The 144,179-nt window shown below is 41.0% G+C and overlaps 1 protein-coding gene across 7 annotated transcripts; it reads right to left on the bottom strand.

Moving 5' to 3' along the window:
• Positions 1–35,962: 35,962 nt before the first annotated feature.
• On the bottom strand, positions 35,963–138,017 carry LOC101828289 (broad substrate specificity ATP-binding cassette transporter ABCG2). Of its 7 annotated transcripts, XM_013117758.3 has the most exons (17): positions 137,472–138,017; positions 102,455–102,543; positions 66,034–66,249; positions 59,496–59,555; positions 58,449–58,563; positions 57,783–57,935; positions 55,075–55,232; positions 52,312–52,463; positions 50,431–50,535; positions 47,724–47,974; positions 44,499–44,581; positions 44,131–44,220; positions 43,075–43,199; positions 41,892–42,046; positions 38,663–38,752; positions 37,763–37,851; positions 35,963–36,168 (listed from the first exon to the last, which is right to left on the bottom strand). In XM_013117758.3, the coding sequence occupies exons 3-17, from the start codon at positions 66,228–66,230 to the stop codon at positions 36,021–36,023; spliced, it is 1,971 nt and encodes a 656-aa protein (XP_012973212.1). In that variant the 5' UTR covers positions 66,231–66,249; positions 102,455–102,543; positions 137,472–138,017; the 3' UTR covers positions 35,963–36,020. The 7 variants fall into 7 exon arrangements, with proteins under 7 accessions (XP_012973212.1, XP_021086272.1, XP_012973211.1 ...); XM_021230613.2 differs by lacking the exon at positions 102,455–102,543; XM_013117757.3 differs by lacking the exons at positions 102,455–102,543; positions 137,472–138,017 and adding an exon at positions 85,222–85,337.
• Between the last annotated feature and the right edge of the window lie 6,162 nt (positions 138,018–144,179).

Here is a 144,179-nt window from a genome sequence, read left to right as displayed (position 1 = left end):
GGTATACCTAGGATGTTAGTGACTCTCAGGTTACACCTCTAAAGGTTGTTAAGAACACCACTACCATCACCACCAACACGCACACACACTCTTAATGTTGCTCAGAGAGTGTAGCATACACAACAGGATTAAAAGATATCTTTTGAAAAGCAGGCTTTGCTTCTGGAGCCAATTTTAGCCAATAAATGGTGCCTGAAGTTTCCCATCCAAGCAGGACAGGGAAAACCAGACCTTCTCCCTCACTGTTTTCCTCTTATGCCCCTGTAATTTCCTATCTTCTAATTTCACCTCCTTTCCATCCATCTTTTTAAATGTCTTTTTTTTTATTTTTAAATTTAAATTAGAAACAAGGTTGCTTCTCATGTCAGTCCCAGGTCCCTCTCCCTCTCCCTTCCCTTCCTCCCATGCCCTCCCACCAGCACCCTATCCTCCCCTCCCCCAATCCCCACTCCTTTTCCCAGGGAGGGTGAGGCCCTCCATGGGGGCTGTCCATAGTCTGTCATTTCATCCAGGGCAGGGCCTAGGCCCTCCCCCAAGAGTCCAGGCTGAGAGAGCATCCCTCATTGTGTGTCCATCCATGTTTTTAAAGGTATAACTTTCTTTGTTCTATTACTGTAAAAACTCAATGAAGCTCTTAAAATGAACTGGCTTAGGAAGGGTCTGGTTACCCTGACCTCCCCTCCCCATTCCCAGCCTCATCCTGCATATAAACAAACGCTTTCTCCTAGCTTCTGAAAAAGGATGTTTGTAAGGTGTTTTACAGATCAAAGGTTTCCTCCACTTCCTACTGGTAGAGGATTCAATTGTATAATGTTTTACTGACCAAAGGTCTCTCCCTCCTCCTTGCTGGGAGAGGATCCCTTGTGAACAGAAGCCCCTTCAGCCTATACTCAGTGTGACTTGATTTCAGCTTTTTGACTTTAAAAAAGGTCATCCTACCTTGTTTCACTCCTTTGCCTTTCTGAGGTACCAGACTGCTCCTCAGCCAGCTAAGTAAAGGACTCACTATTCTCTTATTTTGCTTAGTAACTGTGGTGATTTGTAACTTTCTCGAGTGGATTATTTCAACCACATCTAAACATAGTACTTGGGTAACCTGAGTCTGTGTTCCCAGGCCACGGTCTTCATATTCATTTAGAATGAGCCATGTCTTACTGCCTTTGGCTGTTTCCATATCAGTAGTTACATAAACCAGACCCACAGCAGCAACTCAATGCTAAAATCTCAGGATATACTAATTGTGAGTAATAGAGGAAAGTACAAACTCCATTCTTAGTTCTTTATCCTACAACCTCTACTTAATGTGCATCACCCTCAATGACTAATCATTTTCACTTCCTCTGCCCTCACCAACAGTTGGAATTTGTCTATCATAGATGATTAACTAAGTAAAAGCACAAAGTGCAAACTCCACGAACTACTGATTCTATTATTTACAAATCATTACCTGAGACGCTACACTTGGACCAGTGGTGGTAACATTACTATCTCTGTGCTGTGGACAGTCACTAAAAATCCTTGGTTCTCACAGGAATGTTGCCTTCTTGGCTACCAGTAATAAACACATGGCATTTTACAAAAATTCATTATTGAAATTTAAAAAATGATTAAAAAAAAGAAAGACCAACAAAGACATGAAAAAAGATGGCGATACGGGGAGTGAAATTAAAACAAATACTGTAGATTGATAGAAGAAATAGCTGACTGTGGGAATGTGGAAATTGTCACAATCTGAGAGATCCAGGGAAACAAACCAACCTATCGACATAAAAAAGTAAAGTGTTTGTGATGAAAACAGTAAAGATATCTTGGAGAGAATGCCACCAGCAAAAATCTTTATTTAAAGCTAAACATGCTTAAAAACATTCCACTATGAGTGTGCTGGAGAAAACAAGTTGGAAGGTTTTATATTCCATATTGTGGAAGAGCCACAGCAATTCACCAAATCATAGAAAAAATATATAGTGCAGATTATAAGGAATGAGAAAATATTATTCTTAGACTTCGAGGTCCTGTCCTCAGAAAAACCTTTGGAAGTCCCTTATCCTTTCTGGATGACTGTAACTCTGCAGAAGCCTCAGATGATCCTACTCAGGTCTGTGAGGAGCCCTACCCACACTCACTGTTGCTGGGAAAGGTAGACATAGTAATTTGGTACCGGCATGGATGATAGATCAGAGAGAGATTGTGGTTAGGCAGGACACTGTATGTGCCTGATAGTAACTAGGCACATTCTAGAGTCACCTGGGAAGAGAATTTCCATGAGATATTTAGTCAAGTGATGTAAGAAAACACAGGCACCTGTGGATAGTACTAAACCCTAGGCAGGGGATCTTAAGCTGTATAAAAGTGATGAAATTGAGTCAAGCACAAATGAACATGTACACATGGACTCATTCATTTCTTCCTGATCTTGACTGTGGATGTGATGGGACCAAGCTGTCTGAAGTCCCCACCTCGACTTTTTAAGCAGTCCTCCTCTAACTCTTAATACATACCACCATACTGCAGCTTAATACTTAATAATGTTTCTCTCAACGTTTCTATTTTGCTACTCCTGAAGAAGAATAGTCTGATCTGGTCACACTGGGCTGATGGCACTAAAAGTGGCAAGGAGATGCGGGGGGGTGACTAGCACAGCGGCTAGCAGTCAGTGAGTAATGCAGATCAGCTAGAGTTCCAAAGAGTTGCCGTCAGCCGCCAGATCCACCTGCTAGGAGAGAATGAGCAGACTTGACCTTGCTGACAATTAATGGTCAAAGCCATTAAACGAGAAAGTTGCACTTTGCCTACTCATAATTTCTGTCCAAACTGAGCAAAAGCACCCTTGGCCAATTGCTAACAATAATTGCTATTTAAATGTTCTGGGAAGTTATTTTACAAAAAGATGAAAACATTTTAGTTTTTTTTCCAGATGAGAATAACATTGTTATTCATCTATGCCTTCCAACTTTTAACATTTTTTGTAACTTTTTAAGTTATAAGTCATGGGTTTCATTATGATGTTTGAATACATATATGCTGGCGCATTTTATTTTCAGTATTCCCTTCTCTCTGCCCTTCACCTACTCTTTGAATACTTTAGATTTTCTATAAATGTATGCTTGATATTAATCATATTTTATTAGTTCTCGAGAATTTTATTCAATGCATTTTGATATTCACATCTACCTCCAACTCCTTCCTGATCTACTTCTCCATCTTTACCCACCCAAATTTGTGTCCTTTAAAGAAAAACAGACATCAAACTCAATTTGTGTTGTTCATATACTTTAAGATATGTGACCTTCCACTGAAGCGTGATTGATTTATCAGTGATCAAACCTTAAAGAAAACTGACTCTCCATCTACAAGCAGCTACCAACTGCTAACAGCTCCACAGTTAGGAGTGGGATTTTGTGCCTACCTCCTCTCTTGATGCCGGGGTTTTTGTCTTGCTTGATCTTGCATAGGTCTTAAGCATTTTGTAAAAAAAAAAATCCAATTTGTGGCTGAGTATTCTACAGTGCCTTTCTCTATACCTCAACCAGTTGCAGGGATTTATGATAATCACCATCTACTGGGGGAGAAAAAGTTTCTATGGTGAGGACAGAGAAATACACTGATCTATGGTTAATAAAATAAGTCATTAAGAGTCATTTTAATACTGTGTCTACTTTGTGGACAGGAACACACACACACACACACATACACACACACACACAGACACCACAGGATTTTAATGGAGTAACCCTACTATCAGACCACTGTACAAGAATACAGTTTATGTAGGGACAATCTGAATACTTGTGAGAAAACTTGTGACCTCAGTTTCTTCAAAACATGGAATTGTTCTTGGAATGTGTTTTCATGTTCCTCCCAAGTGTAGTGGATAGGAGTGAGCTTACTTCAGATTATTCATCATAGCTGCATATTGCTACTTGTTTATATACCTCTATGGGATTTTTTTCCATGTGTAGTTTGCCCTTGTGATTGTATACTTATTCAGTTGACTCCTCTTAACCCTCAGAGTATAAATTGTCTGATGCTCTGAATAAAGCTGGCTATTGCATGAGACTTTAGTCTGCCTTGTTTTTAGACTCATTCTCCCACCACAGGGCAACAGCGTCCCCACTAGACACCACAGATTGACAAATAAAAAGCCCTGTGCCAATAAAGGATTACTCCCTTTGAAATTGTTGACCAGTGAGGTTCCATAAACCCACAATCACTATATACTATTGCTATTGCTCTTGGTTAGCTTCTAGAACAACACACATTAGTGACATTCCTAATGGTTTTAAGAAAATGTTTTAAAAATCATGGAACTATTAGAAAATTTCCTATTGATTATTTGCTTCAGTTTTATGAAATAGCCCACAGAATCACTATCAGTCTGGGACCCATGCAATGAAGCCTTTTTCTAGTTTGCTTTGTGGGACCAAGATTAACAGAGAGCCTCATAAATTCCTAATGAGTGCTCTATGTTAACTACTTTGCAGATCCACAGACTTGACTCTAGTTTTTCAGTTAAAAACCCTCACCTATATTTCACTGATTTCTTTTTACCATATATAAGAAAATTCCTCACTATGAGAAAATATAAAAATAAACAATGGATTCATGGTTTATAATCACTGCTATTCTTAACCACTGTCACACATGCCTTCCATCAGGTACTTAGTTCACACTAGTTACTACTGTAATTGAAAGAGAAAGCAAATACAAAAGGAGAACTTCGCTGGGTCCTAATGGCTCCCTTGGGGTAGGGGGAGAAGGCACAGTGTCAATGGCACAGACACCAGGAGCTAGATGAAAGGCAAACAGCAGACTTATTTTTATTTAGCAATAGGGAGAACCTTATATACCATCCCAGCACCCAGGTGTTCAGATCCATTGAAATTGCATGGCCGCCCCTCATTGGCTAGACACCATCAGGACATCTGACAGTGCCGGGCAGACTTCAGGTTGACTCATCTCTTGGCCTTGTAGGCCTTAACTTCCTGCATATCCACCCTTTTTAATTTATTACATGGGTGCTCAGCAGGAGCCAGAGCTCTTGGCTCAGGCCTTGTTGACCTTGCCTCAGGAGGCAAGGTCTTAGGTTGTCCTGCTGAACAAGCCCTTACTCATCGTTGACTACCAACCCTTCAAGAGCATTCATCCCTGGAGCGCTGCCAGCATGAGGGGGACTAGGCAGTAGCCTTTTGATTTTCAGATAACCAGGCATGCATAACCTCCTGCAGAGGACTGCAAGAGGGATACCTAAGAGCCAGTAACACCTAAAGGGTTGCCTTAGTTGTTGCCAGTTGCTGTAGAATATGCTGCAGGAGACATTTAAAGAGAATAATGATTGACAATATGTGAGCATCCAAGAACACTCAAATAGTCTTTTTATATTATGCCAAACTTTTTTTAAAAAATCAAGAGCCAAAGGCCATAACCTCTGCCCTTAATAAATCTATTTGTTTGGGGGTGGGCAATGAGAGCAAGATAGGGGAGTATATACATTACCCATCCTGGGTTGTTCCCTCCTGGGTGGAATCAAGTTGATTCAAGACTGGGTGTACATCTCTTACTAGGACCCATATTGGCGTCATGGAAATTTGAGGAAAAACACAAGTGTACCCTTACCCATGGGTTAGCGGTGGGACTGGCAGCTGCCAATGGAGGGAGATAGGATCTCTCTATCTCATCAAGGACAAAGCAGTTTTGATCCTATGGTGCCAGGGGAATTTGAAAAAAGCTATCTTTAATATCTAAACCTAAAATATAATAAGGTGGAGGAATAGCAATAGGGTGGGAGAGGCCTGGTTTTGTGGACCCCAGTTTTTCCATTTGATAGTTAATTGCACAAAGATCCTGCAGGAGGTGGTAGTGTCCCAATCTCTTGGGAATAACAAATATGGGGGTATTATGTTTACTTGTGGTTGGTTTTTGTGCCTCATCTTTAGCTGTTCCACAACTTATCCCTTTAGGATTAACAGCTTGGGTTCAATTGTAGGCCACTGTTCCACTCAGACATCTTGATTCGAGAGCCAGGTCAGTGGAATGGAGCTAGGAGACTCAATCATGGTGGATTTCTTGAGGGACAATGGTCCTTAGAATTGGGAGTATGACTCATGCATAGGGTTGCAAATTGCCAAACTTGTCTTTTCATGAACCTGAAAGTCATCCAAGAAAACTCTGTTGTTAGTAGTTAGCAACCTTATCCTCCAGGATGTCTCTGCCCCAGAGGCTTCTCCGTACCATAGAAATGGTAGAGTGAATGACTCCTTTGTTGCCATCAAGGTCTTTCCAGTAGACTGGATGGGTGGTAAGTTTTTAATCTTGTTGGCCTCTTACTCCACTAATGGGAGGTCCACATCTAAATTTCCAATGGGGGAAATGGAGTGCCTCCATTTCTGTTAATATGATGATGTCTGTACCTGTGTCTCCCAAGGCTAAAATGACTTGTCTGTCAAGATAGATGGCCAGCATTGGGAAGTATGGAAAAATGGGCAGTGTTGAATAGATTTTGGACTACCAGGGCCTCCTCTCACTGATGGGGCTGAGGAGCACCCCACCTGGAGTTTAATGGGTGCAGGTGCTTCCCCAGACTATGATCTGCAATCCTTTGCTCAATGTGCATCTGGAGCACCAGGTCCTAGGTTTTTCCCGGGGGCAGTTATGCTGCAGATGACCTAGTTTGTACATCCCCAGCAAGATCTATCTATTTGGGGACCCTTGGGTGTGTCATTGGTGTGCTGCCTATCCACAAGGAGGACATGCAGGGAATCAATGAAGGTAGTAGTTACTGGGGTCAAGATCTCTTGTGGCTAGTACCCACTGTGAATGTCCTCAATGCAGACCGCTGTGACTGCATTATGTGTTGGGGCATTAAGCCCTTCCCAAATGTTTTGTTAACATTTCCCTGGTGGGGCCTGGATCTACTCTCTGCTCCACTGCCTCATTGACGCATGTGAGAAAATCAGTAAGAAGCTTCCCTGGCTGTTGAATAAGATTGTGGAAATAAGCTGAAGGGTCCCATAGGGTGCATACCGTAAGAGCCTTGACGGCCAGGTCAGAAACCTATTGGAAGTAGGCTTGATGGCCAATCTATACCTGATGGATGGGATGGACAAAGTTACCTCATCCAGTGAGCATGTCAAGGGTCACTGAAACATTAAGACATTCATTCTTGCTTGAGCTTCTACCTGATCATCGTAAGCTGATTTCCAGCCATGAAAGGCAGCTGGCTCCAGCACAGCTTTGAGCAGACTATACCAATCAAAGTTAAGTCTGTAGCTGTATTGTCCATTGAGTGAGGACCTGTTCAAAGTGAGGGGAATCCAGCCTGACTCATTAGCTGTCTTCCAGATTAGGAAGAGTCCATTTTATAGGGAATCCATGGCTGGTTGATGGCATTTTGTCCCAGGTAGACTGGAAAAGCTTCCACTGGCGTTAGATGCCTGAATTGGGAGTGTGTGTGGTGGTTGAGGGGCCATATCTCAGTGCAAGGGAATTTCTGCCTTCAGGGGCAAGTGGACATTGAGGTACTTTACTCTAAGAGTACCACAGCAGAAGTATAAACTTCCACGACCGATGGGAGTGGAGTTGATGGAGACGTGGCATGTGTGGCCTTATTCATGGATGCGCTCTCCTTACCATGTCTCATGGGGCTTGAATTGTCTGTCTCCTCATCATTGGATGCCATAGAGAGATCAGACATGGAAGGGGTGGAGGTGAGGGAGAGGCCACCCCTTTTGTAGAGGGAGACTGTAGGCGAGCAACTGTCAGAGAAAAGATGGCAGTTAACAGAGTGGAAAATTGTGTTGGACCTTCACGTTTTATGCTTAGTGGGGGACTTCTGTGGTCTTCTTTTTAGGCCATGGTCACATGATGTCTCTGGATGAGGGATGGTGTTCAGGAACTGAGCTTTGGTGCCACCTCCTAGGGTACCAGTATTTATGTGGAGGTGCCCGGTGAACTGAAACAAACAAACAAAAATAACCAGACAGGCAGACAAACATGACAGACAACACAACAGAAGGAAAGAAAGAGGGTCCCGATATTTACCTCCCTAAGGGACCAAGAACACACAACATCGAGGTGCCTTCTCACCAAAATACCATATTAGGGAGTGCTGTCCAGCATCGTAAGTGAGGGGAGGGAGATGACTAGACCATTTTAGGCAAAACCCCAAAATGATAGCCACTACAGGAAATAAAAAAGGACTTTGACCAGGCGAGCTCAAAACCTATGCTGGAAGTCCTTGCTCCAGGTGCCAGATGTTACTGGGTCCTAACAGCTCCCTCAGGGGAGCAGGTGAGAAGGCGCAACATCAATGGCACAGACACAAGGAGTCAGGTGAAAGGAAAACAGCAGACTCATTCATTTAGCAATGGGAGAACCTTACATGCCCTCCCTGAACCCAGGTGTTCTGATCCATTGACATCGTGTGGTCAACACTCATTGGTTGGGCATGATCAGGACCAGTGACAGCATCTGTTGCTAGGCCTGAGGCAGCATCGTGTGGTCACCTCTCATTGGCTAGGCACCATCAGGGCCTCTGACAGTGCCAGGAAGACTCCATTTTTCAGCCTTGTAGGCCTTAACTTCCTATAGGAGAATAAGCATTTTTTCCCTCAGAAAGTAAACTATAGATCCTTGCTGTAAACAAACAAGAAAGAAAGAAAGAAAGAAAGAAAGGAAGGAAGAAAGAAAGAAAGAAAGAAAGAAAGAAGGAAGGAGGGAAGGAAGAATATATATATATATATATATATATATATATATGACAGAGGAATCTGAAGCAAGAACTTGCCAAGTTAAAGGTACATGGATTTCTGCAAGCTCTTACAGGGTAAATGCCACACTTCCTGGAAACTTCTTATTTCCAAAGATAGAGTCTTGGTAGCAAGAGTATTTCTTGCCTAAGTACTTGTAGAAAGACACTTTTTGCTATTGGTGGTGGTTTTTTGTTTTGCTTTTTTTTTTTTTTTTTTGGTGTTTTGCTTTTTAGAACTGAGTTTTCTTTGTGTAGCCCTGGCCATCCTGGAACTCACTCTGTGGACCAGGCTGGTGTCAAACTCAGAGATTTGTCTGCCTTTGCCTTCCCAGTGCTGGGATTAAAGGCATGTTGTTTTGGAAGACAGTGTCTTTCTGGAGCAAGCTGTAGGAAGAGGACTTGTCCTTCTGCAGCAATCTCTTTCTTCATTTTGATATCTCTGTGTTCAGATTGTAATATGTGCAAACATTAATTTATCTGTATTTTCATGAATTAACTATGTCAAAGTCTTTTGTGGACATGGTTGTACTAGTCCACAATGTCAGAAATAATGGAATATGAACAAATTCACATCTGCATTGCTTTCATTGGTTGTAATCTGTCAGGATAGCTACAATTGCCCTTGATAGCTGGCCATTGGCAACCACAGGTTCCTTTTATTCCAATCTTAATTACTAATTTGAACATTCAGACCCACTCAGGCTTCTGCTGCTTCTAATCCTCCACATGTACACACGGGACACTCTGCTCCCACATACTTCTGCAGAGCAACAAGCACAGTCACCTGCCACTGGCTCTGTCATCCAGGTGGTCCCGACACCCATGCCTTCGTCTCCTGCTGTGCCCCCACTGCCCATGCCACCATCACCCACTGCACCAGCCTGGCTGCCTGGGCACCTTGTTGTGTCCTCCCCCATGTCACCCATTGCTGCTGTTGCAGCAGCCATTTCTGTGGACAAACAGAAAAGTCAGCAGATTTGGCAAGACACCTGGGAAGTCTAAAGAAAAATCCTGCCCACATTAAGAATGGGAAGTATCACAATGCAGAGAGTTAGGACTGTGTATGGTGCCATAATGTATGGTTTGAAAATGGGGGAAAAATATGAAGGGATAACCAACTTAGTTGGGATTAACATAATGTCAATTATAATTGCTATCAGCTTGGTAATTCATATTTTATCCTTAAAATGATTTGATAACTGTTAAATATGAAAAATTGACTGATAACATGAAAGTCTTAAGACCTACTACTGAAAAAGAGAAAAATATTCAGACACAGACAGAGGAATTTAGATCAGAACCTACCATACCACTGCATGATAAAATTGAAGAGGGGCAGCCCAAGGTTATTAGTAAGCAACCTTAAATGTGCTGCTGCTGGGGCCATGCAGATCTGAGTGGCCTGAACTACTACCCGATGCCTGGGCAAGAGCTGCAGCTAAGGGCCATGTCTGAATCCATGGCCATATTGCAGCCTGGGTCGTTGTTGATGTTCAAGGTTCCTGTTACCATTGAAAGCCATGTGGAAGCCCAAGACCTCGTGCCAACTTATTATCTGAGGGCCATGCTGTCACTGGGGCTGTGCTTATTATCTGAGTGGCCTGCACTGCCACAAAGAGCAATGTTGACATCTAGAACCCGCTGACGCTGAGGACTATGTCTGGGTCCTTGGTCCCACCACAGCCAGGGTCTGTGTTGCTATCAAAGGTTATCTGGAACCCTGGTGTCGGGGACACACCCAGCAGCCTTGCTGGTGTCCAGGAACTATGCACCACCACAGCCATCCTTATCTGAGTGGCCTGTGCTTCCACTCTGAGACAGGGTGTCATCTGGGCCCAAGCTGCTGCTGAGGGCCATGTCTGGATCCATGATTCTGCTGCATCTGAAGCCTGTGTTGATTTCTGTGACACATGTTGCCTTATGGGGCCATGGGCACCATGCATGATGGAATCAGAGGGCTATGTTTTGTTAATACCTATGTTTCACTGGCCCTGGGAAAGCTGGCCATGCTCCTCACAGGACATTACAGCAAGAGATCTGGCCCCGACCCTCATGGGAGAGCTGCCCCCCTCTACTCCTCATCATGGGCTGGGGAGAGCTTACCCTGATGACCTGGGAATAGGGGAGCTGGCTCCACCCCTCACCTGAGGGGATGGTCCCAGCATCCTGGACTGACCAGCTCAACTATCACCCAGGTCCACAGTCAGTCCTGGGGTTGGCCTTCCTCAACATCTACCCCATGTAGGACCTGCTGGAGCATGTGAAGGGATTGGTCCTGTGGAGCAATAACTGAAGGATCTCAATGACTCAGGGTGCCCAATGGATACACAAAAGTAGTTTTGGTGAGGACTCAGTGATGATGATACACCAGAAACCAGACGCCTTGAATCAGCGATGAGCATTTGCAAGTAAAAATGACTGGACAAAAGAGTATACTGTGTGACACCTTGAGGCTCCTAATGTCACTAGAACAGATGAAGAGGTGTTGGAGACTTGGGAAAGATGGAGGAATAAAGATAATTTGTTGTTGTTGTTTTTCTTTTTGTGTTTGTTTTTCTTTACTTTGCTTGTTTTGGTTTGGTTTCTTAAAAGGTTTTGTTTGTGGGGGCTTCTGCAGGGGGAAGGAGAGGATATGGAGGGATGGGGAGGGAGTAGAACTGGGATGCATGATGTGGAATTCCCAAAGATTCAATAAAGAAAGAAACAGCTGGGACTATACAGCTGTACAGACCACAAAATCAAAGACTTATACAGGTTTCTGAGTTTTGTCATGATCTCCATGGTATGGACAGCACCCTCTTCCAGCAGGAAGCAGTTTGGAATGAGTAACATCCAAATTCCCAAATATTGTTTATAAATCTTCGTTTTCATGGGGTTGCTTATAATTGGTTAATCACAACCAATCTCTTTTTAAAGGTAAGAGGGGATTATGGTATGGAAATGAATACTTTGTATTGGTATGGTTTTTCATTTATTGATACAAATTCAAGGTCAATTTTGTGATATGTGATATTACTGATCTTTTAAAACATAATGCAAAAACAAAACAAAACAAAAAAACCAACCAAACAAAAAAACATAATGCATTCCCAGCACTCGGGAGGCAGAGGCAGGCGGATCTCTGTGAGTTCGAGGCCAGCCTGGTCTACGAGCAAGTTCCAGGACAGCCTCCAAAACTATACAGAGAAACCCTGTCTCAAAACAAAAAACAAAACAAAACCATAATGCATAATCAAATACGGACTATAGATAGTTACTTATAATAGTCAGAATTTATATTTAGGTAAGTTAGGTTTTCTAGATATACATAAATATTTTTGAGATAGATAGATTGTCTTCAAACCTTTCAAAGACCTTCAGAAAATAACATTTAAAATGGTTTAGGGTTTTCCTTGACAATGAGAAATGTCTGCTCCTGGCACATCAATTACATCTGAGAGGAAGATGGGCATTGAAGAAATTCATTATGGAGTTTGCTTTCAACATGGCAAGATTAGCCATTTGGGCAAGAAACTACTCTTTTCTAGACTGTTTGACTGCTGCTATATAATCTGGACATGTAGGACCCACATAAAAGTCGCTACTGAATTTGGACAGTCTTTTTTTTTTTTTTTTTTTTTGGTTTTTTTCGAGACAGGGTTTCTCTGTATTGTTTTGGAGGCTATCGGTCCAGCCCAGCCTCGAACTCACAGAGATCCGCCTGCCTCTGCCTCCCGAGTGCTGGGATTAAAGGCGTGCGCCACCACCGCCCGGCAGAATTTGGACAGTCTTAAAGGGTTCCTGCTTCATGGAAGAGCCTGCCAGACTTCTGCAGGACACAGAAAAATGGCTGACAGACTGTCAATGCAGGTGTACAGTTTGAAATTTTCTGCTTTGCTGAGAAGTCTTCCAGACACACTGTAGCCTATGGGCTGAAGATAGATGCCCCAACATTACAGAGGAAATTCGGGTGACTGTCCAGGTAGGGAGATGTCTCTGTCAATTCTAGGGTTTATATATTATCCTTCTGTGGTCTTTGATGGAGTTGGAGACAGATAGTTGTAATTATAGTTTTCCTTAGTTATGATAAAAAATAAACTACATATAAGACTTTAGACTCACAAAGATAGGATAGATGATATTTTCTTTAAATCTTACTAAATGTTAATGGACAAAATATTGTAACTGTAGTTCCTGATAACTGTTCTGTTATATATAATTTGAATATATTAAAGTTAAAACCTTTCTTTTTATTTCGACAGAAAAGAGATGATGGGAGATGTCATTCTGTAAATCTGTCTCTTATTGGTTGTTGAATAAAGCACTGTTGGCCAATAGGGAAGCAAGATAGGTGGGACTAGGAGTCAAGGAGGATTCTGGGAAAGAGAGACACATGTTGGATGCAGGAGAAGCAATGTGTGGACTCTTCCTCTGGTAAGCAAAGAGCACATGGAAATACTCAGATTTGCAATTATGGGTTAAATACTTACATCAGAGATAGCCAGTAAGAAGCAAGCAAACGGCCAACAGCTTCATAATTAATATAGTGTCTTGTGTGTTATTTGGGGACTGCAACAGGGCCCCGGCAGATGGTGGGGAAGGCAACACATTACACTCATGGCAATCTTTGTTTTTCCATTCTTTTCTGATATTAACGAAATGTTCCTGAAAGCCTATGCTGACATTTTAAACAAAAGATATAAATGAGGAACCGTCTCCTGAGACATGGTCACTGACCATGACCTCATCTCCATGAAAACCAGTACTTTTTGAATCATTCATGTCATTCATATAAGCAAATAGTAATAGTATCAATAAAAACTTTCCCAACAATAAAATTTCATATGGTTGTACATGTTTTATTGAGAGTGGTTTTAATGTTTGGTAAAGAAACTTTTTGATAAGAAAAAATGTTAAAATTGTTCTATTTCAAAGACTCACAAGAACTAAGCAACAGAGTCAAACAATTGTGACTAGGTAACAAATGTCAAATGATAACTAACCATAAAAATTTATTAACCTGATCTTAGAAATAGGTGGTTAGCTATGGTTAGCCTAGATTTTTTGATTTATCATTTTATTAGCCTTGGAAAATTTGTGTGTTATAATGCCTGGTAACAATGATGTCATTTGTCTGCTTCACTAAACACAAACTCTGAGAAGGTGTGCTTTATTCTGGATAAAAAGCCTTGCTAGAAACCTGCAAAATGTACACTCAGATTCAAACTGCCCCTGTGTTTGTTTCTGTTTGTCACTGCTGAATCCTTACCCACCTACTCTTTGAGAACTCTCATCCCAGGGACTCCCATACCTGGCTGGGGTGGTCCATGGCAGACCATGGCATGTATTTGCCCCAGTGACATCCTGAGTCATCTGAAAGCTTATATTTGTGCTGGCATCCAAACCCATTGTGTTCAAGGAGATCATATCACAGTCCTGCTGGGAGCTAAGTCAGCAGCCACTTTAGGACAACCAGAACTTCCAGTAAGATAAGGAATATTTCCTAGGAAAGTATTTGATAAGCTTTGATAAGCTGAGTCCATTTAAGAGCAAGAAAAGACTGGGGAAGATGTTGATTTAATTGACATGATGGATATGGCTTTGCCATCATGAGGGATTTGAATTTTTGGGTCAAACACACACACACACACACAAACACAAACACACACATATATTATAAAGTCTGCAATGATTATAATGGGGACAAACTGGAAGGATCCAAGCAGGTCGTCTACAGTTACTGCCCAAGAAACTCCAACAAGTTCTAAAATAGTTGTCATGATCACACTTTTATAAAGAAGCTGCCAAGTTTCCAGAGAAAGCTTTAAGTCTTCAGAGCTCGACCTGGACCATAAAACCACTTGGCAGGAATTCATCTTTCTACACCCTGAGGAGTTTGAGCATATGAAAGATATTGTCATTTTGCAAACACTGGTGAACATTGACAAGAACAGGGCTGGTTTTGTGAACCTGGATGAATACATAATTAATATATTTCCCCATGAGGACGATGACTCTGGACCTAGATTTGGTTTTGTTAGAACTGGAGCAGTTCTATGACTTCTGAGATCTGAACCAGTTTTGGGACGTTAGACCAGGATGGGATTTGCCTCTGAATCTTACATCTTGATTATGACTAGGCACCTGACTGTGCTAGACTTGCTGTAGGATTTAGGCGAAGACAAGGAGAAGAAGATTACCAAGGGAGTGAATATTGGGCTACTGAAACATGCTTCCTAAAAGCCATGCTACCAATTACCAGGAACATCTCACAAAATTATGATGAACTTTGAAAGACACACAACCTGATGTGGCTGAGTGTCATGGGCATTCTTTAGGTGTCTTGGGTAGTTGCTACAGCTGTAGACCCCAAAACCATAATCATGTGTCAGATTGGTGAAAAAATTACTTTCACTTCATGTTTACTGGAAATGATCGTAGTTACTTTTTCAATAGGATTTCTCTCAAAGTCCAATAAATCCTGGCAAATTGCAATTCTTTGTGATATATTGCTATAATGTGACTTTTATAGTGTATTTTTCACTAAGTTCAAAGAATAGGAGAAGAAAATTTGAAAGAGTATGTCACTCAGGTTCGGTGGGTTGAGGACATTGTAAAAAGTAACTGATGATCTGATTTTTGCTGTTGCTTTTCCTTTTGTTTGTTTGACTTGTGTTGCTGTTGTTGTTGTCACAGTTAAATAGACACAATAAATCCATAACATCTTTTCTTTTTCATTTCTAAAAAAGTCAAATTGTTTATGGTACATAATATCTGTCTATTCAATTTTACAAGTAGTTTATATAAGATATTTGAATCTATGCTTATCAGGGGCATATACCTATAATCTTCTCTTTTGTGCTTATCAGGCACATATACCTATAATCTTCTCTTTTGTTGTGTCTTTCCCTGATTTGGTGTTAGAGTAATACTGGAATTGAAGAAGCAGTGTGGGAGTGTTCCTCCTGTTTACAAATAATTTAAGAAGGATTAGCTTTGTATCTTTCAAAGTCTGATAGAATTCTGCTATGAATCCATCTAGTCAAGGGCTGTTTTAGTTGCAAGGCTTTTCATTTCTGTTTCATTCTCTTCAGGTGTTGTGTTTTGTTTAGATTATGGTTCTCCTCTTGCTTTAAATCTGATAATCTAGAAATTTGTCCATTTTGTTCATAGCTTCCAACTTAATGTTATATAGATACATGAAGTTTTCTTTCATAATTTCTGCTTTGGTTTTTAATATTTTTTTGCTATCTACTGGACTTGTGTTTGATTTGTTTTTATTTTTTCCAATTCTTGGTTTGTAATATTAAGTCATTTTTTTGTGTGCTTTCTTATTTTTAATGTAGGCATTTGGGGCTTTAATTCCCCCCCCTGTACTGATTTTAATGTATGCCAGAGATTTTGTTATATTGTTTTTATTTTCACTCAGTTTCAAGAATGTATTTTTTTCTTTCTTCTGGATCCAGCCATCATTCAGTAGTGAGTGATTTGATCTCCAGAAGTTTTCACTAGAGAACATTTGCTATTTATTTGGTCAGACAGGATACATGGAGTTGTCTCAAGTTTTCTGACTATTTAAAGATTTGTTTTTGTCCTAGGATTTGATCTATTTTAAAGAAGCTTCTATTCAGCATGGCTGTTGAATAGAATACCATAATCTTTGGTGTTAGGGTGGGATATTCTGTGGATATCTACTAGATTCACTTGATACTTGATATTATTTAGTTCTGATACTTTTGTTTATTTTATTTATCAGATGACCTGTCAATAGGAGAAAGTGGGTTATTGAAATCACTAAACATCATTGGGTTGATATCAGATTTGTGTCTTTAATTCCATGACTACAATTTTTACAAGAGTACCAGAGTTTGGTACCTATATGTTTAGGATAGTATTGTCTTCTTGGTTAACTGTCCCCTTGATTATTATAAAGAGTCCTTCTTTAGTTCTAGTTTGAAATTTATTTTGTCAGATATTAGGATAGTGACACCTGCTTGTTTCCTTCTTGAACTTATTTTCTTTTCTTTTTTTTTTTTTTTTACAATCTTGCACTTTAAGGTGGTGCCTATCTTAAATCTGAGTTTCTTGTAGTCAGATAAAGATGGATTTTGTTTCTTAATCCATTCATCCAATTTCTGTCTTTCTAGTGGAGAATGGAGGATGTCAATATTTAAAGTTTATGTTAGAAGGTGTGTGTTGGTTGAAGCTTTTTTCCTGTTTATGTTCTTAGTTATACTTTGTATTTCAGTAATTATAGCTGTATTTGTTTTCTTTCAGTGGTCTCTTTACTAAACTTTCTCATCTCTTCAATACCAAAGTATGACTTTCCATATTCTGTTGAGGATTGGTCTGCTGAATATGAATGCTTTAGCCTTTTGGGATTATGGAAAGTTTTTATTTTTCCTTCAACCATGGCAGATTGTTTTCCTGGGTATGGTCGTCTAGGCTGACAGTTGTGGTCTTTGAGAAGTATGAGTTTGTTGTCCCAGGCTCTTCTTACTTTCAAAGTTTCTATCCAGAAATCAGCTGTTATTCTCATGGGTTTCCTTTCATGTGTGAGTTGTGGTTTTTCTCTTGCAGCTTTCAATCCTCCTTCTTTTTCTGTATACTTAGTATTTTAGCTATGATATACCATGGGGAGTTCTTCTCTGGTATTGTCTATTTGGTGTTCTATCTACTTCTTATATTGGTGTGTGTCTTTCCTTAGTTTGGGGGACCTTTTCTCCTACGATCTTATTGAAGATCTGGCCTACAACAACCTGGGATTCTTTTTCTTCATCTATGCCTATACTTTAAATATTTGGTCTTTTCCTGGTGTCACACACTTCCTGCGTGTTCCTTTCCAATGGACTAATTGTTTTTCATATTTTTTTCTTGCTTTAAAGTTCTTTGGCTTTAAAGAAAACCCCCACATACTCTAGAATGAGGACTAGCCCAGACTGCCCTATAGACAAGAAGTGAAGTGTAGTAATTACATGTTGGCAACTGTGTCTGCTGATATCCCTTTGTGGTTGAATATCCTTGAAGCTGTAGTGAGATTATTCCCTCTGCATCAGCCTAAATATGTACACTAGCATGGGTCTATATCTTTATTAAACTAACTCTAGCATTGTTATTTTAACACCTCTCCGTTCTTGTGGAGCTCATCGGGGAAACACCCTAAAAGGAGGCCCGGTTCACCACAATTTGGGATAAATGTGCTACTCACATTATAAATACTCACAAGAACTTCTTTAAATCCCACCACATAGGACCTTCTATGCTACTCTGCCTTGGGGCAGCCCGTTCCAGTCTCTTAGGAATGTTTGCTTTGCTTCAGTTTGCACCTGCTGTTTTGCTAATTAAACTTTGGCTCAAACTGTCCAACTGTCTGTTTACTGAACTCACGCCCTCAAGGAAGCAAGAACTGAAAGATTCCTACAACATCTGCAATACCTCCAGAGACCCCAATCCTCTTTGGTTAAACCCCTCACCCAGCGTTTATGCGACCATTCCCCACTACATGATTGACATTCGTGGCTGCCCTCCCCCAACTCATACACCGTGTCGGGGTGTCACCAAGATTTCTGAGAGAAATCTGTTTCTTATTTCCAAATACACAGGGTAGTTTGGTTGCGATTGATAATGAACATCTCAGTGTAACAGAGGAGGGATGTGTGTGACAGTGATTGTTGAGGTGATTGCCAACTTGGTTCTCTGGCATGAACAAATAATTGAGCCACTGGGAAAGACAGAAGGTTAAACCACAGAGAAAAGAGAAGTAACATCTTTATACATCTGGGATGAGAGAAGCCTAAGGCTGAAAGTCCTTTAAACAATCATGGGACCCCATATCCTCCCCTTTGCCATACAGATCCTGTCTAGATACCCACTCCCTTGCCTTCCAGTTATTTCCCTTGGCAATGTCTTCCAGAAACAAGAAGCCACCATTTCATCATTCCAGAAAGTTTACTTTTGCATTCCTAATCTACCTATGTCCCTCTAATTCTCCTTCATTCTGCCTTTTTAGAGATTGAGACCAACTGCTGTTGCTGGTGTGTGACTGTTCTAGCTACTTCCTGGGAGAGGAATCAGAGTCTATGGGGTATTGGCCCACAGAGGGGACTCTTATGAGCTGGGCTCCTGGGGTCGGACCAGGGTTCTGTAGCAAAATTCTGGTAGATAGTGTATCTGGGAATCCACCAACAGGACCATTTGTAGAAGCAGAGGTGCAGGAGGATGGGGGGGGAGAATGCCAGAGGCCAGTATAGCACAACCCAGAGTAGGGCAATCATTCCCAGGAAAGTCCCTCTACACAAGGCTTGTCTCCAGAATGATGAATCCAGAATCTTCTTTCAAGCAATTTGAGAGCTACTGGAGTGGATAGAATCAGTTGAAGTTGTTCAGGGGGTGGGGGGGATCAGAGAGACAGACAGACAGACAGACAGACAGAGAGTAAGATACACACAGAGAGAGAGAGAGAGAGAGAGAGAGAGAGAGAGAGAGAGAGAGAGAGAGAGAGAGAGAGAGAGAGAGAGAGAGGGAGGGGGAGGGAGGGTGGGAGGGAGGGAGAGAACTTTAACCATTATTATAAAACAATAGTGGACCTGTACTTCTTGGCTGCAGATAAGCACTACAATGTTGGAAATGAGCCAAGATCATGGTGTCTTACATTTGGGCAGCGTTTTTTTGGTCAGGAAGAAAATCAAAAGTAAGAAACAGTTGTCTACACAACATTTCGTATAGATTGAAGTCCAATGTTTAGAAAGTGTGATGCCTCAAGGAAACACACTAGTCATCAATTCTTTCACTACACTTTCCCGCTGAGTGTTTAAAATCATACATCTGGCCAAATTCATCACTTTTTATTTTTTACTGTCAAGGTCACTTGTGGTGCTTGTCTCAAGTGTCACTTGGGCTTGAGAGGAACTGCTAACTCCTTAGTCTTTTAGCAATTGTTCTAGCTATGTGAGGATAAGTCAAGGCCTTGCTTGACAATGGTTTCCCTTGGAAGCACAGAGGAATGTTTCCTCTCTTTGCAGGCTAGACACTTGTTAGACTCACCTGGTGGGATCTCCAGGGCCTCCCTCAACAGGAAAATAGGTGGCTCTCCACACTTACAGAACATTTGTGAGAGATGCTCCATAATCCCTTGGGTCCTGCTTAACCTCAGAGGACAAGGAGGAAAACATACCCTTTTTTAATCCTTCAGGCCACATTAGTATAGCCTCTGAGTATGGTTTATCAGTCTGATACTTTCAAATACTGTGTTTAAATAAAGACAATTCCTTAAGTAAACTTTGATTAAGCATACATTTTTGTTCTTTAAACCAGTCCTTGCAATTATTATGGAAAAACCAATAACTCCTTTGATTTAAGCAGAGGATTGACATCAACATACTGGATTTTGGCTTTTTATATAGCTTATATAAATTGCCCAGACACTTGTAATTTGCTTAAGTCTTCCAGTTTTATTCTCTATTCTGTAAAAACATCCAGCCACCTTACAAAACATGATAACACCAACAAGGGGACAGTCAACAAGCCTATCTGTGATCTGTGATGATCTTTCACAAGTCATCATTGATGATGTCGTGGCAGATGTATGACTTGGAAGATAGTACTATGCAACCTCACCTTAATAAAAGAAAGTTGAACCCAAACTGCACACATTATAAATTAATATTGCCTATGCATACACGGATAAAACTATGTGGCTTGATAAATGTCCAAGTCAACCTCACAGGAAAAATAAGACAGCATAGAGAGTGATTGATTATAACCATGCCTTTGCTTTTGAATGAGTGTAAGCAGAGGTGGGTTTTTTTTTGTATCATGAGATAAATAAGAGTCAGAGTGCCTTACTCTTTGGCTGCTTTGTTATTATTTCTCCCTGTCACAGAGTCAAGAGGCCAGCCTGATTCAGGAAAGGGGACTTTGGAGGACATTTTGAGACAAGATATGCTTGGGCCTGAGTGGGAGGTAGTGGGGGAGGGAGGAATCCCATCTCCAGAGCCAGCTTCTTTGTGAACTCAAACAGCACATGGTAGTTGAATGTACACATTTGTTCTTCTACAATATTGATCCTAGTGGTTTACACTGAACAGGAGACTTGTTCCTCAGTCCAGTGACAACTGGCTGGACCCAAAGCAATTGCCTTTCTTCTTACGAACAGGTTGACAAAGCTTTTCTTTAGAGTCTGAACTTTGGGCAGTGAGCATGAATGAGCAAGGAGAATTAGGGCAACACATATATCTGCCTTTCTAATGTCCAACCTGAGATTTATGGCTAGATTTGAGGTGACCAATTGCTTGGAAGCCTGTATCCTAAATGAGCACGTATGTGCCTGCAAATGGAGGCATCCATCCTGAAAATCTCAACACCCTGTGTTTTTTCTTAGGCTCTGCTAACAAGAAGGCTCTGTGCATATAGGTGTGTGCAAATTCCTGCAAGGAAGCATCCCAGGAGATACTGGGGCCGTGGCTCCCCATAAAAGAAAGTCAGGGTTCACCAGTGTTTGAAAAGGTGCCCGAGTGGTGACTTTGATGGACTCTTGGAATCCTTTGTCCCATCTGCAGCAAAACAAAGGATGAAAGACAGAGAAGTTTTGAGTGAAGGTTGCCTTTTTCCCTACCCTCATGCCTTACTCCAGCAGATGAGTATTTCCAACCTGTCAACAAGAAACAGCCAGGGCACTCTAGTTTGTCCCTTGGAGAAACCAGACTGAGTAGTGGCATTTCCACATCTTGCCCATAGCTCAGTCCCCTACCACTCCCAGTTTCTTCCTTTAGTAAATCATACAGTCTCTGAGAGAAACAGGAAGCTCTGCTTACCTATGTGATGAGTGCTGCTCTGCTCCAGCCGCACATGACCTAGTGGTCAGTCACAGAACTGGGGACAGAGCCAGATGCACGAAGGAGATGGCCAGACTCAAGCCTGTTAGCCTGTTGTACTAGGGGATGCCCAGGAACCAGGAGGTACCTGCTTCCTTCTGGGACCCAGCCTCCTACCAGTTCAGAAACAGTCATTGTCAGAAATCAGCTGACAATCGGAACCAGCTCCCAATTACAATCTGATCACAGAAAACAAGTTGTAATATTGGGGATTCCCTCACAATCTGATGATTATAAAAAGCTTGGGAAGCTCTACTTCTCTGACTCTGACCCCCAAGGCACACAAAACCTGTCTCATAGACTCAGGCCAGCTCTGCACCACAGCTGATATTGTCTTTGGCAGTCATCCCTCAGTCCTGGAATTTCCTGCAGCTTTTATCCACTCAAACCACTGGCATATGGAAGACTTTACATATTACCATCTTTAGCTGCCAGCCCTTGACCCCCTCTGGACCATAGCCTCTGTTATGTTGACTCTGAGGAAGATTCATCTCAATGACATTGATCTCTTCAGCACCAATTGACCAGTACCTATTGCCCCAGTAAAGCAAAGGTTTCACTTCAGTGGCTCTAGTCTCTTCCTAATCACAGGCGATTCTTCAGCCCCAATGACCAGAGCTATAGATCACATGAATGGAACTATAGTCTTTAAGAGACTCTCTTTCTTCTGAAACTCCACAAAGCCAGGCCTATTAGTCCATCACTGCTAGCCTCAGCTAACAGTCAAGGCTGGTCCTCCCTCACAGGTTTGCCTCTGGTACCCATCACTTTCCCTAAACTCTAGGGCCTACAGGGAACGGGGAGCAGGTTAGAGGCCTATGGAGGAAACGATTGGCTGGCATACGTGTGACATTTCCATGAATCTAGCATCGCCCAGATGAAGCATATTCATGTGTCCTTTCAGACTTTTCCAGCAAGGTTTCAAGTACATGCTGGGCCTGTATTTATGTCACTGTTACCTCCACTGTTCTGTCCATTTTTCAGCAGAAATTGGCTATTGATAGCCACCTTTCCTGTTACACCTCACTGCACAACCATGAGGCCAAAGTTTAATACTGCAACAAGCAACACTTGCAGAACTCGATATCACATCCTCCATAACCATAAAAAGAGAGAACCTAGAAGGAAAATCACCCGGGCGTCCCAGGTGTTCACAACACAGCAGTTTGGTGAATTTCTATACCCAATGGTCTCCTTTGTTGCCTCTGGCAGCTTCACTGAAAGTGATTCCTTTATGGTTACACACTTGATAGAAATTGACAAGTGTATAAGAAACACAGGGACCCACACCGGCAAGAAGCCAGTCCACCTAACCTTTAACCCATGGCAGAATCTGCTCACAGGTGAGGAGACATTCTATCTCTAATTGATAGTTCCCACTAAAGACTTTATACACATAGTCCAGTTTATATGCAGGCCAGGCATTCTTTTCTTTAGTCCTGTGGATAATAGATCCCAGTGGGTAAGAACATAGTCTGGGGGAGCTTTTGCTGACAACTATAAGACAGAAGAAAATACATTGGAACAGCTTCTAAATCTGTCTTCTTCTGCAGAGCATCCTCTGAGATGGGCATGGGTACCCGTATCCTCTCTTTTCTCATCAATGACCATGAGAAAAGGAGAAACTTGTTGAGAATATTTGGTTTATGTGACTCTCGCTACCATGTGATCTTAATGACTTTCTCATCTTATCTTGCCCATATAATCTCCACCATTGAATAGAGTCTCTGGAGGAGATTGTCCCTTTGACCCTTCCCCCCAATATATAAGCCATCATGACAAGTATTAATAGTGAATAATTACCACATGTACTCATACATACGCACATACAGAGGATATAGAATGACCTTTTACCTAAGCCTGGTTATGTCATAGCAACCAGAAACTGAAAATAAAAGTGAGTGTGCCCAGGGTGCACTGGGAAAGAAACAAAAACAGTCAGAAGGGAGGAAAACCTGGAGAACAACGGACATGGAGATTCTGGCCTTAGCACTCAGTGGAGCCCTCGTTTCCAGCCCCTCAGTCAAGCGAGTCGATCCTTCTCCGACTCTAGCTATTTACTGTCAGAAGCTTGTCAGGTACCTAGCTCAGGGATGCTCCAACAGGGCCAGGGATGCAACCCAGAGTTCACATATGGTAACGACTCTTTGAGGCAAAACATTCATACCTCTCCCCTTGAAAGAAGTAAGGAAGAGCAAGGGAGCTTCTAGTAGCCACATAGGTTCTAGATAAACAGCTGAAGTTCCCCCAAAGGATGCCAGCCCCCAAGGAAGCTGTAGTATACAGAGATAGGGCATACCCAAAGAGGCAGAGATAGGCTGCCTCCATTTGAATGTATGACACTTCTCATCTTGAACTCAGAGCAAGCTCGCTATCACTTCCTTTGCTCTATACAGGAAGACTACTTTGGAGTTGCCTGAATGCTAGAATGACTCAAGAAACAAATCTGAGCAAGTCTTCCCTTCCCCGAGTCTACCTCCTGATTCTACACTTAGCTAACCACAGTTCAAGGCTCAGGTGTAGGGAAGGAATCTATCCGGCAGAAGAATGGCTTTCCCATAGATCTTCCCCGGGGTATACTGAATGAAAGTGTGTTGTCCCCCATCCTTCCTCCCCGGAAAGATAATTGGTTCCTTGGGGCCTCTTACTGGGGTTCACCTTGCCCTTTGTTTTGGCTTGGGAATGGCAGCCTAAACTTCCACTTTGGTTCTCAAGGGAGAAGCTTTCCAGACGTGAAAGATCAAATCACCCTGCTCCATCAAAGCCTGAGATCCGACTGTCCCTGCTCCCACTTGGGCTGGGAAGGCAGTTGTTCTCTGCATTTTGACAAGCTGTGGCTTCCTATAATGGTCTCTATCTGCTGCCAAGAGAAGCTTCTTTGAGGAAGGGTGAAAGATACCCACCTGTTGTTATAATAATGAGTATTTAGAATTTAGTTAGGAACTGTATTGGTTTGGTAAGATCCATGACCTCACTAGCCTCAGATAGTCGGCTAGTATCTAAGTTAGGGTTACTAATACTGTGGTAAAACACCATGGCTAAGTGCAACTTAGGGAGGAAAGGGCTTACAATTCTTTCATCTCACAATTATTTTTTCTTAAATTTATTTATTCTTCTCTCATACATTACATCCTGACCACAGGTTTCCCTCCCTCCAGTCTTCCCAGTCCCTCCCCCTCACCCCCTTTCTCCCCCAGATCCACTCCTCCTCCATTTCTCTTCAGAAAAGAACAGACCTTTCAACTGAACACAACAAGTTACAATAGGACTAGGCATAGAGACTCATATCAAGACTGGATTAGTAGGAGGCAAGGGTCCCAAGAGCAGATAAAAAAAAAATGTCTGAGACAGCCCCTGCTCCCACTGTTAGGAGTCCCACAAGAACAAGCTACACAACCATGACATTTCTGCTGAGGACTTAGGTCAGACACATGCAGACTCCCTGGTCTCTGTGAGCCCACTTGAGTCCTGGTCAGTTGACTCTGTGGGTCATGTTCTTGTGGTATCCTTGACCCCTCTGGCTCCTCCAGTCCTTCCTCCCCCTCCTCCACAGGACCCCTGAGGCTCTGCCTAATATTGGGTTGTGGGACTCTGCCTCTACTCCCATCAGTTGCTGGATGAAATCTCTGATGATGATTATGTCCCAGCACATCCTGCAGGCATGACAAACTCTAGGTTGGATGCTTTGTGGTTTGGCTGGTGTCGCAGTCTTTCCACTTGGGGCCTTGCCTGTTTACAGAGGATGGCTGGTGTAGGTTCTGAGTCTTCCATTAGTAGGAATCTTCACTAGTGTCACCCTCATAGGTTCCATGGTGCTTCCATTGCATTAGGTTTCTATTTTGCCCCCCAAATGACACAAATTCCAGTCATCTCTCCCAGTGTTCTCTCCCACCTGTCCCCATCTGATTCCTCCTGTTCACATCCCCACCCTCCCCTAGGAGAACTCTATTTCCCTTTCCCGAGGTGATTCCTGTCCATGTGTAATGTCATGTCCCATCCCCCTCCCCCCTCCTTGTTACTTAGTCTTTCTGAGTCTGAGGATTGTAGCATGATTATCCTTTACTTTACAGCTAATATCCACTTACGAGTGAGTACATGCAATGCTTGTCTTTTTGGATCTGGGTTTACCTCACTTGGGATGATTTTTAGTTTCATTGATTTGCCTGCAAATGTCATGTTGACATTGTTTTTGACAACTAATAAGCCATTGTGTAAATATATCACATTTTCTTTATCCATTTTTCTGTTGAGGGACATCTAGGTTGTTTCCAGGTTCTGGTTATGATGAGTAAAGCTGCTATGAACATAGTTAAGCAACTATCTTGCTCATATTAGCAGAGATCATGAAAGCATTCAATCTATAATTCCTTAAAGTATAAAATTTTCATATGAATATTCTATACTTTTTTATCATGAACTCCTAATTCTTTTACCAACTACAGAAAATATTTCATGCTATTGATAGACCTTACTGAGTATGTGTTAAAATAATTCATGATCTCTGATAATACAATTAAGATGACCAGAACACCAAAATCGTGATAGTAGCTACTGGAGCATACTGCATATCAAAGGAAGGAAAAATTGAATGTACTGCACCTTTTGGCATTAACCTGTTAGATGGAACAGACCCTGGGACCATCTGGTCTTCTAGGAAGGATGAAAATAAGAAATCTCTTAAAAATATGACCTAACATTATATCTAAATGATTAAAAACTATGAAACAGCTTGGAAAATAGCTTTGGGAAATGTAATATGCATTTCCTGGTGACTGTCAGTGCTCCCCAGAGCCCCAAATGCTGATGAACTTCAACTCTAGAGATGTAGTGAATAGCCAGTCAACATTGTCAATGCAACTTTTATTATTTATCCTGACCAGTCTCTTAGATCTTTGAACAATGTGAGTTCACTGTGGAATTAAACATGCAACTGCAGATACACAAGGCTATTTGTCTTTGTTTATTTATCAAAGTCTAGTCTTTGAACTTGAGGACAAATCAAACCCAAAACAAGTACAAAATAAAATTTTCAATCCTTTATTTATTTTATGCCAATTTGTTTTTTAACTAGGCAAACCATTTGTTTTCCCACTGGATCAAAGCCTAAGATTTAAAAGGTTTAAACAATCTTCCAAGTCTCATGTTGAGTTCAAAATAAAAATACTTTATCAAGTCCAGGGCAAGGGCCTATTTTATCTTGATCTCTAGCCTTTGAACACGATCAAGTGAACTCCACCCAGCCTTTACACACACAAGAGGAGTGCCTTAGTAACTTTTTATCACCACTAGGATATCCTATGCATAACAAGTGAGGCATGTGTGCATGCAGGTTCCATATGTATGGGTGTGCATATGTACACATTTGGAGTCTGAGGTTGATATTAGGTGTCTTCCCCAATCACTGGCCACTTCTGTACACTAAGGTAAGGTTTGCCCAGTCTTGCTAGCCAGTTTGCCCCAGGGATTCTGTCTCAGCCTCTGGCCTGCTGGGATTACAGGCACTGCCATGGCTTCCCAGCTTCTATGAGGGTTCTCGGAATCCAAACTCTGGTCTACACACTTGTATAGGAAGCTCTTTGTCTGTAACTATAACAGCCCTAGTAATGATTACTATTTTGAAGTATGTTGTATTATGATTCTCACACCATCCCCAATAAATATGTGAGGCATTTTATCTTATCCATGACCATTTTATTTTCCTTTCCCTCTTGGGTTTATGCCCATTTCCCTCAGAATGACTCACTCTCATACTAATTTTCAATATATCAGAAATGTCTTTCTTTTGTTTTTATGTTTTTAGTTATTCTTCACTCATACAGTACATCCCAACCACACCCTCCTTTCCTCCACTCTTCCCAGTCTCTCCACCACTTCCCCTCTCCTCCAGTTCTACTGCCCCTCAGTTTCCCTTCAGAAAAGAGCAGGCCTCCCAGAGCTATGAACCAAATGGCATAACAAGATGCAGTAAGACTAGACACAAACCCTCATATCAAGGCTGAATGAGGCGACACAGAAGGAGGAAAAAGATCCCAGGAGTAGACAAAAACAGTCAGAGATACCCCCATGACTGTTAGGAGTTCCACAACCACCCAAGTATACTATATAAGTACACTTACATTAATAAAAAGACACTTTTTCTTTACACTATAAAGGAAAATTTGTTCTTTATTATGTAGTTCTAATAAGGCACTCTGAAAATTGTGTTGTGTTTTATGACATCAAGTCAATTATTTTACTTATCATTTCAACATTAAACAGTTGGTTGTAATACATTTGCTTCAAAATAATTCCCATACTAACTTTTAATTATCCTTTTCCTGGGTTGTAAAAGCAATTTGAACATGGAGACTTTGATAACAGCCCATCACAGTCAGGGCAGAAACTCAAGCAGGGACAGAGGCTGGAACCATGGAGGAAAGCTGTGTAAAAGCTTGCTTCTATCAGTTTCCTTTGTATGCTTCCCAGGAGCACCTTCCTGGGGCACAGGTGGTGGAGGGCAAGCTGTATAACAGCACTCACAGTGGCCGGGGCCTTCCTACATCATCCAAAAATCAAGGCACTCCCCCAGACATTCCTATGGCCCCATCTGATGGAGGAATTCCAAATTAGTGACTCTCGTTTGTGTCAAGCTGACAAAAACTAACTGGCTCTCCAGCTTCCTGCTCAGGCTGCCATGTTGTAACCATCCTGTGTTTATGGCCACTCCCTCCAGAAACCAAAGCCAAAGTGACTGTGCTCTTCTCCCAAGTTGGCTTTGGTCACATTTCATCACAGCGATAACAAAGTGACCAATCCAAGCAGGACGCATGCTTTCATCCACTTCCTAGACTTCAGTCAGGTTAGGTTCTTTCTGTTGATTCTGAAGGTGTCTTTATGATTATGTGTTAGTCCCACATCACTTTTGGACTCTTTTGGTATCTTTTATCCATCTGGTGATACGTATCCTGCATAATAAAGCCCACCTGGCTTTTTGCCTTGTTGAGTTTTGGAGGGTAACATAGATCTGCCTCAGATCACAAGCTTCTCTTTCACCAACTCGTAGCTTTTACCTTTCACATTCAATTCACATGGCTAGTTTTCTTCACACAATTAGCCAAGTTTCCAACACTATTGAGTCAGTAACTTTCCTTAGCAGTTCATGGTACCACTGCTACATATCACATGTATACACATTTGGTTGAACTTTGTCTTCATATATGAATTACTGTTTTAAATGATAATTTTCATTATATAGCTTAGTAATTATCTTACAGTAAGGTGATACCTTTCTTAGTTCAACGTTTGTTTTGAATTGTGTGTGTGTGTGTGTGAGTGTGTGTGTGTGTGTGTGAACCTGCTTTTCCATATAATTGTTAGAACAAGTTTATGAGTTCCTGTAGAGGGGGGTTGGTCCATCAAAATTTAATTACAATTATGCTAAATTATTGGTTTAGGAAAAGCTGACATCTTTACAATACCAAACACAACAGCCCACTAGTTACTCAAATTGTTCCTACTATCCTTTGTTTCTTAGAAATTCTTACAAATCTTATACATTTGCTAATACAAATGGTTTTAGTGTAATTAAGCTTTCAATACTATTTTATGATTCTGCGGTTATGATGAGCATACTCGTGTCTTCCATGTTATTATATCTGAATGTTTCTATTATTAAGAAAAATCACAATTTTCCCCTAAATTAACTATAAAATCAGCACATTTGTTGAGTTTCATCGCCAACACTATGTTTTGACTGATGAAGTAATCTGTAAAGCAACCCATCTGTATATAAGGACAGCACTGTTAGGGATTAATAGTCATAGTAGACAAGTGCCTGGGTGGTCCCAGTGGGAATGTGTTTCAGTTTGTGTTCCTTTGAGAGAAAAGACAAAGCAAGGGTATGATTCATACGGAAGTTAACATAGGTAATGTGTAGTCTTCCCGCCAGCCTGGTTTCAGAGTCGCGGCATTCCCAAATGAACACACAGGAGGCTATATTAATTATGAAGCTGTTGGCTATTTGCTATTGTGTCTCATTGTCTAGCTCTGACTTAATTATTGACCCATAATCACCAATATATATTTCTATAAGGACTTATCTTTCCAAGAACCCACCGGACTTGCATCCTCTCCTCCAGGGATCGCATCTTGACGACCCCCTTCACTACATTTCCCAGAATCCTCCTAGACCCCTATCTTGCTTCTTATTGGCCAACAGTGCTTTGTTCAACAACCAATAAGAGAGACATATTTACAGAATGACATCTCTCATCAAGAAACTGCAGGAAGAAAGAATGAGACAAGAAAGGAAGGAATGCCCATGCATAGATGCAGCTGACGTTGCCTGTATGGGCTATAGGGGTCCCCCTGCGAGTGACAGCAGGAAGGAATGCTTCAATAAGTTCCATCAGAAAAATATAAAGCTGAAGCATGTTTTCCTGTCCCTGTCCCTGATGACAGGTATTAACCACTGCAGTTACAGAATACAGTTTGAAAAACTGAATTATTTTTAATCTTTGGAGAACTCGTAAGTATGGGGAAGTGGAGAGATGTTCAGTATAGGCTCAAGGTGGGATGCCGCCAGGGTGGCTTCAACTCACACAGAACTCTGCACCACAACTGCCGCTAGACTATGAGCAGACCCTTGGCTTTTTGGGCTTTAGCATCTCTAACCTAGCAAAGCCTAAAAACTGCAGGGACAGGAAAAGTATAAAGTTTTCAAGTAATATTAATGGAATTGGGACAGGCCCTATTGGTTTCATGCAGGGTTTTTATACATCATACAAAGGAATAGAAAAAAAATACTTCAAGCTTTGTAGTTGGTAAATGTATTTGTCCCAACTCCTTTGGCATGAAGAGACAAAAACTAACTTAGACAATTCAAACACATTCCTGTGCAGTTAATGCCTCTGTTGGGACCTGCATCCCAAGACAGCAATGGCCTCTGCAGACACCAAGGACAAACACTCACTGCACATTATCTGCACTGAGTGAGCTGTTCCAGGCCACACTGAGAGCTCAGCACAACCCTGCTGCTGACAGAGCTATCTGCTGACAGTCTCAGCTAAGGAAGACACACTTACAGTCTCCACCCCTTCCACCTCGACAGCTCTGTTCTAAAGCTCACGGAAATAGCCAAAAGGCATCTCACAAATGAGTGACATTTTTCAAACGTGAATACATGCTACTGATAATAATAAAGTTATTATACCTGTACATTACTGAGGGTGGCCTCAAAGGCAAGGGAAGAGGTACATACTCCTCCTCATCAATGTTTCGGTCTCCCAAACACCCACTTTTCCTTCTCCTTCTCCTTTTTCCCTTCCCCAGTACACCATGGGGACTCCCACAGGAACACCCTCACTCGATAAACCCAGAATAGCAACTGGAATGTAAATGAGGAGCAACTAGCAATCATTTATTCCTGTGGTTTCTTTTAAGTAAAATTTACTTGTCCATCGTTACAGACTAGCTCTAAAAGCCAATAAAACGAAAATGAAACTACTAAAAATATATACAGTGAATTTCTCTAACATCTTGTTTTTTACTTTATTGAAAATAGACTCAAATTTTAAACTTAGATGTTTACATCATGGGTAACTTAAAACATTAAATAAAACTATACAATAGGCAACTATAGCATAGAAGTATAATAAGTTAGATTTGAATTCTGATTCCTTAAAAGAGTAACTTTGGAACTTGTACACTGCTGGGTCAGAGGCAAAGAAGGGAGTCACAATAGTGACAATTTTCAGTTTTTCTTGGTATTTATATTTTGTGTATAGGTAAATATTTCTTTCTAAAATTTCTACCTTACAAAAAGGTACCTTATATTCAGGAAATATATTCCAAACTGGAAAAATTGTTTGGCCTTGATACTCATGCAGTAACCAGGAAAATGAGATGTCATGATACTTGCCAAAATTACTGAAACATTCCTGGACGCTCAAAGACTAAAATACAGAACTACGTCTCCAGAGTGAATAGGATAACAATAGGACAGGATGCCAGGGATGAGTTAATAGTCTACCAACGTGATCAAAGATGCAGGGACTCTTCTCAAATGTATTTGCTTTTAAAAGGGTGAATTGTTAAGTGTGGATCTATTTAGAAAGGAGACCAAGGAAAGGTAAGATCTCAAATCAACAACTTATTGATTCCCCTCTCGAGCCTCTAGAAGAGCAAGACAGTCCCAAACCTAATGAATTGCAAGAAATAATAAATATTAGGAAAGAAATAAAAAAAAGAGACTAAAAGAATAATATACAAAATCAATCAAAGAGCTGACTTTTTGAAAAAGTAAAACTGACAAACCTTTTAGCCAATCTGAAAAAAAAATAATGAGGGAGAAGACCCAACTAAATACAACTGGGGCCAAAATCGGATATTATTACAATAGGCCCCAATGAAATCCAGAATATCATTAGAGAATACTTCGAAAACTTAAGGTATTAAAAAGCTGATTTCTAAAAGCATATGATACATTAAAAATAAAACCAAAAAGGAATAAAGAACTCAAACTCATTACTAGAAATTAGGTCAAAGCTAAATTCAGTCTCCACACAAAGAAAATTCTAGAACCAGATAGATTCACTGCTGAATTCTATTGAACATTCAAAGAACTGATACAAATCTTTCTGAATTTGTTCCACAAACTGTAAAGAGAAGGAACATTACTAAATCATTCTATGAAGTCAGTGTTGTCCTGCTGCCCAAAACAAGAAAAATACAACAACAACAGAAAATTACAGAACAACACAAAATTACAGAACAACATAGATACGAAAATAATCAACAAAGCACTTGAGGAACACATTTAGAAGATTATATATCATGACCAGTTGGGCTTCATCCCAAAGATACAAAGTTGGTTCAGCATACCTAAGTTCATAAATGTAATATACAATATAAGCAAACTTCAAGGACAGAAAGTACACTACTATACTGACTGATACTGAAATAGTATGTAGCAAGTTCAGCTTGCTAGCATGATAAAGAAGACATTAGGGACAGATTTATAACACCTCAAAATAATAAACACTATATTTAACAAACCTACTGCTAACATTGTACTAAGTGGAGATGAACTGAGATCATTTCCATAAAAATCAGGAAAGAGACAGGGATGCCCACTCTCCCCTTTTGTATTGAATATACTGCTCCAAGTTTTAGCTATCATCAATAAGATAAGAAAAAGACTATTCATAAAAAAGTAGGAAAGGAACACAAATTATCCTTATTTGCAGATGATTTCCTGTTATTCCTAAAAGATCCTATAGACTATACTAAAAAATTCTTAGATTTAAAGAACACGTATAATAAAGTTGCAAGATCAATACAAAAATCAATATAAAAAGGCTTATCCCTCATATATACTAAAAATGAACTCTCAGAGAAAAAAATTAGGTAAAATATGTCATTCATAGCAGTTCTAAGAAAGTATCCAGGAATAAACCTAACCAAAACAGGAATGATTTACAATGGCTACTTCAAGACATGAAAAAGGAAACCAACGCAAACAATAGATAATAGAAATATTTCCCATGCTTCTGGATTGGAAGAATTAGTAGTGTGAATATGGCTGTATTACCAAAAATAATCTATAGATTCAACTAACCCTGCACTAAGATTCTCAAACTTCTTGCATTTACTCCATCCCTGTTTATTAACACAGGATCTTAGCTCAGAGATTTACCGGTTTCTCCTCTTTCCCCATTTGCTCATCCTCAGCAAAAGTAAACTTTCCTGAAGGCCTGTGCCTCCACTGAGGCCAGAACAGTGGAAGGTGCCAGGTTCCATGTCTTGTGCAAATTAAACTTAGGTCTTTTCTTTGATTCACAGCCCTAAGCTATTGGTGTTGAAAGCTTCCCTTAGCAGTGCAGTTTATTGCTGTGTGTAAATCTTATCTGCCTTGCTGACCCTGAGAAGCTCAAGCCTCAGACTGCACTGCAAAAAGAATTACTGCTGCAAATGTGCATATATACAGGTACCCCCAAGAAATGGGGAGAAAAGGAGATGGAAGAGTAAAGAAACATGCAGAGGCGCAATCTCCTGAGCCAGTTCTTTCCCTCAGACCCCCTTAGATATTTTCCCCTCTCCAGCAGTGTTAACTGGGCCCTCTAAGGGATCCCCAAAAGGGGGATGGTACCCCATAAAGGATCCCTACATTGGATGTAAGACCCTACTGCTGAAGACACTGTGCACTTTGGAGACAGGACTTGAGGGTATTCAGCTGGAACAGACGTAGAAATCTTCTACTTAAGGACTATCTCTTATAGTGTCTCAAGGTATCCCAAGGCAGGGTTTAAGAGCTGTTTAATAGAAGGGAATTCACACTTGATATTATAATCCTAGCCAACTATCTGTTGCTGGTGAGGTCATGGAGCCTAGAGGAGAATCCACTACTGCCACATTATTAGATCAGAGTAATTCCCACCCCTCATGAAAGAACTATCATTTCTGCTGCAGATGGAGACTATTATATAAAGCCCTAACTGGCTGAAATACAGAGAATAACTGACTGTGGGCTACATATCCCTAACTGATACACTTACAACACAGTCCCAACATCTAATGATAAAAGGAACAATGTGAAAGAGAGGGCAGGCAGACTTAAGAGCCAGAGGACCATGATATCTGCTATGAGATCGTATCTTCTATATATGACGGGAAGTCAAACCCTTGAAATCTCAACAATATGATTGCCCAAACAAGACCTGCACCATGACACCACCAGTTGACACCATCACGGATAGGGGAAACCTTAAAAGGCTCCATTTCTACGTGAAGAACTGTAGGCAACTAATGGCTGATACACAATCAGCCTTCTGCATGATCCCCATAACAGACGGTCAACCCTAAACACATATGAACAACATCAAATGGACAGCAGGTTATATTTGTGTAACTTTTTAAAAGGTCATAAGGTTGTGAGGGAGGGGGCATGGGAGGACTTGGAGGAGGGGGAATGTGGGGTGGAAATGATATAAATATAGTACTCATCATGTATGGAATTCTAAAAAATAATAATGAAATGAATGCAAAAGAGTATTCAAGGGGATGGGGTTTGTGAATTTACATTTCCCCCCCCTTTTTTTGCTTAAAGTTACATCAAATCATTCTACTATAGTGTTATTTAACATGCAAATTATATTATATAATAAAGTATGTTTTTAAATGAAAATAATGCAAATGTAAAGAAGGGGAGTTCTGTATGCACGTGAACATGTGTGTACACAAGAACATAAAACTGAGCTCCAGGAATGCTCTGGTCACATGGAGACGTATACAAGTGTTGGTACAGAAACAAGCCACGGAGACAGGCGAGGCGTAGCTGGCAGGGAGGGCATGAGGAACAGGTGTGTTGACTGTGCCCCATTTCTAGAGCAATAACAGTGGCTGCAAGTATGTATCCAGCTTAAGTGGTCCTCTGAACTGTACCTTGTGTTACCTTGCTTTATAATTAAAAGGAAGTTAAAAAACACTCATATCAATTGGTAAATACTTGTGTGTTACTGGTAAACAAAGCTTATGGAAATGAGATGAACACGTACAGGAATGTATATAAATAAAAGACATAGTCTATGATTTCAAAGGCTAGAAATGACTGAGAGTTTGTAAGTTTCTAAGTGGTACACTTTTTATGGGGCAGCAGGGCAGATACAGGGCCTAGCATCTGTGTTTTGATAATGCTTCTCAGGAGACTCAAGATTATACCCCTGAGCTACACCAAAGAGGAGGGTAAGTGGCCCTTCAGGACTAGAATGTCCCAGAAATGACACAGAGCCATATCATAAGACCTCTGGCCTTCTACTACACTTACAGCTCAAACAAAACCCCCAATCAGTAAAGGTAATTATGCATTCTACCAGTAAGTTTATCAAATACAATGTTTTCTATGATCATTGACTTTCTTTCTAACCCTGGAGAAAAAAGGGTTTTTCTGACATAAATTTCAGACTTCTAATATAGCCCAAACATATTTATCAGTTATCAAATAGCAGACCATAAATTCACAGCTTATTAAAGGGCCACTGAACTATCTGATTGTCACTCTTACTGTTGTTTTAATATAGGGTCCAAACCAGCCTTGAATGACAACCCTGCTTCTGCGTACCAGGTCCCAGGGTTACCAGGGTGTGCCACCAGGCCTGGCTTCTGCATTTCACCTTTAAAGATGACGAACTGTACTAGATACATTAGTGACACATCAGCAGTACTTAGAATTCAACTCTCCCCTTTCAGATCAGTAAATCTGGCTGGGTTTTCTCCTCATGATCACTATTTGATGAGCTCAATATGCAATAATAATGTCCTTAGCTTTCAATGTTAATTATTTTATGTACATCAAAATATCTGTGAAGAAAAAAAACAGAACAACTGGATATGTCAATCAAAATGCCCACATTTAATAGGATTCAAGTAATAGTAGGGTAAAGGGGAACTTAAGAATACTTTTTAAGAAATAGCAATTTTACGTAGGCAATTGTAAGGAAGATAATAATCATACACGCCAGAGCCACATGATTCTGCCACAGTCCCCAAGGTGACAGCTCGATTCCCTGACTTTCCAAGTACTCATCACCAGTGCATCTGAAATTTAAATATACAGAAGCAATTAAGTTCTTTCCCAGTACCTGCCAAATATTAATCAGCATATTAAGAATTTCTTTGTTACAGAAATCCACTGGTTAGCCAAATCAACACTCTCCCATACAATTTACTAGATTCTATGCTAAGCAACTTGTATCTAATTAAGTTAATCCCTAAAACAATCCAAAAGAGTATAACTATTAGGTAGCTTAACAACCTTAGTCTAATTAACATGGTCTCACTATTAGCTAAGTTTCTTGCCTCCTCAGATTCCTTTATTTTAAATCTCTAATGCCGCTGTCTACAAAGTGCAGACACGCTTACCGAGTGCCTGTTCATTACCTACTCGTTACTAAGGTCAAGACCTCAGCTGTAGCTATGCCAGGTCCAGTCCTTCCCTTGTAGTTTGCTCACCCGCAAAGTAAAGGAAATAAGTCAGAAAGCTACATCTGGCAAGAGTGGAGCAACACCTTTCAGCCAGAGTCATGTCTGCCAGCCTTCGCACTGCAGACGCTCAGCTAGAGAGCCTCAGAGAGCAGGCAGGGCACAGCGGATTGGAGTAGAGCAGGCAGGGCACAGCGGATTGGAGTAGAGCAGGCAGGGCACAGCGGATTGGAGTAGAGCAGGCAGGGCACAGCGGGATGGAGGAGAGCAGGCAGGGCACAGAGGGATGGAGCGGCCCCAGCAATGGACCCTTCCTTCTGTGTCACCGCTTTTCCTGTCCACTCCCTCCTGACCCGCAGGCTGGCCGGGGCTTTGTGTTGGAAAGACACCACACCCAGATCAAACCCAAATGAAGCAGGCAGGCGAAGAACAGCACTCAAGGGAAGACCCCTCCTGGGAGAGTTGTCTGTCAGCAACCCCAAATAGAAAATCATCCTATCACTGGCAATTATTTTTTACAACTGAACATTCAGGAGAGATTTGGGAGACTAGCATTCTTTGCTTTCATTAATCTTTAGATAAAAAAAATCATATCATTAATAATTATCATGGAAGAATTAACACTTTAAAATAAGGCCATCTAATTTATTAGAACCTGAGTTCCATTTTAGTTCTTGAGTGCATCCTCTTATAGTGAGAGCTTCAATTCTGTTTAAAGGAGTATGCACGTACACACACACACACACACACACACACACACACACACACACAAGCACGCATGCACACAAACTGGCAGTCATGAGTCCCATGGTGTTCCCAAAGGCAGTGGGGCAGAAAGCGGCACCAGGGTCAGAATGGCCAGTGACTCCCTTCTTGCTATGATCTCACTGTCCTCATGCTTAATACTGTACTCCAGTCTGATAATAATCCATTCCAGTTCAGAGACCACATTTATAACACAGCCCATTTATAACCCAAAAGTTCTGAAAAGAATTCAAACCCAATCAAAAAATAACAAAGGTAACTTTTAAAACATCTCAATCATTTTTTCACATTAAATATGGCTTTGACTGTTATAGATTATAGGAGCTGTTTGACATGGTCACATGACCTAGTGTATAAGGGTTTCTTTTACAGACTCATTCCATCAGCTATTTTACAGCACAGCACAGGAAGACACAAACATATGTGACACTGAACACAAACTTACATTGCAAAGCTGTTACTACAGGTTTCGTTGGCAGTTGCATTAAGTCCTGGACAGAAGTCTTGTCCCAAGAATTCATTATACTGCAAAGCCTAGAATACATACAAAATCAGAGCAGTATCAATAGTATTAAATTCCAAAATGTTTCCATAAAATTATTCCAATCATATGCTCAAATTTAACCTTTATTGTTCTTTCTAAAAGCATGCCAAGCTGCATATGCACAATCTTCTTTCTTCTCTTTTATTAAACACCAAGCCAGGCAATCAAGAAACTTAGGGTTGGGATGTAACTTCCAATTAGTCAAGAGGGAAGACTCATGACTACCCCAGAGTACCCTCATTCCAATTTTATAATCAATAAATCTATAATCAAAAAGATATAATAATGCTCAATGAACACTGTTGATTTGCAGTAACATTCTTTTCTTATTTTCACAAAAAATAATAATTATGGAAATCAGAAACTTCATTTTACTGAATTAAGACACATTTTCTTTGTATTTGAATAGTTGCTAAAGCCAATATAGTTGCTGAGTATTATAGTCTATTTCTCTCTAGATTTCAGTTCCAACATAAATTATGTATTATAGTCCCTTATCCTCTCATATACTTCCTTACTGAACAGAAACAATATTTTTCATCAACTAGTCAACATTTCTCCTTTATGTGATTACTTCCCACTCTTCATGTCCCTCCAATAATGGGGTGACTATGGAAAACCCCAGATGACTCTTTGACCTTCCAATAACAAAGACTAATAGGAAATTATTACCCACTATTTCTGGAAGGATACTAGATGGGGCAGGTTCACACTTATGGCCAAGGGTATTACAAGGTTAGGCTACAGCCCACCATTCCTAGCTTGGGAATCCAGTCGCAATGACAAGCAAGGGCAACTTACTGTGTAGCCATATCGAGGAATACTGAAGTACTGAAGCCAGGACAGCCAAGGCTCAATGGTTTTGAGATTCACCAAAAGACCAGAAAAAATCTGTAAGATGCAAAACCTGGAAGTTAGAACCAGTCCAGTGATTTAGAGCTTTAGATAAGACCTCCTTTAAACCCTTGCAAGTAGATAAGCATGATGGTGCATGCCTGTAATCAAACCTAGGGAGGCTGAGACAGAGGGATCACAAGTTCAAAGCCAGCCCGGGATACCTGGCACGGCTACCTTAAAAACAAAAACAAGCAAAAAAACTTCCCCACAAACAACCTGTATCTGCTAAACTTCACTGCAAAGGCCAAGGCAGCATGAAAACTTTGTAGTTACTGTACCTCCTAACAGTCTTACTCATCATGTAAGTGCTTCTGTAGTGGCTATTTATGGCATTCAGAGGAGAATAATACACCTATAATGAGTATTATAGAGTTAACTTATTTGATGATTCCTAATGGTTTAGAATATGTCTTCAACCTTCTGTGTAACTGCAATGTAGGATCAAGAAACAGAATCATCCCTTGGTCTTCCATAGTTGTTAATTGGATGGTTCCAGGCCTCCAACACACAAACTAAATTCTGCAGATTCACATTTCTCTTATTTTTAAGATGACACAGCGCTTTGATATAACCTACACATGGCTTTTATGTTTCTGAAAAAGGATTTATTCGTTTTTATTTTATGTGACTGTTTTGTCCGTATGGAAGTGCACTGCATGCATGCCTGATAGTCACAGAAGCCAGAGAGGGATCTCTAGGACCTGAAACTGGCATTAGTGACAGATGTAAGCCACCATGTTAGTGCTGAGCATCAAACCTAGATCTTTAGAAAGAGCAGCCAGTGATCTTGACTGCTAAACCATCTCTCCAGCCCTGCCTTTATACTCAAAACAGACTCATCACAAATGTTCAAAGATTATCAGCAGAGTGACTAACATGCCTAATACAACACAAATGCTAAATAAACAGCTAGTATAATCTTTTATGAATAAAGGAATGAATGAATGAAACCATATCCCTATGTAGTTCTGGCTGCTCTACAATTTTCTATGTAGATGAAGTTGATCTCAAACTTGCAGTAGTCCTCTTGACTCTGCCTCCTAAATGTTAGGATTATAGATGCCAGCTGCCATTTCCGGATGATGTTGTTCTTTAAAGGACAATGACATGGGGGAAGGTGACCTGCATATCCAAGAAAAGTGTACTTTTTTTCCTCAGTTGCATCTTTTGATATGCACATGGGAGGCAGACTGTTCTGTGATTCTAACTATGCCACCCATGTACACACCTCCTAATCATCTTGGAAATCCAGAATACACTAGCATAATAAAAACAAAACCCTGCTATACATCCAGACGATGGCTTTAAGAACTATTTTAGGTTCAGAATGCAGGTATAAGATAATCTCCAATTTAGAACAGATAAGAGCATTTTGTGGGGATGTGCAGCAGAAAACACACCTAATACCTCCATATAAGCTTGCCTATGGGGCTAAGGATGGCTCAGTAGCCAAGGGAAATTACTGTTCTAGGAGAGGACTGAGTTTTCTCAGCACCCATATTAGGTGGCCACAACCACAACTATTCTAGCTCCAGAGTATCTGGCGCTGTCTTATGTAGTGACCTTTGAGATCACTACACTTGTGCATATACTCTATACAGATGCACATATGTACACATAATTTAAAAATCAAAATAAATGAAAAGACTGTCCCTAAAACAGAACCACAGTGGAGATGCCAGGAATTGACTGTTCAGTATTAAAAATAGGCACAATGAGGTTTTCATGGAATGTGTTCTGTCATACTAAGAGAGCTGGGATATGCAAGACAATGACAGTGCTGTTGGCTGTGTGCATATTTAGAACTGCGCTAACCAAGTACTGAGTATTTGATGTACCATCTCTGAGGGAATATAGAGTGATGATTGTCTTTAAAGTCCTATTTATAAACACTTAAAAAGCAGTAAGTCCAAACTGGAATTAAAACATATTTTTATACTTGTTTAAAGGCTTTTATTTATTTGATGAGAATATAAACAAGGATGAGCATTTTCTAAATAATACATACACTAGTAGTTTCAAAATTCAAAAATGCAAGAACTAAAGCTTAGCAAGACCTCAGCTAATGACATCTTACTGAAAGACAGCCTCCTGGAGTGAAGAGGGCTGTGTGGTCTATGTGTTAGCTATTCCCTTTTAGTGATGCAGGAGAAAAAACATGGGAGCTGATCCTCTTGATCACTTCATTGCAAAACTGAGATATATATGAGACTGGGAGTGAGTAAACATTGAACAAACAAGGTGAAGTAAGTAGGCACCTACTAAAGGTAGGTATACCTTAAAAGTGTCTCGCTTTTTCTTTTTAAAGGCATGGTCTCAGGGAGCCCAGGCTGCCCTCAAACTTACTATGTAGCTAGAGATGATTTCAATTTCCTGATCCCTCTGTCTCTAAGATATCCCAAGGGCTGAGATCGTGAACATACACTACCGTGCTTTATTTTTTACTATTTTTAAAACACTTAATATTCAAATTATAAGAGGAACCCAAGATAGACTGCTTCGTACACTGTTAGCCTTTTCACAAGCTCCACTTTCTTTCTCCTTTGTGGGAATTCAACCAAACCATTTCTGGTTACTAAATAGTAGACACCATGAAAGATATGCTGTCATTTTTCAAGGAGTCAATGACAATTCCTGTTTTCGATGTTCTATTTATCAAGGTTTTCTAACATCATTGAGAAGTTTTTCCCATTTCTGGAACTCTTTCCACCCCCTTCTATGATACCAGAGTTTACTGAATAACAATAAACTCACAGGGTACGGTGGTTTCAATGCCAGCAATTTTGAGACAGGGTCTCACTGTATAGCTCAGGCTTGGCTTGAATGCATAGCCATACTCCGGAGTGTCAAGATTACAGGCATAACCACCACACCTGGATAAAATTCATCTTTTAAAAGCTCATTAGTGAGGAAATGCTAGCAAAGTCACAAGATTAAGTAGCAATACATGGGACTTGATAGAGGTTAGGAGGAAGGCCATTACTTTCCCTAATAGCCATTTTATTTGAGCATTCTGAACTTGTCACAGTCCCAGTGGAAAGAACCCATAAGCAGACTTCTGCAACAGATGGATGGATATGCAGAGGAAATAAGGCAAGGCGTGTGTGCTCGGAGAAGCATTGTCTATACTCACCATCATAAATACAAAAGAGATTGTCATGAGAAGTGTTGCCACGGATACCACACTTTGGCCTGCAGCTATGGCCAGTGCCATGGAACTGGCTGTATAAGCCACCATCATAAGGCTGAACATCATGATGAAAAAAGCCCCTGGCTCCTTTTTCAATCCTTAGAAAGAAAAGAAGCAATCAGTGCAGCTGCCTCATGTGCATTCAAATAACACTATAGAAATCACTACCAGAATTAATGAGAAAAGGTCACCCATTATCCAATGACTCTGGGCCACCAATTTCACTGTTTTGTTCTGTGTCACGGCATCAAGTAGCACAGTTTCCTTTTCCATGCTTATTTTAAGAGCACTCTTTCAGATCACATGACTTTCTTTACAGGTATCAAGAGTACTTCTGAGCTCCTTAGATGGACACCTACAGGAAACACCCTGGCCCCATACTACTGCCGTCTCCCACCACAGCAAGCTCACCAGCAGGAAACAGTCATTTACCCAGACTTCCCCACATCTCTGTGTTTGCTGTAACTGCATTAGTGAAGAAACTTGGTTCAAAATTACATGACCTCAGGGTGGTTTAATATACAAAAGGTGGGGGAGGGGGGTTCCTTCTATCATCTATGTCTCCCTAGACATAAAAAATGGGACTAAGTTATTGAAGTACTCTATAAACTATGACATGTATATATGTACACATATATATGATTATGTATATGCCATACAATCTGATGATTTTGAAACAGTGGCAAGAAAATGGGTTAGGAACCTAAGGCTGCTATATTCTTTATGATAAGCCTCATTTATAAAATGGAAGTTTTAATCTCTATCAGTGGGTCTCATACTACAGTGCTTTGTAAAAATGGAATTACCAGTACGTATGCATGTGCACGTGTATCAGTGAAAAATATGGAAATTTTGATGCAGGGACCCTAAGTTGAAGTCTGAGCATAATATAAAAATAAATCTGTCTATATCTATCAGTGATTTTTTTTAGTAAATAAACAACCTCCCAAAATCAACATGGTTTGTTTTCTTATTAGAGAACATGCATCAGAATATGTGTAGTTATTAAATTTTTATGTCTTTTTTATATAGACACATAGAAAAAGGTAAATAAAAATATACACAGAGGAACTAGCTTCACTTCACATCTAAGACTAAAGGCACTTTTGTTTGGCCTGTTACTTACCCAACATGAAGTATAATATACAAGTGAATATAACACTTGGTAAAAGCCTCATGGGCAGTAAATCAGACATCAGCTTTCCAAAGAAGTAAGAAGATACTCTGTAATATCCACTGATATATTCATGTCTATAAAACAGAGCACAGATCCCACATTAGTCTAGAAGGCACGGAACAGAAGACGGGCCACCAGCTGCACTACTTGAGTTCTTTCTCATAAGGCAGCCATCCCACATGCTCCAGGCTGACTCCCAACGCCCTTTGCCATCTCAGGTGTCCCCCTTCCTGGGCTATCAGCTTCAGGAAGCTCGTACGCTGTGACCATCTCTCAACACAGCACTTCCTCTGGCTGTTATGAACGCTGGCATCACAGCAAAACTTCCTTCAACAGCCATACCTTCCAACCTTCCAGCCCTTCCAGCTACCAAATCTAATCCCTCTGTTCCTGACATCTTTCTCCAGTTATTCCAAACTCTTCCTCCAGTGTCTTTGTTCTTTTGCTCTCGGTTGATTCATTTTGCTGGTAAATAAAGGTGGGCAAATCTCTCCAACCTTTGAAAACCAAAGCCAGCCAGCTGCCTACAGTGAAGTTGGCCTCTGGCTCTTTCCGTGCCTCTACCCGCCAAGGCTTGTACTTGCTCTTCCTCTGTCGCCTTGATTTTACCACTCTAGCTCATGAACCATCTAATTGTTCTGAAACTGTTCAAACGTCCTTTGCTGGAGTTAGCAGCTGATGATACTTTTTCTCTCTGCACTAGGATTTCCTAACCTGAACCCAAACTTGAAAATCTCCTTTCTCTGCTTAGCAGGCACCGTGAACTCTTAATTTTCCACTCTTCCCAGGACTGCCTTTTCTTAATGCTGCAATCCTATGCATTTTCAAAAATCCATATTGTATAACATAAATATATGCATGCAATTTATATTTGCCAACTGAACAAATAAAAAGATACTGACACTATCAGGATGATATTTTGACCCAGTTTTGGATGTGACCAGTTTGACACACAGCTAGAATAGTGACCTACTCACATGAATGACACACAGCTAGACTACTCACATGAAGAGTTTCTTCTCCACTACAAAGAGCTCAACAGCTGACACACTGGTGAAACACTGGTTGGTGGTCAGGAAAAACAGCACCCCAGCTCTGCCGGGACAGAATGGGAACAGAAGTAACACAGTCAGCTTTGTGTACTTAGGTTAGTAGTCTACAAATGACATGCCACTAACAGCTTTCTTTCTTTCTTTCTTTCTTTCCCTTTCTTTCTTTCTTTCTTTCTTTTTCTTTTTTTTTTAAAGTAAAACTGTTCTGGTTAACATAGAGAGGGGTCCCAGGGAGATGGTTCAACAGGTATAGGTGAAAAACTTAATCCATGCTAATTTCTATCCTACAGAATGAGGGGAAAAAAATCCAAATTTACCTACCTATTCTGGATTCCAGAGCGATCATTTTTCAGGTCAAAGTAAATGGCACCAATAACCAGTGACAGTATGATTGTGACAATTATCTTTTTGAAAAATAAAAATGAGAAGAATTTCCATGAGAGGTTAAAATGCTTGCATATTATTTATTACTTTAAAATATATATACAAAGTTCAGTCTCATAAACACTTGGTTATGGAATGGTTCCTGGGAAAGTACAGGATAGAATATATTAGATTGCTTTCTAGAGCAAACAGAAAATCAAGTGTCAGGGAACTGATGAGTCAACAGAATAACCCCTAAGACTCCTTCCAGCACTCCACCAGTCAGTGAAGTGCGAGGTTGGACACTGGAACCATGAATGGTACCTTCAATAACCTGAAGAGGTTGTTTCGAGAACAAACCAAAGTCCATGTGTCTCTAAGAGTTTTGAGCTGAAATGAATTAAACATTTTTGCCAATGAACAAAGTTTCATGCAAGAGGTTTAAGTGAAACAGGGTGCCTTTTCTTTTAATGTTAAAGATAAAAAAAAGATAAAATTCAATGCACACCTTCAAATTCTGACAATGGAATTTTGCATGCTAAAGAAATAGGGGTGAGCTGAGCCCACCTCTGCAGCCTCTGGAGAGCCTGTGCCTGCATGGGAATGGACAGCATCACTGACAAATACCAAAACAACCTCTGGAGAGTCTGTGCCTGCATGGGAATGTACAGCATCACTGACAAACACCAAAACAACCTCTGGAGAGCCTGTGCCTGCATGGGAATGTACAGCATCACTGACAAACACCAAAACAACCTCTGGAGAGCCTGTGCCTGCATGGGAATGTACAGCATCACTGACAAACAAAAAACTAGAAACAAAACAAAAACCCCTTCTTCTTGTGGGACATGCATGGCTTTCATTATCTGTCTCCGCTCTCCCCATTTCTCCATCAATGCATTTCTGTCAACACAACACAACACAACACAACACACCTGAGTTGCTCCCTCTGCATCCTCACACACTGACCTACCTTCACCTAAACAATCTGTGCACACTGTTCCCAAGGAGAATGCACCAGCATCACTTTGGAAAAAAGTTATTTTAAGAATGCTTCCAGCAGCAAGGGGTTAAAGGTTATATAATGATATTATTTATTTGGAGGATTCTATTTATTAGTATATTATTCACAGGTAATTTTTCAAATGTAAGAACTGTTCATTTAAAGAAAATGAAATATTCATTTATATATCTTAGAATTTCAAAGCTCAAAAAGTTCTTAATACTTTAAAAGTATCAAAAAGTAAGTACAGCATGAACAGAACTAAAACTGGTTATAAGTATACATTTAATATTCTACATAGTTGCATCGATGAAGAACATCTATATCTATGAAAAAGTCAACTGTTTGGTTCAAAACATGAAGTGTGTGTGTGTGTGTGTGTGCGCGCGCACGTGCGCGTGTGTGCTCACATGCGTGCATGCACACGCATGTGAACATGAGAGTATGTGCCCAAGGAGGCCAGAGGTGTCAGCTCCTATTGGAGCTAGAGCTATGAACATTAGTCCTCTGCAAGAGAAGTATGTGCTCGTAACCGATGAGCTATCTCTCCAGCCTAACATAAAGTACTTTGTGAAAACCATTTTTGGCAAGACACAAGGCGAAGTAGAAAAACAGAATTGTGGCCTGTGAAGACTTGGAAATACCATATTCAGGAGAGAATTACAAATCTCTTTGCTATTAAGACAGAAATTTAGGATGGGGAAAGCCTATTACCCTGACATATTTTTTCTAACCCTTCTACTTTAATAAGGAGGCCAAGCTTATAAAACAAATTTTGACAGCTCTATCAATCTGTAGTACTACTTTAAGGAGTACTCACTATTCTAAATTATACACTTTACATTGTTTCTTTTGCATTCAAACTTGCTATACTCACGCTGCAAGTGTCACTCTTAGGATGTTTCCTAAAAGCTTCCAGGTTCTAAAACCAATTCTAGACATCTCTGAACCACACTGTCAGAAGAATTAACCCTTATGATCCTGTCCATCCTTTACCAGGAGTACTTGTTATGGTGGCTAGTCTGGGTTGTCTGCTGGACACAGAATGGAAGATGGAAGCTCCATTGAAGAACTGCCTTCACCAGAGTGGATTGTGGACATGTCTGGGGAGCATTGTCTTTATTGCTAGCTTATGTAGGAGGGATCACCCCACTTTGAGAAATGCTAATCCTGGGCAGGTGGGCCTGAGCCATATAAGAAAGCCAGGGGAGACAAGTCAAGTAAGCAGTGACCCTCCATGGTCGCTGCTTCAGTTCCTTCTTTGACTGCCCTCCATAATGGACTATAATCTGGAACCTTTCCTCCCCAGTGATTCATTAGGCCAGTGTTTTACCAAAGTAAACAGAAAAGCAGACAGACTTGGAACAGCCATGCTAAGTCTTATACAATGGAACAAAGGAGTCTATGAGGTTTCTCAATCTGACCTCTGCATTTTTGAACAAAGGTGTAAAAAAATAAATTCTTCAAAAGTGTTATTGTATCTTTATCCAAATACACTCATCCGTTTTTTGAAAGTGTGTTCTGAGTGATGTTTGTGCTGCAGTTAAAACACAAAAGTCCATAGTCAGCTGATAACTACTCTATAAGAGACTAATAATCTCTTCCAAGTGGATTTAATCAGAAAAAAAGTTAGCACATTAAACAGATGAAATATATTTATTGCAGGTACCACATTCATTCTGAGATCTTCCAAATGCAACCACCTCTGGTGATATACTAAGTCTAAATCATGTAAATAACTAACTGGTTCAAACCAAAGTTCACCTGTTACAAACAAACAAAAAAAAAGATTTGCCATCGTAACACCATAAAATATTGCATCAACTCAATGCTTATGGAAATAAAGGACATGGATTATAAAAAAGAAGTCCTATACAAAAATCAGTAAGCTGTGGTTCAAATGACAAACTGGGCCAGCTACATATTTTTATACATTCATGAACTAAGAATGACTTTCATGAATTTTACTACTCAGGGGAGAGAAACACAAAGAAGACTGTTGTTTACAATTTGAAATTGAAACTAGATTCTGTTAATAAAGATACTGTGGAATGCCAGAAAAATAGAAGGATAACTAGAAAATAAATAAAATCCTGAAGCAGATATAATAGTAGCAGGAGAGGAAGAATCAGGACAACCTTGTCAGTATTTCAAAGTACAACTGGCATTTGTCAGTTTACCTGAGCTATAGAGGCTTGAGGATTCCCCAGCAAGTTTTTGAATGAACGCTTGGCAATCCATCTGAGCTGATGACAGAAGGAGGTAACATATGTGGACTCTTTGAAGGCTGACATTCCTTTCTTTTTTTGAGCCACTGGAAGTCGATCTAAGTCAGCTTTTGTTTCTCTGTAGACGGGGGAGTTGGCATAAAACTCAGCTAAGGTTTCTATTATTGGCTTCTCTCTCTTGGAGGGTTCTTCAGTTTTGTTTGCTTTGGAAAAATATGGATAGAGAAGTGAAATATTAACACATAACAGCTAATTTAACTCATTTTTCTATGGTTCCATACTTCTAGAATCCCTTAATTCTACAATTGTGTATATTGGCTGGGCATGTACTAGAACACGTCCAGGAATGGAGTCATGTAAAGAACTCTTAGAGCTTGTGAGAACACTCCAGGAAACTGAGACAAGTGTCTTTATGTGGTGGTTTCAATGAAAATGGCCCCTTAGGCTCATAGGGACAGGCACTAATAGGAGGTGTGTTCTTGTTGGAATAGGTGTGGCTTTGTTGGAGAAAGTGTCACTGGGGGAGGGCTTTGAGGTCTCAGATGCTCAAGCCAGGCTCAGTGTCCCTTCCTGCTGTCTGTGGACCCAGATGGAGAACTGTCAGCTCCTCTACAGCTCCATGTCTGCCTGCATGCCCCGTGCTTTCCACCGTAATGACAATGGACTAAACCTCTTAAATTAAAGCCAGACCCAATTAAATGCTTTCCTTTACACGATTTTCTGTGGTCATGGTATCGCTTCACAGCAATAAAACCCTAACTAAGACACCTTACGATCTCAGTTTCTTTAAAGCATGGAATTGTTCTTGGAATGTGAGTTTGTGCTTGTCCAGGTGTAGCAGACAGGAGTGAGTTTACTTCGGATTACTCATTATTGCTCCCTGGTTTGCTTGTTCTTTTTTCCCCATGTGTGGCTTGTCCTTGTGACTGTGCTTAGCTTGAACTTATGAGAACCTTACTCATGTGACTCCTTAGCCCTCAGAGTACAAATTGTCTGAGGCCCTGAATAAAGCTGGCAGTGCATGAGACTTTAGTTCACCTCATTTATCAGCCCCATTCTCCCAGATCCCACTGTCTCTGGGAGTGGTGACAGACTTGGTGGCATGTGTCTTTAATCCCAGCATTGAGTAGGCAGAGGCAAATGGACCTCTGTGAATCTCAGGACAGTGTGGTCTATGTAACGAAGTCAAGGCTAGCCAGGGCTACACAGTAAAATACTCTCAAAATAATAAAATTACATACTCTGTTATTGATTTACATGTCATAAAAACAGCTAATTGATATGTGCATGGCCACATCTTATGGATACTTTTCTATCAGTTTAGACCCTAATTATTCAAACACAAGGATAGATACGATACAGTTAGATTTTTTTTTGCCTTCTACTATGCACAAATGCATAAAGTGCCATTTCTTGAGGATTTTGCTTTGTTTGTTTGTTTTGAAATAGGATATCATTATGTAGCCCTGGTTGGCTGAAATTTAATATCTAGACCAGGCTGGCCTTGAACTCACAGGCATCTGCCAACCTCTGCCTCTCAAGTGCTGATGTGCTGGGATTAAAAACATTAAATCAGCCGGGCGTTGGTGGTGCACCTTTAATCCCAGCACTTGGTAGGCAGAGGCAGGTGGGTCTCTGTGAGTTCGGGGCCAGCCTGGTCTACAGAGTGAGTTCCAGGACAGCCTCCAAAACAATACAGAGAAACCCTGCCTCGAAATAGCAAACAAACAAAAAAGCATTAAGTCACCCTTTCCAGTTGGTTTATAAAATACTTGTGACGGTTAGTCTTAGGTGTCAAGTTGACTACATCTGGAATTAATTAAAATCCAAGTGGCTGGGTACACCTGTGAGTGATTTTTTCTTGGTTGACTAATTTGAGGTGAGAAGACCAACCCTAAATCTGGGCCACACTTCTTGGTGGCCGCCTATATAAAATACATGCAAGAAGGAAAGTCTTGCCTCTCGCCTGCTTGTCCCCATCCTTACTGGCAAGTTCACATATCCTGCTGCTTGGCATCCCTTCACTGACATTAGACACTGCTTCTTCAGGACATACACCGAAGAGCACGTGAGACAGCTATCCTCAGGGCCTGAACAACTACCGGATTCTTGGACTTTCTGTCAGTAGACAGACATTTTTGAACTAGCTGGACCACTCATATACACACATGCATACATACATACAGATATACCCAATCTATTAGCTGTATTCCTCTCGAGAACCCTGATTAATAACTATTTTATTTATTTATTTATTTTTTGGTTTTTCGAGACAGGGTTTCTCTGTATTGTTTTCGAGGCTGTCGGTCCAGCCTGGCCTCGAACTCACAGAGATCCGCCTGCCTCTGCCTCCCGAGTGCTGGGATTAAAGGCGTGCGCCACCAACGCCCGGCTGATTAATAACTATTTTAAAGTGGAAAGGTGCCTTACAACTGACACTTTCAGGAAAACGCTCACTACAAATTAGATAAACACCCCAGTACTTACAGACTGTCCACCAACCACGTTCACAGCCCTGAATTAGCATGAATTTAAAAGCATCTTTGTGTCTTGAGGCAGGGTCTCAGTATGCTGGCCTACACAGGCATGTTTCAATGAGCGTCACTACTGTGACTTAATCAAACCAACTGGACACTAATGATTTCTAATAGTCACCTACCTTCCTGCTCTCCTTCCTCTCTATTTAACACCACAGCAGAAGAATCTCCATTGATGACATCCAGGAAGAAATCCGCAGGGTTATTGTAGGGCTCGCAGTGGTAACCTAGAAGAGAAGGCAACGCAATGACACAAACCTGATGGTCTAGGAAAACACAGAGGGTGGGGGAGGGGAGGCTTGGGACTCAGAATCTAACAAGTCCTCCTTCTTCTCACTCTTTCCTCTTCACTAATACACCCTGTTCTCTGAAATTTTTATCAAATATTCCCATAACTCAGAAGAAATTTTGGACACTTGAGAACATCTTACATTAGTGTTTACCATAAATTATGATCTACAAAGGGCTACTGACATGCTCTGGAACTACTTGCTAGTCTTCCTTCCAAGATCTAAATCCAGGTCAGAAAACAAACAAATAAACAAACAAAACAAAACAAAAAACCAAACCAACAAAAATAAAACCAGTAGCTGTCCTTGTGCTCTGACTTCAGATCTGCGACTCACTATTGCTTCTTGAGCTAAGTGGAGAGGTTGTGATTCTCATGTCACACTGCCACAGTCCAGCAGAGTGCAAATGTGGGCAGCACTCTTAAGAGAACACAGACAGTACAGCGCACTTTTAACTCAACTCCGCTTTACAGTCCTCTCAGACTGGCCTGAAGTCGTCTCAAATTCATAGCCACTGAAGCCCCCAATCACCGGGCTCAATTATTTTACTTTTTTCTTCAAAAATCTTTTTTTAAATGTGTATGGGTATTTTTCCTGAATGTATGTCATGTACTAAATGTGGGTCTGGTGCCTGCAGAGCCAGAAGAGGGGCGTTCTCTGGGGACAGGAAATAGACACAGTTGATAGTCATCCTCTGAGTTCTGGGAATCAAACCAGGGTCCCCTGGAAGAGAAGCCGGTGCTCTTAACCAAAAGGATGCTCATTTATTTTATATGACAGATTATGTTTTTAAAATGTAAGAATGCAAAGAATATTTAATATTTTATTTGAGGTCATGAAAAATCAATCATCTATAATCTTAGCCAGGTATATCTAAAATGAAAAAAAAAAGATTATACACACTGCATTTAAAAAGAAATCACAGTGCCGGAGAAATGGCTCAACAGTTAAGAGCACTTGCTCTTGCAGAGGACCTAGGTTTGGCTCCTAGCACCTAAATGGCAACACAGAACCTTCTGTAACTCCAGTACTAACGGGATCCAATGCTCTATTCTGACCTCTCGTGGCACCAGCCCTACTTGGGTGCACATATATAATGTAGACACTACCCATATACATAAAAATATAAAGTAAATAAATCTAAAAAGAAGCCATGCAATTTAATCTGAAGTAGAAGAAAGCAATTCAGAGGTGTCAAAAATGCAGGCTCCTCAGAGTGAGGTCTGAGACTAGGCACTCAGACCACTCACAGACTAAACGGTCATCCTAATGCTGCTAGAAAGCTAAGCCCTCAATAAAGCACAGTAAGACCACATGCCTGGTGACACTTGAAAACCTGGGGTCTGCCCAGTAGTCAAGGAGACAACCATCCTAGGTCTTCCCCAAACTGTTCAACTGACCAAAATGCTAACTGACTGTATGATGACTACCGCACTTGCAAAGACCACCATGACAGGGAAACAGCAGCAGTACAGGTCCACTAGCTAGATACACTCAGACATGAATGACACAAATAGCACAGGAAAAATGAAAGATCTAAACAAGCAGGCACAAGACGAAGAAAAACGCTAACACAAAACTGAGCAAAGTATCTTAGGACGGGAGAAGCATGGTAAGTCTACATGGAGACTAAACAGCATTCCTGTGGGCCCTCTGCTCTAGCCGCCATCCTGCCAAGGAAGGACCTATCACAAGGAAAACGACCAACCATACCTGCGGATGCAAAGTACTCCAAAGCCTCCTGTGCAGGCCCATGGAACATGAGTTTCCCTGAGGCCAGTAAGGTGAGGCTGTCGAACAACTTAAAGATGGAATACCGAGGCTGATGAATGGAGAAGATGATTGTTCGACCCTGTTTAGACATCCTAAGTTACAAGAAGCAAATAATGAGTCATTAGGGTTCTCATCCTTACATTTATCGTTAAAGTAATGCTTTATTCCAGCTGTCAGAACATCTGTCCCAAGTTTCAACTTGATTTTCTCCTATACACATATTGCATCAGCTCATCTCAAGGTATCTGCTTGATTCCTAGGGAGATGAAGCTTGATACCTGTATTAAAAACTACAGCACCTGGGAGCACAGTTGATCCTTGGAAACCAGTTGTAAATAAAGGGTTTAGCATGTGCGAGGCCTTGGGCTTAATCCTTAGAAACAAACAAACAGAAACCCAAGACAAACAAATTCAGCCATGATTTCTTAAGAAAGGAGCCAGAGCAGAGCAGAGTCCACTAGAATGTTTATTGACAAATGCAGACACTGAGACAGTTTTCACAGATACTGAGTCAGAATCTCTGGGAGAATACGCACTCACGCACCCACGCACCCATGCACGCATGCACAAGAAAGACTTTTATTAAGGTGAGGAAACACATATGGCAGGTTACACAGAAAGAAAGACCCCCAGCTCAGGGATATGGTCACCAAACCCTGGTTTTTCACTGAGAACTTGGAGTTTTAAAGGATTTTTGAGGGACCTGTTTTCTTCCAGTTTAGGGTTGGTCAGTTTGAACAGAATCAGGGTCCACAAGTTCAGGGTAGACCCATCCTGGTTTGGTCTTGAACTTGTCGGAATGGTCCACAGGCAGGGTGGTGTGGTGGAGTAGGGGTAGAGGACATACCACCAGAGGGGGTAAAAACTAGTAGGCCTTTGTCTTCAGCTGCCAGTCTTTTGTCTCAGTCAGGAGGGTGAGGAAGACGCTGGGCAATCTTGGAAACTCATTATCTTTATAATCTATTCCCAGTCTCTCTCTCCATGTCTGCCTACCAGGGAGTTTGTCTAACTCCTCCTAGGCCCTCACTTTCCCGGCTCGGAAGTTACCCTAACAGCTGTCAGGGGTTTTGAGGCAGCATTAAGAGTGCCTAAGGGGAGGAGGGCTGCTGTAAGGGGCCATGATGAAGCTTAACAGACGACAAAGATGCAGAACATCAGGCAGCCCTATGATGACAGTGTGACCTACGGAATATGCTCTGTGAGTGTGGCAGCACCTGTAACATACAAAACGCGAGACTCAGTACTACAGTATATCTACCAGAGCGTCGTTATTAGAGGAAGAGAACAGGCAAGAAAACCAAGCAAAGGGCCCTTAGCCCATATTTTTACCAAGCAGTCCAGGTAACCTGTAAGCTATTCCAAGTTTGGGAAATAACTATGATCAAATACAAAACGTGAAGCTCAGTCTGAAGTTTATCAAATAGATCACCAAGGGCCTCACAGGAATGACCTAAGGGAGACAAGGTACTCAGGAAACTGTAGGTCAGTGTTACAGAGTAAGCACCACTGTGTGTGTGTGTGTGTGTGTGTGTGTGTGTGTGTGTGTGTGTGTGTGTGTAGTGATAGCATTAGATGAAGAAACTAAGTAAAGAGAATGCATAGAAACTTATGGCACCAACCTAGGTGTTCAACAACACAGAAATGGGTAGACAATGGGTAATATAAGATATGGCATTTGCAGGAAGTAGATGTAACCAGAGAAAGTCACATTCATTGAGTCAACTAAACCAGTCTCATAAAGACAAATATCCTACATCTTCTCTCATCTGGGGTTCCTTAATTTTGTAGATAGATAATATCATGCATGCATTTATGACATAAGAGCAGAAGTGAATCTGTCTAGGGGACGAAAAGAAACAGGAATGAAAATATGAATGGGAATGAGGGGATATGGAGGGGTGCACTCAACATACAGTATATGTCTGTGTGAAAACATCCTTATATAACATAGCACCATGGCAACATAAATATGTACAATGAAATTTAAAAATCAAAGGGGGAAGAGCGACTGCAGCAAGCAGATTCATGATGAGCATTCACTCCGGAACTGTAAGAGCCAGAGGCAACAGGAGTCACCCGGAGGAGCAGAGCCATGTGACGCCTGGTCCTCACAGTGGGACTGAGGTCTAGGGCTATCAGAATGAAAATATCTCCAAGGAGTCCCCCAGCAAGGACTCTTGGAATCCACTTCAGATCTACAGAAGCAAAATCATTTACCAGACTGCAGGTGCTAAGTTCGCACAGAGTGCTTGAGAAGAATGGCTTCTGTTGTTAACACACCAGTCTGTGGAGTTTTGCTTCAACTGTAAACAACCTAATATGACCCTAAGGTAACTAGGTTCTCATGTCTATTTAATGTTCCAGACATCTTCTGCCTTGGGGCCACTGGCGGTTCCCTCCAGTCAGATTCTGTTGTGGGATATAGCTGATCTCACTCCCTGACTCCCATACTCCCAGGTCCTAAGTCCTGCGCTAGATCCTCTTTGACCTTCCTGCTATTTAAAACGGCAACCCAGCCCCACGACAGTCATCAGTCTCTACTCTTACTTAATCTTTCTTAGTATCATGTCTTTCCCTTTAACAAAGTAGGAAGAGATTCTGTTTACTTCTGAATCTCCTGCACAAAGAATACCAGCAACATGTAGGTGACCAGATTTTGGGAAAAAAATAAAAAAGAATGGTCAGTGCTCTTGTAGCATTTACCTTTTCAGGAGCAAAAGGACAGCATTTGCTGTGCTTGAGTCCAAACCAGTTGTGGGCTCATCCAGGAAGAGGATGGAAGGGTCAGTGATCAGCTCCATCCCTATGCTTGTCCGCTTCCTTTCTCCTCCAGAGACACCACGAGTAAACTGGGTCCCAACCTGAAGCAAGTGTCATCTTTAGCAACACGAGTGAACACGCTCGCCATCATTTGGCAGACTGACCTGTGCAGCCTTCATTGTCTCTGGATTGTCTCCAGAAGTCTCTTGCAAACGCACCTGTCTCTTGTGGAGACACTTTATCTCATGGTCATCATTGCTCTGAAGATCATTGGTTTACTAACAGTGAAAGACCTGGGAGAAGGCAGTTTCTTTTTTACCAGATGAGTAAACTAGATGCTCTGGTTAGAGCCACAAGGTGGGCTGACGTGAAATGAAGCCCATGCGTTTAACAGTTTCTTATTCCCCAGAAGCCATCCAATTTATTTTTTAGAGTGTTTCTCACTGACTCATCAAGTTGGCAAGGTTTCAGACTCCACCTGTCCCTCCCTTCCAGTGCTAATAGCGTGCACCACCATCTGCAGCTTGTTAAACATGGACTCTGACGACAAGAGGGACGGTTACCAACCGAGCTAGTCCTTCAGCTCACACTTTGCTTTAAGGTAGCAAATGAACGGGAACACTAGACGATACAGTAAAAATCTAGTGTGAAGTAGGCAATGCAGAGGAAAAGGGAATGCACTGACAGTAACTTATTAATCACCTAGCACCTAAACCTTGCCGCCCCCCACCCCTCAGGGTCCCTAAGTGGACTTAGACAAGGTTGGAGAGGAAAGTACACATTCTAGAACACTATGTTAACTACTTTTCGGTCTCCAATTTGATGCTGTCTACACATTAATTCACTGTAGAATCCTGATTCGCCCTTTCAGACAAACCCAGAAAGTGAGATATTTTGCAGAAAAACTGGCTCAACCTTTTCAATCTCTCTGTCATTATGTGGGGAGGACAGCAGGAAGGGTTGGGATAAGGGATGCAGAAGGTGGCAAATGACTCTGAAGTCATACAAATCCAAGGAGTTATAGTCAATATTATTCATGATTCTTAACTGGGTCCTAATAAAAACTGAATTACAAGAGACTTTTGAAGACAATTTAGCAAAAGAGAATGAATATATGTATATATATAATATATATTTTCATTTTGTTAGTTGAAAATGGTATTGTAGAAAGTAGGTAAATATCCTCCTTTCTGTATTTATTTGTTAATTTTAAGTGCTAGTGATAGAATCTAGACCTTGCACATGCTAAGCACATGTTCTACAACTGGGCTGGACTCACATTCTTATGTCTGGTTTTACAAGCGTATCACAAATAAAGGACTATGAAGTTTTCTTTAAACCACTCCAGTAAGAAATAGCTGAAGAGAATATGGCATGTTAGCAACCAAGAAGTCTATAAGTATTAACAATTATATCATTATTTTATCTAACAATTTTAGAATCATAGTAAACAGACTACTTTCTCTGTGTTTGTTATGCTTAATGTTTTATGAAATAAAGTAATTAATAATTTACATTATAGTAATTCTAAGAAATCAGTAAGTATCTCCCTACATTTCTCCTGGAAACCCAAACAAGCAGCTTACAGGTGCCTAAAGGTGAAGAACCAGATGGAGGCATAGTCAGAAATGCAGCACTTGCCTAGCATGAATGAGGCCCAAGGGACAGTCACCAGCACCACATACAGACAGAAAGAAGAAACAATGGCAGAGTGAAGAGAAAGGTTTTTTAGGAAGACGAAATCAAACAGGTAAACAGGGCCATAGCAAAGCAAACACAGTAATTGAGAAATGTAATCAAATGGTGTCATCCCAAGGTCATTTTTCCCAACAAAATACAGAACACATGAAAGACTGTTAGCAAGTACCAAGAGGAGCAACAGTTCCCTGCAGTCACTATTATCCATTGCCTCTAAGGAGGAAGATAATTATGGGCAGGAGAGGGTTAACTATAGCCATTGTATTTTCACCCAATGCCCAAATGTCTGCTCAGCAAAACTATACAGACTGGTCATTTGTAAAGGTCATCCACTGTCTCAATTCCCCTTCCCGATCCTGTGTAACACTCCAAAGGAGAAGCAGCTTCTCCATTTTTGTTACTTTCTAGACCCTAACACAGGGTAGCATATAGGAGTTGAAAACAAATACTGAGAGCAGAAAAGGAAGGAAGGAGAGTTAGAAGGAAAAGAGGAGAAATACAACTGTCACAAGACAAAATACACAGAGAAGAGGAACTTAAAAAATCAGACAATAGTAAGTCCTAATGTGACCAACTACTAGTTTGGAAGCCAAATCACAGAAAAATGATGCATGCAGAGCAAGAACCTTTGGACTGTCTTTCTTGTTTCAGAACTATTCCTCAACAAGTAGCAGAAGAGTTAGTGCAGATACACAGTAAACTGTGACTTGAAGAATGGGGCTGGAGGAAGGACATATAGAAAAAGCCACATGAGGGACACTTTTCCCTGCTGGACCACACTCCATCCCCAGGAATCAGCCATTATTAGATTTTTTTCCAACCACAATTTCTATCTTATATACTCTCATCAGTTACTTTCTCATCGCATGGACATTAAAGGAAACTTGAAATTAAGATTATATTGCCCACACAAGGCTATTTCCCATCTATGATGCTAGAAGGGGTTTGCATACCTTGGAATCTGCTACTTTGTCCAGACCCAACTCTTTAATGACCTTGTTAATTCGTTCATTTTTTTCATGACTCTTCATAGTCTCTGGAAGCCGAAGGGCTGCTGAGAACTGTAAGTTTTCTCTCACTGTCAGGGTGCCCATCACAACGTCATCCTTAAGGCAAGGTGGCATTTTAGTGAGATAGTCCAGTCTTTTCTATGACCATCATTTGAGTATATATAGTTCAGGGTAAAATTCCGGCAACGGCAAACTGCACATTCTCTTATGTTGCAGCAGTTGCATATAGAGACACCTATAAAGTTCAATGGTATCATTTTCATTGCCCGGCTATACACCCAAACAGGACACAGGTAATACAATGACTGCTACTAGACATTTCAAGGCTGCCTGGCAGGATTTAGCAAACACATCTACAACGGGAAGAAAGAAGGTGAAGGAAAGATAAACTTTTCTTTGGAAATTAGACAGCAGCCAGAACTGATACCACTACCCCACAAGGGTCCTCTCTGTCTTTCTCTGTAACACCACTCCCAACATAATGGACAATTATGAAAATCTGATGGGAATATATTGGTTCTACGAGTATGCTATACATTCAGTTGGAAGCAAACTAAACTATAAGCAAATGTACTTGAACATATAGCACCCCAATCCACTTATACTCACCTGAACCACATAGCCTGAAGTACATTTGAAATTGGCAGGTTGAGGTGCGCCATTTATCAGAACATCTCCAGATAATCCTCGTGGATCTTTCCTTGCTGCTAAGACATCTAATAACCTGTAAAGGACATGTACACGGTGAGGATAATTTTTTCCTTGTATACAGACCATATTTGCTTAGCTGCTCCAAATGCAAATTCTGCTAATATTCAAACTTAACTAGTTGATAAGTTTATATTTTAACAAATTTATAGGCTGATCATGGCGGCACATGCCTTTCATCCCAGCACTAAGGAGACAGAAGTAGGATGATCTATGTGAGTTCAAGGCCAACCTAGCCTACAGAGTGAGTTTCAGACTAACCAGGGCAACATAGTTGAGACCCTGTCTCAAAATCAAACAAGGAGAACTAAACAAAAACTTGGTTTACATGTTTTAAATTCTCTACTTTGTTTTCATCATGTGCTACAACAAACCCCCAAATATAAAAGCATGAACACAATGCCTTAAATAGCAAGACCTCCCCCAACAACCCTCTTGGCCAATGGACCTTGGAGATCACAACTCCAACATGCTGTTTGACTAGTATTCATGACATTGATTCTACTTTCTCTACATGCCTTCACTTTTAATATTACTTCATTCTTTTACCTCCTCACTAATACATAATATGATCTACCACTATATACCTGTCACTTCATCATGTGCTATTCCTAAAGCTGACCTGAAGGCGGTGGTGGTGCACACCTTTAATCCCAGCACTCGGGAGGCAGAGGCAGGTGGATCTCTGTGAGTTCGAGACCAGCCTGGTCTATAAGCCACAAAGAAACCCTGTCTCAAAAAACCAAAAAAAAAAAAAAAAAAAAAAAAGCTGACCTAATAAGTCTTTCTGGTCTTTAGGACAAAATTATGAGATAGTTCAACCCCATACTACCCATGGCACCTAAGACTAGACCAGATATACACTACAAATAATCAGCCAACACCCGTGTATGTAAATGGGCTATTTAACAAGCAGAAAAGGCTTATTTATAAGTATGTTATACTCACGAAGACTTGCCTCCGCCTGTGGGTCCCAAAATGGCATTGAGGCCAGGTTTCATGATCCCACTAGAAACAAAACCGTATTGTTTTAATGTTGTATTTTACATGAAGTTCTTTAAACTGAACACCTGCACTTCACACACTAATAAAGGAGGATGAAACTGCAAACCAGCACAACCTCTTAATGATAAAAAAGAATTATTGAAGCTAGAAGTCTATTGTAAAGACTACCAACCATGAGTCCCTATAAGAAATAGCCGGGTCCTTATAAATTCCTTTCTTTTATTATCATTTTGTAACTTGCTCTTGAAATAACTTAATCTTTTGAAAAGGGCATAGCCAATGTCCCAGGTTTCTGATGTTGATAGTATTCAGTGGCAGACTCCATGCTTATCATGCAGGAGGCCCTGGGCTCCATCCCATGACAGCAACTCAAGTTCTTTTAAGAAAGAAAGATTCTAATGTAAGATTCTTAGAATAACGGATTCCTGAAATAAAGAAGGTTTGCAAAGATGCTGCATTCCTCTTATGTCCTTTAAAACAACATAAAGTACACAAAAGTTTTTGAGTAAAGCTAACGATTAGTATCTTACCACCTTGCCGAGTTCAGAATAATCAATACTTTTAGAATACCAGTGAGTGATGCTCTCATTACTAAAATCTAATCAAATTAAAAAGTCAAAGTAGCTCTCTCTCTCTCCACACTCCACACACACACACACACACACACACACACACACACACACACACACACACGAAACAATGAAAAGAGAATTACTTATTCTATAGGGAATTAGTAACACACTCTCAGAAGAGATTGGTACCTTCCCTGTGAAGTGTTTAATAATAACTTATACAATGCACAGCCATCTGTTTCAACAAAATAAAGGGATGTTTAGATTGATGAAGATGGAAAATTACAGCAACCTTGACTGTGATGGTATCTAAAAAGTATGGATTATGTCCTAAAGGTGACAAGTAGGATGGTTAAAGAAAATGAACAAGAGAAAGGAGAATCAGTGTTGGCCCATTACAGCTGCATAGGAATGTTGAAGAGAGACCCAAGCTGGCCTATCCAATACCCTGCTGTCATGTTCAGCCCCTAGAACTGTTAAGGAGGTCAAGATATATTCCACAGAAAACACAGTATCTATTCCAAATTGAAAGTCAGAACTGCCAACTGTTTTATTTAGATGATGACCAGAAATATCTTTCTTATGATTATACACTGTCACGAGCAATGGACTCTCTAGTGCACCTGTCTCACTACACTCAAACACAAGAGGAACTCACCACGCACTGTCTGCTATACCTGATGTGTCAAAATTACACAGTGGCTGGTGGAGGTTAGGTGAAACGCACATCTTGCTTTGCTTGTTAACTGATGGGCCTCTCAGTGAAACAGCAGACAAATATAATAACAGGTCATTAAGCCTCAATCAAATTGTAACATAGAAAAATCTCTTATTCTTTCATTGTGTTACCCTTCCAACATACTTGTCCTACATACAAACACAGAGATGCCTGGGTAAACTTTCAGTGTGCATCTATTTATACCTCTTAATGTGTCTCCTTTACCAATAGCTACCTAGCAACAGCTTAAAAATAAAAAGAACCTTTTACTTCAGTAAGTGTTCACTGCCACAAAAGTCTTTCAGTATTTAAAAATGCATACTTAAACAAAGACTTAGAAATCCAAAATGATGCAAGCAAAAACTGAACATCAGTGTGCTATGATAGTTTAATAGGTCTCTGAGGTTAGCTTATATTTATGCTAAATTCTAACATTAAAGAAAATAATAAAATTGGATCCCAAGAATTCTAATCTGGGGCAGTGGTTAATTCCAACTCCACTCACTCACCCTTATTTGATGTATGCTATGGACCCAGAGACCCTCCTGTAGGAGACAGAATAAGCTAAGAAAACAAGTACATAAACAAATGAAAAAATAAAGTCTGGGGCCTCCTGGGTCAGCACACTATATCTGGTCACCTATTTTCTGTTTGCATCAATAGTGTGATTTGGATAAACCTATGCTTTCAGAGCTTCGTGTCATAAACAGAGCTCAGTTACAGCACTGCTATATGGCTCATAAAGCTGAAACTATCTACTATCTGCCCCTTTATAGAAAGTGTATGCTGATGACCTCTGTTCTGCTGTGACCCACAATTTCCTAACTTCCCCACCCGACCTCCACCCTTCTGTAATCCATCTCAGCCATTCCCCACTCTTATTTATTGCTTTACAGCCTTTGCGTGTGTGTGGTCCTCCCTCAATAACATGCAAGATGCCTCCAGTAAGAACTGTGATACATAAGGACTTTGCTCCCTGAATGCATAAAATGAAATCTCCATGGAGGATCCCTGTCAAGTTTATTGCATTTTAGTGGGCAACAGCCAATCTTTTTGTCATATTTTGTTTATAGACAATGGCTGTGAATGTCCGTTTTGAAAGAGGGGTATTTCCCTACTCTCGGACACACACACACACATGCATTCATTCACACACATGCACGCGTACACTCAGTTCTGATGCACCCATTCCCCCGGTTCAGAGCAAACCATTTCAGCTGCATCTTTTCATCCTCTGTCACAGCAGAAATTAAGACAGTGGAAGTACTCCAGTTTCTAATTAAAATGTAAAGTCTCCAAGAACAGAAAAAAATCTATATAATATCAAGAATCTAGCAGGCATTCAAAAGTGATGGAATAAAGGAATCTACGTTTTCACTATTGAGATTTTTGTTTGAGACAGTTGCTCATACTACAATCCAGGCTAGCCTAGAACTCACTATGTAGCCCCGATTGGTCTTCAACACAAAGAAACCTTCCTTTCTCAGCCTCCTGACTGGTGAAATTACAGCTTGGGATCACACTACAATCCAGGCTAGCCTAGAACTCACTATGTAGCCCCAATTGGTCTTCAACACAAAGAAACCTTCCTTTCTCAGCCTCCTGACTGGTGAAATTACAGCTTGGGATCACACTACAATCCAGGCTAGCCTAGAACTCACTATGTAGCCCCGATTGGTCTTCAACACAAAGAAGCCTTCCTTTCTCAGCCTCCTGACTGGTGAAATTACAGCTTGGGACTTCTAAGAAAAACAATTTTTTAAACCAAATAGAAACAAACCAACAGTTAAGACAATCTTACTAGTAAGTACCATCTTTATGTTATCATGTATCACTTAAACTAAGTTCTATTAATAAATTAAGAAATTAGAAACCACTTAGTGAAAGTATCTGGCCACAAAATTTGAGTTTTATAATCTCATTTTTTATTTTTTATTCAAACAATGTATTAATCCTTTCAATTAGAGGGATGTAGTGGATACACCTATAATCCCAGAATCTGGGACATAGAGACAAGAAGATCAGGAATTCAAGCCATTCTTGGTTTCATGGTGAACTTGAGGTCAATTTGTGATTCATTAAACCTTGTTTTCAAAAGCCAAAATTTGGCAGTAACAACTCTCAAACGCTTCTACTGGATTTCCTTCTCTCAGCAGGAAGACTGCATAAGTTCTACACAGCCAACACCGGCACCCAAGAACATGAACTTCAAAGAGGGTGGGAAACAGAGAAGAGAAAGCCACATGCTAGACTTATAAGACTGACAGAATAAGAGTTCATCAGTAAGTACACTGAGAACGATGAAGACTGGAGATGCAGCTTTACGATAGAATGTTTGTCTAGCCTGTCCAGGGCTCTAGGTTTAATATCCAAGACAGCAGGGAGAAAAGAAAAGAATGATAGCCAAGCTTTATACATCTTCAGTGGAAAGAAAATATATGAATGCAGAACAAATGTAAAGTCTTATATCACAATTGATATACTAATGAGGAATTACGTGTTCTCTATATGCAGATGGCAACAGAAAAGCACAGCTAGGAAAGTCCCTGTGTAGGTGACAGTGATGCCCGTTAACTAAGCACTCCTTCACCAGTGTGTCGCCCACTACTAACTTCTCTCTCATTCCACCTAACAAGCTCTATATGCATCTGAACGTGAGAGAGGGTATTTTTCCAAACAAAAGTATGTCTATATGTGTCTATGCACGCATACACATATTACCTAGCTCTTTCCATTCAGAAAGCACAGAGGCAATGACACCACAACAGCAAAGAAAACTTGAAGTACCCAGATCCTGGTTGTAAAGACCATTTTCTAAAGAAATGAACGTCAGCTGAACCCAGGTCACCGGAACCCAGGTCACCGGAAGGAGAAGTCATCAGTGATTCTGGAACTTCTTCCAGTCATCAAAGAAATACTAAAAATGAGAAATCAATCAAAGCAAAGGAGAAGTGCAAATTACCCTGAAGGTTTTCCTGCAACCAAACTGGGAACAAAAGGAGTACCAACACAAATAACGATGATGTGTTACTGCTGAATGCTAGGAAGAAAACAGAGACCCAGGAATGTATACGGTTGCGTTGGTTACCCTTCTGCTGCTGTGATATAATACCATGGCCAAAAGCAACTTAAGACTTTAGTTTGGCTTAGAGTTTACTTTGACTTAAGAGGGCTAAATGTCCACAGCATCTGAGAAGGCACAGAGGCAGAAGCAGTAAACTGTGAGCGCACATCTCAGCTGCTGTGGGAAACAGAGAATGTAAGAAGTGATGAGGGTCTATAAGCCTTCAAAGCCAGTCCACTTCCTCCAACAATGCCTCACCTCCTAAAGGTGCCATAACCTCTCCAAACAGTGCCAACTGGGGACTACCTGTTCGGACACATGAGCCTATGGGGACAGTTCTCGTTCAAACCACAACAGAAAATGAAAGGAGATGTGAAATGCGAGCTAGGAGATGATGAACAGAAAGTAACTCTCTGGCAACTGTCACAGTGGTAGCTGCACCCAGACAGGTGTCACCATGGAGTCTGCAACTCACAAGTTCACATTTAATGATAAACAGGGATCTGGAAGGATGTCAGGAGACTCCCACACAGGGCCAATCAAGTAGAAACAGTCAAATTGCAACATTATGGTACAACTTGACAAACAGTAGCATCACCGGGGAATCAATTTTAATATCACAAGTGGAAGGAACACCATGTTGGATGAAACAGAGACACACCAGGTTGGGAAGAATAAAACCACAGTATGGGCAGGTATTCAACTATGAGAGCCAGAGGCCTGAGTGCCTTTGTCACGAGGTGACAATTCCCCCTGCCTGCTGCTGGATAACTGAGTGATTACATTTGAGAAGGTCCTTCCTTCTAGAAAACTTACACTGGAGGAATTGGAGATAAAAGAGTCTCAAGTGGATAGCGAGTTTCAAAAGGATCCCCAAACCATCAATGACAGTGGGTACTAAAGGACAGAGACGGCAGCCACATCAGTGAAGCAGTAACAGAGAAGCTGGGGGGGAGGGGCTGTCATGTTCCTACAAGCTTCATTCTGAAACGGTTTCAAAACAATTGGCTTAACAGTCTTTGAAAGAGCATAATGATCTCCCCCTCCCACACCGGCCCAATTCTACACAGACACATGTACTGGGATGGTGGTTTCTTCCAGAGATCTTCAGCCTCAGGAAAGGAAAGCTCAGGTGTCAAGCACAGAGACAAAGTGAGTGTGAGTCAAAGTCCTTCTGCACCACAGAGGCTCAATTTATTTGAAGCCATTGGCAGGAGAAAGATTAGAAACCCAGCGAGCAAAGGAAAGACCTTTCTTAATCAAATCCAAGCCGGGTATGAGTGAGTGAGAATACTAATCCTAGCTGTCCCCTTAACTATAAAAATGAACCAAAAATAAGAAAAAACAAGATTTGTCTCCACTGTATCAGTCTAGGGGATACTAAGACAATCGCTTCCTCCTTTGCTAATGTGCATGCCATTGCACCAGTGTACTGTGAGGCCTGGAACACATGATACACTCATTGTGTATGGAGTCCTCACCAGCTTGAAAAAAAAAAAATCACAAAGGATGCACAGTATGGTTCAGTGGGAGAACACTGAACGTGTCTAGCATGCTCAAAGTTCTAGGTTTAATCCTCAACATTACATACACAACATGCATACACACACTCAGAGTGCCATCTCACAGTACGTACTGTATGTCTGTTTAAACAGTACTTACTCAAACAACGTCGTCTTTACTTTTCAATACAAATGTACACAGGTGTGTGTGTGTGTGTGTGTGTGTGTGTGTGTGTGTGTGTGTGTGTGAGAGGCGGAGGCCTTCTATTTCATAGACTGGATGACTAAACCTGAAGTTACATCTTTACAATCAAAACCCTGTAAATTGCAAAGTCAGACCTCTATCACTAAAACATGACTCACCAGTCATAACAAAATGATACATTAAAATTTTCAAAAGGATGAAATCATTTTTAAAAAGTTCTGACAGTCCCTTTGCAAATAAAATATATTCCTAACAAGTGATACAGGAATTTATAACCTAGTTTAGACAAAAGAAATGAAATGTGTCTATACACATCGTTACAAAGACATGAAGTGTTTACAACAACTTGTTGATAACAGAAGTCCTGTGAAGGCCACTCTAGGTAAATAAAGCAGTTTTTAAAAGAGTTCATACACATACTTGATATCCGAGAGTATTTCTTTCTCAACCGTTTTCCGGACAAAAAAGCCACTCTTCACTTTCACTCGGTAGGTAATGTGATGAAAACTTAACACATCTCCTGTAAGTGTCTTCATGTCACTGGCGTTCATTCCAGGAAGGCCATTGGTGTTTCTCTGGGGCATCGGTACTAAAACGTGGTCATTACTGGAAGACATCTTTCAGATTTCTGCCTTCCTACACAGAGAAAAACAACAGTACATTAGTAGTGTGAATAAATGAGATCAACACAGATAATAACACTTTTAAAATAAGTCTTTAAAGTGCTCAATAATTTGTAGGTTCCTCTCAAATGGACATTCTTCTCACAGCACCGGGATAAGAACCACCTTACATCAGGTAACAAAGAACAGACATAATTTGGAGTACTTCTACTACCACAAGCTAGCAAATGCCTAAGAAATAACACCTAAGTCAGCTGAATATGAAAAGTACCCAAAACTAATCAAGCAGAAAAAGAGATGGGTAAGTTTTCATCTTATCTAGCTTTAAAGGCATATAATAAAATTTAAATTCAGACTACATGATAAATACCTTGCCAGCTCATCTTAGCATTGTTTGATCTTAGAGTTTATAATATTGTTATTAGCTGAGCAGTCAGACTCAGCAGAGCTCTCTGATGGGGCATGTCCTTCTGTATATATGTTTCTCTTATTAGTTGATGAATAAAACGCTGTTTGGCCAATAGAGGCAGGAAGATAGGTGGGACTAGGAGATAAGGAGAATTCTGGGAAAGGTAGGCAGAAAGAGACCTCGAAGAGATACTATGTAGAGACTGGGAAGATGGGACATGACAGGTGTTCTCTGGTAAAATAAGGCTATGAAGAAATACACAGATTAGTAGTTATGGATTAATAATTAAGAGAGATCTAACCAGTAAGAAGCCCTAGCCATCAGCCAATAGTTTAATAATATAAGTCTTTGTGTTTATTTGGGGCAAGGTGGCTGCTGGACCAAGCTGGAAAGAAACTTCAGCAACATCTCCCTGTCATATTGTACACTCTGAATATTTTGTCTTCCTGAACTGTCTCCAGTGACAAAATCTTAATAGCGAAATATATTCAAATTCTAGGACAACTTAAAATAAATTGTGAAAATTATTAACTTTATCAAATGAACAATTAAAAATTCAGGACTTTAAAGCAAAAGAAAAAACATGAGCCAGGTGTTGGTGGCGCACGCTTTTAATCTCAGCACTTGTGAGGCAGAGGCGGGCGGATCTCTGTGAGGTCGAGGCCAGACTGGTCTACAGAGAGAGTTCCAGGACAGCCTCCAAAACAATACAGAGAAACCCTGTCTCAAAAAACCAAAAAGTAAAAATAAAAAAATAAAAAATAAAAAACATGAGAATTAAGTTTACAGGTCAAGTTTAAAATGTTTCACAATGCACACTTTAAAAAGCCCCTTAAAAATGTGATTAGACTAAGACCTTAAGGTTAACTGAGCATTTCAAACAGATTTAACATGTTATGTTCAATAAACTTAGTTTTTGTGATTAAAGGACATGGATCCATGAAGAACTTCCTTTCTGCTTATTTTCCATGAGTTTTATTTCACGTGTGTAAATTTATCTGTGCAGATACAGGAGAGAAAGGGCTTGGGGAGCTGGACTTATTTCCTTGCTGTCCCTTCCTTTCAAAGATTTTCGTTCCTCTGAAAGTTATGGAGGAAACATCCAGGACTAAGTTTCTAAAATGATGAAATGTATCACCATGGAGGAAAGAGAAGCTTCAGATTTAAGGAGAACTTCAAAAACAGGGGTGGGGGCAGGATTAAAATAGTCTTTTATATATTGAACTAGAGACCTGAGAAGGGAAGCTAGGGGAAATAAGAGTAGATTCAATATTTAAAGAAATTCTCTACAGTGTTTTCCCAAACAGATGAGGGCTTCAAGTCTCAGAATGAAGTTCCAAAAGCAACAAGCAGTATAAATACGAAGGAATTCAAAGGTGTGCCAAGGCAAAACTGGCACAAAATAATAATATCTGAGTAATGTTTCTATTAACCTTAGCATTTGCCACTCTATTCATGCGTTCAAATGCAGTAGCACACCAAAGAATGGCCCCTTAGGACATACAGGAAAATACCTGAACACAATGAATAGTAGCAATCAGCCGAAGTTCTATTCTCCTGAAGCAATCACAGGTACAAGGGATGAAGAACTTTTACAGCTTTACTCTATCTTAAACTAGCCACATCTTCAGAAACTGAGATTTACCAGTACAAACACATCAATCAAATCTCCTACTGCTAACCCCAGTGTGACCAGCCAGTCTACCCTTCTCCCAAAATACAGTAAAAGAATCAAGAACGTGCATATCACCTGACTTAAATTGGTCATTGTCTCAACATGGAAATGAGACTTGTTACATTTTCACTAATGAAAGGCTACAACTTGAACTAAAGAACCAATGAAAGGCTGGGTGGTGGTGGCCCACGCCTTTAATCCCAGCACTGGGCAGAGGCTGGAGGATCTCTGTGAGTTCGAGGCCAGCCTAGTCTACAGAGCAAGTTCCAGGACAGCTTCCAGAGCAATACAGAGAAACCCTGTCTCGAAAAACCAAATAACAAACAAGAATCAATGAAAGATGAGCACACAGTCATCTAGAATTGATCAATGGGTTACAACATCAGAAGTGTGTGTGACTGTCTTCCTAGTAACGGGGTTGAGTCTGCATTCTCAGTGCTGAGCAGCCACGTAATTCCTAACTAGAGTTCTACAACCTCCCTCACAGGCTTAGAGTCTTCCTAATGGAAGAGTTACAACCCAAGGGATTAGACAGGTGTAACCCAGGACTACCAGCAGAAGTGAGGAAGGCTTGGAAGAAGGGAGAATGGGAACCAATTCTTGTTCTCATGTGGTAAAATGCATTACCCTAAGTTGAAACAAAAAAAGTACATTAAGGATTAAAAAAAACCAAAGAAAATATAAAACGTAATGCCATGTCACAGCATGCAGTTTCTAGGTAACTTAGACAACTCACAGTGACCCTTCCTTATGGGGGCAGCCTTCCTGCCGCGTGTGCTGCTCTGACTTTTTGTTTTTTTAAACATGAAGAATAAAAACTTAGACCATATTCATTCTTTGCTGTCCCAAGATTCAGCCTCCTAACTGGTTTCTATAGGTCTATAAATCAAGTGGAATTTTCTCATTTACTGTATCTCAGGCCTTCTGTAAAGACGGTATGTCCTTAGATAAAAAACAACAACAACAATATGGCTGGGCGTTAGTGGCTCACACCTTTAATCCCAGCACTCGGGAGGCAGAGACAGGTGGATCTCTGTGAGTTCAAGGCCAGACTGGTCTACAGAACAAGTTCCAGAACAATCCCCAAAGCAATACAGATAAACAAAAAACAAAACAAAAAAAACCCAAATATTTACATAGTATGTATATATAATCAACTACCTGGCTTACTCCAGTTATCTGTGCTATTTACAAATCTTAGCCAAGCTGAAAGGCCTTCCAAGTAGGATCATGACCTTTCTCCTCTTCCTGTCTGCCTTCTCTGGGGTCAGCAGGCATCACCAATTCGAGGCCTCTTGTTTTCTCAGCAGTAAGACCTCACTTTTTTGTTTGTTTGTTTGTTTCAGTAAGTTGACCAGTTCCCTTCTCTTTATCCTGTTATGTTAATTTGCTTCAAAAGTAAGAATTTTCTCTTTTTACCATACTCTTAATCCTATGCTGCTCTCTAATCAGAGAGCAAAACTTGCTTCACATTTGATGAAAAGTCCACACAAGTAGGGCAATACGCCGGTAGATCCTGTCCTTAGCCAGACACATGTGCCCACTTGTTAACTACGGTGCATGCTGGCAGATGCAGGGGTAGCTGAGCCCAGAGCTGGACCCTTACATTTGTTTTTTCTACAACCATTCTTGCCTACAGAGAGATATTCTCTACCTCACAGCCACAGAGCTACCAGGGAAGTGGCTTAAACTATTTACTGACATGAAAGCCAGGAGAACAGTACTGACAGGGAACTAGAGGCCTCAAGTTACTCTGGAGTAATTCCAACTTATAAACAGAAAAGAAAAAGGATATAAACTGTTGTTTTTACTTCAAACATTATTTCTTGCATTTAAAACGTCTCCTGCTGGTCAGTGGTTCTCATGCACCCATCACACCTGACTCACCCACCTTAAAGCAGCAGGCACTGAAAACACTCTAAGACCATTAAGGAACACATAGCTTTGGAGCCTGTCCAGTGACACCAGTCCAGACCTTCACATCAATTTTGGAAGAGGGAATCTCAATTGAAAAAAATCCCCCCACCAGAATGCCCAATGGGCAAGCCTGTGGGACGTTTTCTTTCTTTATTGATGATATGGGAGAGCCCAGCTCACTGTGGATGATGTTGCCCCTGGTTAAGGGGTCTTGAGTTGTATAAGAAAGAAAACTGAACAAGACAGGAGAAGCTACAAGCATCCTCCAAGGATGCTTGCTACTCTAGTTCCTGCCTCTAGGGTCCTACCAAGCTTGACAACCTGAGTTCAATCCCCTTATCTCAGATGGTGGAAGGAAAGAACCAACTTCTACAAGTTGTCCTCTGACCTCCACAGGTACTTCTCGACTGTGGTTCACATGCACAAATGCATACATGTACACAGGGGCACAAGAAAATAAAAACATGCAAAAATAGGCAAATGAATAAAAAGCAAAATGAGAACTGGGGATATGGTTCAGTGAGTGTTGCTGTTAAATCATGAGGACCTGAGTTCAAACACCACCAACTATGTGAAAATGTCAGGGATGCCCGTCATCTCAGCATTAGGAAGGTGGAGACTAAATCAGCTGAATCAGCAAACTCAAAAGCTCTGTGAAAGACTCCATCTCAAAACAATAAGAGCAACTGAGCGAGAGCCAACATCAATCTCTGACTTCCACACATATGTCTGCATGTGCATAAGCACACATATGAACATGGACACATAAAAATAACAAAAGACCCAATTAGCAAAAGGAAAAGGTTTATTATTTGTACACATCTTCTACAATGAGTCTCAGCACTCTATCTAGTCCTGGAACTAAACGAGGGGGATCACATTTGCCAACCCTAAAGGGTATCTAAATAAATGACTGAAAATAAATTCAAATCCAAAATCAAACACATATTGAATTTATGGATTTTTTGGCATAGATCACCTATGTCCCATCACACAACATATGCCCTAAGCATTGCCTATGACATCACCACACAACAGCAATAAATGTTGCCTGAAATACCTTGACTTACATTTGACTACTGTATGTTATGAACTGCAAAAACAAAACAAAAAACATGTGCAATTTTATTGTACAACATTTTCTACTGCTAAAGAAACATAAAAGCGAGCTAAAGAGATGGCTCACAGGTTAAGAGCACTGCTTTGCTCCTCCAGAGGACCTGGGTTTGATTCCCAGCACCCACATAGATGTTCGCAACCATCTGTAACTCCAGTTCCAAGGGGTCTAACACACTCTTCTGGTATCCTTCGGCAATAGATGCACACCCATTATGCAAAACACCCAAACACATGAAATAAAAATAATATCTTTTTAAAGAAACATAATTGCTTTATTATAGAAAACAAAGCCATAATATTTCCCATCATTATTCCTCATATCTTCTGTTAAATATATCTTGTGTTAATATATCTTGTGCTAAAATGTTTGATTTTTTTTACAATGCTGTTTGAGGTGCTGACTTGAATTCCATAAAAAAATGATTATATAAATTTTGGCTTGAACTTTGAACAGAATTTGCAACAAGTTCTGAAATAGCCATGAACATGCTATTGATATTTTGTATGCATCTATGTGAAGTGGTATTTCTAGCACTATGGATTATAAAATTAAAATACTGATCCTCCTGTTTAATATTTAATTCATTTAAAATAAACAAGTATATCCTATTTCCTGTGCAAATTTGCCTTTGTATTTAATAAGTGATAAAATCCTATGTACATTAAAGAATTGTTTTAAAATAGATTTATCTCAACAGTTGGCTGCACCTGTTTGTAATAGCACCAGTATCAAAGGGCTCTCCTGTCTCTCGTTTTCAACAGCATCTCTTTTCTTGACCTCAGCCATTCTGCCTGGGGTAAAATGAAATCCAAAAGTACTGTTAATTTGCATGTCTCCGATTGCTAAAGATGTTGAACACTGTTACAGATATTCCTTGGTCATTTTACTTTTTTCTTTTGAAAATTGTCTTTTCAGTTCCATAGCCTATTTTTAACTGGGTTGTTTTCCTTGATTCTTTGTTTTGAGATCTTTATATATTCTGGATATTAATCCTTTGTCGGATGTAGAGCTGATCAAGATTCTATGCTGGGATTACACTTCACTGAACTGTGTTTCCTTTGCTGTACAGCAGCTTCTTAAGTTTTATATGGTCCTATTTGTCAATTGTTGGGCTGAATTCCTGAGCAAATGGAATCTTATTCAAGTCGTTTCCAACACTTGCATCTTGGAGAATATCGGCTGTGTTTTCTTCTAGTGGTTTCAGCATTTCAGGTTTCATATTGAAGTCACTGATACACATGAAGGTGATTTTTGTGCACGGTAATAGATACTAGCTTCATTTCATTCTTCTACATGAACAATTTGTTTTCCAACACCATTTGTTGAAGGTGTTGTGTTTTGTTTTTTTTCTGAAGCGCTTATTGTTTGCATCTCTAAGACCTATGGTTCAGGGACCATCCCAAATGATGGGATGGATGGACTCTAAGATTCAGAGAACCAGGACACCTACTGTGAGATAGTGTCTTCCATACTTGACAGGGAAGCTGCACCCATGAAATCTCACCAATATAGTAGCCTAAACACCTCCAATGTATATGGGGAAAATCTCACAAGGCCCACCACTAGATGAAGAAACTATAATGGCTGCTGGGAGAGGGACACTCAGTTTTCTCCAGGGACAAGGCTCCTGAGTGATAGGTTGTCTAATCTGAAGTGGTTAGTTCTAAATACGTATATGTAGGAGCAACACTCAGTGGATTCAGAGGATTTTGTGTACACACACACACACTCTAAAGAAATTCATAATTTGAGAGAGGACACACAAGAGGAATTGGAGGGGGAGAAAGGGATGGAAATAATGTAAATATAGTACTGTGTATGAAATTCTCAAAATAAAACATAAACACTAAAATTAATTAGTTTTATTAATGTTTGTCACTAAATGCTGATTTGTATATCCGTAGAACCATATACCCTACCAGTATTATATTAGAAGGTTTCTCAGGTGAAAGGGCTCTGAGTGGAAAAGTTTAAGGTTGGGTTTGTTCTGGATAGGAATTTCACAAACAATAAAAACTGATACTTTAGGGGAGGCCAGAATGGTTGAGAACACTCTCCCTTCTCAGGCAATAGGGAAGAGCTTGGAGCTCTCCTTTCGTCACAAGTTTGGGTAGTTGAAGGCAAGAGAGCCAAGATGGGTAAGAGCTGTTTTCCCAAGAATGAGGCATCAAAGACAAACATCTACAGAAATATCAACTCCCTTTATAAATGTAAACTTACACTACAAAAATATGCATCTATACACTTTGCACGAGGATGAAGTGTTTTAGTACTGTACAAATGCCACAAGAGCTGTATTATGGTATGGGGTTTCCTGTGGCCTCCACAACAGGTCTAGACTTAGTAAGGAAAACAAGGAAGAGCTGGTGTACAGCATAAGTAGACACAGTTTTAAAGGTTCAAGCTCGGTAGCTAGAACAATTCTAGAGCCCATAGGAGAAAAGTCTGTCTGTCTTTGGCTTCTCATCCTAAATCTCTGTTCTAAGTGATCTTGCCTTCCTCACTAACCCAGTCAAGCATTCCCTCAACTTACCACTCTGTGAATGGGGACCTTTTCCTTCACTCTTACTTTGCCAGCTCATTCCTCCCAGTTTGACATTCTGACCAGCTCACACTGCCTACTATTCTCAATCAATGAAATGTCTTGGCAGACACTCAGCAGTGATAAACTAGGTTGTCAAAGGGGCCAGAGTTCACAGGAGAGGCCTGGATACACTCACAAGGAGTTAAGGCCTGAGGCCAAAGAGGGTTAAGGAGGAGGACTGTAACTTTGAGCTTACAGCACTCAGATTCCCCCAAATCCCCTAACTGCCTCAAAATAAAGCCTCCAAAAAGAAGTCTTTGTCATAAACCCTTTCTAGAGATGTAGGGGTGGGGGGAGTTGCTCCGATTACAGATACTGTCAAAGAACTATCCCATCTTCCATCTACTGTCCTAAAAATGTTATGACATTCATTTGTGTGCAGTGTTGTATACGTGTGTGCCTGCACACATCCACTCATGCAGAGAGGTCAAAGATCAACTTAGGAGAGTCAGCTCTTTCCCTTCTGCTATGTGTGGTCCAGGGACTGAGCTCAGGTCATCAAGCAAGGAGGTAAGTGACTTTATGCAGTCATCCTGCAGGTCCAAGACTTAATTAAAGTCATTTGCTTTCTCCAACCCTCCTCACACCCCATTTCACAGGACTGTCATCCTAGCATTCAGCAGGCTCAGGCAGGAGGAGCTCAGGAATTCAGGTCAGGCTGGGTATGGTGGGACCCTGTCTCAAATGATAAACAAGTAAATACATGGGCCCCAATTCTAACCTTCGCCTTTGATTTATAGTTCTCTCTCAATGTGTAGTGATAATTTTTCCTTTATTGATCTGGTTCTTCTCAATTCACCACATGTCTCCAAATACTCAACCTAAGATGGGAGAAGAGTTTTTCCTCCACAACACTGTAGGCAAAGTCATCCAGGGACTGACTTCTGACGCTGCATCTAAACTAAGGAGATGAGGAAGCACCAGCTACAGGCACACAGTGGCCAAAGCTCAAAATTAGCAACTGTGAGCCAACAAATTATGTAAGACGTGACTTACCCAAACCCAGTTCTTGATGAGAAAGACATGACTTACCCAAACCCAGTTCTTGATGAGAAAGACATGACTTACCCAAACCCAGTTCTTGATGAGAAAGGAGTCCACAGGTGGAAGTCCTTAAAGAAATTTGTTTTTAGTATTGCAGCTAAACACAACAGAATCAGATTAAAAAGTACCTGTGCCCCAGCTCTCAGAGGGAAAGGGAACACAATTCTCTACCATTACCCCAGAAGCTATCTCCAATGGATAACTGGTCACAAATGAAAAATTAGTTTTCTCCAACAGAAATGTCACTGGGGATACAAACCAGCCCCATGCCCAGTAGTAGATGTCCAACATAAAATGAACTCAATGGTAATTCTCAGGTTTTGTTTCAGAATGGTTTGTTCTTTTTTTTTTTTTTTTATCTTTACAGGTCTTTTGTGCATGTATCATGGTTTCTGGTTTTTTGAGTGTTTTTATGAGATGTGTGTGTGTGTGTGTGTGTGTGTGTGTGTGTGTGTGTGTGTTTCTTTTCAGCTTCTTATCTGTCTTGTCCTATTCCAGTTTGGTTTTTTTTTGTTTTATCTAATTTTATTTTAACACTATTATTATTTTTTAGATACCTGTTTGGATTCCAATGAGAGAAAGTAAGGTTACGGATGTGGGGAGATGGGGAGGTAGAGAGGATCTGGAAGGAGTTGTGTGACAGGGAAACTGTAATAAGAATATATTGTATTTTTCAAAAATCTATTTTCAATTTAAAAATTGCCTGTCTCTTTCCACTTCCTTTGTAAACAATCAGGAGACAGAGTGTCCACCAGATACATTCACCTGATATATATGGAGCATTTGAAACAATGTGACTAACAAACTGACTTACTTAATTTCAATTTCTACATGATACTGAACTGGATAATACAAGTATATATTATTTATTGTTTTAGGGTGTATTTTTGATATTAAGTTATTTATCAACAATTTTATAAAGTCATAAGTTGTTCTATTTCTTATATCAAATAAATTTATTCCTGAGTTTCTATATAGTATAAAACAGGGCTAGTAAAACAGCTTAGTGGGTAGTTGCTGCCTGATAACAAATGTTCAATCCGAAGAACCCACATGCTTCAGGGAAAGAAGCAGCTCCAAGTTGCCCTTTGACCTCCCATGGTCACTTCGGCATTCACACACTCACACATACATACACATGCTCACATATGTTTACAAAGTTTTAAAATACTACTATATTTTCTTTAAAATTATCAAGTGCTTAAAGAAAATATAAAGTAAACACCACCCAGGTAACTGTCACATTCTTCTTGCTGAGAATAACAAATCTGTAATGGGAGCAGAGATGGTAGAGGCTGAAAGAAAAATTTCTCTTTCCATAGCTCTCTTCTATTTGCTAAAGTCAGTCTTTTTCCTCATGCAGAACAAATGGGGTGAATCCCAAAGAACTAGATCTGATCTCTAAAAAGAAACCATAAAACTTTTTGAAGCACCACACTTGTTATTCAACTGAGTCCCATACTGTTTTGGTCAGTATTTCAAATACCAATAGAAGACAATAAAATAAAAAGCAAGATCAAGCTAAATGGCTACAACCCTTCACAACATTCTCCAAAGCTCTCCTTACAGTCCCAAAGGTCACTAATTATGAGTACAAGTATTTGAGATACAGCTTTAACAACTTAGCCAAGGTCACTTAGCCAAGTTCTTTACTCTCAGCTACCTCTTATTATATAGCTAAATGTAAGACTCCTACCCATACATGCATTTCCTTTAGATTACACTGCAAACATACAATTTCTAAAAGTCAGGCTCAGCAGTTAAATGAACTTGCCACCAAGCCACATGACTGAGTTCATTCCCTGGGAACCATACAATGGAAAAAGAGAACCAACTTCCAGACACCCAGACACACACACACACACACACACACACACACACACACACACACACACTAAACAAATGATAAATGCACTAAAGTTTCAATAAAAACACAATTTCTAAAAGTTGTATTTACAAGCTAGACATGGTGGCCCTCAGAGTTCAAGGCTAGCATCAGCCAAAAGGAGAGTCTAAAGGTACCATGAGCTCATAAAAACAAACAACAGAAGTCAGGATGTGACACACCTATAATTCCAGTACTTGGGAGGGAGAAGGAGGAAAATCAGTAGTTCAAGACCACCCTTTACCACTTAGTCAGTTCAGGGCCAGCACTTGCTACTAGAGACCCTGTCTCAAAAAGACAATGAAAAATATAAGCCATAATTCCATAAAAATAATTTGCCAGCAGATTATAGCTACTAAAAGTGAAGGGACCTAACAATGTCTAGTACTTTTGGATCTTTCAGATCTCCTCATACCCTATTCTGGAGGATTCCTATTAATGAAAGGACTCACAATGTGCCACAGTTATTAAAATCCCTAGCCATCATGGTAAGGATGATATGTTAAAGCTCCACTAGAAATATTACAGTCATTATCATTAAACTAGAAACAAATTAACACAAATGGAGAAACTTAGCTTCAGATTTGTGAAAGGTAAGGACAAATCCTAAACAATACCATCTAAGAACTGTCACCCTAACTGGCATCTGGGAAGATGAACAGCAGTGTAAGAGGCATGGGAGGATGAGCACCAGTGACATGGGCGTGGTCACACTGGCATCATGGGAAAATGAGCACCAGTGACATGGGCGTGGTCACACTGGCATCATGGGAAAATGAGCACCAGTGACAAGGGCGTGGTCACACTGGCATCATGGGAAGATGAGCACCAGTGACATGGGCGTGGTCACACTGGCATCATGGGAGAATGAGCACCAGTGACATGGGCGTGGTCACACTGGCATCATGGGAAGATGAGCAGCAGTGGGGGGAGTGGTGGTCACAGAATTTTAGATCCTGAGATGCAAAGCAAGAGAACCAGGCAAATATGAAGGTGAGTTTCTGAATCAGAATTTCACAGGAAGACACACACACACACACACAGCAAGGGGGTCTACCACCCGGTCCTTCTTCAAAAGTCTGAAATGTGTCTACCACTTGTTTACAGCATTAAGTCCAGATTCCTGTTCGCATCCACTTTATAACTCATCAAATGTCATCATAATCATATGTCAGTAAACATAAGCAGAAAATTGGAGGCAACAGCAGCACTGTTTTCAAAATTATGAAGCCTACATGTATTTTACATCAGGGGTGTGTTCAAAAAAATCATAGTGGTGCCCACAATTATAGCAGGAGAAACCTCTAATCCATGTGCACATCATTTCAAATCCAGTAGTGCATTGTGGGGGGAGGTCCCTGCAAGCCTTAGGCAGGGAATGATCATGGTGAGATTAAGAATGGAACTCAGGTCAGCACCACTTTAGCTGGTGCTGGGTTAAAGCTTCTGAGGTCTGATCAAGTCGTTTATTTCCCTTACACATTTAAACACAGTAAAACTTTGGGGGTAAGTTTCTCAGTGACAAGTATCACAACAAAGCTTTTGGCTGGGCTTCATCAAAATCCCCTTGCAAGGTGCATCTTTTTCACAAAACACTTTTTACCATAAGAATGAGTTCTACTGGCTGATAAACAGTGCTCAGGATAAGGGTGTGGGGAAAAAGGATTTGCAATAAGCATAAGATGGGTTCTACTGACTGAGAGTATTGTTTAGGATATTGAGGGATCTCGGTGAAGGCTGACTCCATAGCATAGCAGAAGATCACCAAGCTATTAGACAACATCCACTCTAGCCTTCCAGGGGAAGGTGTCATTCCTTTCTTTTGAAAGAAACCAATTCTGGTTTCTAGTGCTTTCGCCGTGTCCTGTTCCACTGCTAACAGGGAAAGGGTAAATATTTATTTGAAATTTATCTGAACCCTTTGCTACCAACAGGTTAAAAAAAAACATAGAGGAGGGTGTCTCAAATTCTGTGCATATTGCATTCTGCTTTGAACTTGGAAAAAAAAGCACAGGAAATAAAAATATTGCCAAGGACTTTTATTTTGAGAAGGAAGAAGCAAGATGAAAGACTTGTCCTAAGATAACACTAAAGAGGAAAAGGCTTCATAACTGATGGAAGGACACTTTGAAAACCTCAGTCTCCACACAACTTCCTTTCATACACATTTTGATATTAGTTGGTATACAGCTTAGTGAGGCTGCTTACCTAATAAAATATTCCCGGTTCCTTATAAGAGCCTAATAATCAGAAGCTAATGTGTGGACTATACATTTTATAATACTTATTAGGTGAATATTTCATTAAAAAACTAGGCATTCACTTAAACTCCTAAGTCTTGCCAGTTTTAGCTCTTTCTCAGAATTTCCTTCTTGGATTCTCAAGAGGGAATCCAAACTGACAGCTATATTCAGGTCTTAGCTATCGTGAGAAACTGAATGTAGTAGTAGTCTATGGAGAGATACACAGAAGGAGAGTCTACAAGCATGGACAGAGGCACAAGATACTAGATTCTATTCACAACATGAAACAGAGGCTCAGAGGCTACTTGGTACCAAGAACAAACTCAGTTTTTAATATCATTGTAAACAAACATAACCAGAGTGCCAGGTTTGAGACATGACAATGAGCCTATAGATTTGTGTGCTACCAGAGAAGAAGGAAATAATTCCAAAAGTGACGGTAGAGGTAAATATGTAAAAAACAGCATAGTATTAAATCTTGCATCAACAGCTGGGATAATTTGAGCAGCAAATCAAATAGCGGTAATATTGGATTATGGCCCACCCAACATATCAAATAAAATTCCATGCGTCAGTACTGACACAAAGAGTTAAGTAAGTGATGGAAAGGTACAGCTAGCTGCTTCTTCGAGAAAAAATTTGAAAACACAGGGATAAAACTCCTTTTCAAAATATATCAGTAAAAGAACAATAACATGCAACACGGTCTGAAACTGTGTGCCAAAATCACTGAAGTGAAGTTTAAGAAGAAACAGGATATATATAGTTCAAGTGTGTCTCCTAAGATATACCTTATTTATAAAGGGAAGAGTGAAATCCTTCATCAATTATCATCAGTAAGAAGATGCAACAGCCTCTCATACCCTGGTAGACTCACAGGCTACACATTGCCAGGGGCTGTACTTTTGTGAGATCGTTCTCCCCACAAAACAGAAGGCCAATCTAGTCATGAGAAAGCATCACATACACAGGAGCTGCAATGTACTTACTTACCAATGGACTGAAATCTTCTCTAGTGTCAAGATCATGAATAAAGTAAGGCTTGTTTTATATATTGGAAACTGTTACATAGCGTGGAAGAGCTAAATATACAGCAATCAATGCTAATATGGCAAATTCAGACGATCTTAGATAAAGCTGATGGAAAGACAAGAGAAGGTGAAATAGAGTGCACAATGACCAGGACTACAGCACTGTACTAACAAGAGAAGACTAGCGTGGTCAGGTGTGCTACAGTCATACAAGGTATCACCACACTGCTCTGTTGATTGCCATGTTGTTCATTTGCAACCTTTCAGTAAATCAACAAATGCTTCAAGATAAAGACAAAAGAAAAACAATATTCTTCGATGTTCACATTGAAAGCATAATCTTTTTCTTGAAAACAGTCTTTGATCTTGAAGATATTTTAAACTTAAATCTGTATAATGCAATGTATTGTTTTATAAAAAAATTACAAAAACATTTCTTGAAACTTAGACATCTGATTAGCTGAAGCTGAGATGAGTCATGAGCCCCTCCTGGAACTCAGGCTTCAGGGAAGACCTCTGACCTAGAAAGGGAGAGTAAATCCTAGCAATCTCTTCACTATTAGAGTAAAAGAATGAAGGAAAGGGTGGCAACTACTTTTTTGTTGAAAACCCAAGTCCACTTGAATAATCTCACAGAGTAAAACCAGTTATTACGGGTATTTATGACACTGGGGTGTAATTACTCTGCTTCCACAAGTGAAACCCTGAAGCAAGATGGAGAACATGTTCCTGGGGGAAGGAAGATCTGTATCTATATCTGGAATTCAAGACATAATGACTTGTTTGTAGATTTAGGGAAATTAACTAAGAAGCCAAAAAAGGTCTGGACTGGACTGGATCCACCGTCTAAGGTGGCTACTTATTCACTGTGTATATCAGTACCACACATGCCAAATAAATTCTGTTTCCAGCTTAGATTTCAGGGTGGAGGTGAATAAGTGGGTTGGTGTGAATTAAACAGTACTACTTTATTTAGTCATGACAAGTTATGGTACTAAATTTTAACCAAAAATAGCCTGTTGTTCTATATTTCTTAAGTGCACATTTCACTTAAAAGTATTTATCAATGGTGGTATAATGGCTATATAAAATATATAGTTTCTCTTCTACTACACTCTAATAAAATGAATATTCCTGTAACCGCATTAGAAACAGGTACATACACCAAGTAACTTTGCAGTAAACACCAGCTTTGATATCCAATAATTCAATTGTATTCTAACCCTATCTACTCAACCAACAGCTAAGGGCTCAGTCCCAGGAGATAGCCCCTATTTCAGACATCAATCCAAATAGTAGGTTGCCACCTGTACTTCTAAATGACTGGTTATAGCATGTTTCCCATAGCCTCTCTTAGGTTGGATAAATACTGGTTAAGTTCACAGAATGTAGGAAGACACTCTACTTAAGTTTAACAGAGTTCAACAAAAGATACTGATATCAGAGCATGGTAGTTTATCTATAAACCCAACAGATGGGAGGCAGAGGAAGGGGGATAACTGCAAGTTCATGGCCAGCCTTGGTCTACACATAGCAAATTCCAGGCCAACAACAGCTACCTAGTGAGACCCTGTCTCAAAATAAAATAAAACAAATGGATAATTGTCATAAAGGACACAGACGAATGACAAGAAAAGTACCTCCTTTCAGAGCCTTCAGTCAGGGTTCTCAGCAAGACAGCTTCTAGCTTTTATCCCGCAGAGCTAAGAGATGGCCCCTCTCTGAGTGTCAATGCATTCACAGGACAAGTGAATCTTTCTGTTCAGGTATTATTGCCTAAGAAGTTTTATGGAGCTGAACCACAAGCCCGCTTCCTCCCTTTCCAGAGGTCCACAGGTGGAGCTAAAAGTCTTAACTCTCTCATCACTAGGCCTTTGTGAGGCCAAACCCATCCCAAGGCTACCTAGGAGCCCCACCCTAGGCCACCTCACTCAGATAAACTAGCCACTCTGGTTGGGGCTGGGAGTGTAACTCTAGAATCTAACTTCACTGAGCATAACAAAAGAAACAAAATCTCCAAAGATACCAAGGATTCTGGGAGGTCTCTGACTGGGATGGGGCAAAGAACAAATATATTTTGTAGCACAGCAACATCATCTCCATGTCATGGAACAGGAGCCAAGGATCAGAGAGATTATAAATCTAACTCAGATCACAGGCTGGCAAAACTAAGAGCATCATCTCCTAGACTTCCCTACCACTGCGTGTACACACTGAAATAAAGGGGAAATCTTACTTCTCAGTTTCTACCCTTCCTGTAATAATTGTATTCTTTCTGTGTCCATTAGTAATAGTTTTAGAAACAAACTTTTAGTTGTTAAAAGCAAGAGGCTGCAACTTCAAATAAATTTTAAGGTAAAAAGTCAACCAAAATTAACTTCTATCTGTGTGCCAATCTAATGCCCCTAGAGCTGTGTTATCTAAAATAGTACCCACTAGGTATATGTGACTTGAAATGTGGATGGTGTGAACTAAGATATGATACACATGATACAGCAGATTTTAATTAGTATAAAAAAGCTATCTCAATAGTTTCACATTGATTGCAATTTTAAATTAAATTTAATACAGTATTCTATACACTGTTATTTTCATATAAATACAATATTTTGTAATTTCTAAACAGCATGCTGTCTTCTTTGAGCCTCACAACCATGAACTTAGCTTGACAGGAGAGGATTATGAGCTACTACTGCTCTGTCAGAACTGGGTCCCTAGCATTTTAACCTTTTTCCAGGTCATGTGTGACTTCACTTAATACTTACATAATATAAAAGCTTAAACAACTAACTCATTAGCGACAAATCAGACAAAAACACTAAATGTTCACAGCCCAACATACTACTTTCCTGGAACTTCAACTGACCCATACAGAAATCCATTCAAGGGTTCCTTAAATAAAATATGGGTCATCCTAGCTCCTGAGTTCCCTGGTCTCAAGAAGAAATTGTCATACAGATATGAAGTAGAAAAGGAATGACACAGTTTACAGGCCCAAGTCTTCCCCTCTCTGCATACCTTTACAGTGAGCTACCAAGGACTTTCAGCACATATAGAAAACATACATCCCTGGACCAAGGAAATAGCTCAGTCAGCAGAGTACTTGTAAACATTCTGGCCTGCTTTGCAATTGCAGTGCTGGAGAGGCAGCAACAGACAGGGACAGGTGTCCCCGGGGCTAGCTCATAAGCCAGGCAAGTCTACCTGGTGAGCTCCAGACTAGTGTGAGACCCTCTCGAAAAACAAGGTGATGGTGGATGGCCTGAGAAAGGACACTTGGACCTTGTCCTCTGCCCTCCCGCAACAGAGTCAGGTTAGGAATGTGGGGTCGGGAGTGGGAAGGGAAACAATAAGATAAGGAGAGACAGACAGACATGGTGAACACTGATAAAAGCTCAGTAGTCTTTTTCTCCTTTCCTGTAAATATGTGATCAAAGTGCCCACCCCGCAGCTTGAGTGTAACCTTGAGATTGGCTATGCCTGCATATAGGAAGCCCTCTACGGCACACTAAAGTTCACTCCTTGGAATTATTCCGAGGTTATGAAGATTTTAAGTCAAACAATTGGCATGGTTCGTGTAAAGTGAAATGTTTTCTTTTTCCTTTAAAATAACTCTACTGTCCCTTCCTTTCTCCAGCCTCCGGTATAATCATGGTGGACCAGGAACCAGGACAGATGCCCTTCTTAAGGACACTTAGGTTCACAGAGGCCTGAGGGAGTCTTTCTCTTCCTTTGTAAGACACTCACCTAGAATGCCTTCAGAGGGAAGCCACCGAGGCTGTTGCTTTCTAGAAATTTAATTTTTAACCTGCAGGGTAACTTGAAGAATATAGAGCAGCTTAGTTACCTGATGCTACTACCTAAGACTAATTTCTAGCCATATCCCCAGGCTCAATGGTCACAAACCCAGAGGATCAACCCATATTCCACAGGGTGTCTAATCTCACCCAGACTGCATTTGCCCTTCCTGAGAAAATGAACATACTCGTCGACATCAATCATCACTTGGGCAGGAGAGATAATTTTGGTCTATTCATATCCACCTATCTCTATTTTAATTTTATTCATTTATCTATTTATCTGTTTGTTTGTTTGGTTTTCCAGACAGGGTTTCCCTGTGTAGCCCTGGCTGTCCTAGAACTCGATTTGTAGACCAGGCTGGCCTCGAACTCACAGAGATCCTCCCACCTCTGCCTAAAGGTGTGTGTCACCCCTTTTAAACAACTCGTTTGCATATCACTCCCTACAATTTCTTTTGTCTTTATAAGTAAATTAATAACTATGAGCTCAAAATCTGGTATTGTCTCAACTTCCCTGTGAATGGAGAATGACTGAAAAGCAAAGACGAAAAATTGTAAGACTCAACTATCCACAGAAACTTTCAGTATTATTTGAGTGACTACTGCAACAAGTTGATTATTTTTTTTAAGTTAATATTAAAAACCAAGAGCTTGGTGTGAGGGTGCCCAGTAATAGTCCCAGTGCTGGGATGGCTGAAGCAGGAGAATTATTTGAGCTCTAGTACCCGGCCAACCCGGGAATCATAGAAAGATCCCTATTCTGAAAACAACAAAAAATAAAAATAAAAGCAGACAACTGAAAAGAGCAATTAGAATGCATTACATCCACATATGAAATTGTCAAAGAGGAAAAAAAAACAATAAAAGACTCAACTACTCACAGAAACGTTCGAAAGGGAGCCCAGTAACAAGACACCTAAAACTGACAAACTTTAGGCCCCGGGGGTGGGGTTAAGAACAAGTAGTTCAGTCCCCTTGAAAACTTCTCCACCAGGGGTACTGATTCTGGCTCTGCCAAGTTTAATCCATCCATCCAGGAGCAATTATGGCCTCCAAACACTTAGAGCAAACAGGAGCTGGACTTTATCCTCCCGCTCTGGACCGCAGACCCGCTATCACCGCACCGCGCACAAGGGTCTGGAGAAACGACTCAAATTCCCTACTCACTTTCAAAACCAGCCCGCGCGGTCCCCTCGCCCGCACGGCACGAGCCGCAGTTCCCGCCGGCCCGCAAGGCGCCCAGCACACTCACCGGGCTTGCCCTGCACGCCGCTCACCTCGCTGTCCCGGGCGGAGCAGCAGCCCCGCAGCTCAGACTCGCCCGCGCGCACGCCGCCCGGCACACGGCCGCCCCGACCGTCCGCCCGCCTTCCACCGGCGCCCGAGGCTCCGCCGCGGTGACGTCAGCTCGCACCGCCAGGCCCATCGCGCGTCGGTGAATCCGGTCCCGCGACCGCTGGACACATGCGGGCCGGGGGCTTCCTGCGCTCCTGGCTCGGAGAACCCGGGTCATGGCTGGTGGAGGCGAGCCTGCCCTGGGGTCAGAGGCCTCCAATGAAAATCTGCTCCTAGTTCCTTCACCCAACCACAAGATACCGAGGATGCAATTTAGGCGAATTGCTATATTAATTGTGGCAGGCTGGACTTGGAGTGGATTCCCTGGGATTTATGCAGATGGGGGGTAGATGGCCTCCTGGTGAGAGGAAGGGGCTCACCCCTAAAGTTACCTGATTCCTTTGTTATTTAGGGACTTTACCAGGCAGCTGGCAAGAATGGAAGGATCCTGTGCTAAAGTTGGGGGCTTCTCTTAGGTGGGTGTACAGAACAGAATAGCGGTGGTTCAATGCCTTAAAAGAAAAAAGACATAAACTGGAAGACACCAAATCCATCTCCCACGATGGTGAGACTTCCTACATTTAGCTAATTCTGAAAGAAGCGCCAGCTATGGCTTCAGTCTTAGGGTGTCTATGACTGTGATGAAGCACCATGACCACAAGCATCTTGGGGAGACATGTTTGTTTTTGCTTACACTTCCACACAACAGTCATTGAAAGCAGGACTACATCTAATCAGGAACTCAAAGGGCAAAGATCCGGAGGCAGGGACTGATGCAGAGGCCGTGGAGGGATGCTGCTTACTGACTTGGTTAGTTTATTTTTAGAACCCCCAACCCAGGGGTGAGCCCATCAATCGCTAGTGTACAAAAAGGCTTACCTCCATGCAGATCTTACCTAAGCTTTTTCTCAAGTGAGATTTGGTCCTCTCAGCTGACTGTAACTTGTATCAAATTGACAAAAAAGTAGATGAGGCAGTTGACTAATTGTGAACTTGACACACCAATACAACACTATTTAACAATGTTATTTAACAAAAACATTTTCTTTTGTACATCCCCAAGATCTCATATTAATATAACATATAAAAATATTACAAACTTGAAAGTCAGAAAGAATTTACAAATTCGAGCAATTTAAAAATGCAGTCCTTTTTTAATCCAAAGTCTTTAACTGTGGGATCCTATAGAGTCAACTTCAGTCCTTTCTTACGCCAAGAAGAAAGAACCCAGTACAGTCACAATCAGATCAAAACAAAACCAAAGTCCAACCATGTACAGCTCAGTGCCAGACTTCTGAGATCCCTGTGAGAATCACACACGCTCTTCTGGGTTTGTCTCATCGCCTCAGGTCCTTTCCACTCTGGGGTTGCTGCTGTCCTTCCCAGTCTCCAAAATGCTGGGGTCTTCTGCTGCAACTGGGCTTTCACCAAGAGCTTCTCCCCAGCTCTCTTCCCTGACTCCAGCCCAGCCACACATTGCAAAGCCCCAGCTGGCATCCACGAGCCTTTCACGCCTTCCAAACCAGTACCACCCGTAACTCCTAGACTATCAAATTCTGCTGCCAGCATTGGGTTTGACAACCCTGGCTGCCTCTGGAACAGCTTCTGTGTTCCAATGTGCTGAAACTGTTCCCAGTAAATTTCACCTCAGTGCTGCTGGCCTCTTAATCACCGCTAATTTCTTAGCTCCGGCTGACCAGCATCATTTGTCTCAGTAAAGCACAGGTTTCACTCAGTGGCTCTGGCATCTTGTTAATCACCGCTGACTTCTCAGCCCCTACTGATTCTGAATTCAAACTAGCAAATGGATCCAACAGGCTCTTTGAACTGGTGCCTGAACTTCACAATCTATGTCTCTATCCAGCCAGGATAGCTACTAACAGTGTCACCAAGAAAATTGTGGATCCCTTTTGGGTTCTTTGTTTCCTTGGTTTAGAATAAAAATTAAAACAAAACTCAAGGAAGTTCAAGGGATTTGAGAATCACAACAATGGCGTAGGCAAGCTGAAACTGTGGCATCTGTGGATAGGAGGGAAATAGACCAGGAAGGAAAAAAGCCATCTCTTTTTGTGCTGAAGGTCACCAAACAGCCACACTTGGGGAAGGAGAGGATATAGTGAGGCCCCAGGCAGGTGTCCAGAAAAGCATGCTTAGACTTTGCCAGTATCTGAAAGGAAAAGAATGAAGGAAGGGGAAAGTCCAACAGTGTTTACAAGAAGGACGCGCTGTAAGAGACTATACTGAGGGACAGGGGAACTTCGACTGTTGAAGAGCTGGTGAGACTTATCACTGTGTGGCTGGGTTGGAGTCACCCCAAGAGAGCCCAAGGGAAGCTATTGATGTCCACTGTCCCCTTAAGGGAGCAATTATTCCTCCTGTCTTCTTGGCAGAGCTTACAATGAGCAGAGGGATGGTGGATCAGCCCACCTGGATTAACATATGGGAGGAGGTAATAGCACTTAATGATCTCAGCATTGAAGCACATCAGAATGTCACAGGTCTCCACCCAAGGCCAGGGATACCCAATTCTTTTGACCAAGAAGAAATAGCTCTGCCTCAACACACCTCAACAAAACCCTAAAGCTTCCACCTTTTCATATGCTATTTTAAATTCCAAGGAGGGGCAAAGCTGATGCTAACTTTTCTAGGTTAAACAAGGAAATGGGAGGTAGGTTCAAAGTCAACCAGGACTCCAGTGGCCTCCAAGCTGGCAATGCCTGAGTAGCTGTTGAACAACGGTTTCATTTTGGGACAACAGCAAAGCAGGAGTTCGCCACGCGGCATAGGTCATAAAGGATACAGGTGCAGTTCTTGTTTATTTATTTTTTAGTCACTGGGTTGTTTTGTACTCAAACTGTACATCCCAAACTTAGGATATCTTAGGAATATTTGTAATTATTATTTAGGTGTTTGTCAGGGTGGGGTGGGGTATGTGCACGTTAGTTCCAGTCCCTGAGGAGTTCCAGAAATGGGTCTCCTGGAGCTGGTTTTTGAGTCTTCCATGGGTGCTGGGACTTGATCCCATGCCTCTGCTGGAACAGTGTGCACTCTTAACTGATGAGCCATCTTTCTGCCTCCCGTCAATTATTCTCAGAAAATTTTAAATTTTTTTATTTGAGGGAAAGAAATGCATGATTGACTTCTACGGCAGTCATGTTAGCAGCTAAATATTTAAACAGGAGGAACTGAACTTCTCATGAAGAAACAAGTTTGTATAAACTTCATCCCTATCTGTGGGTTGCTGTCCTTTGGAAATCAATAACTGTTATGGCTGGGTACACACACTTCAATATATATGTCACTGGGGTACAGGTTCCCCTTGTCACATCTTGGGCCTTGTTAGTAAAATAAAAAAAATGGACTCAGGAGGGAGCGCAAGGATGATGTCATTGGAGTTAGAGGAAATGACAGTCCAGGCAAGCTGGAGCTCTCTGCACCTGTCAGGAGAGAGGTGGAAACGCTCTGCTTCTTGGAGGTAGAAGTAAACAGCTAGACTGTGCATTGGATACCTACATACCATACCCCCTCATGGGAGAGAGGAAGAACTCAGAGACAGTGGTTGGCCAGAAGTCAGAGCCAACATGTAACCATCCTAGCAGGAACGAAGATATTCTAAAGAGACAACAGTGATACTCCCTCTGACTGTCAGACTGTTGGAACAATGGTCCCCACATAATTGGAATTTCCTCAGGAATCTCACTGGGAGTAGGAAAGGCTGAAACCTGGTGCCAGCCAGAGGTCAGAGACTGCACACAGTTCTCACTTGTCAGACCTTGTGAGGGTCTGGATCCCAGACACTGATGGGCTGGTGATGGGCAGGACTACGTCTAATCAGGACTACTAAGTTTTATCTACCTTTACCCCAACAATTCATTCACATCTAATCTTTATGTCAGGACCCCTGAGATGGAACTTTGGGGGCGGATCACTGCATCTGATTTTTCCTCATCTTTCCTACGTGGACAGGTTGAGTATTTTTTCTTTCACGTTGGGTGCATTTCCCTTCTCTTCTTTTCACACTTATTTGTTTCTTTCATTGCTTACTGGCCAAACTTGGGCTGTGAGGGCTGCCAGGGCCCAGGCTCTGAATCTATTAACAAGCAGACTTAATAGTGGGGAAGTGGGTGGGGGGCTGGAGACATGGCTCAGTGGTCGAGAGCACTTGTTGCTCTTACAGAAGATCTGGGTTTGGTGACTAAAAGCCATCCATAACTCTAAGGGATCTGATGCCCTCTTCAGAACTCCCAGGGCACCAGGCACACACCTGGCACACATATGTACAGACAGACAGACGGACAGACAGACAGACGTGCTGGCAAAACATTTAAACACATAAAGGAAAAAGTCTAAATTTTTTTAAAAGAGTGGGGAAGGGATAAAGTTAGTTTTCTGAGTCAGAACTTAGAAAAAGAGCCCAACTCAGAAAACAAAGAGCCAAAGATTAGACAAGGAAAACACCTGTTATCTACATCAAAAGACTATTACCAGATGCTGCCCAAGCTATTTGCAAAGAGGGCTACTGACCTGACCAGCAAGTATGACAGCAGTCACACCAACTGAGGGGCTTTGGAGTATATCGTTACATCTTAAAAAACACAGTTATTTCATTGTTTGTCAAGTCCTTGGGTGTGTCATATTTTTCACTTTTTGTCTGTATGCTGCTCTTCAGATCATAAACTGAGAAAATCTTGTTACGGGCACTCTCAGCCCTGTCTAGGCTAGGGAAGCATCTGCTGCCTGCATCACCAAGACATGATCAAGCACTGGCCAAGCTCTTTGTAAAGGGGCTGCAGACCAGGAAACACGTCAGAGGATGTCACCATGATGGTAGGGAGAATACAGACCATCAGCCACACTCTTTGTTTCAGAGGATTTCAACATGATGCTAGTCATATGTTCCAAGTGAAATGGGGGCGCCTATGCCAGACTTCCAGGGATCCAGGTTTCCAGTAGGGCTTCTCACAGAACTGAGAGCATTTGGGTTGACATTAATATTGTATGTAAGTTCGCTTTTCTCCAGTATCACTCCAACTTAAAAAAAAAAAAAACACTGAAAGAGCAGCTAGATGCACAATATTGCTCCCATGGTCTTTTCTCCAGCTGCCAGAGATTCCTGATGTACTAGATAAACGTTTTCCATGACAATCCAAGGGATGACAAATTCATTCCATTTTTATTTTTTGAGGCAAATCTCAATGGAGGTGATTTAAAGTCCTCCCAAAAGTTTCACTGTTAAAAGGAGTGCGGGGACAGCAGGCGAGTGGTGGTGGTGGGGAGATTATATATTATGTATTCAGAAGCTATTCTGGGATTCACAAACATTACTTTGGTTTGACACAGATACGCCAGGCCAAAGGTCAGGCTATAAAGAAGAAAGGCAGGGCAGTATCAGGTCCCTTAGGGCTACCATGCGGGATCAGGAATGTGTTCACATGTCAAAGGGTTGGCCATCAGTTTGGTTCTGTCAAGTGGAGGCAGAAAATATGATGTGTGACCTATCAGAATGCACTTAGATATCAGGTCATGGGGTCGGGAACCTAGCCCCTCCCTGTTTCTTTGATTTAGAGATGCCAGAAGGAAAACACCCTCTTCTACCACACCCTTTCACAATGATGTACTATCTCAACACAGGGCAAAAGGTACCAAGCAACCCTGGACTGGAAACTAAAACCAGGAGTCTCTCTTCTTGATAACTTGATTACCCTAGGTATGTTGTTTTACTATTGGGAGGGTGACTAACACACTTAGACAGCAGAACAGAAATGAAATGAGAAAAAATGTGTGTGTGAGTGTGTGTGTATGTAAGAGTGTGTGTGTGTATGAGAGAGAGAGAGAGTCAGAGAGAGAGAGAAGCTGAGTCTCAAACCCAGAGTCTTAATTGACCAATGCCTCTATCACTGTACTACTCTCTCTGCGTCCTGTGTAGCTGGGACTGTGTATGTCTGTTACAGCATGGCTATATGTACACTGTGGCAGGTCGTCTCTTCATCGAGTTAACTGTGTGTGTGTGTGTATTACACTGCATGATACAAGGACAGGTGGGTCCTTGCAAGGAGGTCAGAGGACAATGCTTAGGATTCAGTTCTCTGCTTCCACAGTAAAGATAAAATCCAAGTCCTTAGACTTTGGGAGCCACTTTACCACTGAGCTATCTACCTTATATAATTTCATTATATATTCTGAGACAGGTCTCACATAGCCCAGGCTGGTCTCTAACCTGCTGTGCAGTCAAAGGATGGTTTTGACCTGATTGTCCTACTTCTACCTTCCATGTATTGAGATTACAGATATGCACCACACCCAGTTTTATGTGGCACTGGCAATAGCAGAAAAGGTAGGCAGGCACTCGGCCAGCTGAGCAGCATTCTCGGTACAGATCCATGCAGTTCTCTTTTCTTTTTCAATTAAATCAAGTGTGTGTGTGTGTGTGTGTGTGTGTGTGTGTGTGTGTGTGTGTGTGTGTGCACATGTGTCACAATGTACACATAGAGGGTCAGAGGACAACTTGCAGAAGTCAGTTCTTTCCTTCCGCCATGCGGGTCCAGGGAATTGAATTCACGTTGTTAGACTTTGACAGTAAGAGCTGCTGAGCCATCTTGCTGGTCCAAGGTAAGTGTTTTAATTAGGGAAAAGAGAAAGTTGAAATGAATGGATGGTAACTAAGACTTATACCTGAAGTTGAAGCATCTACCAAAGCTATGATTGTTTGCTTTTTATCCATGGCGTCTGGCTCCTTTCTGCATAAAAGAGTAATACGAGTATACTTTAGGCCTCAGAGGCCAGCCTTAGAAAACACTATTTCTGACTGTCTCCCTTTTACACAGACACACACACACACACACACACACACACACACCACACACACACACGTCTCCCTTTTACACACACACACACACCACACCACACACACACACACCACACCCCCCACACACACACGTCTCCCTTTTACACAGACACAGACAGACAGACAGACAGACACACACCTTCTTCCCCTACTTTCACACCCACAGTGATAATTATTAAAAATTATAATCATATTTTCTGATATCTTGCCAACTAGTATGCAAAAGAAAAATCCCATTTTCTCCAGAAATTACATATGGGATGCATGCCTGCTTCTGTTGTAGGCTCTAAAAAGAAGTAAGGACTTAGGAACATGGCTTCTTGTGTTGATTTCATTTCATCTGGAAGTACTAGAGATAGAACCTGAGATCTCATACACATTAGACAAACATATTCTACCACTGATCTACACTCTGAGAACTAAAATAATCCCATTTAATCCCACGTTACAAAGGCGCCCAGAAGGAGCCAGGCACGTGGGCCTTGCTTAGTCTCTTCACCTTAGTCTGCTAGCTTTGAGTCATGCCCTTTTGATCCAGTCACATTTCCGCACAGTTGTTCATGCCTGAGTTGTGCCTATGCAATGAAGTCTCCTCAGAAATACAAGATGGCATGGTCCAGAGAGCCTCAGGACAGGTGAACACACAGAGAACTCATCTGTGTGCTAAATGAGTGGTGTACCCCAACTGCATCAGGACAGAAGCCCCTGTGTCCAAGATCCTTTCCAGATATCACTTGTTATGTATCTCTTCATTTGGATGTGTATTTGTGACCTTTAAAATATTCATTTCCTCGACTCAGCTTAGCCACCATAACAAATTAATGGAAACGAGGATTGGAGTCATGGGAACTTTTAGTCACTCGGTCAAAAGTTTCAAAGATATGGACTCCCAACTGAATCTGAAGTAGAATCCATCTAGAAGGCTGAGCCTGTGGAATCTGAGTGATGATGTCTCCAGTGTCATAGCTAAAATTGATTAGAATAAATCTAGCTTGTGTCTGATGAAACATCCATGGCCATCTTGCTGCTAGAGAGAACCCATATAGTTTTAAGGTTACAGAAATCTATGTTGATTATTGTTTGTTGGAAACAGAGAACACACACAGTTTGTTTCCCAGTGAATGGTAAGATAGTTGAGTAATAGCTGGGTGTGTTGTTGAACCCTTTAATCCCAGCATTAGGGAGGCAGAAAAAAGGAAAGTATCTGAGCTCAAGGTCAGCCTGGTCTACATAGTGAGTTTCAGGACAGCCAGGGCTATGCAGAAAGATTTCTGTCTCAAAACAAACAAGCAAAAATCCCCAAACAACAACAACAACAAAAAGGAAATAATGAATGTTAGGATGGACCTACATTTGTTTTCTATTGCTGCTATAGCCATAAACCTGGTGACTTAAAAAGCAACACAATATTCATCTTACATATCTGTAAATCATAAACCCAATGTGGAGCAATCTTTCAGACTAAGATAAAGCTGTCAATATGTTTGCTCCTTTCTAGAATCATTTCAAGCTTGTCGAGGTTGCTTGTATCCAAACTAAGATAACACAGCATCCCTCTGCATTGTTTCTCACCCTTTATCTGTTGCCCTCATCCACTTATAATGATACACAGGCTTCAACTCACCTGTAAGTGTAATACGCCCCCACTCCCCGCCCCCAAGCAGGCTAACACGCAGACCCTCTAGGGAGTAAGACACAGACATCTAGGGAGGGCATGATTCTGCCTATCACAAGGTCCCAAGAAACCGGAAAGGCTTGCAAACATGGGATCCCACTGTTCTCACTGAATTGGGAGGAAGGTAACCTTAGTCGAAAACCTTGAAGATAAAGCTGAGGTAGAACGGCCATTTTGAAGCTTCTCCTCACTGACAGAAAGCAAAGCTTTCTGGGAATAAAGCTATCATAAACTTCCTAGAAGGACATCAATGCCAGGAAGGGGACTACTGAGCACATCTACTCGAATGAGTGACTGCTTAACCAAACACTACTATAGTCCATGGTGCCTTCTATTTGTTTGTCCAAATGCCCATTTGTATGTTTTTTTATCTTATAATCACTTTCTCCTCTTAACTCTGCATACGAATTCCCACCTCTAGCTGTTCAGAAAGAGTTTTCACGTGTTTGCTTCAGTACGCATATAGACAAATCTTCATTACCTCCTGTTACTGAACCTGTCTACTGTAGGATCACTTGCAGGCTCCCAAACCTGAGAAGACCTAAACTGGCTTAGAAAACACATTTTCCTTTTAACACTAGTAAAGTACACAGAAAGACCACGGAGCCTCCCAGGGGGCCCTAGTACTGAACACCATAATCATAATTGAGCACGGATTTCCCCTTCACAGAGATGGGATTGTAGAAAGGATTGAATAAACTCCAAGATGTGCATCTTGGCCACTTTCATGTCACCCTGAGGAGCTAAAGTCATTTGGGAAGAGGGAATTTCAACTGAGAAAATGTTCCCACTAGATTAGTCTCTGGGGAAACACGCAGACCATTTTCTTGATTGGTGGTTGAGGCCGGAGATCGCTGTGGGCGGTGCCATCCTTGTGCAAGTGACCCTGGTTGGTATCCTGGTGATTGTAAGAAAGCAGGCTGAGAAAGCCTTGGGGACTAAGCCAGTAAGCAGCCTTCCTCCGTGGCCTTTGCTTCAGTTCCTGAGACCTGTACCCATTCTACCTTGACTTCCTTTGTTGGCAGACCTTGCTGTGAAAGGATAAGCTGAATTAACCCTTTCCTCTCTATGTTGTTTTTGGTCTTTGTGTTTTAATCACAGCAGTAGAAAACCCGAGACAATATGGTTCTATTAATAGATAAGGCAATAGAGGAACAGAGGAAGGGAATGGAATAAAGAATGTGGTTTGTTTTCATGTGGAGGGTCCCTGGAAGGCTGAAGCCCCTTAGGTAGAAGGCTAAGGCATAGGGTTTATTCCTGACATTTCAGGTTTGACAAGGTCCCAGCCTTTGAACCCAGGGTTTGGATTATGGAAATGGAAGGCAGGCATATTTGTTTTCTATTTACAAATAACAGATTGCTATTTTAAAACAACATCTCTTATCTCTTGGGCCTAGCAATCAGGATTTCACAACAGGTTAGGCTCTGCTCAGTGTTCCATAAGGCCAAATCAAAGTGTCAGCCAGACAGAGCCTCTGCTGAAGGTTCTTATCTGAATCAGCTGCTCCCAAATAGATTCCAAGAGCTAGTAGAATTGAGTTCCCTTTGATTTCACGAGGTTCATGTGACTTTGTTGACTGACAACTTGGTCCACCTCCCATTCCCTAGGCTGGCTGCCACTTCTTCCTATGTCAGACTTCCCCTGCCCCCGCCCCCCCAAAAAGAAAAAGCTCTTCAAATCGGGTTGAGTCTGATTTAGGAAAAAAAATTGTCTGCATGGCTGTGTGCTTGCTACAGGACACCGGGGAAGGTCAGCTTACGACTTGGAGGAACTGGTTCTCTCCTTCCACTTGGCGGTTACCCTACACAGAACTCAGGTTAACCGGCTGTGTGGCACTCACCTTTACCCACTGAGCCATCTTGTGGGCCCAGACTGAGTCTTTCACAAACAGAAAGGCTCCGTCTCCCTGCCCTGTAAATAGCTAATGTAAGGCCCTTCAAGCTCACCATTGTAGTGTCAACTAATTTGGAATGTTAGTAAAAACTCTAAAAGTTCTTCACTGACTATTGAATTCCGGGGAAGAGAGCCATTGCCTTCAGATGTGTACCAACTGCTGAACACAGCAGGCTCCACAGGTAGGCTCTGTGCTCATGGGCAGGCAGACGGCCCTGGTCAAACTCAGTGGGATAAAAAATAAAACAACAAGAGCATGGGAAAGTGGCCTATAGGGAGGAGAAGGAGTTGACAGGGGCCTGGGGGGAGCCAAGAGAAGGCAGGGAGGAGAATACTGAGACTGCATCTGCTGTCCTTTTCATTTTTCCTTATTATGAAAGCCCAAGAGTAGAGAGAATAGAACGCAGAGTCACTTTGTGTATGTCATCAACTAGTGACCAGTCTGTTTCATTGGTACTTCTCGTCCTTCCTTCATCCTTTCTCATAAACTGTTCTTTGAAACATATCTCAAACAGCTAATTTGAAATTCACAAATAACTCAAGCTATGTCTGTGAAAAAGATGACTGTATCTTCCAAGAAAACTCCCAGTACTAATGGTAACCATCCTGGCAAGAGAGAAGGCAGTCTAAAAAGAAACACCCACGCCCCTCTATGGTGATGCAAACGTGAAATGTCTCCCATGAGCCCAGACATTTGAACACCTGGTCCCTAGTTAGTGGTGCTGCTTGGGGAGCTCTCGGAGGTATTGCTAGAGGAGGTATGTCACTAGAGGTGAGCTTTGGGAGTTGAAAAGCCTCATGCCATTCTAGATCATTCTCTCTGCTTCATGCCCGTGGAAGGTGTGTGATCTCTCACCTTCCTGCTCACGCATCATGCCTGCTCATTTGCCATGACTTCCAACTAGGATGGATTCTTACCCCTCTGGAACCCTAAACCCAAGTGACCTCTTCTATAAGATATCTTTGATCATGATATTTTATCACAGAAACAGAAAAATTACTAAAACATCCTCTCTTTGGCTATCAGACTCCAAGGCGCTGGAGTTTCCCCCTGGACTCTCATGTTGGGACAGAAAAGAGTTAGACCCTAGTGCTAGCCAAAGGAGAATCCTGTTTCTTGGAAACGGACCTCACACAGTATAAACAACCTTCAGGACAAACTGGAAACCAGGAGTCAAGACAGTGATGGGTCAATGATAGGCATGATTGCACCCTAACCAAGACTGATTATTTATCCACACCTGTTGAAGGACAGGACTTCATAGATGGAATTAGGAAGGGTGGCACTGGGCATCTTTATTTTGGTCACTTCCCAGTGTGGCCACATTGAGTAAGTCAGTGTCTGCTTTTCCTATTACTTGTCTCTTTAATTGGCCTATTGAGCACAGGCTGCAGCAACTGTACTGGTGACACTATCACACTTATACAACAATAGAGAAGCTTTTTTTTAAAGGTGAGCCTGTGTCTCATGTATGACAGACAAGGGCTGCACCTCCAGCCTGATATTTCCTTAATTTCATGAAATATTCAGTCATTATTTAATTTCCACAATTGTCTCATACTGTTTAGTGTTTTCAAATCATTGTCCATATAATGTCCACATTACATCTGCCTGATTATCTCTTAAACTCTTAGTTGATAGGATCCCCCTCATACTCTATCAACTCCTTGCAGTTAGTCATAAGCTAAACTGTGTGCCTCACAATTTCCATTGTTAAGTTCCAAGTCCCATACCTTAGGATGTGACTATATTTAGAGACAGGGTCTTTGAAGAAAAGGTTAACTTAAAAGGAGGCCTTTAGTGTGGGCCTTAGTCCAAATTGACTTGTGTCCTAACAAGAGGAAATTTGGACTCACAAAGACACCAGTGATGCTTGCACACAAAAAGATCATGTGACAATAAAACACAGATAGTCTTATGCAAGCAAATAAGAGGAACCAGATCTAACCACATGAATTTTGAACTTCAAGACTAAACTTTGAGATATAAATTTCTATCATTTGTCACCAAGACTATGCTATTTTATTATGGCTGTCTCAGAAAATACATTTATAATTTATTCACCTTAAATTATATTGCTATTTTCTTTATGTTGAATCTCCATAGTGTCACCACGATTCTTTGTCTTCCATGGTTTGTCTGTGTCAAAGTAATAAAGTTGGAGGATAGCTCAGTGGTACAGCACTTGCCTAGTTTGTGGGAGACCCTGGATTTTAGTCTTAACACCACACCAAAAAGAATATATCCTGTCAAATGACAAAGAAATCCTAATCCAAAAAAGTTACTTGATGACAAAACCCAGCTAATTAGAAGAACTTCTAATAAAAAGCTCTGGGACAGGAAAGCAAAAATATTGGTCCATTGAATTCATTTTGTTTGGGTTATGTTCACTTTGTAGTAAATTCTGAAATAAAAAGTTTGATACCTTCATTTTGTTACTTCTTTTAGCTCTGCATTAGCTATTCAAAATCCTTTATATTTACATGAATTTTGGATGTATTCTTCTACCTTTGTCAAAATAAGCAAGCAGACAGAAATACTGTTCTCCCATTCCATAGTTAAACCCCACCTGGCCAGTGTGTATGATCCTTTCAATATATTACTGAATTTGATTTGCTAGTTTGTTGTCAAGGGCTTTTGTGCCAATGTTTATAAAAGACACTGTGCTTGGCCCTGTGGTCATAACAGTGGGAGAGCCAACCCTGTTAGTGCAGGTGTGGGTGAGTGAGCCCCAAAGTTGTGAGATTGGGAGAGTTGTCCCCATTTCACATCTGGTGGACCCCCTCTACAGTTGTTCAGGCCTAGACCCAGGGTTATGACTTGGCCCATTCCAACATCTGCCCCATCTACCATCTGCTGGAGCACATGAAGGGACCCAGCTTGGGGGCCCCGCATCCATAGGGTGTTAGAAACCAGAGGCCTCGAACCAGACCAATGGCTCTTTGCAATGAACACTTGCAAGATATGTGAACAAAAGAGTACGAGGTGTCACTCACACTGTCACACTGCTACTTCCATGATGAGACTTCTTAAGTTTTTTCCTTAATTTCTTTTTCTTTCCTTTTTTGTCTGAAATTTTGTTTCATTTGGAGTGTGTACGCAGGGGCAGAGAGTGGATAAGAAGAGATGGAGAAGTGAATAGGACCAACATACATGTTGTAAAAGACACGTAGAATAAATAAAATAAAAGATATTGCTTTACAGTCCTTTTTCTTATTGTCTTGTCTACTTTTGGTGTCAGGGTAATGTCAACTTCACACAATAAAAAGAATTTCTTCCTTTACAACTACTTTTGGAACCACTTAAGAAAGATTCATTGTTGTTTTCTAATTTAATTTATTCTTTGACAATTGATTTTATATAGTAATGGCTCTGCAGTACAACAAGAAACCAGGCACTATTCTTTTTACTCAGGATCGCTTAGGCTATCCAAGGTTTTCTGTGTTTCCAGATGGATTTCAAGATTTATTTCTTTTTTCTATTTATATGAAATGTAGAAATGGCATTTTGGTTTGGAAAACATTGAATCTGTACAGTGTTTTTAATTAGATGACCTTTTTCACAATTTTCATTCTTCCAATTCATGAGCATGAAGAAGACATATTCAAGTGCCTTCTTCTGTTTCTTTCTGCTTTGTTTTAAAGCTATTTTTCCTTTATTGTGCTTATTTCCAGGTTTTCGGTTTGTTAGGTTTTTGGATGTTGAAGCAATTTTGAATAGGACTGTTTCTCAACATATTTGCCATTGGGACATAGAAGTACTGATTTGGTCTTTTAATTTTGTACCCCGACAGTTTGCTGAAAGTGTTTTTCAGCTCTAAGAGCTACCTGGAGGAGTCTTCAGGATCTCTTCATTATAGGATAACATTGTCCACAAATAAATTACTCTTCTCTGTCTTAGTTTCTGTCCTCGTTGTTGTGATAAATACCCTGACAAAAACAGCTTAAGGGAGAAAATTCCACCTAGCAATCCAAGGCACTGCCCTTCATGGCAGGAAGGTCAAGGCTAGCTAATGCTTGAAAATGGCTGCCCACATTGCATTCACCTTTAAGAAACAGAGCTAGAAATGCGTCCTAGTGTTCACCTTCCTTTTCCAGTTTTGTGTAGTCCAAGATGCCCTGCCAAGGGAACTGTCCAGTTCAAAGTCAATGTGGGTCCTCTCATATCAATTAACACAAGCAAGATAATCCTGCAGACATATCAGGTGATTCTAGACTAGATTCTGTGACAACTGGCACCAACCATCACACTTTCCTATTAGTGTCCCTTGCATGTTCTTCTCTTGTCCTACTGCTCTAAGATCTTAACCACTATATTGAAGAAAAGCAGAAAAGGTGAGTAGCTTTGAGTTTTCCTTCTTGAGCATAATATGAGAACGGGTTTGTTTTTAGACTCCCGCGTTATATTGAGATTTGATTCCTTCTTGTTCTATCTCTTCAAGGTCTTTATCATTAAGTGATATTGGGCTTTTTTCAAAGATCTCCTAGGTATCTGTTGAGATGATTGGGAAATTTCGCTCTCAAGTATATTGATTCCCATGCATTTTGATATGCCCTTAAATTCAGTTTCCACATATTTTGAGAAATTTTATATTTGTGTTCACCAGAGAGATTGACTTATAATTATCTTTGTTGATGATGTGTGTGGTATGTATTTTATCTGGGTTGGGTATTAGGGTTGTACTGGCTTTCTTGGTTTTTCTGTTTGCTTGTCTTTGTTTTAAAGTTTTGGTAGTATTCCTGCTGTTTCTAGTTTATGGAGTAGCTTGAAGATTAATATTAGTACTTATTTGAACATTTTGCAACATCTAGGCCTAGTCATTTTTTAGGTGGATTACTTTGGTCTCATTATTCATAGGTCTGTTTAGGTTGCATATCTAATCTTAATATTGGTAGGTCATGTGTATCGAGAATTTCATCCATTCCTTTTAGACTTTTCTAATTTATTAGAATATAAATTTTATAGGTATGTCCCAATGATCTTATAAATTCCACTGGTCTATCAAAATGTCTCCTTTTTATCTCTCTTGATTAGTTGACTAAGGATTTGTTTATCTTGTCTTTTCAAAGAACCAAATCTTCCTTTCATTGACTATTTTTTGCTATTATTGTCTGGCTGGTTTTTGTTTGTTTTCTTTTCTTTCTATGTATTAACATCTATGACCACCATCTGCAGCTTTTGAATTAGGATTGTTCTAGTTTTCCAAGACCTTAAGGTGTATTGCTATGCATTTGTGATCACTCTTTTTTTTTCATTTTTATTACATCCTTACTTTTGCACTTGTTATTAGATTGTCCAGAACATTTAAATACAAATTAATGATGTAACAAAAATAACAAAAGAAAACATCAGGTAACTTTACAAATAATGGAATGTGAATCCATTTTCCCCTAATCAGAGTAAATGGGGATTATAACTTTGCCTAGGGACCACTTCTGGAGTTGGATCACTCTGTTTTTTTAATGTAATAACTCATAGGTGTGAGTATCCCTCTCAAGACTGCTTTCATTGTTCCCACAGAGTTTGATATGTTGGGTCTTCATTTTCATTGAATTTGAGGACTTTTAAATTTCTTCAATGACCTATTCATTATCCAATACTATGCTGTTGAATATCTATGACATTGTATGTAGTTTCTATAGTTTCTCTTTATTTGATTTCTATCTATAGTCCACTGGGGTCAAACATAATACAAGAAATTATTCAATTTTCCTGTTTGTTGAAACTTGCTTTGTGGGTAGAGAACATTACATGGTTGCTAAAAAGAATGTGTATTCTCTACTTCTTGAATATTTGTCTGCTAGGTCTATATGTTATTTAACCCAGGTATTTCTATTTAGAATAATCTGGAAACTGGGAGTATTGAAGTCACCCACTATTATTGTGTTAAGGTGACTCTGACTTTACATCTAGTACTATTTCTCCTGCTGCCATTCCATCCCAGCTGTTTATTTTGTCTGTACATATGGGGGCATAGCATACTATATGTGTGTGTGTGTGTACGCCACACTACACAAGTGGAGGTCAGAAGACAACTTGTAGAAGTTAGTTCTTTGTCTACCACATGGGTCCCAAAGATCGAACCCTGAGGTATAGTAGTTGCAGTTGGTGGTCTTCTTCTCACGTCAGGGCTATTTTTTTTTTCAGAGACTGGGTTACAGATGTGGTCTGAGCAGGTGGTAGGGCTTCTCATAGATGCTGTGCCCACCTCTGGGTGACCTCTCAGGAAACCGATGATGAATACTGCCCTGCCTTGGAATAATGCATCTGCTCTCTGAAGGTCTGCTTAGAGCCTGGTGGGAGGTCCTTAAAGGACTCACTTTTATGCTCACTGGGAACAGAGTAGTTCTGAGCCAAAGTTACTTTTCCCATATTGTGATTGAATGAGAAACGTCCCCAAGAGGTCCATGTATTCAGACACTTGGTCCCCAGTTAGTGGTGTTGTTTGGGGAGGTTATGAAACCTTTAGGAGGTAGAGCCTTGTTAAATGAAGTACATCGCTGGAGGAAGACTTGATGGGTTTATAGCCTCATCCTACTAACTTACCTGTTTCTTGGGTATGGGAAAAAATGTGATCTCCTTTCTGCTTCCCACCCACCACTGTGAATTCTATTCTTCTGGAACAGTAAGCAAAAATAAAGCCTTTCCTCCTAAAGTTACTATAGCCACAGTATTTTATCCCAGCAATGGGAAAGTAACTAACACCCACTCTAGCAGCATCCTGTTGGTCAGCTTTCGGTGTATAGTCCCAGGACACTTACTGTGCATATTCAGAGTCTCATTGTCATGGTCCCGGGCTGCCAAGCTCCCATGCAACAGGAATCCATTCACAGTGGCATCTCAGGGTTGTCTAGAAAGTGTTACACAACCAATGCTGAAAAGAGGGGGTTGCCTGGGCTTTCCCTCCTACCAATGCTGCTATTGTCTTTGTACATCTACTCCCCCACCTCTCTATACTCTTGACTGCTGAGTATACAGTCCAGTTGTTCAGAGGCCCTTCAACCCTCTAACAGTCTTCTGTCAGCCTTCTCTCCCACAGGACATAGGAAGCTCTCCAAGCCAAACCCTCCTGGATGGATTCTGGGCTCTCTCTCCTGCTTTGTAAAATTCTGCTTTACTTTGCTATTGAAGCCGGAAATAAAAGAATCACCCCCCTCTTCTGAGAGCTACCACGTAACTTTCCCTTCTTCATCCCTTAGAAACTCCGGCAGGGCATGACTAGGTGCTGTCCACCATCTTCTAAGTCCCCTACTCTTCTTATTTCTGTAAAATTTGCAGCCATGTTCCCATTTTGATTTTGCATTTTCGCATTTTCTGTCTTCTTAATTTTCTTAGAAAATCTAGGTAAAGGATTATCAGTTACATTCATTTCAAATAAAAAGCTTTTCAGCATATGGTCTTATTTTTACACTTACAGGTATACTAACATAAAACTTCACAGTGGTTGGTTCACAATTTTATTTTTAATAACGTCTTTGTTTCCCTTATGAGAGTATGAATTACTCTTTAGGCTTACAGTAGCTGCTCAAATGAAACCAAGACGTCAATTTAAAGAGATATTAAGAAGAAACCCACCCACAAATCCTCAATGGAAAGGAGGCTTCGGATGATGATAAGAGTGCAGTCACTTTTAGCTGGTGTGACATTGTCATTCCCCTAAATGCATGAGCTCTTGCTTGCTGCTGTTGGCTTTTTTTTAAACAAGTTGTTTCTACAATGAATTTTTATTATCCCACTTATTTTAAGAGCTCAAAGTTCTTCTCTTTGACACCTGATTCTTTTTATCTTGAGCCAGCGGAAGAAATGGCCTAGTGTTATGAGAAATGACTCATTTTTTCCCCTGCACGTCTTTCCTCCATCAATTAACGAGATACCCATATTTTGTTTTGATTTTAAGTTGCACTCCCTGTGCTCCATAAAACTGGATGTACAGGAATGACAATCGAACCATTTAAAAAATGCAGGGAAGTTGGAAGGGCATTAGGTCATTTAGGCCCATTCCAGCTCTACTAGTGCATGATTTTGCCAAGCTTAAATGTCGGTGAAATTAATGGTCATTTGTAGATTTCACATTGTGGAATAATAATCCCAGGACACTGCATACAGGCTTCAGGAACTGTGCAGACTCTTTGTGTACATATCATTTAAAAATATATGTTAAACATTCTGAAGTAAAAATACAAATCACAGACTGGGAGAATATATTCAAATCAAATGTAGGATGAACAACTTGTATCCATATTCATAATATTTCCCCTAAAATGAGAACAACCCGTGTGTGTGTGTGTGTGTGTGTGTGCGCGCGCGCACAAGCAAATATATTCATATATTGTGCTGATTTTTGTCAATTGGATACAAAATAGTCACCTAGAAGAGAGAACCTCAATTGAGAAAATGCCTCCATCAGACTAGCCAGTAGGCACATCTCTGTGTCTTTTTCTTGATTGTTGGTTGTGGAAGGACCTAGTCTAATGTGGGTGGTGCCACCCCTGGACAGGTCATGCTGAAAGGTGTAAGAAAAATAGCTATATATGAACCTGAAAACAAGCCAATGAGTAGCACCTCCAGGTTCCATGCTTTAGTTCTCTAGGGTCCTGACTTGAGTTCATTCCTTGACATCCCTAACTGATAGACTGCTATCTGGAAGTTTAAGTCAAATAAACTTTTTTCTAGGTTTTTTTCAGTTGTGGTATTTTATCACTGCAACAGAAAGCAAACTAGGTCATATATCAAACAAAAATGGTATTTTACATATATATGTGTGTAAATGTATAATTTATACATACAATAAATAAATATTATGTACTTTTGCTTCATTGTATAAGCTAAATTAAAATACAAGTGTTGTATTTTTTCTTAGCATAAAAGATAGAAGAACAATTTTCATACAGAATAAATAATGAATAGCTACAATGTAATATCAAAAAATAAGGAAAAGGGGTAATGATCTAAACAGCTATTTCGTGATCCATGACTTGTGTGGCTACCAAATACCCGGAGGATTAAGGGAAGTAAGTCTCTTCTCTTTGCCCCTTGTACATGATAATAGAACTCTTCCGGCATTGTCCCCACTTTTGGTTGGATACTTAAGAGTGTCGAAGGTGTTCAGCGTTCATGAAGTATGGATTGGATGGTCCTCCTGACATGTATCCTGTGTCTCACGCTCATCTCTTAACTCCTTTAGCTAACCCTTCTTTTCCACACTCCCTGTCTCAGGTACAAACCGTGGGCTAGTCGGCTGGATCCAACTGTAGCCCCGAAAAGACAACTTCCCACAGACTTTTATCATCAGTAACTGAAAAATACAAATTGAAAATCCAATGAACTATTACTTCATAATCGCTAAACTGGCTAAAATAAAGTACACAGACAATAACAAGGTACATGAGAGGACGGAAAAATTGCTGTAGATGAAGTTTCTGCCCTGCCTGGTCCAGCAGCCCTTCAATCCCTAATAAACACACAGTGACTTATATTAATTATAAGATGTTTGGCCTACTGCTCGGGCTTCTTACTGGCTAGTTCTCTCTTAATTATTAACCCATTTCTATTAATCTGTGTATCTCCACCTGGTCTTATTTTAGTGGAGAATACCTGAGTGACCTACCTTTCCGATAGCTACATGGAATCTCCCTTCTGACTCACTCTCTGGATGCCTCTTCCCAGAATTCTCCTAGTCTGGTAGCCCTGCCTATACTTCCTGCCAGGCTATATCCTGACTGTCCACTGGCCTAAACAGCTTTATCAACCAGTAAGAGAAACATATATTCACAGCATACAAAAGGACATCCCCCCCATCAAACTGCAACACCCACACACAGCTTACAGGTATCTAATACAATCTGAGGTTTTCTTTAAATATTAGAATGCAATTTTAACATGATTCAGCAAAGATACTATTAGAAATCTCAGAGAAGTTAGAAATTATGTTCATGGGAAATTTCTATAAGCAAATGACTATAGTAGCATTACTCATAATAGGCCCAAATTGGGAAGAAGCAGAAAGTCCCTCAGTTCAGAGGCAGATAAATAAAATGTGGTGTAGCTGCACAGGGGAATAGTGCTGTGTAATAATAATAATAATGATAAAGAAGTACTGAGTTATGCTACAAAGCAGACAAACTCCAAAAGCCAGCTGAGCAAATGAAGATCTGGTAAAAAGGCTTTGATATTCCACTTAGGAAATGCTTAGGAAGGTAAACATTTACAGTTGTCTAGTGCTTGGACAGAAAAGGGACTTCAGATAAGAATAGACAGTCTTTTTGAGCGGAAATAAATGTTCTAAAATTGCATTTGTTCTAACATATAGTAATGGTTATACAACTCTACGTGCCTAGTAAAAGTCTGTATTTTGTGACATTAGATTGTACACCTAAAACCGCTGAAATAATGGAAGTGTGTGGCTCAGGGACAAAGCCTATGTAGCATGCAAGAGGCCCTGGTTACAATCCGCAGCACCAAAAAAGTAAAAGAGCAAAGGTAAAATGTAAGCGATCTAAGTTTGAATAAGGCCATTGTTAATCCAATAAGCAGCAATATGTGTCTTCTAAATACACACATATTTATTTGATACCTACAGGAAGATGTCAAAAACATATTTAACATGTTTTATTGCATAATATGTACAAACACACATATGTGTAACATTAGAAACTGTATGTTAACTTGTACTACTTTTGTTTGTGTCTCTATATCTATCCAACCTGAGAATCATAAAATTATTAAATGAGCAAAACAATACAAAGATCCGAAAGCATTCCTGACTGCTAGCCCCTGAACCAAACTATCCTCAGTATCAAAACAAAGGCAGTAATCAATTTATTTGAGAGGCTTATTATAAACTTAATCCACAAATTCTTTCCACAACACTTTTGTACTCATCAAAAATATTCTGTTTTCATTGACTAACTTCCTCTGAAGTTAATGTATTTGTAATTCTTAAACGACAAAGTGTTTATGTCAATCATGACAGGGTTTCCTTTTTATGTACTGGATTGTGCAATTAGCTTTATTTTCAAAAGAAGGGGTGGGTGGGGTTATATTACCCAAACCCAGAGGTCTGAATTTCCTAGCTGATAGGTAGTGCAAACAGAGATCAAACTCAACATTTTTACTAATGAGCTGATAGAAAACTACTTTAGCTAAAAATAATGCCTTATATACATGAAGGCAGTAGACAATTGGCACGTTCACTCCTTTATCTAGCATTTCATAATGTTATTAGTCAGAGTTCCCTTAAAGGAACAGAATCAATAGAATACATTGGAGTGGTTTACAAGCTGTGATCTGGATAATCAATCATCAATGGCCGTCTCCCAGTGGAAAGGTCAAGAATCAAGGAGTTGTTCAGTTTACAAGATTGGAAGTCTCAGTAGTTCCGATCTGGTGCTGGAGTGTCTGGGGTGCTTAGAGAGCTACGGGTCTTCAGTCCACATCAGAATCATGAAGGAATGGGTTCTAACAACAGTGAAAAATGCCTCAGCAACAGGTTAGAAGAACTTGGTGCAAACCCAAAGCAAAAGCTTCCTTCTTCCATGTGAAGGTGTGGCCCAGACTTAGGGTGACTAAACTGACTAATTCTCCCCACTTCAGATAATCAATCAAGAAAATACCTCACAGCCATGCCCAGCTGCTTGGGTGTTAGCTCATGACAAATGTAGTAAGCTGACTGCGAAGATCACATAGGTACCTGGGATGTTCTTTGCCCTCTATCACCTTGTTTAGAATGCAAACCTGAGGACCAGAGTCTCTACATCCACGTTGGATTGTGAAGTGACTGAGAATGTAAACCATACATAGCAAAGCAATGAGGTAGAAACCAGCGTTCTAGAAACTACAAAGTAGTACATCACTCACCCACCCAGGATCCACAGAGGACTGGTTCCTGGCAACCCACAGACACCTCCATCTCTAGGTTCTCATGTCTTTATATAAAATAGTGCAGAATTTGCACATAACCCATGTACACACTCTACCTACTTTCGATCATCCCCAGATTACTTATAACCCCTGATGCAATGCGAGGCTACTTAAACAGTTGTTACACTGTATTGTTGAGAGAGTAATAACGGAAGAGTATCTGTGCATGTCTGATACAGTTTTTCCTAAAGTATTCATTATTTTTGGTTGGCAGCTGGCTGAATGAAGGAATGAATATCCTGTGGATCTGAATGGGCAACTGTTCCATTTCTGGAAATACTATGTCTGAATATCTTGAACACAAAAATAAAAGTCCTTATTGCTATGTTATTGTATTAAAATTAAACAATCCAGAGATGTGAGTGACTTAAAGGGAGAAATTTGTCAATGCAAAGACTCCAAGAAAGGAAACTCCTTGGTATCTAGAAGCTGGCAAGGTAGAGGAGAAACAGGAATAGAGGGAGGCAGGGGCTAAAGGTGAATCAGGCAATATAAGTTCTGACAGTCCATAAGAACTTTAAGATACCTTATAATTTTATCTACTACAATATGGCTTGTTAGCCTTAGGCTGGTCTCAAATTCTTATGCTCAAATAGCCTGGCTTATTTATACTGTAAATGAATTTCTTTATGTATGATAACTCAATGCTGTCATTTACAAATCCTCACATAACTCAGGTGTGGTGACACACATCTTTAATTCCAGCACTCAGGAGGCAGAGGCAGACAGATCCCTGAGTTTGGGGCCAGTGTGGCCTACATAAAGCCAATAAAAATAAAAATCCTCTGTAAAGAGAAGCCTTCCCGCCAGCCTGGTTCCAGAGCCCCATCAGTCCCAAATGACACACAGGAGGCTATATTAATTATGAAGCTATTGGCCTTGCTTGTTTCTTACTGGCTAGCTCTGACTTAAGTAATTTACCCCATAATTGTTAATCTAAGTGTTTTTCTTACCGGAGAAGTTTCCGGGCTTCCTACCCCATGGCATTACATCTTGACTTCCTGTGTTTCTCCTTCCCAGAGTCCTCCTGGACTCCTAGTCCCACCTATCTTGGTTCCCTATTGGCCAACAGTGCTTTATTGACATATACACATGACTTCCCCCATCAATCCTCTTATAAATTTGTTTATTACAATAACCTCTGTACTTACACACACATATATGTATGTGCGTGTGTCTTAAATATTCTACATGATAACACATGTTACCTTTATTAGCTGGCATTAACTATAATTTGAGATTTTATAGTTATTTTACAATAATCTGTTTAACTAAAGACCATACTTGGTTAGGGGTGTAGCTCACTAGGTGGAGTGCTTGCCTAAAGTAAATTCAATCCCCAACACAGCATAAATTGAGTGTAGTGGTACACACCGATGATACCATCACTTGAGGGATAGAGGCAGTTCAAGGTCAACTTGGGTTATACAAGGCTGAGGTCAGCCTGTAATACATGAGGCACTTGATCAAGAAACACAGAACAGGCTGATTGGTTCAGTGGGCAAAGGGGATTTGCTGCCAAGCCTGTAGACTTGAGTTCAGCCCCTGGGAACCTCATGGTGAAAGAAAAGAACCAATTCCCACAAGTTGATTTTTTGTTTGTTTGGTTGGTTGGTTTTTCAAGACAGGGTTTCTCTGTGGGACTGTCTTGGCTGACTTTGAACTCATTGAGATCCACCCGCCTCTATCTCACAAGTACTGGAAGTAAAGGCATGAGCCACCACTACCAGGCCCAACTGCCACAAATTTTATATTTTATGGCTTCCACAGCCTTGCCATGTGTATTCTGCGAGGTAGAAATCTGGTCTGGGCCGTAGGCTGGAGAAGATGGCATAGAGGCAGTCACAGCCCTGGCACCTATGTAAAGGGCCACATGTAAGCCCCACCCACTCACCCACCTACCCACCCACCCACTCACCCACTCACCCACCCACCCACCCAGCTTTCTTTCATTCACTTTTATACTTTCCTTATTTAATACATAATCCCAGTTTTGCAGATCAACTTCGTCTTGCCACGTTCTCTGTCTCTGTCTCTTTAATACGGACTTCCCTAAAGAGCACAGATCTTCACCGCTCGAGGACTGCTCCTATCCAGGGAGACTTACTAGACTCACACCAGCAGTTTTTCCCATGCCTAAGGAGCACATGTCCCACCTACCTTCCCAAGTCCCTTTCTGTGTCCCACTTCTGATAGGGAGGCTCAATTCAAGCCACTAGCCCCATCCACCCCTATCCAATACCCTTGTCCCATCCCTAGCTGGGAAGTTTCAATTCCCACCCACTCACATCAACTCTGCTCATTCACTGCTGTAACTGGAGGCCTGCCCTACTCCATGAGCAAACCCTAGGCACACACTAGCAATTACACCCACCCCCTGCAGCTTGACCCAGTACTACATGTCCCGCATCTGTCTTCTGCTTGCCTTCTGCCTGTCCCCTTGTCAGGAATGGTATCTGTCTCATAATGCCAACTCCATCAACACCTGTTACCTGAAGTAAAGTCCTAAGCACCTCTCCCAGCGTCCCAAAGATTGACTGTGAGAATCAGATACCGTCTTATATTCAAAATCTTGCAACATTAAAAGCTATGAAAGAATGAAGGAAATGAAAGATGGAAGGCTCACAATGCCTCACAATGTCTGTTCCTCGGGGAGGAAGAAGGTGGTGGTGTCACTGAAAATGCAGAGAAGTTTCAGGCCATTTGGATTCTAGAGGTAAATTTCCATGCATTTTGGTATCACTAAAAAATTGAGTAGCAGGGAAAACCGGATGAAAGTTTCATGCAGAAATATGATGAGGCAGCTTGTCAGGTACTGGTGGAGGCTCCCTGTCTGTGCTTCCGATCCCTCCCGGGGCTCCCTGGAGAAGAGAAAGCCTGATTTCTACCAGCTCTCAGCTGGCTTTGTACTCTGCACATCTGCTCCCAGCACCAAGGCTGAGCCAGATAGTGCACCTGTTCAGAGGCCAAACCTTGAGTCAGATTGTGACTAAGCATTCAGTACTTTGGCTAGGATCCTTGCATTCAGCCTGATGAATATGGGCAAATGGATGCAGAGATGCCTAACACCCAGAAGAATACAATTTCTCACCACTTCTGGGCACTGGGGAGGATAACCCCAAATCTCCCCATCAGGCAAGTATGCTGGCACATATTTCTCTGGGTTTCCCTTTGCACATGGTTCCAAGAATCTTCATCAACCAGGAGGTCAAGAAGATGAGTTGACTCTGTTTAGAGAAACTCTAGCAAGTTAACACTGGTTTCTTGCCCTTGGGAACTCAGAGAGTGCACTCTCTGAGCCTGGGATCCTGAGAACATTAGGTATTAAAGTCGGTCTTGGCAGGGTGAGGGTTTGGGAAGAACCAAACAACAGCTTTTGATGATTTTAGGGTATAGCAAATGAAAATTCTGAAAGGCTCTTATTTCCAAAATAAATGGTAAATTTGTTGGGTGAGGGTCAACATTTAGACAAAAACGACAGTAGAATTTATTTTGTTATAGAGAAAAATAAGACTTGAATAATAACTAATGTAGAATAAATTGCAGTCTTTGGTCTGCCATGGCACAAGTGATGCCTGCACATCATAAACACAGCCCGATTGCTGTACTCACAAGCACAAGAGAATGTCAAAGCAAAATAAGTCATGCTAGCTCAGTCAGCTTCTAAGCCAGCTCCAAAAGTATCAGTGGTGAATCACAGTTTCTAAAGTACAAAAAGCAATGTTCACTTTAGGAATATTTACAATTAATCACAGGAAGTTTTAAAATAACCCACATTAACACTTTTACATTAGATAGCATTTCTGGGGATATAGTTCAGTGATAGAATATTTCCCTAATATATATAAAGGCCCATGTTCAATGTCCAGCCTCATATACAGACGTACAGCACTGTCACACGTTCCCATGCTGTTTAAAGAGTTTTTACTTGTTGTAGTTATGTTTGTTATTTAATGGAATTTGGCATCTTATACATGAGACTGGTTTTCAGAAGACTGAAGCAGAAGGATCAAAAGTTCAAGAGCAGCCTAGGATTTACAGGAAGAGGGAGTGAGCAATTCCACATGTAAAATTAAATAATTGATTTGGGGTTTTGTAATTGAAATCTCACAAGTTTGAAGAAAATAATGAGTAAGTGATGTGTATTAATTTCCTCTGAGATAAACCTCTATCTTAGCAGGAAACTCATTAAAAGACAGGATGTTCTCAAGGTAGATAAAACCTTCCAACCTACAGGAAAGCTCATTAAACTCAGGAAGTAAACAACTTATAGGCTTCAGGAAGTCTCTGAAACCAACTAGACACAAGGTCCTGCCTGAAGCATATATAAGCATTAAAAACTGCTGAGAGACACTCTCAGACCAGCCGGACCACCCAAAAGAGTCACAGACCAGCCAAGCAACTTAGAAGGCTCCAATATAAACTAAGCCACCTAGAAGAGGCTCAGACCAACTGAACTAACATGAAAGGACGCTCTCTGGCATGTTGAACTGCCTTTAGGTTATACAGAACTCTCTAGGTTCCCAGGTTTCATGAGCTATCACACATGTGGGGTGACATTTTGGTGAAATGACTGTCTTTGAGTCATTTCTGCCCAGTAAGTAACCCCTTATCCATATTCCTTTGATAAACTCAACAAAACTCAGTGGTTTACCAATTGCAACTTTAGTGGTATTTTGCTTAGGTCTGTCATCAGCTCTTTATCTGAGATGAGTAACCATTTGTTCACTTCTCTCTAAGAATAGTGTCATACAGTCATAGGACACTGAGAAATATAGTTAACCATATTTATAACTTGTTTCAGTTTTAATTGGTTATCTAATATGTACATTTATTTTGAGATAGTCATTGGCCCAGGCTGACTATAGAGAACCTTGAACTCCTCATCTTCACTGAGAAATATAGATAACCATATTTATAACTTGTTTGTTTCAGTTTTAATTGGTTATCTAATATGTATATTTATTTCGAGATAGTTATTGGCCCAGATAGAGAACCTTGAACTCTTCATCTTCCTGTCTCCACCTTCTAAGCATGGAGATTGTAGATGTGTACTACCACATTGGTATGATTTCCATTTATTTCCATTATACTGTAAAAGGCTTGATTTTTAAGTTTAAAAATGGAAGTACCTTAGAGTGGGTAGGGACACATTACCAGAGCAGGTTTGTCTGAGACCATTTTACTTAGTAAGCCCTGTTTCAGCGTCGTTGATATGCATCTGGTAGGTGGCATCATCAGGTAATTAATAAGGAAGGATCACTGTATATAGAATGATTGTCAGATTTTGTGCTAAATACCTACTTTTCTTCTGTAACTCTGAAATTTGACTCAATAGGCATAACATGTCTATGTGGAAGCCCAACAAAATTCTGTTCCCAGTTGGACAAAGCACTGTATAATGTAATCCCAGTTCTTGAGAAGTTGAGGCAGAATGATTGAGAGTTCCTAGCCAGCCAGAACTATGCAATGAGGCCCTGTCTCAAAAACAATCAAAAGTCTTGGTTCTCGGGTCTCTATTGGACTTCTTGGTCAAAGTATTACACAAGAGTTTAATTTTCATTGCTGGAGGGAGAATGTGTCATGTGATCCTTCTCCATTCCTGGGAAAGAAAAAACTCAGAAAACCTACAGAGAGATTCTCCCAAATTCTGCCGACATAACTCTCCTCACTGACACTTAGCAAAGAATGAACTATGCTATGCTGAGTCCAAATGAAGCTGCAAAGCATCTCCAAACATAGAGGGGGAACAGGTGTTCCCACTAACTAAGGAAATACTGATCTTTTGTAACTTCCCAGCACACTCTAAGGCGCTTGGAAATGATGAGTTAACTGGTGAGTAAAACATCATTAGACAATCCCTTAGATGTGAAGACTAAAACTTGCTAGACTTACACAGAGAGCAAAAACATTAGGAAACTAGAATTTTAGGCTTAAGGGCAACACAGTATTTATTCATTTGATTTTTTGTCTTTTAGTTATGTACAGTTTAATTCAAGATACTCAGCATGATATGGTCTACAATATCAAGGGTTTCCAGCTTTACTTTTGCTGACTGTATGTTTCAGTTCAAGCATTTTGCATTCTGTTTCATCAATGATTATAGCTTCTCCATGCCTGTATGTCATCTATAACGTCAGGTTCACAGTGCTGTCTTGGGTTGTCAAATGATTAAATACATGTACATTTAGCAAATCTCAAAGCATTTGTATATGCATACATGCTTTCTTTTTTAATTTAAAGCAGGTCTGGAAAAGTGATTTGGTGGTTAAGAACAATTGCTGTCATTGAAGAGGACCCAGGTTCAGTTCTGAGCACCCACACAGTTACTCACAACCCTCTGTAACTGCAGTTCCAGGGGATCTAACACCAATGGGTTAGAATTTCTATTGCTGTAGAAAGACATTATGACCATGGCAACTCTTATAAAGGAAGCATTTGATTGGGGCTGGATTATAGTTTAGTTTTAGAGGTTTAGTCCATTACTGCCATGGTGGAAAGCATGGGGGCATGAAGGCAAACATGGTGCTGGAGAAGGAGCTGAGAGTTCTACATCTGGATGGGCAGGCAGCAGGAAGAGAGTAACACTGGGCCTGGCTTGAGCATCTGAAACCTCAAAGTCCACCCAAAGTAACACATTTCTTCCCCCAAAGCCAAACCTACTCCAATAAGGCCACAACTCCTAATAGTGCCACTCTCCATGAGCCTGTCTGTGGGAGCCATTTTCATTCAAACCACCAAAACAGCATCTGGATTCTATGGGCACTAAACCTGCTCATGGTACATTCACATGCATAAAGATAAAATACTCATACAGATTAAGTAAATAAATAAATAAAACTGTGCTGGAGAAAGGACTCAGCAGTTAAGAGCACTTATTCTTGCAGATGATCCAGGTCTAGTTTTCAGCACCCACATGGTGGCTCACAACCATCTGTTAACCCCAGTTTCAGGGAATCCAATGCCCCCTTCTGGCCTCTATGAGCACTAGGCATACCTGTGAGCAAAACGCTCAAACATGTAAATGAATAAATCTTTAAAAAAATGCGTGCACAGGTGAATAGTATATGCCCATAGATGCCAGAAGAGGGTTCCAGTCCCACCTCCATCCTCCCCAAAAAAACATTTTAAGTGCTCAGTATTAGTTGTTGCTTTTTAATTCTTCAATAGTCTAAGAGTCTCTCACAAGATGGGACTTAGGAGATATATATTGAATAAATGAGGACAGAATGAATGTTTTGCTTTGACTCTTTAACCCAGATGAGAGATAGAAAATTAAATAATGATAAATGCACAAGATATTGAAAAGTTACTATTAACAAGACAAAATGTAAAAGTTCTGGACTAGATAATCACAAGGCTAATAGGGGACTATTTAAGCCCTAGAAAATACTCAAGTCTTTTGTGACATGAAGCTGAAAATTCTGAGTCTTTGTTCTCTAAGACTGTAGACTAGGATTGTAGAGGAAGATGTGACCATTGCCACCACAGGCAGAAGCATATCAAAGTTCCAAAGATGGACCAAAGAAAACCTTTCACTGAAATGTGACCGTCTTCTACATGTACGTTTATTCCCGTTCATGTCTAGCATAAAATTTGCTTTCTTCTTCATACACCTTTGGCTGTTGCCACCATTTCATCACAATTTTTCTTAAATATGTTGTTTGAGCCTATGTATTGGCTTGTCTCATGGGATGAGGACATTAGCATCAGTTAGACTTTCTTGTTCTAGAAAGTTCAAATTGGGTTTAGCAGTTTTCTTCATCTGCCAGAGTGTTGCTTGCAAGGCAACAAGATTGTTAAGCTTCAACATTCAGCTCTTAAATCTTTGTAAAAAGGGCTGGAGGAATGGCAAGGACCTGGGTTGCATTCCCAGTACCTACATGGTGGCTTACAACCATTTATAATTCCAGTTCCAAGGGATCTGATGCCCTCTTGACCTCAGTGGGTACCCGGCACACACATAGTGAATATGCATGCAGACAAAACACTCATATACATGAAACACAGTAAATTAATCTAAAAGTAAACAAACCAGAATCCTTGTAAACATTAAAATAAGGTTTTTAGATAGCTCACAAAAATATTCATTTAAAGAATTAGAAAAGTTTAAATATAATAATATATGTTATGGGATCATGGCAGGATTATTTTATTTTCAGCAGAAAGGCATTTGTTCAAATCCACTACTGCTCCAGCACACTGAGAATTCAGTTATTAAAGAGCCTAGCATATGGTCCCATTTACACTACCTGATAGTGACTTATGTGGCACCATTTGCCTTTTACAGTGATGTTGAAAGGTGACATCTACAAAAGCATCAACAGGCAGGAAGTCTGGTGACTCAATGATGGATAATATGATAATGCTAAAGGCTAAGGAAAGGTAAATACAAATATTTTAATTGTTCTGAATAAATGTCTCTATTACATGATGAAGACTCATGCCTGAAACTTACTTGTTATACATAAAATACTGCTTCGATATTGCAAATTAGAAAAGAATAGAGATTTTTGTGCCTTTGCCTTAACATTACACCTGGTCCTTCATTGAGCTCAGGATATACTTGTTGAATGAATTGGAAAATTTTATGACCTATCTGATTACCTAAACTGTAAACACCTCTAAAATTAAAGTAAAATACGACAGAGTGACTTTCGAGACCTACAACAAGCAATGATTTATAAGTCACCAAAGGAAAGGAAGTGAGACTAAGTATTAAAAGTTCAAAATGTGGGCTGAGCAGGTAAATGATGGCAAGCAGGGACTCCGCTTGATTTGGTCTATGCACACAATCTTCTTGTAATGCACTTGGCAACCAAAGACCCTCCCCTGCATGTACTATGCACACAATTTGCTTGGTAACCTGTCAGCAATATTGGACCTCCAGATACATAAAGCTGCACATACTCCTGACTCCAAACCATGGACTAAGTTTCTCCTCCCCCTGCCAATCATCAAATGTAGCCAGTTTCTATTTAATCCCACTTGTTATATCCAGGTACAAGGGTAGGCGTCCAATCTGGTAAGAAATAGTTCGGGTTACATGGTAAACTGAGTCTTCATTTTGTGCCTGTGCATAATTGGTCATGCATATGATTAAAATCAGATACTTTAAGAGAAGAACTACATGTAAAAGAGGAAAAGATTATATAACCTAAATCTGCCTGCTCAGTGGAGAATTGCCCTTGCTGTACTTGCCACAGCAAAAAGCTCCTCCTTCCTTCAATTTACCATGAAAGAAGCGGTAATCTGGGGCACCTGAACAACTCTAAGGTGTGTGGCCTGCTGTCAAGAGTGACAGCTGTGACAGTCAGTGCTGACTGATATTAACAGGAGATAGGGCTCTGGGAATGTCTTGATTACTTCAGCCCAGGTGGGAAAACCTACACACTGTGGGCAGTGCCGTTTCCAAGGCAGGGGTGGGGAGTGTGGACAGTGTTAAGAGTGGAGAAGGCGTGCTGAGCTTCAGTTTGCATACACCCATGGTTCTTGTGACTCGGGACATAATGGGACCAGCGTTTGCTGGCTCCCAATGGCTGGGATCCCCTGCCATTATGGACAGTAGCCTGGAACTATGAGCAAAGTAAGCCTTTTCTCTCTTAAGTCAGGAAAGAATATTCGTAGCAGACACTAGTTCCCCTTGAACAGTATAGAGGAAGAATGATGTGACTATTGATCACACACAAAATATAGGATTATGTTTATGAAAGTAGAAGAGATACAGTTTTTAAAATAAGTGTGCATCTATGGGATATTTGTATTTTTGGTTCTTTTTAAATAGCAACTGAATTGCAATCAGTGTGCTTATAGAAGATAAGTTGAAAGTTTTGATCTATACTCTTTCAAACAAGAAAAGAAACTGTAACTAGAAATGTAATTGGAATAAGTATCTTTTAATGTTTAAGATTAGAATTTTTTTTTTGTACCAAATAAACCTTTGGAGAGTCACGAATTCAGATACCCAGTGGGGTAATGTGCATGTTGATGAAGTGGTACATTGTACCCTCCTGGTGTTTTGTGAGGACTTTTCAATATTTTTCAAAGAAATCAAATGGAAACATCTTTGGTGATTATACATCAGAGAAGTGAGAAGGTTGTCAAGTTTCCTGCCTATGGAAGTTGAAGAAAATAGAACTACAGGGATTCTTTAGACATTTCCTTTTGTGTCCCTGCTAGTGGATGTGCTTCAGGAAAAAGCAAAGAGCTTCTGGCCAAGGAGGAAGCAGCTTTGAGAAAGCAAAGCCCACATTCAGAACTGGCAGTACCTTCAGTGAACGACCAGCATTGTTCAGAGTTAGCCCATCTTCCTGTTTTCGTGGAATTCACAACCATGCTTCGTATTTAACTGGAACATATTGCAGCAACTTGGGACTTGGTTTCAAACTTATCTCCACATAAACTCCTCTACCCAATTTAAATACTACCATTGAAACAAATATATCTACAAATATAACTTATGAAATTTGTAGAGGAAAAGAGACATTGTTTTCTATCATGTTCTTTTAACTGAACCAGAATTTTAAATAGTCTGGAGTAATTTTAAAAATCTCGGAGTAAAGAGACAGTAACCAGGCAGAATACTTGGAAAAGCACAAACCAATGGAACAAGATAGAGAACTCAGAAATAAACCCACAAGTCTACACACATGTCATTTTTCCCCCCAAGATAGGATCTCATGGATGCCATGATGGTCTCCAACTAGCTATATATCTGAGGATGACCTTGAACTTCTGATCCTCCTGCTTCCTCTCCTCTAGTGCGGGAATTTCATACATTGTTACTACTCCCAGTTTATATGGTGCCGGAGGACAAACCTAGGGCTTTGTGTTAGATAAGAACTCTATAACTGAGCTAACTACATGGTCAGCCCCAAACTGGGGACATTTCATGAAGGCAGCTAGAGTTTCCATAGAGCAAAGCACTCTCTCTTCAATAAATGGTGCTGGGGAAACTAAATATCTGTACATAGCAGGACTTAACTAGAAACTACATAAACCCAGCTCAAAATGGATCAAAATCTTAAATATCAAACAAGAAACTCTGATACTACCATAGGAAAACACAGGGGAATACTTCAAGAAATTGATCTAGGCAAAGAATTTGGAGAGGTCTATGACTCCTAAAGTTCAGGCAAAGGTGTCAAGTGAGGCTTTATCAAACTAACACCTGCACGGGAAAGGAAATAATCAACAAAGTAAAAAGAAAACCTAGAAAATAGAAACTATTTGTAAAGTATTCATCTGACAAGGGATTAACGTATAAGGAACTTAATAGCATTAAGACAAAGTAACTACATCAAAAGAGGGCAAAGACCCAAGTACAAATTTCTCAGACAATAAAAAAATAGCCAAAAGCATATGAAAAGAAATGTTCAATAGGGGGCCAGTGAGACAGCTCAGCAGATAAGGTACTTGTGTCACTGATCAATGATCACATCCTTTGTTCAATCCCATGACCTACATGGTACAAGAAAAACTGACCTTCAAAATTTGTTCTCTGACCTCCACATTTGCCATGCCATGCACACATTCCTCCATTGATAAAACAAATAAACAAAAAACAATTAATATACATACATACGTATGTGTGTATGTATATTTAAATCCCAAGGTGCAAGCGACAGAACTGTCAATTACATTAGTTCGCCACCCATGAGATTCCAGTGAGCACACAGCTTGAGGGTCAGTGCTTGTCAATGTTACTGTGTACATGGGTCACCGAGGACCTGGATGAATATATAGATTTTGAGTATGTACCTGAGTGGGCACAAATGCCATCATTTCTACTGCATTCCTGCAGGTCTCTCACATCCATGGGTATCAAAGGAGGGATTTGATAGAGATCAGACACTGATCCCTATTCAAGCTCTAAGGAGTTTGGTAAAATCACACAAGCCCAAGCCTGGTCCTCTTCCATGAAACTTGAACTTCTTTGTCTTTTGAAGCATCTCAAGACACAAGAATCACTGGTACAAGAACTGTTATCCCTTAGCCATGAAATCCCTTGGCCCTGATTGTGATGACAGTGGTCCTGCTGCCTTTCCTCTTCCTTCCTTTCTTTCCCTTCCTTCCTTCCTCTTTCTTTTTTCTTTCTCTTCCTTCCTTCCTTTCTTCCGTTCCCTCCCTTCCTTCCTTCCTTTCTTTTTTGTACTTTGTAAAATTCTAGAATTCAAACACCCAAACCAATAAATGAATAAATAAGTAAAATGGGGTTTCAATGGAGTCTCACAATGGGGCACTGTTCTGGACAGTTTTGTGTCAACTTGACATGATATAAAGTTATCTGGGAAGAGGAAGCCTCAATTAAAAACTGCCTCCAGGATTTCTCTCCACAAACTAATAGGGGGGTGTGCATAGGGTAAGAGGACAACAGGATGATGACACACACAGACATTGCCAAGGACAACACCCACAAGTTCATTGAACGTGGAGAGGTTGGCCTGATGTCTGCATGGAGTCCTCACCCCCAAGTTCTATTCTAGACTGTTTGGTGGAGGAAGATTCTCTGCAGGCTACCAAAAGAGAAACATTAACACCAGCCCAGCTATAAAATCTTTGACCTAAAATCTACTCTGTCTGCAAGATGTGTTGGCACAATGGTGGAGCAGAACTTGTGGGAGTGGCCAATCAATGTCTGATTTAATGTAAGGCCCATTTCATGAGAGAGGAGTTCACCCCTGACACTGCCTGGATGGTCAGAAACTGGAGACTGGATAGCCCAGAAACCTGGGGTAAAACAGATCAGTATTGGTCTTAAAGGAAACAAAATCAATGAAATGATCCCTAATGATATTCTGCTATAGTCATAGATTGGTGCTTTGTCCAGTAGTCGTCAGAGAGGCTTCCTCGGGCAGCAGGTGGGAGTGGACGCAGAGACCCACAGCTAGACATTATTCAAAGACAGAGTCTAAATTAGAGGTCTCTGTCGTGTCTCTTCCCTTGGAGGGGAATCCCACAGAAGAGTGAATATAAAGACTGTAGGAGTCAGTGGGGATGGAGGACACAAGGAGAACATGGTCCACCAAATCAACTAAGCAGGGCTCATACGGGCTCACAGAAACTGAAACAGCAAGCCTAGGGCTTGCAATGTCTTCAGGAGGTCCTCTGCATATATGTTGTGGCTGTTAGCTTTGTGGTTTTGTGGGACTCCTATCTGTGGGAGCTGTATCTTTTACTCTTTTGCCTGATCTTGGGACTCTTTTCCTCCTGTTGGGTTCCTTTGTCCAGTCTTGGTGTTAGGGTTTTTTTGCCTCATCTTATTCAGTAAGACTTATTGCATCTCATCTTGATGTGTTTGGTAGTTGTCTCTTTTCTGAAGGGAGATGGAGAGGGATTGGGGGAGAGGTGAGTTGGGGGTAGGGACTTGGAGGAGTGGAGGGAGGAGAAACTGTGGTCAAGAAGTATTGTATGAGAGAAGAATCTATTTCCAAGTTTTAAAAAAGCCTCTGTAAGTTCAGGTTGTAGGAAAGCCTGCAAGGCATTTTCTTAATTAGTGATTAGTGGGGGAGGGCCCAGCTCCTTCATCCTGGGTTGTACCACTCCTGGGCTAGTGATATAGGGTTCTATAAGAAAGTAGGGTGAGCAAACTAAAAAGCAAAAGCCCTCCCTGGCCTCTGCATCACTCTTACCTCCAGGTTCCTGCTCCCATTTGAGTTCTTCCCTGACTTCCTTCTATGAACAGTACTGTGGAAGGGTGAGTTAAATAAATACTTTCCTCCCCCAACTTGCTTTTTGATCATGGTGTTTCACCACAGCAATAGAAACCCTGACTAAGATCACTTGGAACCTGAATTGTAGAGTATTTCTGTGATAAAACAGACCATGTTGTTTTGGGGAGAATTGTGGAAGGACTTTGGAACTTTGGCCAAGAAAAGCCTCCAGCGGGCAGTAGTGGTGCATGCCTTTAATCTCAGCATTTGGGAGGCAGAGGCAAGTGGATCTCTGAGTTCAAGGTCAGCCTGGTCTACAGAATGAGTTTCAGGATGGCCAAGGCTATACAGAAAAACCCTGTCTAAAAAATACCCCCCAAAAAAAGAAAGGAAGGAAGGAGGGAGGGAGGGAAACAGGGAGGGAGGGAGGAGAAGGGAAGGGAAGAGAAGAGAAGAGAAGAAGAAAAGATGCCTCCAGAAAAGCCTGTAAGGCATTTTCTTACTTAGTTATTAATAGGGGAGTGCCCAGCCCATTGTGGATGGTGCCAACCCTGGACTGCTGGTCCTGGGTTCTATAAGAAAGTCCACTGAGTAAGTCATTAGGAGAAATCCAGAAAGCAATACTCCTCCATGACCTCTGCATCAGCTCCTGCCTCCAGGTTCCTGTCTCGAGTTCCTATTCTGACTTCCTTCAAAGAAAAACAGGGATGTAGAAGTGTAAGCCAAATAAACTCTTTCCCTCCAGCTTGCATTTTGGTCATGGTGTTTCACTGCAGCAATGAAAACCATAACTAAGACAGTTATATAAAATGCACTGCTCAGTTTCAAATAATAATCGCTACTACAGGCCATCCCTCAAGCTGTCCTGTCCACCTCTTTGCACAATCGTGAGAACATGAGACAGTTATTTGAAGAATGTCACTTTGTTCCTGTTGGTCACCATCCTCCGCCTCCCTCAGCTTTCCCATCTCAACCTGAGCCTAATCCATTCATAGTATTGCTGTGTTTGTCGGTTTGTTTGTTTTTTTTTTAATGATTTTACTTAAACCTATAGCAGTGTCACCAAGCACTCTTATTTTGAATTTATCAAGACTGTCTGGCTTGTCGATCATATGATATCACAAAGTGGTGTTTTCCACTATATTTTAGGGATACATTTTTGTGCTACTTTGAGAAAACTGGCCCCCTTTTTTTCCCTCTAAGCGCAAACAGATCAATCTCCTGTGATGACTTGCTTTATTAAACGCATTTTCTCTTACTATTATTGAAAATAGCTAAAGTTTATTGTGCACTTAGAATGCCAAATACTTTCAAAACATTTGATATCATTCAACATCTGTCTACCTAGCAACCTAAGATTGGAGGCAGGTGTCTCCTTTTTAACAGAAGAGATTGTTAAGGCACCGGCCAAGTGGGCACACCTGGGAGGTAGCAGAAGCTTGGAACTTTCATTACCTAATTTTCTGTTCTATTAGTCTCCATGTTGTTCATACCTAGGTATGAGAAGATCGGAAGAGGGCATTGGATCTCCTGCAACTGGAGTTACAGATGGTAGCAAACTGTCATGTGGGTATTGGGAACTGAATCTGAGTCCTCTGCAAGAATATCATCTTCTCTTAACCACTGAGCTGTCTCTCCAGTGTCCCCCGACCCTGCTTTAAAGACTTTTTGTTGTGCCTGACCTCCTCATTGGCTGGGACTATAGGTACCATTATGTCTGGCTGCAGTTTTGTACTGATGGCAAACTGGAGCCGATAGAGTTCCATTTACCTGCAGCTTCTCACCTATGCACAGTCTCCTTCTACCAACATCCCCACCAGATCAGTTCATTTGCTACCAGTGAAGAACTTGCACTAACAGCTATCATGAGTTTAACTGACGTCAAGTTAATATGCACAGGAATAGAAAAAGAAACCAGTGGGTATACAACACCAGCATAACACCCACTGTCACTAGGAAAGTGAACACCATTGTCCCTTCTTTGTGGAAAGGAATACAAGATCAAAGATGTTTACCCAGTGTCCCTGAGACAGAGAAGCCAGAATCTGTCTCCTTCTCTCCTTCCCCCTAAGCAGAGGATGGGCAAGGGCTTCACAGTTGCTATCATGAACACTGGCAGAGTGTCATTATTTCTATGCATGTTCTCCTAGCGTCTCTACCCAGGTTTTCGCTTGCTTGTTACAAAGTTTACTTCTACTTCGAGTGACTTGAAAGCTTGCAAGCTTCCCAGTCAGACAGAAGCGAGAAACTTGAATTATCCCTTAACAGAAATCATCCACTGTATTTAGTTGTCTCTAAAATGTATATTTTAATGGCAAATATGGTACTACGGTATGAAATTCTCAAAAACTAAAAAAAATAAATTAAAAAGGTATATAAAATACATGTTTTCCTCCCATTTTAATATCACTAAAGTCGGGATGAATTTTGCAATATCATTTTACAGTGCTGGCCAAGTGATGCTTGTGACATAGTATTGTCATTACAGGTCTAGACAAAACAATCAGCACCAAAATTTACAGAATGTACATAACTGGCTTTGGTGAAAAAGGCTGTAAGAAATTATGTGTCCTGCTTCAGCTCTCAAAATCAACCAAATTCCAGAAGAACGTAGTACAGTCTGCACTCGTAAGTCCTTAGGTGATTTCACCATCAAGTGAACATCACCGAGGAGACTTGCACAAATGAAAATGCAATATAATTTTACAGAACCATTGTGCTTAGCCAAAACAACAGTATACAACATATGACTCTATTTACTGATCCTGGGTGTTTAATAGTATAGGTCAATTCTATACAACTTTAAAGTCAACTAAAATGCACACGTGGAGGTCAGGTGACAACCAGTGGGAGTCAATTCTCTTTCACAATGTGAAACCTGGTGATCAAACTCAGGTCTCTGGGCTTGGTTGCAAGTGCCCTTAACTACTGAGTAATCTTGATGGTCTTATTTTTGGATTATTTAAGTGGCTGTATAACCAACACTCTTAGAGAAGTCAGCATTTGTAAGTGTATCAAAATCCCCATGACTGGCTCAAAGACAATTTGAAGGAATCAGTCTCTGAAGATGAACTTTTAGGAATAATTTAACTACTGAACTAAACTAAATTTTTGTTTTCCTTTTTAGCTATCTATGCACACATGACTTTTTCTTAAATCTACACCCAAAGTTTACAATTCTGTTAAGCTTTAAAAACACTCTAAGCTTTGGTTTCTCTGTTTACTTGTTACTTAACAGTAATTGTTTTGTAATAATAAAAAAGGATTAGCCAGTCACGGTGGCACAGGTCTGTAATTCCTGCATTCAGGAGGCTGAGACCGGAGAATGGCATTTAAAGCCAGTCTGTTGAGGACCAGGTCACAGTAAAACCCTGTTTCTTACCCCAAGGCACTTCCCAAAACTCAGTTGCCTTCCCACAGATGGCCCAGCGCCATAGAGATAACCCATTGCCTAACAATGCTTCCCTAACACCTATACTCCCTAGTGAGATCTCCTGCTCTTTCACATAGCAAATGCTTCCTGCCCCTAACAGTCCCCCATCCCCCTTCTCAGCATCTCCTGTCTAACCTTCCAATGCCACCTTCCTCTACATAAGCTTGTACAAGACCCTCAATAATCACAGTTTGATCAGAAGGTCTGTCTTGCTGTCAGCTCCTCTTGTCTCTTGTCTCATTCATTCCAGGTTCCCATGGGCTTGAACCCCGTGTGCCCTACTGGTCAGGGCACCAGTCTGGGCAATATATTACTTCCAGTTCAGCTGGGGCTACTAAGAAGACCTTGTCTTAAAACGTTTTTGTTGTTTTTTATGGATGAATTTTGTTTGCATGCCATCTCTGAAAGCATGAGACCCAGAACAAACTTGCACCCAGCCTGAGTTGTTGTCATCCTGGGGCTTCAGAGGGTCTGTATGTCCAAATTTGTCTTAGTTATCTTTCTATGCCTCTAGAGAGACACCATGACCAGGCAACTTATAAGAAGAAGCATTTAATCAGGGACTAGCTTATCGTTTCAGAATGTTACTCCGTGATCATCATGGCAGGAAGCATGCTTGCAGGCAGACAGGCATGGCACTGGAGCAGCAGCTGAGAGATTGCATCTTACCTGAAAGATGGGGCCAGACAGGGAGGGCAAGACTGGGCGGGCCTCTGGGCCTGGCATAGGCTTTTGAAACTTCAAAGTGCACACCTCCTATTTCTTCCTAAACAGTTCTACCAACTAGGACCCTAGCATCCAAATGTATGATCCTACGGGAACCATTCTCATTCATTCAAACAACCACAGGCTGCCTATCAGCTCTTAGTCTAATTCCAGAGTGACTGCCACTCACCAGATAGTTTGAATACAGCGGAGTCTATTACTGGACTATGCTCCTTTCTCCCACAGTTGGCCCAGGCACATACATGACTTTGAAAAGAGATGGCAATTCGTGTAGCTGATAATTTTAATACTGAAGACACTGGTGAGACTCCTGAAAAAGCTACATGGCCTAGGCCCTTATCTTGGATGAATCGTTCAGGTTGAAAGGATGAAGGTAGTTCCCATGACCCAGTGCACAGATGGGCAGCACTAAGCGGACTTAGTGGACTATAGAAGAGAAAGGAGAAGGGGAGGAGAAGGAAGTGGGGGATGGGTTGGGGGAGAGAGGGAAGTTTCATTCTATACATGTACAAATTCTCAAAAAAACTTAATGAGAAAAGAGAGGAAGAGGAAAACAAAGGATATGGAAAGAAGCCGAGGTACACACCATCCCCGCTAATCCCATAGAAAGGCTGGTCGCTAGCGTTTTTGTTTGTTGTTTCCAGTACCCATAGTGCTCTTTTATAGTAAAATAAAAACTGTAAGCAAAGTTAACTTATCAGAGCAAATGGCAAGTCTTCTGAGTTCCAGGGCAGGGGGGAAATGGAGTGTCATCCTGGGATAGGGAAGCAACAAAAAGGTAGCTTGGTTGATTACATCAGTACATTTGTTATCATGGGGGGGGGTGTTGAACAGTTTGTGGTCTGTGACTGCAGGAGGCTTATCTAATTGTGTTTTTATCTAATTGTGTTTGCTGAAACCTGCCTATTTAGTACAAAATCCCCCATCCCTCCTCCAGATTAGTTTTTGGCTTGTTTCCATAGCGAGGCAGGTTGCAGTTCATTTCATAGGCAATGACCTCCTGCTTATTTAACTTAATACGTGATCTCGGATATTATTTTCTTTCAGAGAGTAAAAGCTACTTTTTAAAGGCTTTGTAACGCATAGCATTTTGGCAACTTTGGAAGGTAGACTGTCTTTGCTCTCATTCTAGAGAGATTTAGTGGAAGGAGGGAGGGAAGGAGTGGGGAGAGGGAGAGAGAGAAAAAAATTTAGATTCAAGAGAATAGAGCAATATAGCATTGCCACAGATAGCTTAAAGGCAAAGCAGAAACATCTTCTGCTAGTTGATATTTTCACTAATTATCTGTGACTTTGTGCCTGACTTAAGAGGATGGGAAGGGTTGTCTGTGTCTGTGCCTTAGTGGTAAATCCTTTACTTACTTCTGAAAGACGCGTCTATTTCAACGGCCTAAACATTGTGCATGTGAACACCCCCTTGTGAAGGTCTCTCAGTAGTTTAGAATGCTAATTCACATACAAACTGGCAACTACATGTTCTGATTGAATGAAAAATATGTACTAGTTATTTTTTCTTACAATATGATGAAATATTCAACAACAGAAATTAAGAGTCCTGGAAGCAAGCATATGATTCTAATCACATTGCATCTGCATCCCGGATGTTGGGGCTCTGCTTGCTTTTTCCTTTTCATTCACCTGGGACCACCCCAGGGAATGGTGACACATTTCGGGTGGGTCTCCTGACCTCAGTTAACCTAGTCTAGAAAATCCTCTGAAGTTATTCAGGGTCTTCACAAGTTGACAATCAATACTGGACATTACGATGTGATTGGGTGAAAAATATCAATAATCCAGTATTTTATTGAAGAGGGTCAAAACAAATCTTACAATACCTCTTTTTACTTTTATTATTTGGCACGGTGTTTTTATTTTGTGTTGTTTAGGTTTTTTAAATTAATTCTTATTATGCGTACATGTGTGACTGACTGTGTGTGAGTTTGTGAACGTGAATTCAGTGTCTGAAGAAGCCGGAAGGCCAGAAAAAGGCTCAGAGTGCCTAGAGTTGAATATAGTGCCTGCAGAGGACTTGTAGTTACAGGCAGTTGTATGGGGCAGAAAGAGCCGCACATGCTCTCAACAGCTGAGTCGTCTCTCCAGCCCTTGCTTTTTGCTTGTTTTTGCTTTGCCTTTGTTTCTTTGTTTTTAGGCAGAGTCTCATTCGAATTTAGCCAGCCTGAAACTCAGTTTATAGCCCTGGTTGTCCTTGAACTTGTGACAATATTCCTATCTTGCCCTTTCCATTGCTGGGGTTACAAGTGTGTGCCACTGTGTCCAGCCCTTTCTGGTTTATTTTCAAGTGTTACCTAGTAGCTTTACCCTTCCATTTATTTCTCTGCATCTACCCCTTCCGTTAGACATGTGTCAGTGATGACGAGATGATGGAGTGTGGTACACCAAAGCAAAAAGAATAAAATAAAAATAGTCCAATGGCTACTCAGAGGATGCTAGGATGCTGGGAGATAGAAGGTCCAGGTGCATGCAGGCGGTCACAAAGTTATAAGACAAGCATGACTTGATTTCATTTGGACTTAAGAAATGAGAAAACTTTGGCTAATTAAAAGAGAAAGTTTTAATAGAATTATTTAAATAGAAAAATCATTTGGGGCCTTGAGGACAGCTCAGCCACAGGACCGACACAACCACAGGACTGACAATCTGAGTCTGATCCTTGAATCCCACCAAGTGGCAGGAGAGAACCCACATCTGAATGTTGTCCTCTGACCTTCACAAGTGATATGACAGGAGCAACCCACACACCACTCCCAAAAAGGTTTGAACATGTGGGCCTTAATATACTCAAAATGAAAGGCATATCTAAAACTAAGATGAATACAGAAGAAGGAATTGTCGTGGAAGACAAAAGAAATTAAGGAAAACTTCAGGCTAGTTTTCTGAACATAACAGTTCTCTTATTTGTTTGTTTGTTTCAGGCTAGTTTTGAATGTCTAAAGTACTTTTCTGAACATAACAATTCTCTTATTTATTTATTTGCTTGCTTGCTTGTTTTTGGTTGTGAGCCTAGCCTTTAACGGCTGAGCATCTTTCCAGCCCTAGTTCTCTTATTTGAAGTATAGAAGGATTACACTGTAGTAAATATAGATAGGGAGGCGGAGGGAAGAGGAAAGGGCCTCTCAACCCTGTCTTCCAGATGAAACCCAGTTAGCCCACTTTCCCTGTTTTCATCTCAAAAGTATAAGAATTAGAGATTTGGGGCTGGAGTGATGGCTCAGTCATTAAAGATACGCTCACAACCAAAAATATAAAGAACTGGAGCTTTTGGTATTGAGCCGGCTTGTTGTTAATTAATTGCTCACGTTCATATTCAATAGGGGAGACAACTCATTTACCCTTCGTGCCCCCCCCACGGCATTAAGATGAGGGGAGCGTGTGTTGAGGGGAGTTCTGGAGGAGCCCATGGAGTGTGTATATAATCAAAATATTTTGTAAGCATGTGTGAAGAGCAGACTCATTGCTTGACTCTGGCACCCTCTAGTGATGGAAGCAGGAAAAGCCTTTATGCGAACACATTTTCCCAAACCATGAGGACATCTCACATTCTGACACTGCTTATCCCTCGATAAGCAATGAACATTTCAAACTGGACCACCCAACAATCCCCTCAGACCTCAGCTTGGAATTCCCATCATGGCATCTTTAAACTTTGTCACTGGCTGCTTCTGATCTTGTTGCCGCTGCGTAAGCACTCCTTCTGATTCAGTATTCAGGGACTCACTACACAGACAGATGATTCCCCAACCTTCTTCCCTGCTTCAGCAATGTTCTCCCGGGGCATGTTATAGAGTCTCACCATATTCCACCTATTCCAGCTCCACTCGTCACCCAGTCCCAACAACATCCCACAAGAACCTGTACACCAACGCTTCATTGTGCCTCATCGTGCTCAGGCTCCTCTGGTTCCCACACCTGCTGAGAGCCCACAATCTGTTATAGTCACACCCTTGGGAACACCTAAACTGCTTTCACCTAGCCATACGCTAGGCAAAACCCACTAACTCTAACTTTCCTACTCTTTATTTTCATCCCTGCAGCTGAATGAAAATGGGAAAAACACATGAGAATAATAACTTAATCGGATTTTAAATTCAGGATCAAGAATCCTGATGTCTCACTGGTGTCTGCCCACTGATACTGTGTGGCTGCTAGCCCTAGCCTCTGTGTGTGTTTGTGTGCACGCGCGCGCGCGTGTCTTACAGGGCAACCCAGGAAGGCCTCAACCTCATGATTCTTCTGCCTCAGCCTCCCGGGTGCTGAAAGTCAGGAATGTGCCGCCACTCTAGTCCTTATTTTCCTATTTCAATAGTCATCTGATTCACTCATTCATACTCTTGATCATGTGCCCCTAAATATACATGGTGCACGCTTGCCTCTGTGTGTGTGTGTGTGTGTGTGTGTGTGTGTGTGTATGATTCTCAGACGGTAATGTCATTACTGCTTTGCTGAGAAGACTGAAGCAAAGGAGAACTTTTAGAACGCTGACGGTGCCCACCTACCTTTCTTATCTAAGGAGAGGAGCTGTCCACTTTCCTCTGTGAAGGCCAGAGCAGTCGATTTGCATCAACCCCTATCTCTCTCTGCTCAGTGCCAGCCTTTTCCTTTCTCTTCTGGGTCATCTCATGTGAATTCGATGTGGGTCACTTGCCACAGCATATACATGCTATTATTTTACTTCATTTTCAGTATCTTTCTTAATCCCACAATTCCTTCCGATTGTTCTATTGCTGTGTTTCCTTTTACAAAAAACAAAAAACTGTTTTAAAACTTCCTACAAATTCCAGCAGCTCTCCAGTCTTGCTCTTGTTCCACTCTACTAAAAAAAAATGCAACTAATAATAAATTGCTGAGTTAAATTTGAGAGCAGCAAAAGATAGTTGAACTGATCCTCAGAGACCATAACATGGCCTCCTCCAGGGGAGAGAGCTCATTCCTAAAAATTGCTGCAGGAGTTGTCAATTTACATCTGTATGAGTTTACATCTGTAGGAAGAGGTAGGGATGTTTAGCCATTAAGAATTATAATTATCAAAGCTGGGTGTGGCATCAAATATCTGCAATTCCGTCACTAAGTGTAAGATCAGACTGGGATTCCCAATTATCCAAACAAACAACAATTAAACCAAAGCCAGTGCTATGGGTGCTCTCCCCAAGAATCAAGATTTGTAGTATAGCATGTTGGCAGAGTAATGGAGGTAGTGCTAACAGTTTGAAAAAGGATAGTTAACAAATGTCTGGACTCGACAATGTCTGCGATTGAAAAACCAGAAAATCTCTAACATAATTTAAAAGGGCAACACTTACAGAAATAATTGATCCATTATGTTCAGCCTGAGGGAGTACATCTACTAACTTGACTCCTCTGGGATAGTACTGCCATCACTACATTAAACATTTACTTATGAGGGTCAGCAGATGTTAAAAAAGGTAAAGGCACTTTCTGCTAAGTCCAATGACCAGAGATTAGCCACCAGGACCCACATGATAGGAGAGAATCAACTCTTACAAGTTGTTCTCTGAGCTCCATGCATGCTTTGCAGCATCTTTGCACACACACCTCACCCAATAAATGTTTAAAAGTGAATTGATTGGGATGAGAGATTTGGTTAAGCTGTTAAGTATGGACACAGTCTGCAAGACAAAAAGGCAACCCACAGATTAGGAAAAGATATTCACTAACCCCACATCTGACAGAGGGCTGATCTCCAAAATTTACAAAGAACTCTAGAAGCTATTCTCCAAAACACCAAAGGACCCAATTAAAAAATGGGGGACTGAACTAAATAGAGATTTCTCAATAGAGGAGACTAAAGTGGCTGAGAGACACTTGAGAAAGTGCTCAACATCATTAGCCATTAGGGAAATGCAAATCAAAACAACCCTGAGATATCATCTTACTCCTGTCAGAATGTCTAAAATCAAAAACACCAATGACAGTTTATGCTGGAGAGGATGTGGAGAAAGGGGAACACTCATCCATTGCTGGTGGGAGTGCAAACTTGTACAGCCACTTTGGAAATCAGTATGGAGATTCCTCAGGAATCAGTCTACCACAAGACCCAGCAATTCCACTCTTAGATGCCCATTCATACAATAAGGATGCATGTTCCACTATGTTCATAGCAGCACTATTTGTAATAGATAGATCCTGGAAGCAACCTAGATGCCCCACAACTGAAGAGTGGATAGAGAAAATGTGGTACATTTACACAATGGAGTACTACTGGTGGGGGGAGGGGAGACAACGGAATCTTGAAATTTGCAGGCAAATGGACGGCACTAGAAGAAACCATCCTGAGTGAAGTAACCCAGTCACAAAAAGACGAACATGGTATGTACTCACTCATATATGGATTTTAGATATGGATCAGGAGAGTGTCAGCCTACAATCCCAGTGCCAGTAGTCTGGGAAACAGGGAGGTTCCCAAGAGAGATGCATGATACCCCAGAGAAGTAGAAAGAGCCAAGATCTCCTGAACAGATTGGAAACATTGGGGAAGGGGAGAGGGAACCAGGAAAAAGAGAGGGGAACAAGAGGAGGGTAAAGACATCGGGGGGGCAGGAAGGCTGAGTCAGGGTAAGAATAGATGAGACCAGGATGAGAGATACCATAATAGTTGGAGTCATTATAGCTTTGAGGAGAGAGCTGACATTAGTGAGATTCCCAGAGATCTACAAGGATAACACCAACAAGTAATAGTGGAGAGACTACATTAATAGCCCCTATCTGATGATAAGGTTGGTGACTACCTTATATGACATCCTAGAACCTTCATCCTGTGGCTGATGGAAGCAGAGACAGATACTCAGAACTAAACACTGAACTGACTCCCTGGAACCCAGTAACAGAGATAGAGCAGTGATGAGCAAGGCGGTCAAGACCATGCTGGTGAAACTCACAAAGACAGCTGACTGGACAAGGGGGAGCTCTTGAACCCCAGACTGATGACTAAGAGGCCAACAGGGTACTGATCCAGACTCCATGAATGTAGTGTCGATGAGGAGGCCTCAGAAATCTCTGGGTCTTTGGGGAGTAGACTAGTGTTCACCATGGTATACAAACGAACTTTGGGAGCCCATTTCACATAGAGGGATGCTCTCTCAGCCTGGACACATGGGGAAGGGCCTAGGTCCTGCCCTGGATGAAATGACAGACTCTGGATATCCCCACAAGGAGGGCCTTATCCTCCCTGGGGAATGATGTGGGGATTGGGCTGGGGGTGGGGGGTGGAGGTGGGGCTGGTGGAAGGAGAATGGGGGAGCCAGGATAGACATTTGAAGCACGCATGTTTCTAATTTAAATAAAATACATACATAAAATAAAAAAGAATGCTTGCTGAGTAATCGTGAAGAGCAGGGTATGAATTGCAGCATCTATGGTACAAACTGGACATCTCATACATGTCTGTAACCCTACCCAGAGAGGTCAGAAACAAGTGGGTCACTAAGGTTTGCTGGCTTCTAGCTTACCTGAAAAAAATGTGAGCTTCATGAGAGACCCTGGCTTAAAGAAGTCGACGGAAGGTAATAGAGGACACCTGACACCCTCTCCTGGCCTACATGTACATAGACAAATGTACACACTTACACAGACACCTCCACCAGTAAGTAAGTAAATCTTCTTAGAGAGATGGCGCAACTGTTACAGTCTATGGATCACAACCAGTGAGTGCTCTGGGGAACCAGACACAAAGAAGATATAACAATGAATTGATGCCTTAGGTCTCAGGATGTCTGTAGGTCAGACAGAATGGTTTGTGTGAGTGATGTGGAAAGTGTACCCTAACCTCAGGGAGACAGCAGTGAGCTCCAGGCCAGCCTGTACAGCCTCACTGTTAGAGCACACATGATGCAACTTCCTGGAGGGCTAGAGGGATGGCAGGCAAGCAGACTTCTCTGACCTGTTGTGCTCTGTGGCAAGAGCACATCGATCACCGGGACTGAGATTTTCATGACAAATGTAGGTAGAAAGAAATCCCTGTCCATGAGGCAGAATCTTAGGGGACCAAAGTGTGCCCTGTAGCTAATACTCCGCACTAAGTCAGTTCAGAGACTGACAGCCCTCTTATGTGGGAAGTTCTTCTTTTCCTTTACTGATTCTTTCAGAATGTGATATATATATATATATATATATATATATATAACTTTTATTATGTTTATCCTCATTATCCTCTTTTCCCCTCTTCCCCTCCCACCAAACCCCTTGGTCTCCCTACTCCTGGCTGCCTTCATGTTTCTCTCTCTCTCTCTCTCTCTCTCTCTCTCTCTCTCTCTCTCTCTCTCTCTCTCTCTCTCTCTCTCTCTCTCTCTCTGTGTGTGTGTGTGTGTGCATCCCACTGTATTTAATTGGGATTGCTTGCATTAGCATGAGTGGGGGGGCACTGTTAACCAATACAGATGAAACCTGAATCTTAGATTAAAGTTATTACATAGGAGATCCTTACATATAAATGGTCTAATTTATCTGACAGTCTTACATAAGAAGCACAATTGTCCCTGGTTGAGAACTACTGACAGAAGTTAGGATTTATCAATAATTACACGTGGTGAGTCTCAGGGTAAATTAGCTCAATGGCAGGATGTAGGTCAGCAGGAGAGAACATCCCCCAAGAGGCTGGGTTTAAGTGCCAGCACCACCACTCCTCACAAAGCCAGAAAGAAAAATACTGATTTGGGAGAACCACTCCCCAGCATTCTGACTTAATAGAATTAGGTTAATGTCCAGGGGTTTGCATTTGCAACAAGGTTGCCAATTAATGCTGGTCCAGAAGTAGTCAACATTTCTGGAGGTTATTAGATACGGCCTCTAAAACTGCCCACCTGACCTGTCTAGGGACAGAAAATATTTCAAGACTGAACTCTGCAGATGAGCATGTAGGTGGCATCCCCTGCAGAATGGCAGCTGTGGTAGCAGCAAGCATTAAATGGATTCCCTGGACCTGCCCTCCACTCCTATCAGCCAAGAACACAAAAACTATATAAGCATGAATCTCAAATTCAAAAGTCCCCAAACTGAAATACTCCAGAGTCTGAAACTTTTGGTCACAATAAAAATGCAGGTGCACTCACCTTCACGCTATATTGCAAAGTGTATATAAAAATGAAATATGAATAAATTCTGAACTTAGTTTAAGGATATGTATGTATTCCCAAATCTGAAACACATAAGGCCCCAAGAATTTTGAGCAAAGGATACTCAGTCAGTACTGTGTCCCTAAAGAGAAGGCAGTGACTAATATCAAAAATAGACAAGGTAACCAACAACCACCCCCTGATTCCTATTTAACTCACCAACTTAGTGGGAACAAAAGCCAGATGGATTACTAGATTATTATAACCTCAGTCAGTCTGAAATGTCAATCTCCAAAGCAGCACAAGACTAAGATTTTTAATATAGACAACACAGCATCTAGTACCTAATACACAGTCATTAACATAGCAAATGTTTCCTAATTGGAAACCTGACAATAATGTGAAGATGGGGTGGGATTTGGGGAGACACAGAATATAAGGATATCTGTATGTCCACTGTAGTGTACTATGATGTTGGAGGTTTGAAAAAATCCTTCAATGATTCCATGTCACAAAGGGACTGTGACAGCACATGATGATAATATTTGGATTTATAACATGGTTTTCACTTCTCTCAGTGTGCTCTGTCTATTATTATTGCAGGGTCTCCAATCTGCCAATAGTCAAAGCCAATACTAAGCCATCACTGTGATACAACTACTCTGGATGACCAGGTAGCCACTTCCAGTCCAAGGAAACAGCTCTTATTCTTCCAAGGATAATCACATATTTGCCTGCAGAACATCTGCCTGCATTATTTTCATGAGTTGAAGAATGCCTTATCTATTGTCACAGTGCACGTTATCTCTTGGCCTTGTGTCTAAGAGGCAAAGCATTGCGGTATATTTGACATAGCTTTGATTATCATCACAAGCCTATGTATGTGGCAAAAGAGGTTTGGAAATGCTCATGATGAAAGAGCTGACTTCATACAACAGAGAATGTACTCATGGAAGGTGCCATTAAAGTGCAGTGTGGGATGTTGCCTTGAACCATCAGTAACTATTGCATACAACCAATTGCTCTGGTGTGGGAACCATAAGGTGGTTACTCCATCCACACTGGTCTCCCGACTGCTTCTTTAGCAGGCTGCACCCATGCCTTCCTCCACTCCTGGCATTTTCTCAGTCTCTTCAGACTTCCTTCAAATATTCGTCCTTCACATTTTGTTGTTAATCCTCCTTTTTCCCTCTGGGATAGCCTTTTTACACTATATCATGTATTGCTTTTCTGCTTGCTTATTGTCTGTAAGGTAAGCTCCAAACAAGCAGGGATTTCTGTCTCAATCTTCTATTCAAAGACAAAGTCATAGCCTCTGACCCAAAGAGTAGACAGCAGCAATGCCTGCATCATGGGATGCTTGGCAAACTTCTTCATAAAAGACAAGAAATTAGATATTTTAGACTTTTGAGTATGACAATTCTGTTTTAACCACTCCTCTCTGGTCTTGGAGCACAAAAGCAGCCATAGATTGGTTTTAAAAAAAAATGTGAGAGAGGAGAGAAAGCGCTCTGCTCAAAGATGAACATGTCATCGGAGGAGATACCCACCCTCCTCTGTGAATTGACTTACTTGGCTTACTACATACATCTAGGAACTCTTTAACAGGAACTTCTGAGTTTAAAGACAACTCCTCACTCTGAGAACAAGGTCAGGGATCGAAAGGTTCAGGCATTGTGCTGGCCTGCCCCAGTTACCTAGCAGAATGCACTCAGGCAGTACTCTGGTCATCCCAGGATTCCATGAGAACCAGTCTGCATGCAGGTGTGAAGGACCCTTGAAGAGACAGACTCCTGCCCACTTATGCATTCTGACTCTTTTCTCTCTCGCTCTTGTTTTCTCTCTTGCCCTTCACCCCCCCCCACCTTCTCTCACTCCCTCCCCCTTCGTCCCTCTCTCTCCTCCCCCTCTCTCTCTCCTGACCTGTAATAAACTATGGTTAATGTATCTCTCGTATCTCGTGTTCCATCTCGCGCCTTCTAATTTTAATTTTTAACAAAAGAACAACAGGAATAGTGGCTGATTTTTTTTTCTGCAGTCCTCTACGTTAATCACGTGATCAGCCAAGCCCTGTCTGTACTTTCTAACCCCTTCTTAAAAAGCAAAATCTCTAGAGAGCTAAGTCCTTGTTAGTCAAGGCAGAGATACAAACCACTGCATCTCAAAGCAGTGGGCCCTTGGAGATTGTAAAATGAGGAATCTAGGGCCTGGGATATAGCTCAGAGGTTGGACATTGGCCTACCACACATGAATCCCTGAGTTCAAGCCCTAGGTAAAATAAATAAATTCTAAAATAAAATAAAAGGTTTTTTATTTTAGATAAAAATTAAAAAATTCTAAGGCAGGATGCAGTGGTGCATGCCTTTAATCTTAGCACTCAGGAGGTGGGGGGCAGGCAGATTTCTGTGAGTTTGAGGCCAACCTGGTCTATATAACCAGTTGTAGGTCAGCCAGGGCTCCATAGTGAGACCATATCTTTAAAACAAAACCAAACAAACAAGCAAACAGAATCTCAGACTCACAGCATGGTTGTTTTTAATTCCAATGCCCTGTGGCACCAAGAATGAACCCAGTTCCTTAAACATGCTAGGCAAGTGCCCAACTAGTGTGCTCCTTCTGGAGTTCCTGTTTTTATTTTTTCTTTAGTTATATTTGTCCTTTGCTGATTACACACACACACACACACACACACACACACGTGCAACACCTTCTAATTACTCTTAAGCCACCTATGTGCTGTTTTCAGTAAGATTCTCCAGTGATTCACATAGAGAGTAAAGTATAAACAGTACAGATTCAATCACACATTAGTCAATGCACAAATAAAAACAATAGTTTCTACTTAGCACAAAGATATAAAAATAAAACGTGTCTGGGAGTACAGCTCTGTAGTGGATCCTTTTCATGATATGTACAGGGTCCTAAAGACCTCTGATAGCAGAAAACAAAGATGACAACTTACCTCAGTTATGCGGGATGACTGTTGTTAAAGCAAAGCCGTGCAGACCTCAGGACAGAGGTGGCAGTGGGACCCCGTGATTTTGCCCACTGGAGAAAGACTTCAGCTCCCATCTATGCCTGACACATAGACAAAAGGCACCCCAAGAGTAGGGTTCACTCTTGCTTGCAGGGGAGTTGAGGAAAAGTTTGGGGGAAAACTTAACAGTCCCCAGAATTGATAAGTTTTGTTCCAAGAGACAGACAAAATCGAGACTTTCCAAAAATCTATTTTCGAAGAAATGATTACATTTCCTCAATTTATTTCAGGACGAAAGTAATGAATCTCTGTTAGCTCGTCATCCTGAATCAAGAAAGAAATGTGGATTCAAAAGGAAGACTATCCAACCCTGTAATCAGCTTGGGAGCTTCTCCTGGAGTTGTTGGCAAGATTGGAAAAGAAGGAAATCCAGCCAAGGGGATCGTTTCATATCTTGTTCTCTGGGCAGCAGCATCTCCAGCCCTAACAGCAGCTGTATTTTAGAACCGAAGAGTAAAAACCCATCCGGGCAATGCTTCCTCCCAGCCTCCCCCTCTCCACCCCCCTCTATGGGCTCGCAAACTTCCTGTCTTTTAGCTCCAAGGAGAGGGGATTCTCATTTCACAGGCTCTGCCTTTTTAGAAAAAAAAGTCTAAGCCGGAAGATGATACAGTTGAAAAGGAAACCAAAGAAAACGCAGAGTTAGGTTTCGCCGCAATGCCCACCAGAGATTAAAGCGGAAAGGCAAGCTGTACACGGAGCGTGTAAGGCAACAAACACAGTCCTTTCCTAAACAAAAACTATCGTAGGACGGCCAGACTGCGGGGACGGAATTCTGAAATGTCTGAAGTTACGAACTTCAGACAGATGAAGGAGGAAGGAGATAACCATATATTTTTATTTTCAGAGAATAAACAGAATGTATTATAGCAGTGGTACAGAAAGCAAGCTGCTTAATCTATCCCAGCACTGCGACCAGAGTTAGGGCCAGAGTCCGTGCTCTGGCTGCATTAATAGGCCAGGGTCAGCCACCCATTCTTAGTAGCACTATTAAAAGACCCAGTGTAAAAAGCAAAAGAGAATCATACCATGGAAAGAAGGGCCGAGAGATCCAGGTCCCAACCCTGGTCAAGCGTCAGGGTCCCAACGGTCTAGCCAATCACCAGTGTCAACTCCGAGCTTTCCGCGGACCAGACTCTCCTACAATCCGCGGGCCAGACTCTCCTACAAGGTCATCTGGAGACTTGTAAACCTTCTCTGGGGACAGCTCCTTGTCAGGCTCAGGTTCCTTCCCTGGCTGGGCCTCACCTTTTTCTTCCTCCTGGCATGAGATTCTCCGGTAAATTGTAATTTCTTAGGGTCCGTCGTTTCAATAGTCTGACAGGCAAAAAAGGGCCTTAGTGTCTTCAGAAGAGCTCCTTCCTTCCCGGCATTCCTGGGTATACATCAAAACCATATAAAGTTCAAAGCAAATGAAGAAAATGCTCAATACAGTTAATAAACCCTTATCAGGTCTCTGCGGCAGCTTCAATGCTACTATGGCTTCTTAATAATCAAACAAAACCCACCACCCCTGTACTCCTCTCCCTCCAAATCTATCAACTTTCAGGTTTTAGATTTGGGGTTGGTGATTCCAGGGTACACTGAGACAGGTTGCTGGGAACTGGGGAGTTTGTTGTGAGAGATGTTACTGCTGTGGACACACAGGCAGGAGAAGCAGCTTGGCCCGGGGCTCTCAAGAGTTAGGGTCCCTGCACCAGAGAATCAGAGCCTATGTAGGCAAAGAAAGAGCCTCCTCTCCTAAGTTTTTAGAAGGGGGTCTACTGCAAGAGTCTGCAGCAGCTCTGATTCCCAGACAGGAGGCAGACAATGGCTGGGAACAAACTGTGACACCTCTCTGATGTAGATGCACTTCCCAGGTGAGCCTGCTAGCAGGGGGTCATGAAGTACCACTCAGGTGCCTGTCATCATCTGTGAGGGGAGGCCTGAGAAGCTGGGTTCTACCATGATATTCTTACACAAACCGCTGTAAGTCATCAATTTAGCTGAGAGAAACACACGGGCTTGCCATCAAAAGGTCGGTGTCACATGCGGACAATGTTAGCTGTTCAACTAGGAGCGAATCAGGTCATCCTTACCCACAAGCTGCCTTCTTACAGCCACAGCTACAATAAGAAAAACGAGAGCCTGTTTGTAACCCTAATCCCTTAACAGACTTCCCAGGTACCCAGATTTCAGGAGACTGACAAGTGTCAATCTTACTTCCCCAAGGGAGTTTACAGACTTCAGACTACAGACTCCTAGGATATCAGAGGGCTACTGGTATAATGAGTGCACTCCAACTAGCTGTGCTTCTCCTCTCCAGCAATTTTACAGTCATATAATTCTTCTCCAGAACACAGGGGCCCCTCCACTGTACCTGGAAATCAAGGACAGCTTGACTTGCACTGTGATTAACTCATTAACCATATGATGTGAGACCTCTCCCTTCCCTTGAGACCTGTAAGAAGCGACTCCTATTCTGCTTCACGGTCCTGAACTCTCATCAGAGCCCCTGCCATGCCATGTGTCTTCCCATGGCACCTAATCCTTGCCGAGGGCTTCTGCCAAGCTGCCGTTATGTCTGTCTGTTCATGGAATTAATGACTCTTCTAATAAATCACTTACCCAAGGGACTGTCTGCCTCAGTGGCCCCCAAACCCCTAACCTTTCCAACAACAAGTATTCTAAGGAGAAACAAGAGACACCCTGCCTCAAGCAAGTTGAAAGGAGACCCTCGGGAAGTTGAGCTCTGACCTCCACCCCTGGATGGTGGCGTGCTTACAACAGTGCAACTGTGAGTATCAGCCTGTGGGCACACGCACAACAAATCCGTTGATTCATCACAAATATTTCTTTTAAAAGCTGAGGGCTGATGAGATGGCTCAGTGGGTAAAGATGCCTGTGGCCATGTTTGGTGACCTGAGTTCAATACCTGGAACCCATATGGTGGAAAGAGAACTGTGTCCCACGAGTTGTCCTGTGACTCTCTCTCTGTTCATACATCATGGCATGTGTACACCAATTCATATACACACAAAATAAGTAAAGTAATAATGCAATTTTTAAAAAGTTAACAAAGGAAGACAGCATTTAGGTTTTAAGCTGCCAGTAAGCTGTTAGTAAAGGGGAATAAGGGGCAACTCTTTCTCTTCCTTCCTGTTGGGAGCTTGCAGCAAAGATCTTTTAACGAGAAACTTTTGCCCCATTTATGAGCGATCACACCATTGAAGAAATGGTTACTAAGGAAATGGAATTCCCCCAGGATTCTCATTCTGGGCTAGGAAAAGGCCGAAGCTTGGTGCTGATACAGAAAAAGTGGACAGTTTGATAAAGGCTTTAATTCAGAAATTAAGGTGCCAGACAGCCATGTCCACACAAAACTTCCAGTGAGTCAGTGGCCCCTGATTCAAACAATGAAATTCACAGACTGTGGGAATGGCAATGCAAAAAAGCACAGCTCTTGTCTTAAAGCAAGTGAGAGGTGGTTTATTCTGGAGCCACTTCTAGTGACCACAACCAGGAACACAGACTTAGGTTATCCCAGATCCTATGTCTCAATGTGGAAGCAGTTTCATAGTTTAACAAACCAAAGAAAATCACAAATCAAGGCAAATTTAGAATACATTTATATATGGTGGTATATTATTTATGATGCATTAAAGCTTGTCTGAGAGCACAGAAAACAAAGCTAGCCACAAGTCATAGATCCAGGCCATGAGGATACACAACTTTAATCCCAGCAACCACACTACTAGCCATAGAGCCAGGAAGTGGTGGCACACACCTTTAATTGCAGGACTGAAGATACAAGCAGATGGATCTCTGTTAGTTCAAGGCCACACTGAGCTACATGAAATTGATCCAGTCCTAAACAGAAACGCTCACTCATAGATGATCTCAGCACTTTTGATCACATGCCTTTAATCCCAGCACTAGGATGGTAAAAAAGAAAAACCAAAGGGTTTCATGTGAAGATTTAGCCTCCAGCCACATTGAGGAGAGGCAGCAGTCTAGGATTGCAGTCTGAGGATTCTTAGAGCTAGCCAGATCACCCTTTCAGTTTGGGGTAGAAGTAAGAGCTAGTGGCTAGTAGCTTTGCTCTTCAGCTTGAAGCTTGAACCCAAATATCAATCTCTGGGTTTTTATTTTTCTTGTTACGCTTATGAAATGTTCAGCGATGTAAGGGAAGGGTTTCTACACGCCTAAGATGCTATCTGATGACATATTTAGCTTTTGGGTTGGTGGAACCTAGGAGTCTCTTAAGATAATACATTTCAAAAGGTTTTTATCTATTAGTTTTATCTATGTTCTGACATAGAGATGGGAAAGGGATGGCTGTTGCAGGGGAGGTGGGTGCCCTAAAACTAGTCCAAGACAAGGTAATTAGCCTCTACAGCCTCGACATTCTGATCTCTCCATGGTATTGTACTTCTGATCAGTCTCCACAGACACACATCTTCCTTGGGGGAGTTCTTATTCACAGTTCTCTTGTCTGAAAAGCATCACGTTTTGGTCATGGTGGATGTCAAGTATTATTGTTAAATACCGTAATGCCCCTCAACTATACCTAAAATTGAGCAATCAAGAACACAGTTGGACCTAATAGAGTGAAGGTAACAAATAAACAAAACGTATATCTAAAACCAAAATTTACATATTTTATAACTAGATTGACTTTTTATTTCCCTTGTATCTACAGTTATTGTAATCTATGAGGTAACATATTTAAGAGGTTATAAATGGGACTTTGGAAGAAATCACTGTAGTATTAATCTTTCCCCTTTCTTATTAGTAAGATACAAATTATTTAATTTTTAAATCCTGGTTAACTGTACTGTAGGACACTTTAGATACTAATTAAATCAAGGAACATTAGTACTTCTACTAGTTTTTTAGACTGATGTCATCTGTGTAAGACAAGTTAATCTGAAACTTTGGTTGTTTCTATCTGTAGTAAATGAAGTTAAAGTTTAACTTAAAAACTGAATTTTATACAAGTTATACTGAATTATACCCACACACATATACAGTGAAAACACTTGAATCTTTTAAACACTAGTTTTGAAGGGGTTTATGGTAGAGGTTTAAGATAAGCAATTGATCATAGCAAAAACACATGATCAAGCAAAAGGACATAAAATCTTGATTTGTAAATTAGTTAAAAACTAAGATTATTATTCTCTTATCACATAGAACTATTTCAATCTAATTAAAATGGTTAAATGAAAAGTAAGAGAAACGTTTGGTTACTCAGGGTACTGCTCTCAGAGGTGTTAATGATGAGCATCAGTGCTTGAAAGTCCACACGAACACCGCAGATGATGTTGTTGTGGGACTCCTTCTGGAAAAGCACTCCTACACCAATGAGAGTGGAGGAGAGGAGATGTCACTAGTGGACCGAAGCCAGGACACCTCCTGAAAGGCTTTGATCCAGGTCCAGTTTGCCTCTCCCTTCATGCTCTAAAACCACAAGGTACAGAGGGCAAGCAAGTGAGGTTTTACAGAGGCCTGTGATGCAATCAGCAGGTTGTCACAGGCAAGGACTCTTGTTTCAGTTATTTCTTCGGGCCACCTGTCCCAAGTACCCAGCGCAGCCATCCCGGCAGTGCTTTGAGTGAATCACCAAATAAAGCAATAACTGATCTTTTCCATCTTATTTTATTTTAATATGAGAAAGTTCACCTCATTCCAGTAGTTAGAAGTACCAAAACACCTGACCTTGACCTGATCTTGACAGCAGAATGCAGTCTTTGATGTCATGCTTTTAATTGTTGAAACCGTTATCCTTTGAGGAAGACTCTAATTTTGAATTTTAATTGTCATTTGTTTATCAAAAGTTTTATAAATGTAATTAACTACTTGCCTATTGAAAAAGGTTTTACAATCACTATTTAATTTAATTTAGTAGGAATACTCAAAATAGGCATAATCTAAAACAATGTTTTTGTGGTTAAAGCAACTACTGAGTATCCAAAAAGAAGTGACTTTGTCCAGTGAGAAAACACATAAAACTAAAAATTTAATCACAGATTTTAAATGTCCATTTAGCAAAAGGATAAAATAAAAGTTTTTCAAAGCTATTTTTTGACAAATAATAGTAAGAACAAATCAATACTTAAGAAAATATTGATGTAAAAAATCAAGCATTAATTTTATCTTGGGATTTAGGATTGAATTAAATTTCATAATCTTTATGTTATTTTTAAGTTAGTTACAAACATACCCATTTTTTTAAACATACCCATTTTAAGTAATCTTTTTACAATATACTTCAATCTTAGCATTACTATTGTTATTACAAAATTTAGAGAGCAATTTCAGTAAGGTAACTAAAAGTGGAAGATAAGAGGCTGCATCTAAAATACACAGAACCTGGTGTCTTAGATATCTAATAGTTATAAGTATTGGTTAAAAATGCATTAATTTTTAATAAAGTTTAAATTAAATACTTATTAAAGATTGAAACCATTACAACAGGTAATTTGACACAGAGTTTCTGTTATTGTTGTCAGAAAAAGCATCTACTTTTTATTGTACTCATGAGGCAATAAAATAGAATAAGACATCCAGATCAGGATAGAGTTTGGCATGTATGACTTAATTTATTCTTTTTGAAACTAATAGCAGAGATAACAAATTATTTTAACTATA

This window comes from Mesocricetus auratus, unplaced genomic scaffold (assembly GCF_017639785.1).
Source record: "Mesocricetus auratus isolate SY011 unplaced genomic scaffold, BCM_Maur_2.0 Super-Scaffold_100676, whole genome shotgun sequence".
NCBI lineage: Eukaryota > Metazoa > Chordata > Mammalia > Rodentia > Cricetidae > Mesocricetus > Mesocricetus auratus.
This window is presented reverse-complemented; position numbering and strand designations above follow the sequence as displayed.

Bases quoted from the DNA above. Each gene is read 5' to 3' on its own strand.
- LOC101828289 (XM_013117758.3), bottom strand. From the start codon at position 66,230: ATGTCTTCCAGTAATGACCACGTTTTAGTACCGATGCCCCAGAGAAAC. The intron at 58,564-59,495 runs GTGAGTATAACA...TGTCCTTTACAG, and splicing joins ACAGGCGGAGGCAAGTCTTC to GTTATTAGATGTCTTAGCAG. The intron at 36,169-37,762 runs GTAAGTTTGTGT...TTTAAATTTCAG, and splicing joins TGTAGTAACAGCTTTGCAAT to ATGCACTGGTGATGAGTACT.